The 121,714-nt window shown below is 43.1% G+C and overlaps 1 protein-coding gene across 4 annotated transcripts; it reads right to left on the bottom strand.

The window, feature by feature from the left end:
- Positions 1–7,941: 7,941 nt before the first annotated feature.
- Positions 7,942–107,857, bottom strand: LOC121868044 (rhotekin-like). 4 transcript variants are annotated; one of them, XM_042368301.1, is made up of 11 exons: positions 78,259–78,304; positions 19,603–19,992; positions 16,832–17,040; positions 15,093–15,191; positions 13,509–13,619; positions 12,542–12,721; positions 11,912–12,006; positions 10,948–11,054; positions 10,073–10,189; positions 8,508–8,775; positions 7,942–8,288 (listed from the first exon to the last, which is right to left on the bottom strand). In XM_042368301.1, the coding sequence occupies exons 2-11, from the start codon at positions 19,720–19,722 to the stop codon at positions 8,101–8,103; spliced, it is 1,494 nt and encodes a 497-aa protein (XP_042224235.1). In that variant the 5' UTR covers positions 19,723–19,992; positions 78,259–78,304; the 3' UTR covers positions 7,942–8,100. The 4 variants fall into 4 exon arrangements, with proteins under 4 accessions (XP_042224235.1, XP_042224236.1, XP_042224239.1 ...); XM_042368302.1 differs by lacking the exon at positions 78,259–78,304 and adding an exon at positions 27,945–27,965; XM_042368305.1 differs by lacking the exon at positions 78,259–78,304 and adding an exon at positions 27,600–27,900.
- Between the last annotated feature and the right edge of the window lie 13,857 nt (positions 107,858–121,714).

Genomic DNA, 121,714 nt, shown 5'->3' with positions numbered 1-121,714 from the left:
TGTTAGGTTAGATTAGATATATTGTGGGGGGGGGGGCAAAAATGAAGGTCAGATTCGTTTAAAACACACCAAAATACATTGGAAAAACATATTGGTTAACCCCTAGGGACTCGTATTCTAAAGTAAAAATTTACCCAAACGAATTTAAAAATGCCGCAATTTGACTGTTATATAGTAGATACTGTCGTAGTTACGGCAAATGTGTTAAAAAGTGTAACCTTAACCTAACCTAACCTAGCAGAACAGCCATAGGCGAGCTTACTGTTAGTGAGCGAGGGGAAATGGCTGTGAAGTTGTGGGGTACGGGTTAGGATGGAGAAAGGAAACTCACAATGTGCTCTCTGTATACATGTTGTATTGGATGTACAATGCAGCTTGGTGCTGGGAAGGCAGCATGGTTACAAGCGTTGAGTAGAGAGAGCTGGTTGGTGAGGGTGCTCAGTGGAGGACAAACTTGTGGGTCGCCATGGTCGCCGGCGGGAACGAGGGCCGCCAGGCAGGAGGAGGAGGAGGAGGTAGGTCACCACGAGGTCAGGTCTTATATAGCGGAGGTAGGCGTGGCTTAATAGTTGACCTCCGTCATGTAAGGCGGCGCTGGTTGACCTAGACCACGAGGCATACACTGGAGAATTCGCGGGGTCGGCTACTCAGCGACAAAAGCGTTTGTAGGGCAGGAATCCACTACAAAGTCCTCCATATTTAGGGTTGCCATATCTGAACATTAAAAAAAGAGGACGTTCCCGAAGACATATATGAAGCAGCCGTGACAATTAATTATATATATATATATATATATATATATATATATATATATATATATATATATATATATATATATATATATATATATATATCGGTGTACTGTATTGCATTTTGTTTTTAATGTAGGCTAATATACAACATACATGGTATAGAAATCTTAAAAAAAAATACCTTTGCTTAAGGCTGAATATCTTCTTTAGCTGCAGTCTTCTTCCCCCACTGTGTGTGTGACTTTATGTGCCCATGCATACTTTTCTGTAGATTGGATCTTTTTCAGTATTGGCTGATTGCTCTTTAGAAAGGTACAGAAGTCACTGCAAGATGTTTCTCAGAATGCCTTTCATTGTTTCAACACTCAATTTGTTCCTTTCCTTTGTCCATTGACTTTGTATCAGTGAAAAAACTCTTTCTACATTTGCATTGTGAGATGATATAGCAAAGAAGAATTGTGCAATTCTTAGCAATTCTGAGTGGCATTCAAAGTTCTTTGATTTTTCAAAGTATCTGGTCCACTTTTTGTGTTGGCAGATTACTAAATTCTTCATCACTTGTAATTTTCCAGAAACTGCTTCAGGTTACTAACTTGGTCAAAACACTTCACATCATCAACTTCTAGCCCCGTATCAATCAAATATTTGACAGCTAAGTTGACAACACCGTATAGGCTGTAGTGGATTTCTCCCCTACAAACGCTGTTTGTCGCTGAGTAGCCGACCCCACCAATTCCCCAGTGTATGCCTCGTGGTCTAGGTCAACCAGCGCCGCCATACATCACGGAGCGGGGGTCAACTACTAAGCCACGCCTACCCCCCGCTATTTAAGACCTGACCTCGTGGTGACCTGCCTCTTTCTACCTACACCAACCAGCCAGCGACACTTCCTCCTCCGCCGCTGCCTGGCGGTCCTCTCTCCCGCCGGCGAGCATGGCGACCCACAAGCTGTCCTTCTCTGAGCGTCCTCACCAACCAGCTCTCTCTACATCACGCTTGTAACCATGCTGCCTTCCCAGCACCAAGCTGCATTGTACATCCAATACAACATGTATATAGAGAGCACATTGTGAGTTTCCTTTCTCCATTCCATCCTGAGTGTGAACCAAACATCTTGAACCCCACAAGGCGTACAAGTGACTTATCAGCTGACTCAAACTGAACAAGATCTCTACGGATTCCACCTCCCCTCTCTCTCGTCATTACAGTTTTATGTTTTTTTTCCGTGGAGAAAGTGATGGAAGCTGAAATTCCGGACTTTTGAAGAATTTTAAAAATTACTTCCGGATGAAGATTTCGAGACCTAAATGGAGGACATGTCTGAGAAAATATGGATGTATGGCAACCCTATGACCATATTAGTCTAATTATGTTGTGAGACCACAGTGCCACGATGAACAAGCATTATTGCAGAGGATAAAAGTAAAAGTACAACTATTTTTTATTATTTATTTAAATTTTTACAGTTTATATATATATATATATATATATATACAGTATATATATATATATATTTATATATATATATATATATATATATATATATATATATATATATATATATATATATATATATATATAGAGAGAGAGAGAGAGAGAGAGAGATGTTATATGTTAATATATTTGTATATTTGTCTGTGAAATGTGTAATTTTTCTTTTAAAATACATTTGGTCATGCATTTATTATAACATATCCTATGTACAGTTGGCTCCACTCCTGCATTTACCACCAAGCGTTGACTCTTCTCTCTCTCCCTAAGGTTCACGTGAACCCCGAACTCTAAAGTATGAACTCGAAGCAGTAACTAGTGAATGGGAGGGAGAGCGGATGGGTCTGTCAAGGTTGTTGTCTTTCTGTGGGGGGGGAGACAGGTAACTGGGAGTGAGGAGAGAAAGTGTAATCAGTTGGGAGAGATTACAATGCAGGAAAATGCTTTAACAAGAGTGATGGGGTTTCCACAGCCGAGTGTAATCGTGCGCATGTCCTGTTCACAGCTGAAACAGGGGCTCGTGACTGACTCCTGGGTCAGAACTTAGTCATTTATATGAAGATGCCAGTGGTCCTGAGGGTCATGTCAGGTCATAAGCTGAGCCTATGACCTGACATAACCCAAAATTCCACACACAATTGTCTTATAATCAAGCCACTTGCATTTGACCGTATTAAGATTAAATATGACGGGTAAGGGAAGGAGATGACGGTAGATCAAAGACACTTCAGACGAGCACCGTGGGCTTCGAGGGGGGTTTCCGGGTTATTCTATACCTTCCTTTAGTCAGTCATATTGGCCTCTATATAGGGAAGCTGTAATCATAAAACCGTATTTGGCAAAAATGTGCTGGTGTGTGTACCCTATCTCTTGCAGTGACCACCAAATATTTGTAAGTGTGGTTAGAACAAGCTGTAAGTATAGTTATATACTATTACTAGTATCAGCTCATCAGAGTTATCAATCACAATTTGTCTTCTCACTGGGGATTTGGACATGGGACAAAGGGGTGCCAGTCTAGTATGATAATTAGTACTTCATCATACTCGTTTTTATGTAAAAATATTTTTTTTTAGTAATTCTGATTCTTATACTGAAATTCACACAAAACTCAGGATAGAAAAAAATAAGTTACAATATAAATTTTATTACAAACTTTGAAAATTCCCAAAAAGAAGCAAAATTACAAACCCAAGGCAAGAACCAACCTATAATAACTCATGGCAGGCTACATCAACACTACATTCCCAGTGTTGTAAACTTTCACATATTTACATTTATTCAATTATTATCTTTCATGATACATTGTAACAACTTACACAGGAGACAAAATATAAAGTATTATGGAAGAAGAGTTTAATCAATAATTAATTTATACATAAGTCTTCTATGTTAATGAATACGTACAGTACCTTTTATGAACTTAGCAATTTGGAAAAAAGTTCACGTTTCATAATACATATATATATATATATATATATATATATATATATATATATATATATATATATATATATATATATATATATATATATATATATATATATATATATATATATATATATAATGACACTTTGAGGCACCCTACAATTTTTTTTTTCCAATTTATATGGTTAACTGAGGACAAATATATGAAAATACTGTGCCTTATTAGGAAGGAGTATGGAGTAAATGGAATATAATCTTTTCTGCTTTGGAAGTATAAATCTTACTGCTATTAATATGTGGAAAGAAAAAAAAAGTGGCCAGGCCTTAAATAACTTTGTTACTTAAATAGAAAAAAAATTATTTGGCTTTGAACACAGATGTTGCTATTATGAAGGTGAAAGAATAGGAAGAATGAAACAAAAATTTTACAATTCTCAGTCTAGCTTCTTGGAACTGGTGAATGTAGCAGTATTACCCGACATGTTTCTTTCCTGAAGTTCATCAAAACCAAATCCTCTTAATACCCAGTACATCAAAACTGCTGGTGTCACTTGCCATCCCATCAACTGAAAATTACCATCTAATAACAACGCTTGAGCTTCATAAATGAATACTATGAGTACTAATGTGTATTGAAAAGAAGAAAGAAGCTGCCACTTTATAGATACCATATTTATGAAGTATTGTATATATCAAACTATACTCTCTTTAATGGACACGTATGATTATCCACCAATTCTCACACTTAAAATCCACATCACTCTTCAGACTGCACGGTGAAGTATACTATCTTGTATATAGTACATTAAACAGGCTTAAGTGAACAACACCTGGGGTACACAGAATCCAACATTTTGCTATGTCTGTTATTGGCAATCAAGTACAATCACAAAATTGAGTTTCTGTACAGTAAGGTGCTTAATGCCTTATGGAAGATGGAAAATGAAGTCTAATTAGGTTTCTTCCAGAAACCCTAAAAAGTAGTGAAGTCAAGAGAAAATGAGCTGCACCAATTATAAACTACAAACATCGCTAAGATAAATGGCAACATAAGCATCACAGTATATATAAATCATAAAAAGAAATGTAGTGAATGCTGTCATATACAAACTGATATCCAGCAATTCCTTGATTATTAAGAACCCTTGGTTCACACCCCATACACTGTACACTAAAGATTCAGATATTGATATATTTTTCTTTTCCAAGTTCTTTCCTGCTTCAGGTGAATGGTGATCAGAAATAATTGTAACAGTCTCTTCTATCATTGACTAACATTCAGTATTTCTAACATCTGTAACAATGTTAACTATGTGTTCACAATGGTTCTGTAATAGTCTATATAAAAATATTATATAACCTATCATGAGAAAACCCAGTGTTTCGTGAGTGAAAGCATTTATGGTCGAAAGTATTCTTATGAAGACTTTTGAAGAAATTTTCATAACCCAAGTTTTGTATAACAGGATCTAGGATATCAAATCCATTTAAATAATAAAAAAAGTTTACGCTAAATAGTAATTAGCCGGTCAATATGGTAAAAATTGAGCCAAAATAATAATAATACTGTTACTATAATAAAAATGTGACTTAACATTCTAGTTATCATCACTCTTATATACCCAAGACTGAGACTGGTATTTGTTTTATTGAGTTATTATTATTATTTTTCTTAATAAAGTGGGTTCTGGAAAACTTCAAGTTATACTGCATACCATGTAAAAATTTAAATAACATTGGATTACAGACATTAGTCAAAAGACAACTGGGACTAGTACACTATTTCACACAAACACAGGAAAGCTCTAAAACAAGCTTAAATGGGGTCTAGATCATCCGCATTAATTAAAATCAAAATGAGAGTAACCAACTTGAGTACACAACAGCTAACAACACCCTATTAAATATACCTGCCATATGATCTCTTGGGATCTAAACAAAAGTCATGATTACCAAGCAAATAATTCTGCTGTATTATACTGTACTAATTAAATCAATGCAAGGTTTTATATGTAGTTCTACAAATATACACTATATTTATGTTTAACTGTATTGTATGAAGATTACTAATAAATATTTTTACTATATAAATGTGAAGTTCACATCTGCAGGGCTTCACTTGACACAGTAAATTCTTATAAATCAATTTATAAAACTGCATCTTAAATAATTTATAAAGAACCTTTATCTTGATAGGCCAAGCATCCTCATTAAACATAAAAGAGCATATCTACTGTAATCAGACATATAAATTAGAAACAACTAAGGCATACTTTGAGACACTTCCCACATATAATTTTCAACAAAAACATTCTCAGGAAATGCTCTTCCTCAACACAATCCTGCAAATCATCTTATATTTTTTAGTGTAGACACACTTAGCCATTACAGAGAGACACAGTGGTGCCAAAACAAAGTACTGTAATAGCAAATTGCCATTGACATCAAATATTGTACTGTATATTGAAATACCTCAGGAATATGACCTAAGATCAAGGCTTGGAATTCCCTACATTTGTTCCTCAAGTATTCCTGATCAAAAGTACTTCACAGCAGTTGGTCCCTTCATAACCACAGCACTTGACACAAACCACTTTCAATCTTGTAAGGAATAGTATGAAAATATCAGTATAAACTTCTGCACATCAGAATAGGCACAATAAAAATCTTGTCCCCCTATGTTTTACATGGACATATTTATGATCATGTGTAGTTATCAATGGTATTTTTGCAAATCAACATACCAGTATACAACATATTGCAAGATATGGTGTACACAGAAAGTTCTTTTTTCACTTGTTGAAAACCTCTCCAACTACAGCTCCTCCCCGACTTACGACCACCCACACTTATGACCTGCCTCAGTCTTACCCATATTTTGTCAAATTACGTATTTTCGAGTCCCAACGTCAGTGATTGCGCTGTGTACTGACAAAATTTTCGTTTGTAATTTACTTTAAAATGGCTGGCAAACTTAAAAACAGAGTTTTGTGGTGCTGAGAAGAAAAAGAGACACCCATTTTAGATTTTCTATGTATTATTTAAGCAATTTCGATTTACGACCTGGATTTGGGTCCCTAACCCCGTCGTAAGTCGGGGAGGAGCTGTATACCTGTACATTATGTAGAATAAAGTATAGTATTAAAAAAAATTATAATAATCAATTAAGGTGGAACTTTATAATAATTTCATGAAGAAATATCCATGAAATACTCAAAACCAAAGAGGAAAAACTTATGGACTTGTCATTAAGATAAACAATACTGTACACTAATAAATATATGAATGGCATGAGTAACTAATCATAATACTCTGGGTATGAAATACAATTTTCATTCTGTACATTAAAATAAAAATAAGGAAAATTAATTACTGTAATCCAAAGTGAAGCCTGGTTACATATTTTTACATCAATGACAATTACAGATGGACACAGCAAGTAAATCATAATTCACATATAAAAAGGATTTCTTAATTTCCTCACAAGTTTGAACATGTCAGTTTATTCCTAATCCCTGCATCTTTATGGAATATTACTTAACATCCTAAAACTATCAGTATTAGTCAATGAAAAAGCAAATAATTAATTATTCTGTTCTTTGACAACATTTGCTTCAAATACAAAAAATAAAATAAATAAATAAATATCAAATAAGAAAATAATTCTCTGGCTTGTCTTTATTGCTTTTTAAACATTGACTTTTACATGATATGCCCTGTTCTTGGAAATATGTGAGTTTGCATCACTTGAGCTGATGTTCTACTATGATATATTAAAAAAAAAAAAAAAAAAAAAAAAATGCTTGAGATTACAGTACAGTACTAAATATTTATCACCACCCATCATTTTTTCAGCACAATGAACAGTACTGTACAGTAATTTCTCTAACAATGGGAACGGTTAAATAAATTTGGCTTAAATTTTAATACTGTATTGAGAAAATGCTTAAAATATTATAGAGAGCTTCAAGATATTTATTGCTTATAAAATCAGTATTACATTACAAGATTCTTAAAGGATTAGAATATATAGGGAACACTGTTATATGTAACACAGAACTAAGATACACGCTATGCTGGGTGACTGGTTTCAAGCATAAAAACCATGGTGACGTGCAGAATATCTTACTGATACTTTGACCACTGTACAATACCCTGTAGTTTCAATAAAGAGAACCCTTGAAGTATGTGCTGGAGATTTCTGTTGGTCAGTGTATCAATCAAATATTGGTGAAGAACAGAAAGAGGGTTCCTTAAAAAAACAAAAAAACAAAAACAAAATTTTAATGAAGACTTTCTGAGACACAATAATGAATAACTTTAAACAAATTCCTTCCTATGCAAATAGTAAATATAGAATATGTACATGAAAGAAAGTCTGCCAAGATATTGTTGCACTTAAGGTCACGAGACATCAAGACACAATGCCCTAACTCTTGCTCTTAAAGAAAGGCATATTACACTTGACTGAACCCCATCTTCTGAATGATGAGCGTGAGGAGAGAGTTAGTGCTCTTGGTCTTGGGGGAATCTGGGCAGGAGTGCAATAGTTGTTGACAAAGGCAGAAGATCCATATAGATCATCAAAAGAAGACTTCTCTGATCCAGGGGAACCATCTGTTGGAGAGAAAAAAAAAATGGTCAGCAAAGCCATGAATTCAAACTAAGTTCCTCCCAGCCTACTTAATAAGAATTCAAATTAAAGTTCATTACAGCATACTAAATGAATTCATGTAACATATTACCACAGCATATTGAAAGTGGGTTCCATAGTCCTGGCGACCTGTTAGGAGCCTGCCAATTCTATCCCACCCCCCCCCCTAAAAAAAAACATACCTCTTAGAGGAGTTTCTTCATAAAGTGAAGCAAAACGCCCTCTTCTTGGGACGATGAAGTTGTGTCGTGTTGGCTGTGGTGTTAGTATTTCCATTTCTTCCTCTGCAGCAGGACCCCAGTGGCGGTGATCAGCTACATGTTGTTGTAGACATCTGTGCCAGTTAGCAGCTTCATTTGGAGTCTCCAAGGTGAGCGTTAGGTGTCCTCGGTCAAATCCAGATGTATTGGCAACAGTCACAGTCTTTCCACTCTGAGTTATCTCTGTGGTCTGTTGAGTCATTATAAAATTATTAATATTTAATGACCATTTTTATATTTTATTATTTTTAATTATTTTTGTAATACCTGTACATTGCCTTTTCTGCCATGATACAGCTAGTGAGTTACTCCACCCCTTTGACAGGCTGCTTATTCACTGAAGGGTTGTTCCACTATTAATAAGTGCAACAAAAAGTACATTAATTTCAATGCTGTGTGTACAAGGGATAGTGTATAAGGAAGAACTCAGTTTTCTACTCTAGGAACTAAACCCAGGGTCATTTGCTTGCAAGGTGAAAGCTGTACCACTGGGCTATATAGTCACTTCAAGGACTGATATTATTATACAGTATTCTATAAGTACAACTTCATACTTGATTCATCATTTATAAGGCACACAAAATGTAACTATTACATTTGTACAATAGTTCCAGATCATGAGATAAGGCACAGTGAATGAAGGTTTAGAGTAAGTTGTAAATCCCATAACTAAATTGGACATTTCTTTTTAAGTTATTTCTATGAACACTTTTTCATTGCCAGTCAACAAATACTTTAAACACTATTTCACTATTCTAAAACCTTTTTTTCTACTTCTAAACATTATCTCCTGAACTCTCAACTTTACTCCTCTACCTCATGATCCATATCTTGACAAGTGGTACTTGAAATTATAATATAAAGGTAATGAGTAATTATAAATTTAAGTAAGTACAGTTGCCCCTAGGTATAATGTTTCACCCCTCGGTGGCCTTTCTGAACATGTGGTATTCACTTTATGACTGAATCGGTAACATGAGGAGATCTCTTCACATGTTACTGAATCCTTCATAAAGTAATTCCGATGTTGCCACATGTTCGGAAAGGCCATTGGGGGGTGAAACACAATACAGTACCTGTAGGCAACTGTACATAAATACAGTATATCTCAACTAAAACTCAAGTGGAAAATACATAAATATTATATACCTGGCACCTTTGCTGAAAACTCTAGATAGATAATATTGTTTCACTTACAGTATTTACACCTATTTGCCTAGGTAAAAATCTCCCAGCCACTACTCACTCTCTCCCATTAAAATTGCTCAGGATAATTAATCATTACAGTATTTAAATAACAACTGGATAATGAGTGATAAAACATAATAACACAAGGGTGTTTAACATTACAATTGGATAATAAGTGGGTAATTATCATTATGATTGGATAAGAGGATAATTAACATAATGATGGATAAAGTACGTAATTACACAAAATGACTGGATAACAAGAGTAATAATAAACACATGGGGGAAGGTGAGCCTACCCTGTCAATGGAGAGTGAGAGGGGATGGTGAGGGGAGAGGTGTGCATCTTCCTTGCTGCCCCACACTTCCAGCTGCCACCCAGATACCCGACACCACGACTGCTGGTGCTCACTTTCCTGTTGACACAAAAGTTCATCCAGTTGCAGCTTTAATAGAAATATAAAATACTTTTTTCAGAGGCAGTTTCCAATCTAACAGGGACCTAAAAAAGAATTGAGTATCAGCTGGACATATTAAATCATAATAAAAAATAAAAAGATGCTTCAATGGAGGATACAATGTCTCACCTTGTTGCCAAATTTAAATAAAACCATCTATGCATCCCTAAATTAATACATAACTGTATAGGGGCTTTATGAAGAAATGAATATCAGTTGGCCTTTATCAAAACAGATCTCGCAATAAATTGATTTGCAAATGGATTACAAAAGGCCTCACTTATTTTCTAAATTTGAAATAAATATAGCGTATAGCTATCTGAGATATGGCCACTGATGAATGAACAATGAACAGCAAGTCAATAAAAAGTTGGAAGGACAGGTGAATCCCCAAAATACTCAACCATATTCCAGACTATTATCTAGTTAGGTTCTCCAATCTTCATAGAAAAAATTCAGTTTTCTATATGAGGATCTCATGAACATGATTACAAATTATATGTAAGAATTTTTTTACAATATGTAACACAAGGGATTCAGTCTTAGTCTACTGCTGTAGCTTGTTCTATTATAACAAAACACATCAGTCTTGGCTCTCTTCTCAATCTAATAAAAATTTTCCAGGTTTGGTGTCAAGAATACTAAAGAACATTTGAAACTTGAAATTTTTAAAGCATTTCATTAATGCTGATTTACCAAAAAAATTTGACACTTACTTGAACATGAGCATAACCAGCAATTCTCTCCTGTGTAGAACAATCAGGCTGGGCTGCCAGACGACAACAGAAGTGACCAAACAGTGGTAACTGACTAACTTGATTCTCTGCAATAAAAAAAGCTTTTGATTAGTATTCCTGAAAGTTCCGTCACACTCAGCACCATGTTCTCCTACCATTCATGTGCTCTGTAATTTCCTTAAATTTCTATCCGCTTATTTCTAGTACGTATACAGAACTTCCGATACTCCATTCATCCATGTAGGTGATTCTCCCTTCTCTTTTCTAGAAACTATCCGTGAATATTAAATTTTTTTTTTTTTCACAAGCCCTCTCCTGCTGATCCCAGATGATAAGCATTCAGCAACTAGTTGATTATCCCAGCCCCTTATCAAGATATTAGCTCACTGAAGGGTTGTTATCACACCATCAGCAAGCCCATCCAATAGTGTACTGTACAGTACTCATTTTATTGTTGAGTATGCAGGGGCTAGTGTACAAGAACAGAGCCCAGTCTTCCTTCTGCTAAGAAATTTATCCCTACCACTAAGTTAAGGAGTCATTAAGAATGGGAAAGCATAAGACACTTCCACCTAATTTTCGATATATATATATATATATATATATATATATAAACACAGTATATTGTCTACAGTACATCTTTTGAACAAGAAAAGGTTAGAGTAAAAAATCCTATAAAACAGGAACTTATACATAAGATAATTAGTAAAGGCTTTATATCTCAGACATTTACAGAGAACTTATATATTATATAAATTATATATTTACAATGGACTGTACATATTAGAAATTTACTGAAAGCTTTATAATGTATAAAGTATACAAATTTTTTAGAGGGCTTTCTATACTGTATTTTAAATTTTACTGAGGGCTTAAAACTAATCCTGTTAAAATTTGTTTAATGTAAAAACACCAAGAAAACAATCACTATGTTATTTCTTACCAATATTCTCCATGGCAAGATCAAATGTTGCTGTGTTGTTGGATACATTATCTAGACTAAGCTTGGCTGTAGCTACCAACTCAAATTTTGGACCCCTGTAAGAAAATATGTGAAAGATTAAACTATGAAATTAATAATAATAATAATAATAATAATAATATGAAAAACTGTAACAAATTCTCCTTTTAGCAAATCATAATTTAAAAGAAAATAGCATAAAATCTTTGCAGACTGAATTTTGTACTGCAAACTAGCATGCACAACAAAATATTTTCCATGAGCTGAATTTCTTCATTTTCCTATGATTTAGTTTAATTTTTTAAGGTTACATAAACAAAATAAAGAAATATGTACTGCATACTGTACAGTACAAGTAACCTGAAAATATCTGGTTTAGTGAGAATCATGTCTGGTTAAGGGTACTTTAATGACTAACTGGAATTCTATATTAACCAAACTGGTTACACACCAAGTAATCCACATAAGGAAAAATTCAATATGCAGTACTGTACATGCCTATTAAAATCTATTTACAGAATGAGAAAAAAATTATGGAATTATATCCACTTTAAAACTAGTTACTACAGGAAAAACAAATAAATAATAAATAAACTAAGCCCAAATACTTACATCTCTCCGTTGGACAACTCGTCCCTCAGTGAAGCCGCCAGTTTGCGCCCCACTGTGCGTGATATGGAGGAATGTAAGGTTCTCTTGAGCTTGCGAGGAGTGCTGGCCATGGTCAGGTCATTCTGTAGTACATGGCTGTATACCTCAAGATTGCAATCAAAATTGGACTGAATGTTGTTGCTGGAAAAAATTAAAAATATAATAATAAAATAAAAGGTTTACATTTGAGATAAAAACTAAATTAACTGAAAGACTGAAATTAAATGTTTGTATTAAAGTACTGTACAAGAATGAAAATATTCTGAAAAAAAAATGGACAAATTTATTAGCATCATTTTAATGTCCAGTAAAAATTGATGATGAATATGGCAGAAAAGCAATGTGAGAAGTACTGAAAGTAAATGGGATAATATTCTAAAAATATTGTTGAATACAGGTACTGTTCTGAGTTTTTAGAGGGAGAGTGAAGTACAGTGAGTTTTGAGTTTTTTATTTTATTTTATTTTTAAAGAAAACTAGATATGCAGTAATGTTGCCATGGTCTCTAATATCTGAAAAGCTGAAGAAAGTGAAGGAGAGGAATATAAGTCTGGCAAATAATGATACAGGATGCAAATGAGAGGTGAGCCAGCTATTTTTTTACAGGTGAAACTGCTTTAATGGATAAATCAGAAGAAGTCACAAATGCTAGTAACCGTGAGCAATTAAAAAGGTAAAGTGATGAAAATTAAGTAAAAAAGGGAGACAGAAAATATATATTAATTTGCATATGGAACAATAAGTGATAATCTGAACCATAAGAGTAATGGGGGAAAATAAAGATACAAATACACTGAGAGAGAACCATACTAATTGAAGCAGCAAAAATGAGATATTTTTATATGGGTGTGAAGAAAAGATTCTGGATACAAGAGGAAGGTATAAATTGGTGCAAATAATTAACAAGAAAAATTAAGATATGACTTACAAAACAATAATATCATCAAAGCAGATGTCAGTCATGGAGCGGTCGACGGGGTTGACCATGACTGTGTCGTAGATCTCCGTGCCAATCTTCAGAAGCACAAACACGGCAAACCTAAAAAAAAAAAATGAGATATAGGTACAGGCACTCCTCGACTTACGACCTACTCGACATATGACCACCCGGACATACAACCGCCTCAGTCATACCAGAATTTTTAAAAATTAGGTACGTATTTTCAAGTGCCGAAACTTTTCCGTCCTGTACGAGAGCATGGCGTGGGCAGGGCCGCCTCGTGGTGTACAGCGTCCACGCCATAGCGCGCTCAGTTGGTGTTTGGCCGTCGTTGTTGTCGGTAGTGATCGTGCTGTGTACTGACAATATTTTCGGTTCTAATTCCCTTTAAGATGACTGGCAAGCGTAAAAGTAAGAGTTCTGGTGGTGCTCAGAAGAAACAAATGGCAGAGGCATTTGCTACTCTTAATAAAGGGATGCAAATGTTTGACGAAATGGATCAAAATGTTGAGCGTTTTGCAAAAGTTGACAGAATGATCCAAGATGCACTTGCTTGCTACAGGGATATTTACAATGAAAAGAAAAGGCAAACTGTGCAGTCTAAATTGGACATATGTTTTAAAGAGTCCCCCACTGCTGTCTACTCATGCCCCACCACTGCTGCCTCTTCACTCCCAAAACATGATCCAATACCTTCAACAAGCAAGTATGTTAGCCTGTCTGAAGAAAGTGCCATTGATGACCCACCCAGCCGTCTCCTCTGCTTCATCCAATTAATGTAGTCTCCATGTTTAACTAAAAAATTATTGGTAAGTGCACAGTAACACATTATTCATTTTTCATTATTGATTACTTTTACTGTACAGTATTTCATTTTAGATTTTCCATGTATTATTTTTTGCATTTCCGACTTACGACCAATTCGACATGCGACCTGGATTTGGGTCCCTAACCCAGTCGTAAGTCGGGGACTGCCTGTATACCTGTATCTGTAATAAGTATTCTATTCATAAACTTTCAGAAAATTATGAAAAATACTGATCTAAGTATCCAATAAGGTACAGCACTACAGGTTAAAGTTGGTGCTTTCGCCCAGATGAAAGAATCTTTACATCTAAAAACAACTTAACCTAGTCATTTACAACCTCAATCATTAAAACATGAGGTATAATTTTAAAATAACAATTTGGTCTTGTATCAATAACAACTTCTGCTTAATGATGCCACATACAGGGTAATGTGTTTTGGTTCTCAAGGGTTCAAACAATCAATATTCCTCATCCATGAGCATTTAAAAATATATCTACCTGGTTGATTTAAGGTAAAGCACAAAAAGTAAAAACAGCATCAAAATTTCACCGATATTTTGCACAATAATTTATGTAATATTTAGGACATTTTTTATACCATTTTTGTGATTAACTTAAAACACATTCTTACATGTTCACTTTTAAGGAACATTATTGGTAAAAATCTTTGAGAAGCAGGACCAAATTACTGGAGTACAGTACCGGTAGTTAACACAATATCTAAAAAAAAATAAAAATTTAATAAAAAACAACAGTTCCTTACCTACGGTAGTCGCCCTTATTCTTGAAGTGATCACTGTCCTTCCAGATGAGTGGCATGCGGAGGTCTGACAGACACACTCGAGCAAGAGATGGTTGTGATCTGTTAACAAAAGGAGATAGATTACTGTATAGATCATTTGGTGTCAAAATGAGCATCTGTGATACATTCTGGGTCATTATGAGCTACCTCATGTCACTAAGCTTCATTATGAACACCTAGAGTTGTTTGGCATCCTTATGAGCACCTATTAATCAATATCTAGTCATAATTTTTTATTTGATTTTGCCACTTACAGCAGCTAGTTTATTGTGCACCCCATACGCATCTTGTGAGCGGTAGCTCAAAAGGATTAGAGTAGGGTTTACAAAGGGTCAGAATAACTAAAACCCATGTTCAGGATTTTATGTCATTGAATGTTACACAGTATTTCAAATAAATTCTTTGTTTAGTTCTATACATAAAGGGTAACTTATTCGCAACTGCGTGAGTACAGGAGTGTGAGGCAATATGTCTGGCCGCACACTTTGTTATTCACATCTGCGTGAGAGGTATTCAAGCACAATGTGTGTTTGGTTCTATACATGGGAGCTGATATAGCTACTAAGTGCAAAAAAGTGAATACAATCTTAATAATTATGTCGGCTATCTTGCCATTAGAGATGAAGTGTTGTGCCATTTCACACACAGTGTGCTTGGACCCGTCCCTAAAAGGTTCTATCTTCACACAGTCGAGGACGTCGTGTTCAAGTGTGTGGCCATATGTCTGGCCACACACTTTACATTTAGTCTTGCTCACATCTGCTTAAGGAACATACTGCCAGAGGTACTTATGTCCTAACCTTAGTCTAGCGATTACAACATCTTGCAATCTAGTGAGTTGGCGGGGGGATATATTCGGTGAATACTGTAGTTGATATTAATGGTTAATTAACGAGAAAAACAATTCTACTGACATACTATTTTCGCTTTGTAACAGCCATACCGGGCTGTTCTCCAGTGACGAATTTGACATGCTAACCTAGATCACCGGCTCAAGGCAGCTCCATACCGTATATACTTTGTACCGTGTCTCAAATAATCCAGTTAATGAAAAAAAAATTAAAGACTCCACATAACGTCCTGTTTATCCGTTACCAATAGTTAAAGATTGCATCATTTTCCAAGTCTATAATGTTGAATTTGTTTACGGTGTAGAAGCTGAAGCCAACAAAACAACCACACCCTAAATTACCGAGTTGCATGACCCAGTGTCAAGGAATAATCCGAGAAGACCGGACAACTCGTCACCTGCACTGGTTAACCATTACCCTGGAATATGATCCGCAAATCTATTAACAACGTTGGGTCCGGTTAGTAGAACAGTACTTGAATGGTGACCACCTGGCCCTAAGAACACCAAATGAGGCTGGCATGATTCTACTGGAAATAAACCTCCCATGGCTCTGTCGCTGTCCTTGGTCAAATTGAATGAAAATCAATTATTAATTACAGGATTACTTACTGTACGCAGTTTCTTAAACCACACGGGAAAATATTCACGAAAAACAAGAGGAACGAAACCGTAATTTATAGTACGGTACTCAACCTGTCACGACTGTCAACATATTACTATATGCAATGTTTCATTAAATTATTTGTTTACATGAAATTCCATAACACAAACAATTCACGATAGCTAACTTAACAAAACTTTATATCTACAATATACTGTAGAGCCTTATTTTGACAGGGCTACTCACCCGTCGTGTGGGATGGAGGAGTTCCTCCTCCTCTGCAGCTCGGCCATGTAAGCAGTCATACGCTCGTTGGAGGTGAGGAGGTTCTTGGCGGCCTCTAGGGTATGGGGAAGGTTGGCGCGGGGACCCTGGGCTCCACATGCTGCTAGGAGCTTGGTGGTCCCCTCACGCATCTTGATCTCCAACGCGATCCTCTGCTCCAGGTCATACTCCTAAAACAACAACAATAATGTTACTAACTCACTACATACTCTACTAGTTTTAACATGATAAATATTTGAAAATATATTATGTTTGTAAACACAAAGACACACGTTATTCCACTATACAAATAATTATGAAGATACGACACCCAATACAACACAAATATACCGTACAGTACAGGTACACTCTACATAACACACCAACTACACACCTCGTAACACGTCACACGGTCTAAAAAGGTCACACCAAGGCCTAGATCACTCGATCAAGTCACACCTTGACATAGAGAACTATATTATTAGTATTATTACTGCCCTGCCATTCTATGTGGTGTGGATAAACGTATACAAACCTTTATGAAGGGGAAGGATGACTGAATTAGTGTTGCTTGACATGTATAAATGAAACACAAGGTAGAAACATCAGAGTGAATCTTAGTATCAAAGTGGAGTTAAAAAAATCATACTAAGCTGAGCCATCAACTTACCATGGTAAAATGAAAGTGGCAACTCCAACTGTGAAGTCAAATACACCAGCGGGGCACGCCCCGTGTGGCCCGAACGATCAAGGAAATCATGCAATATCACAGTAAGTACCGCACCAGGAGATACACACACACACCAGCTGTCCTGTCCTGACAAACACCAACGTCACCACCACCCTAACTGTCGATCGTACACCAGTCAACCGTTACACTATCGCCGCGCACTAGTCAGCACTTTCCTGTCACCATTCAAATTATCACACTTATTCACCGTCGAAAGCGTATCAGAGCAGAGCGACGCACAATGATCCATCCCACCAAACGTTTAAGTGCCACCGCTGAAATACTTGTACTACAAACGTTCTGTACACACACATTTACACTATCACAGCTCATTACCATACATTCACATTATACAGTATATACTCAGAACGAGTCACGTCTAAAACACACCTGAATTTCAATATTTTTTTTGTCAGAAAGTAACAATAGTCTTAAATGTAAATAAAAATAACAAACAGAAAAATTAGGTTACAATTATCACTCTAGCCAGCCAGGATAACACGTGACGGTAGGGCTCTTGAACGTAGCAGCATGTTGACGGAGTAGCGAGAAGTATTACACCATCACTGGGCAACTGGTAGATTCCCCTCAGTAACTAAACGAATGATTCTTACTACACCCATATTAAGTTATTGTTACACACACAGCTGATGAATGTGTAAACACTCACGCACACCCCCCTCCCACACCTAACACTCCTTCCTCAACACACACCACGTCATGAAACACTCTCCTTTAGTCCCTCAACCACACCAATTTCAAGTATAAGCGTGCTCACATGGAAGAGTTAAGTGTTCAATATGAAGTGAAGGAGGAGTCATCCGGAGTGGTGTGTAGAAGGAACACCAAGAGGAATGTGAGGGAAGGATTGAGAGAGTTGGAGAGGGGCGTGAAGGATATGGGAAGAAGTGGGGGAGGAGGGAAGGATGTAAAGGAACAGAGATGCCAAAGTGGACATGAGGGAACGTTGTGAAGGAGTGATAGTGGCTGAACTTATACAGTGAGAGTAGCTGCTTCACTCTCACATTTAACTATCTCTTATACAGGTAATTAAGGGCTGAAACACTAGTCTATCCAGGTTTATCTCATAACTTAATCTAAATAATAAATATACCCATAAAACACTTAATATTACGTAATCAAATATTTATAACAATAAAATGTTACATAAGTTTCATTTAAAGAGAATTACAGTAACAAGAAGCTTTACATGGAAGTCCTCGATAACAGCCAAAGTTTTACAGTTAAGCTCTGGTATATAACATCATAAAACCCCTTTCGAATCACCGGGAAAGAAATCAGTCACAACAAACTGATGTTCGCCTGTATTACGTTAACTGATATAAACCAAAAGAAAATCTATCATGTCCCAACTAACACACACATATTTATATGGTAAATACGAAGATCAACTCATCTCTTCTGACAGACAACTCACCTTGGTGGCGCCACCTTACACGCGCTCACACAGAAGACGACTGCCCACACACCTTCACTTACCTCTCCCACTTCACTCAGTGTTCGGCGGTAACAACCTTATCAACAACACGAACGGGAGACAAAACACACCTGGGCTGTGGGAGTCGAGCACCAAAGTATCTTTTTTTACTTCTCTGTTAATGAGAGAGAGTAAAACAACACAACATTCCACAAAATCCTGCCAGCTGCCGTTCAAGATCAAAATAGCTGGAGACTTCCTTCCTGGATCTGTGTAGACGATATACTGTACTGTAGGTGTGGTCAGTGGGTGGTTACAGGGAGGGTGGAGGTCAGGTGGAGTCCAACCCAGGACCGGGGACCAATCCTCAATGATTAGGTTGGGACGCAACAAGGCTGGTGTTCTATTATGACTGGATCATCAGATCAATCACCAAAACAGGGCTGGACTTCGCCTCTAGTTCACAGAGGCTGGGAGGACTCACCTGGAGATGACCAGAGAACTTACCTGGAGATGGTCAAGGGAGGACTCACCTGTAGATGGTCAAGGGAGGACTCACCTGTAAATGGTAAGGGAAGGACTCACCTTAAAGTTATGTGCCAGCTGCTTGATGTAGTAGAGGTCAAGGTCCTGCAAGATCTCTATCTTACCCGGGGGAGGCTCCCTCAGTGAGAGGCCGGCCAGGTTGGTGAGCACGCTGGTCATGATGGTGATGGTTGTGATGATAGTAATAATATAAGTAGTAGTAGTAGTAGTGGTGGTGGTGGTGGTAGGTACCGTCAAGAAGCACACGGCTCACCCATACACCATCATATTCACATGGTACTCCTCAACCACAAGTATTTGCTTTTCACAATAAGTCTTCACTGTTCGTATACTAATACTTTTCTCATACACCGGTGGTCCAACTTGGATCGTGCCCAAACGTTCCTTAAGTTTATGACGAAATCTTGCCCTTCTCTCTTTCTTTCTCTCCTGGAAGCCACAAAACTTTTGAATGAATGCTTTTAAGTTTCACATCACCTCATTGTAAGTGTACTATAAGTGACACTTCCACGTCACACTTCACTTTTAGTCGTGTTCCAATATACTGTTGCTCGTTTAGATGCAAGTCATGATATATTAAACCCACAGTCATAACACTCGCTCAAAAGCACACTCACTACAGCTCAAATAGACAGACTCAAGGTTTCCCTTCCCCCCTTGCTACACCATATTATTACCATAATACAGAAGCACAAGCACAACACTGACCGATTCACAGTTTACAAAGATGGGTTTGCCAGCTTTACATTAATATGTGGATGAAACAAGTCACTTCAAAATAGACCTGTGTCGCTCTAGCTAGACCGAATGTTTGGCCCAAAGCTGCAGAAGGTGGTGTTATTAATACTGTACTACAGTTACGTAGCTACATAAACAGGACCAAGAGTTAGTAGTGAACCTTAAAAACTCCAAGCATTCCTGTCCCAGGATTCGATTCTCACGATTAAAAAGCTACCTTACACCGAATAATGTTATTCCTACACCGGGAATAAGGTGCATTTAATTATTGTAGTTTCCGTATAATTTTAATGCCATTTTGACTGTCATCGATTAAGTTAGTCAACTATTGTGTCTTTACTTCTCCATTTAAGGGGAGAATATGACTAAGGAGCTTCTGAGGGTATCTCCCCCACGCGCGACACCCGAGTTATCTCCTGTTTCCGCTCCTCCATCATACTCTCCCACTCACTGTACGTTTGTTGAGCGGCCTTTTACCTTCACTGTGACGCACCCCCCCCCCCCACCCCCCCACACACACACACACATTTCCAATGTTACATCACCTTCACTTACAGCATCACAGTGACGAATCAAAGCTGAACTAGAACAGTTAATACTCACCATACCTCCCACAGGACCCCCAGTAACTGGCCCTCTCTTGTCACTACACCAAACTTATTCCTCGGACGCATAAACTTCATCGCTAACCTCCACAGGTTGATGTAGTGTATATCACCTTTGACTACCTGGTGTCAGCTAGTCTCAAGCTCAAACCCCATGGTCGACGAGTATTCAGCTACAATGATGTACCGTATACGCTTACATATTATAGATAGAAATACTTACAAAGTTATGAATTGTGTGGTTGGGGTGGGTGGGGGTACGACGTAAACAAATACTCCTTGAAAATGATAACATTATCCTGGGCAGTGTAGTTACACAGGCTACTAGTGAAAATAATAAAGTACAGAAAAAAATCTACACGCCCACAAGCACGCATTACGTACACAGCAAGAACACGAGTATTCTAACGTACATGTATCAGACAAAGCGTGTTAACAAGCAAGGGTAGAGCATAACGGAGCGTGTGGTAGTAGCGAGACTGTGGCAGTGTAAATCCCAGGGCCTACCCACCCCTCCCTCACCATGTAAGGCTATAATGACCGCTGGTTGTGTGGTCCTCCACACCATGTTTAGGATGCTACCATTCATCCACCATCCTCACCGTTCACCCACCGTCCCTCACCGCTCACCCATCATCCTCACCGCTCACCCACCATCCTCACCACTCACCCACCGTCCTCACCATGCACTTACCGCCCTCATCAAACACCTACCGTCCTCACCACACACACTTAATGACACCCTTGCTTGTCCGGCCAATAACAACCGCGGCATACACTACCCACCCTGCGATACACCAACCTACTTGCCCTTTAAGGAATTTCCTTCCTTCGTTTAACGTCGAAAATTATATCCCGACTGTCCCTCCGTAAAACCCCGAATAAAGTGGTAAAGGGATATTGTGCTAAGTATGCAGTAATAGTGGTTGTGTTCTGAGCCACAAAAATTAATGGTCTTGATGGTACAAAAGATGAATTTGCTGTTGGTCCCAGAATACATAAATGCAGGGACTTTGGAGGATTATTAGTAGCTGCATTTAGGAATACAGTACTCAAAAGCTAGACCATCACGCCTCCATTTTAATTAAGAACATTTGCCTTCACAATTCACATCAGGATGGCGATGACGGCAGTGGCCCCTTACACCATGATATACTGTATACCCATGAAGATGGCTCACACAAAACGAGGCATCGCCGTCCCGTAGACTGTGACCCTGGGGGAGAAGAGCGAGAAGCTTCCCAACAAACTGAGGAGACATTCACAAGGCTGTAGAAGAGGTCGTGGTTGTTCGCACAAGTGTAAATACAACATGGTGGATGAGTACAGGTGTTGTGTAAATACATTTACTCCATGGAGTTTTTTTAACCCAAATTTACGGTAACACGTAACCTTTGTCTCCAATAATATATGAAAAAATTTCCGGGTGCATTTAAATACAGAAAACACAAAAAGCATGTTTGGCCGAGTACAAGTTGAACACCATCACTTTCTCCTCCACAAACATCGTGTTCATAGTGTGTGTGTGTGTGTGTGTGTGAAAGTAACACGCCCCACGAGTGTGGAACAATTCATGTTAAAAAAGCTAGGGAGGCTGTAGTGTAGAGTGTGTACACACGGAGAGAGCATGTGTGACCACACTGCTAGAGGTAGCAGTGGGAGGAAGGGGGGTGACTACCACTAGGCACTCCACACATACACACTACCCAGTCTCCACACGTACCACTGGCGCCAAGGTCTCGTCCCACACTACTCCATGTTGCCAGCCAGGGAAGAACTTCAAGGTGTTGATACAAACCCTGGGTCTGGATCCATAAACATTCATTTATTTTGTTCCTAAAATCTTGTTATTAGAATGAAGTCTCCGTGCAATTCCGATGCTATTTTTCATGCTATATTTGGGCTAGCCTACGCCTAACGTCCACCACCTAGATGGGTTCTTACGTCTGCAGTTAGGAGAAAATTTTTAAATAAGAACCATTGAGCAGCCGAGCACTAATGTAAGCTTTGGTCAAATCATGCACGTGCGGGAGTGTGTCGTCCCAACACGCGATGACTACACTCATGAGGGCGCTGGGACAGACTACCCCCATCTCCCGCAGATTATGTCAATAACGCAGTAGGCCTAGCCCGCAGGGAGGGAAGATATGAGAGAAGGGAATGAGGGGAATGGGCGTCGCTAAGCCGCAGGGAGTGAGGGGACCAGGGTAGGTGGTAATGGCAGTAAGAGGAAGAAAGGCCTGGCCAGGACAGAGGGAGTCGGGGAGGCGGCAGAACCATGATAACATTACCGAGGGAGACCTGGAGGGCATGGTGGTGGGGCGGGCGGTCAACGCAAGAGCAACTGCCTACCAGTTTTTGTGATGCACCAAGGTACCAATACTTCCCTCATCCACGCAATCAAGTTATACCCCACCCCCCTACCGTGCCTAACTCCGTATAGTATACCACCCTCACATACATAATAAGATTGACATTATAACTGGGTACAAGAGAACACATTTCGTTACGTCAGTCTTACATTATATACAATCCCCAGGATATCTCCTGCTACCACTGTCGTTAGCTTAAGGGTTATATCTGGGGCCAAAGTTGGCACGATAATATTTTGGAAGCCGCGCGCGCAATTCAAAGATACACGAAAACCCAAGACACTGATCTCTTATTTAGGACAAGTCACGGTATTATTGCGTTTAAACATTCCCACTTCCTACCACTAATCTTTTATCGTATTCTAATAAGACGTCTGATCATAAGATCATTTTCATTTATTACATTACCGCCGGAAATGTATATTAACGGATAGCAAATCCAAAAATTTCTTTATTTTCTTCCATTAATCTTCCTCCATTATCGCCTGTCCCTCCTCCAACACTGTGTCTCTCCTGCGTGTCTCCTTCATAAATCATCATGCGCATGCGTTCCTGTACACGTCACACGACCAATCAAAAGCGTTTTTTTTTGCAACCAATTAAAATGATTTTGGGTTTAATTCGCGGTATTTTTGGACCATCAAAATTGATTTTTATTTTGGGTCTCATAATTCGAAATTCAAGTTCAGTTCCGACCATGGAAGTCTGCGATGGGTGTCACTTAAATTATATGGAGCTGATTGCGAGTTTTTTGGAAAAAAAAAAAAAAAAACCGAAGAAACTATAGCATTTTTCGATCACATGGTGTTCTTCCAACCTCAGTAAAGTGTACTAAGAGCAAGACTGAATGTAAATATTGCAAAGACCAACATATGTGGCGTTGTGTAAGAATCTCAGAATCCAACGACGAACAAGAACCAGGTCTCCAGGCCAACTAAGGTAAGAAATAGGTGATTCCATAATATGGTGAGAGTCAGTTAGGTCAGGTTAGGTTTTTCTAGTGTGTTTTGGTGTATTTTTTATTCGCTTGGCGATTAATTATTTTTTTCGAAAAACGTCTCTCGAAAAAAAAAATCGATAAAAAAAACGGCCAATTTCCGACGGAAAAGGACATATTCGGTCGAAAAGCACACAAATACACTAGAAATATATATATTTAACTTTCTAACAGATGGGAAGGTGGAAGTGCAAATTTAACCAAGTCACATTTCAAAACAATGATCTTCCTGATACATATATTAGTCGCAACTATTATTAGCGAGATATACAGTGATGTATGGATAAAGTCATAAAAACATCAAACTATTAGAAGAATAAAGTTCATTATTTTTCTAAAATATTACTCTCATTATTTCCTGCGAAAGAGGGACTCAAGTGTCAATATTGAGCGTCTGCCAATACCTGTCTATGTGGGTTAATAAACGCTTGTGTATATAGGCAGGGGGGGGGGGGGATCACCTCACTGCTAACAAGCCGAAAGGGCCCCAACCTAACTTCACCCGTCACCTGTTCATTATGATTATGGCGCGGTACAAAGAAGCTCCAATCTTAATATTTGGACCAAGGGTTAATTTACTAATAACAAATAAGTGTGATTATAATCACACTTGCATACACTAACCTTCCAGAACTATTTATTCTGACAATTTAAAAACAATATCAAGTGTTAAATGGAAGGAAAATAATTTCAGAGTGAATGCCGGGATTAGAAACTGACCAACATCACACAGGATATCTCGCACTTCCAGTCAAACGTCATAACAAAGTCTATGACTTTGCGTCATAAGTGGACCTCGTCCAAGCCTAATTTAACCTAACGTAACTTGTAATAACTTACCTAACCTGTCCTAAGGGGATTATAATTTCCAGTCAAAAATTTTTTGTCCCATGGCCCAAATGTCCGAATACCTGGTGCCAGCTTAATGTATCAAGCGCCAACCAGCACATCTGTGACACATAAGATACAAATACACAACCCAGTTAAAAATCATGGACTTTAAAGACACATTTCAGTGTTTTCAAAGATTACCATTATACGATAGCCGCTACAGGGAGAAGCTGAAAAAACTAGGGATTAAAAAACCCAACAAACACAAAAAAGACCTACTGCATTATCTCTTGTTGCCTGATAACGTTAATTGGGAGTGACGACCATCACGCCGACATGTAAAGTATGTATAGGTATGGTGAAACAGAGAACGCTGGTTTCAATTTCTATAGTCTATTCCATATTGTAGGAAACAAGGTTCTAGTGCGGTATAATGTTGGAACACTAGTTTTGGTATTTCCTATCCCTGAGGTGCACCACTATCACCACCTACCTTACCACACTGCAGCACCAAACTCCTAATGCTGTACTTAAAACCAAACTACAACATCTAATAATGAAACGCATTACTAGAATATCCACAATGAAAATTCTAATAAATTAACATTCAGTAAGAACCATTAGTAAAATAAGAAGTGAAGAACCACTAACAAATCTGAATGCGAGAGATTTATCAAGCAACACATGAAACTACAATAAATCATCACGTTAGCTAACCAATAACCCTGTCTCAAGAACCACACAGGCACAACCTACACACACATGGACTCTAAAAACATTATATATATCGCACCAACTTAACCCCTGAAATAACTAATGATATCGAACGTTAATTAGAATTGTATCGAGTCAGCTGTGGTACAAATGGACTATCGAAGGCTTGCATTACGACACACAAACACACCATACATGGGAGGGTCAACATATGTGATTGAATAACGCAGACAACAGGTATAAGAACCTTTTGTTGTTAAGGTGAAGTACCACACACACACTGCCATAACACACAACATGACTACAGTTTCATATCTCCACACAAAGCGCGGTTGGGGGTTTTCAAAGGAATTGACAATATGATAAATCTAAAGAATTACAATCTATAACAATATACCCAATCTAATTTACACCCCCCCCCCGAAAAAAATCCTGTCCCGAAAATGAGACACGCTCATCGGTCTCTTTTTACCACTAATAACTGATTAACAAATTTGTAAAGGGGGAGCATTGAAAACGGACTTCTTTACTATACAGTATAACATAACGTAGCTACTGGTTTATCAAGCTATATACCGGTATTAACCGAAAATAATGAGTTGGCGGGCCAAAAATAAGGTTGCTCGGGAAACAGGAAACATGTTTTTTCCATGTTGTAATAAATGGTACAATATACTGCCGACCCATTACCTTACTTTTAACGTTACACAACACTAAAACAACCGAATAAGACAAAATGATTACATAAGGGTCTGTAAGTATGGGTTCCATGACTGACTCCTAGTTAGTGTCATATTTTATTACATACAATTTTAATAAAACTATCCATATATTGCCCATGAAATGAATTACAACCAAGTCGACGATCACAATTATTACGACAAAACCAGTGTTGGTATGCTCACTGCAGCAAATCATCTAAACCAAACCAAACTTATGGTCTACTCACCCACAAAAAATAATATTAATCCCAGAATAAGCTCTAACCATCCACAAACTAACTTCACCATCAGCAAAACTTACACCAAAATTCAAAATACAAACAAGCTGAAACAATCTACATGTATCTTCACTACTCTCAGTAAGTTTACAAAAAACGAATTTTTCTTTCTACCAATGTAGGTTTTTGTTAACGTGAAGACGAAGTTGTAAGCCAAGAACAGTTCTAAAACCAAGACAATATGCGCTAATATGAAACAGCATTAAGGTACTAACACAGACACTTGGGCACCACTCAACACAGGTCGCCACAGCTGTGTAGACAACGTAAACATGGCGACGTGTAAGGTGGAATATAATCACCTTCAACTGAAAATGTCAACATCATTAAATTCTCAAAGTAGGTCACTGAAGTGGCTTCAATAGAATATAAAACAATTTTGTAATGTTACGTTTGTGTACACATGAACATAGGTCAGGTCTACACTAATGTACACAACCAACGGAAAGATCTTTATGAAGTACACACAACCACTGCTAAGGTCTACACTGGTGTACTGTACACAGTCATGAGCAATGGCCAGGTCTCCACTGATGCACACACTAACACTGCATATTTTCTCGCTGCCGTAAACATAGTACAGTACAGGTACTGTACTTAGTTGTTTCTTTCAGGCACTTGCTGGTAAGTTCTGAGCGCACTGTTAGTTTCACACATGCACATCACTTTGAGGACACACTTTTGACCAAACGGGTACATCACAACAGTGTGTTTCTCGCAACAGTAATCACTTCCATTCAATAACGCACTAATTTCCATTTTCAAATACCAAAACTTACAGTAATTAATAGTCATCAAACCCAGTAGCGAAGTTGATTATACAGGCGAGGTTTCGACGCATTAATATTTCTATGTTTATTTTCTTAGAGTACAGTACCTAAGATTAACTTGTTCTCACATGTTGGTGTCCAGCTCACACCACCATTAACCCAATAACGGAAGTTACTGGCCAGCTAAAATTCAAACCAAAATTTATGTTTTCGTTTAATTATACTTCAATTTATCGTTTTTCTCGACGGATTTGTCTAATTTACTCTTTTATTTCAAGTATATTTATTTTCAACAAACACTTAACACCTCACACCACATTTAAATCACAGGTGACAAGACGTAGCGTTACACACCTCACGAATAGACAGTCAGTCAGCTACTGAATGAACACATGTGCCAGTTTTACCCTGGACCTCCCCGGCCGCGCGCACACACACGCTCAAAAGGGATGCCAGTTAATCTATTATTTGTATATTTATATCCACTACTTTTATAGAGAAATACAAAAATACAAAACATATATTAGGTAAACACGATAAAGTGATCATAATATAGCCCATATTAGTGTAATGCAGAGAATTGATAAAAAAAAATATATATTATTACTCCGGGGACACCACGATACCACGTTGACTGTGGGGCGCGCGGTGGAGGGCTGGGGGAAGGATCTGAGGGAAGAGGGGGACTGAGGGGTCATCGGCGTGATTAGCAGTTTTAATGTTTGAGAGAAACAAACTGAGCAATCCCCCCCCCCCCTCCCATTGATTGATCTAGTGATGGTACCTCCCGTGTTATCAGTGTGGAGGAGACTCGTTTATTTCAATGGGTGTGTCGGCGTGAAGGGACAGGGAGGATGAGGAGACCCCCAACAGATATAACCACAAAGAATTATGAGTCGGTGCCTCTAGAGCTGTAGTAGCCGCCATAATAACGATACATAGTAAAAATGAAAGGTACAATAAAAAAAACCCTCTTAATTATACCACTTGTGTACTGCAGGTACCAATGACCTTCATCCCTGAAAATATCAAGAATACCCACCAATAATTCTTTATTTTGACCTTCATTGCTATTCTTACCACCACCATCACCAACAATTTTACTACTACTACTACTACTACTACTACTACTACTACTACTACTACTACCACCACCACCACCAAACCTCAAGTACTGTGAGAAGTAAAATCCTGACACACAAGGAAGCTTCTTATCTCAACATGTTCAGTGAATGATTATCCACCTGGAATCTTCAGTGTTTGGGAAGAGCGTATAGAAGGAGAATGTTGTGTAATGCGCAGAGACAGTGGTGGTAGAGGTGATAGTAGGGTGGCACTGGTGGTGACTGAGATGACAGTATGCTGTGTAGTGATGGGTTGCTATAGCTGGTAAGGATGATAATGTGGTGCTGGTGATGATAGTGAGGTTCTGCTGATGGTGGTAGTATGCTGGTAGTGATGCTAGTGTGGTGCTGGTGGTAATAAGTGAATATAGTGACAGTGGTAATGGTGTCAGTGTGAAGTTGACGGCGAGTGTGGTGTCATCCCTGGGAACAGCCGTCTCGTGTCTCCTCCAGCCCGGGTGAGTGAGTGCTGGGGGCCACACGCTCCATATTTACTCTCCCTGGCGCCAACTCACTACCATCAACACCTTCATTTTCAGTACCCAGGTTGTGGTACGAAATTCAACCTAACCTAACTTTCTTCCCTAACTTTACCTTAACCTAACCTAACCTTACCTAACTTAAATCTGACATTTTCTTTACATAACTTTACCCTAACCTGACTTAATCTTACCTTCCCTTTACCTAACCTAACCAGGAGAGGGTAATGGTGCGATTTTGTCTAAGTGATTATCTTGAGAACGAGATTCTGGCCAGTGGGAAATTGTCCGGCGGTATTCTGACCAGTGGGAAATTGCCCGGCGGTATTCTGACCAGTGGGAAATTGTCCGGTGGTATTCTGACCAGTGAGAAAGTGCCCAATGGTATTCTGACCGATAAAAGCTCTGTATGGTGATATGCTCTCTGACACAAACACAATACCCAACCCACACACACACGTTCTGTATATAGTATAGCCCTTTAAAGGAGACGACACGGTAGGCTGTACGTGACTAAGGTCTACACATGTTTGACTTTAATTAATCTTAACAGGAAACAACTTCCGGTATGCGTAAGTGTCAGCTGTGATTTTATAAGATTTGTCACGTGTTTTCTTCCCATGGCTCACTCAATGTGGTGTTCATCCACAGTACGACGCCTGCAGGAAACAAAGAGTGCAAATTGGTGGTGGCGGTAATTGTGGAGGTAATAGCGTGGCAATAGTAGTGTGGTATGGTAGTGGCGGTAATGTGGTAATTGTGGAAGTAATAATGGGGTAGTAGCAGTGTGGTGGTAGTGTGGTATGGTGATGGTGTGGTAATTGTGGTGGTAGAGGAAGCAATGAACTAGTGGTAGAAGCAACATTAACACTTATGTATATTCAAGTGACATGTTTCTTTAATTAATTAACATTTACATAATATGAGACTCCAAGACTCTACCAGGACTCACGGAGCTCTCAGTATCACGTCCAGTACTTGGGAAAACCTGCATTATCACGCCCACAAAAGCCACTTAATAATTTCCTTACTGCAAAAAATCCCGTGGGTTTAGGCTCAGGTACAGTGTATGTGTGTGCGGAGGGGATCAATAAATAATTAACACGATGGTCACATAGGGTGTTCTAATTAACATGATATATTGCTAGCGCGTGATGGCTGTTCCCCCACATTCCCACTGTCTCTCTTTCCTGCCCCCTCCCCTTACATACGACCCTCCCCCTTACCGCCAGGCAGCTGGGAGAGACGTTGAATTCAACCTCGTGAGCGTAACAACTTACCTACACCGATCACCACAGCACCCAGAACAGTAAATAATTATAGTAACCGGAATACCTCAAACAAACACATAACAACCAGGAGAGAATGTGAGTTGACAAGCAAAGGTCATATCATTCCAGGGGTCACAGAACAAACTACATGCCATTTAGTGTAATAAGTGGTCACTCATTACATTTTATACAGTAGCATCATCGTAGTGTAACAGGTATTAGGAACCAGAGTAACACCAGTTTTCACAAGCTCTCCCAGACAGGTGTGGTTCCGGGTTAATGTCAACAATAACCAAGAGACGAGTGGTCAGGTGGAAGAGACCCCCGCACAATACCTGCCCAGATGAGTCACTTTCACTGTGTTACCCCACCAGCTGATGGTTCCTCGCTGCCTACCTCATTGTTGACACTCGACTGGTCCAGCTCTTGACTGCTCTAATAACGAAGGAAGTGATCTGTTTCACGTGGTGTTTACAAGTTTGTACATGAGACTCCCCCTCCTCAGACACCACCACTCCCCCAACTCCAGTCATCCTCTTACATCACAATTCTCATTAATACGTCTAGTGAACCTTCACCTCTCACCACTCTCCTTCCTCACAGGTCGTCATCTTACCTCACCATTCATTCACTCGCCCAGCTGGCCTTTAAACCCTACTACACCCAACAACCACTCCGTCCACTTCACGTTTGTTCGTCGTCTGGTTAATGTCAAGTTTTCCAGGCAGTAGTATAACACGTTGGGGGTTTCCTTGACTCGAAAAGTTTTCTACACTACATGCACACTCACACCACCTTCAATCAGCTGTTACACCTCACGTCTTGACCCACATCATCTACTTATAAAAAATATAGCTTAAATTGTTTTAGAGAACATCTAACTCCTGACATTTGTGTTTAGCTCATTTCGCTTTTAAGCAGAATCGACTTTTACCTCTAAATCTCTACCGTAGTCAAGCACAATCCCTAAAGCAACACTGACGACTTCCAGCTATCACTGTCTGAACTCCATCCACAGTTGAATCCCAAGTCGTATACAGTATTACTGTAACTCCTTCCCACCTCCACCTTCCATACCCCGCTCTGCTGACCACCAATGAACACAGTTTTCTTGTGTTTACTCGGGGAGTTCATTGTATTAAGCACAGACCATCCACACGTGTCCAGCTGAGAGTGAACACCATTCTCTCTCTCCCCCTAACTGTGTGTGTGTGTCGCTGTTACTCCGGACACCCACACACAACATTCTGCTGATTATAGTTACTATCCACTCTCTCTAAGTTTACGCCCATTTTTCTAATGCTATTTCCTTTTATCTTTGTTTTCTATCTATCTCTACATTCTTTCCATGCCTTTGTTTCTTATATCGTTCCATCTACTTCTCCATTCGATTCTCCTCTTTCAGTTACCACATCCTTCTATATCTACACGCTTTGTCTCTTCTTACCTCCCCGCCCCCCTGTCACCTCTGTAACTTTCGTCATCGCCACACCTGTAACAACTAGGTAATGTACAAGAGGGAGTGTTCATTCAGAGGAAGGCGGTGAGTAAGCGAGTAGCCGTCCCCAGAGCCAAAGCCAGTCTTCTCTAGTCTAAGCCAACATCATCCCAAAATCTGCCATTCTCAGAACCTCTGCTCTTCTCAACCTCAGCTATTCTCAGAACCTGTTGTGTGTGTGTTGACTTGCACGTGAACTGTGTACATGTTTTACCTCCGTCTCGTTTTCACAGAAGTTTATCAGCTTTTGCCTTCACTGTCTTCAGCGCCACCACCACCACCACCAAAAACACTTCTGTTGCCACTTGCCACCATTGTCAATCACCACTACCACTCTCCACCTCCTGCCCTCTACTCCTACTATCTCCACCTGCTACCACCATTTCCTCTACTCTCCACTGTCACCACCACTCTCATTATCACCACCAGCGGGCCATAAACCTCTTCTCCTTCCCCTCCCCTCCCCTACACTCTCCTCCCTGCTCTTGCTCACGTCTTACAAACACCCTCTTCGCCCTTCCTTCCTCCACCCTCATACCCATTAAGCCATTCTTTACATTTCCCTTGACGTAGACCTTCTGAGAATTCGTCCCAGGCTTCCTACACCACTCTTCCTAAATCATAATAATAATAAATAACAGTAACAACATATATTTTCCCTAAAGTGTGAACATCAACAGATAAAGTCTCCACAACCTGTGAAATAACTTGTTTATCCCTGAACAAAGAGGCGGCACCTTAACCTAGATGCGAGTAAACAGTTAATGTAGTTAAAAGTCAACAAACCCAATCACTTGTACCTCGACATGTACCCAGGCTGCTTCACACTAATCTACACTGAGACAACCCTTTCCTTCTCCTCATTATTATTAATATTAGTAGTAGTGATGGTGGTAGTAGTAAGTAGTATTGTATGACAACTATATATTTTTTCTTTACGGAAAATGTACCGCATACACTGCAACTCCACCACAAGACACAGGAAACATACACGAATTGAGAGAGAGAGAGAGAGAGAGAGAGAGAGAGAGAGAGAGAGAGAGAGAGAGAGTATATGGTAGGGTACACTGAGGTTGGGGACAAGGAAAACGTGTAAGCGAGGAGGGAGGAAGAGAGGGAGGGTTAGACCATGTGGATGATGCGGGAGGAGGGAAGGAAGGGGGACAGTAAATGGATCGTGAGGAGGAGGCCGGAAGGGCAAATTGAAAAGAGGGGAGAGGGGCGAAGATGGTACGAAAGGAAAGCTATGGAGAAAAGTGAAAGAAGCAAGAGGGGGGATGCTGGGAGGAAGAGGAAGAATGAAGGAACTGGGAAGAAATGACTGATGATTTTGGTACGCCGGAAGAAAGGTGAAGGGGAAGACTGACATGACAAAGGAGGGAAGGGGGGTGGGGGAAGAGAAGGAAACAGGAAGTAACGTGGATGAAGAAAGAGAAGAAGAAAGTCAGGAGATTATGAAAAAGGGAGAAGGAAGAGAAAAGAAGAAAGAGATGTCCAGAGACACATGGAAGAGAGAGACAGACTATAAGAAAGTGAAGCAAAAAACTAAATCACACGAATGAGAGAGAGAGTGTGTGTCATGTGGTTAAGTACAGTGGTGCCAATAATCAATATTGATCAGCTGGGGTGTACTGAGGGGAAGTGTAACGGGGGGTATATATAAGACTAGAGGGCAAAGAGTGTTAGGGAGATGTGAGGGGGAAGAGGAAGGGGAGGGAGAGGCGGGGAGGGTGATGGAAGGTAGAAGGAGAAGCGTCATGGGTGTGGGATGAAGGAGAGAAACGAAAGAAATCCAGACGAGAGATGGATTTGTGAGAGAGAGGCGGTGAAAGGAGAGGGAGATGTATGGAAATCGAAGAGTGTATGTGAAGTGAGGGAGGGAGGGAAGACGACTGTCAACTTACAGTACACCAACACTACAACATTCCCCAGACCGCCACCCACGGAGGGGAGGGAGGGAGGGAGGGAGGGAGGGAGGGAGGGAGGGAGGGAAGGCATATATCCAGAAAAGGACAGTAATGGCTGCCAGGGGACGGAAGAGGGTGCGGGGCGGTGGCAAGCGGAGGGAGCAGGGAAGATGAGGAAGGAGGGGAGCAGGAAGGAAGGGAGAGAGAGGGAAGAAAGAGGGGGAAGAGGAGGGAGGAGGAGGAGGATAAACCAGTTTGGTGAGGGGACAGACTAAGGAGCAGCCAAGGGTAACTAGGCCGCCCCTGCCACCACACACACACACACACACATTCTCAAGCAAACCTCATGATTCTGAAACCCGTCTAAAATTTAACTCTGCAGCCAATTTCAGTTCACTAAATTAAAATAAACATAAGAATGCATTGAACCCCCTGTACCTCGGTAATACAGTCCTCAAACGCGAACAAAATACCAAATTCCTCGGAGTTATTGTTGATGAGAAACTTAACTGGAGAAACCACATACAAGCCATTCACAGTAAAGTCAATAAACAGTGCGGTATCATGTATCACACTCGACAGTCACTCACTCTCACAGCAATGAAAGAAATATATCATGATCTTGTTTACCAACACCTGATACACTGTCACACACTATGGGGGAGCCTCTGGCTCTTCAAAAACACAATCTTTGGTTACTGCACAAAAGAGAGTTGTACGGACAATGACCTACTTGAAAAAAAAACATCACAAAAAAAAATTGCTATATTGAAAATGTTAAAATTCGAAGATATTAACACCTACTGCTGTGCCCTCTTTGTTTACAAATCTATCAATCACATGCTTGACAATAATGATTTCCAGTTCCGGAATAATCAGAGATACAACTTAAGGCACCCAGAGCTACTAAGACCACCCCCCATGCGCTCTTCTCAGTCCCAGACCTCCATAAAATATCACGTGTGAAGGTGTGGAACAACTTACCCCCACATCCGAGCAAAGACTATGCTCCCTTCCTTTAAATCATCTCTTAAAAAATATCTGTTGTTTAAGTATTAATATTTCTTGTAATACCTACTATATTTACAGTACCTACTTTTAATGTACCATCAAAACCGTTTTATCGGAAATTATCACGTAAATAGATAAGTAATTACCATTGCAATAAACATATTTGCCAACTAGACATAATCCTGACAGCTCTGTCCTCTTGTTCAACCTTATTTCTGTACAATCCATGTTGTACTGTTCCCACATTATACTTATTTTGTTTTCAATTCCACCGTAATTTATGTATATATAAATAAAAAATAAATAAACTAAAAAATAATAATAAATAAATAAAATTAATAAATGTTGAAGTGATAACCGTGGTAACATGATGAGATGTTCTTATTACCACCATGCTATTGTACTATTCCAGATGATACTAAATGTTACATAATACTTCCTTGAGATAAATGTATAGTATATATCAGGTGCCTAAAGGAGAGCTCAGGTTCTCAACTGGCTCAGCCATGTTAACATTGTCATTATTATCCACTCTGTACCTGTGTTTTTCTGGCTAAATAAACTGTTTCAATTCAATTCAATTCAATTCCCGGACCCAGAACCAAACCCCTTTACAACCTAACAAACTCCAAATGTAACCAAAGTCACCTTTGTCATAACTTATCCAAAACCAGCGAATTATAATGAAGAGTCGTGTCTGGCTTCGGGTCCCAAATTTCGCCTAATTCTAAATACCATTACACAACTAATGCATTAAGAAACACTGAAACATAATTTTCCCGTGTGTGTGTGTGTGTGTGTGTGTGTGTGTGAGGGGGGGGTTCAGGTTTTCCCGGTGTGCTTTTCCACGTGGTTACCATGTGTTATGGAATGCCTTAATGGTGAAGGTTGCTACAGTAAATATTTCCTCAGACTGATGATGTAAGAACCTTCCTTACACTCACTAAAGCCACGATAAAAATAGACTATGTAAATAACACTTCTGAGTAGTTTACTAATGAGCTTCGACGTGATGGCGAATTCTCAAGAGATTTCAGGGTTAAATTTTCCTTCTATCTAGTTCACTCACAAAGACGAAAATGGATTAAAAATGACCCACAATTGTACCGAGACTGTAGCCACAACCCTCAACCACAAGGAAGAAGAAAAGAGGCCTCAATCAACCTCCATTTTGGTGTTGTGGCTGAAGTCAACCGGTTGGATGTGTTTCCACGTCATCAGTTAGGAGAGGAACTTAATGTACGAACTTCTGAGAATCCTGGACCGAGAAGGATGGTGGCGTGTGGTGGTAGTTGTCACTCATGAGGGATGGTAGTGGTCACACATGAGGGGTGGTAGTGGTCACTCACGAGGGAGGGTAGTGGTGATTGTGGTCACTTACGAAGGAGGGTAGTAGTGGTCACTTACGAGGGGTGGTAGTGGTCACTCACGAGGGTGGTAGTCGCCCAGGAGGGTGGTACAGTGGTGATAGTGAGAGCGAGGTGGCACATGCAGTGAATGAGGAAGGTTGCTGGCCTCCCTCTCTCTACTCTCTCTCTTCCGCCTTCCCTCCCTCCCGTACTTCTTCACCTCACTAACTGTATCTTTACACACACACTCCAGGTTGTAGATTCCACTAAGCTCCTCGGCGTCACCATAGACAACAAACTAAATTCGAAATCACACGTCAGTGTAGTTGTCAAATCCTCCAGTTTCCGTCTCCACCTCCTCCGCCGACTCAAGTCCCATGGAGTTCCTGCACCCGAGCTCCTCAGTGTTTACTCAACATTTATACTTCCCAAGCTCACCTATGCCTACCCTACCTGGTCTTCCTCGCTAAATGCCACACAACGTAAACGCCTAGAAAAAGTGCAAAAGAGGGCATGCAAGATTATTCTCTCCCCTTCCTACTCCACATATCAAGAAGCGCTCAACAGTGACCCTCTCGGCTCTCATTGACCATCACCACGACCTCATCTGCAAATTTGGTGAGAAGCTTCTGCACCATCCTCGACACCGGCTCCCTCGCCCGAGAATTGCTGTTCGACACCACAACCACATACAGCTCAAACGAGCACGAACTGATCGCTATAAGAACAGCCCAGTCCCAACCATTGTAAAAGTTATCAATAACGTGTAATCAACCAGTGTATTCACTCCCAGTCAATCTTACTTTTTGCATTGTCACTATGTTGAAATGCCCTGTAGTTTGAGCTTCTCCCCACCTAGTTATTATATATCATATTTGTATCACTTGTGTTACTTGTATATTATTTGTAAATCAAGAGACCCATTCTCCAATTATGTAACTGTATATTTTCAGCCTTCCGGCTGCCATGCTCTTTCAATAAACCGTTAATTATTATTATTTGCACACCACCCGGTGTCCTCATGACTACGTGAGATCCTTCATATCAACACCCGAGGACGAGTTACTGCACCACGTGAACACCACACCACCCGGTGTCCCCATGACCACGTGAGGTCCTTCATATCAACACCCGAGGACGAGTTACTGCACCACGTGAACACCACACCACACCACCCGGTGTCCCCATGACCACGTGTGGTCCTTCATGTCAACACCCGAGGACGAGTTACTACACCACGTAAACACCACACCACCTGGTGTCTCCATGACCACGTGTGGTCCTTCATGTCAACACCCGAGGACGAGTTACTACACCACGTAAACACCACACCACCTGGTGTCTCCATGACCAGTCCAGGCCCAGGCCATCAACTGCAAACTATAATAATTTCTATGTTCAATTCATGTTCCTTCTTCTTTCAGTAATGAAAGCTTTTGTTAAACGACCCACCCACCCCATGTCTTTGTTTGTAATAAGTAATTTTTTCCAATGTATATTTTCAGCCATCGGGCTGCCGACTTTTTCAATAAACCGTTAATTATTATTATTATTATTGCACACACACACACACACACACACACACACACACACACACACACACACACACACACACACACCATCCTTTGTGGCCTCCCATAGCAATTAGGGGATGGAAGACGGAGGGAGAGAAGGGGCAAAGGGAGGGTCTGAGAGGGGAAGGATGGAGGAGGGTGAGACACACACACACAAATGAACGGTAGAATTTCAGCTGGAGTGGTGACGGACAGACAGACAATCAGTAAAACGAACGTATGGACAGACAGATGGTTAGGGTGAGAGAAAAAGGTGGGAGGGGCAGGTGGGGAGGTACTGAGAGAGGCCAAACACAAGGGTTGAGGAGTGTGTGTGCCTCACTTTCTACCTGGAGGGGTGGTTAGTGCTGCGTGTTGGCAGGGGACTATGTTGATGTTCCAGAGATAGCGAGATTATGACCACCCAGCCCTAACACGATAACTGGTTATAAGGGCCCCAATCCTGTCAGACCCCAACCTAACCTAACCAATCTTGATAGTCCCTAACCTAACCTAACCAATCTTAACAGGTCCTAACCTAACATCATATAACATGTTGTAATTTAAACGACAGGAAATGTTACACAATAATTTCCACGAGAAAAATATACAGTATTTATCAGGTGCCACCAAGTGTGCTCCGGCGCTCACGAGGCTAAACCATGTCACTGATGCTGTTGTCGTCCTGCCTATATCTATATTTTCTGGCTAAATAACTTTCAATTTCAGAAGCAGTTTATTAAGGGTTTAGACTCGGCCCTTAAAGCTAATGGTCGGATTAGGTTAGATTAAGCCTTAATGGGGCGAAAAGGACTTAGAGACGCCCAACACAACCATTACTAACAGTGAGAAAGCCAGAGGTTTCACTGTTGCACCATTATCCCCGGAGAAGGACCTCCTAGGGTGTAGTTCCTAAGCTTTCTACCTGAAGGCGTCGTGTAGTGAGGGTGGTGGTGCTGACTAAGGTGTTGGGGAGTGAAAGTGGGAATGCAGCCGCCCTTACCTCACACCACACGCACACACACACTACCACCATCAGCTCAGGAAGTAGTCTAACCTTAACACAATAGCTGCTCGTCGTGACAAAACTGTACCTTGATTATACTCTACCACGAAGACACACAGCATGTTAATACCTCCATGTTATCATTATGTCATTGAAGAACCTTCTTTCTCTCCATCATCATATCTTCCTCTTCATTGTCATGTTTCCTCCTGCTGATCCGCCTCCTTTTCAGCATCTTTTTCTTCCTCCTCCCAACACACGTTATCTTGACAACACTGTATCTTGCCTCCTCTGCTACTGAACAAGTCACAGGAAGTACCAACATTATCCCCGGAAGCAAATCTCTCATAGCCTTAATTACGCGCGCACACACACCTAAGCCAAGTAAAAGTTGCGACACTCCACAACCTTCTACGAGGCTGGAGAAACTCTCGTCGATAGAAACAATTATGAATTAACAGTTTCTAGCCAACCCAGGCTTCAATTCAGCCACACGTTACACCCCAGCATCCATTATTAAAAAACATGTACAGTAACAAGGAGGAACGTATTTTTCGTCAGGAACAAGGTTGGCAGGAAAGGTGGGGAGGACACCCCGCCGCGGCAGGCCTAGGTCCAGGGGCAGTAACACTGGGTAAGATTGACGCAAAACACAAAATATTGAACTCGTCCCAGGTCTTGCGGTACATCCACCAAATAAAATTAATTAAAATTCACTATAATTTGTTAAAGTTAGTGTATTTCCAACTCACGGACAGGAGGAGAGATGGATGGAGAGAAAGCAGACATTCCTACACCCCGGCAGTAAGGAACAATGTAACAAAGCATCTAAGATTAATATAATAAGAAGCACATAAGTAACTTTGACGGAGCATTGTTAACTGTCGCTTTCATTTTCCAGGAAAGAGGAGTTCACAGGAGTGTGTGAGACACTCCCTACTGGCAGCTGACTTTGTCTGTCCTGTCGCTACAAGCGGACTGGACACATCTATAGGTTTAGGGGTGACTATATCAGCGTGTACAGATGCCAAGGTTCAGAGCGGTGTTGACGCCAGTATTCCCTGAACTACAGGCACGTTCCGAAGGCTCGTGCTGCTGATTGCTATTTTAGACAATGATAATTCTTATTAAAGGTGACGAAAAAATACAACTTTTGTCGTATTTTGAAGACATAATTTTCCCAGAAATAAAATATGGCAGTCGACCTGTGTGTAAGAAAGCTGCCAAGAAGAGTATAGAGTACATGAACAAGTGTTAAACATTAATTTATTTACGAACGTCTTGGCGATAAACCTAAGGACACGAATAAACTTGTTATATATTGTTAATGAATGTCTCGGCGACAAGCTCAAGACATCCCGCGTGAGTCTTCAATAACAAGTGTAGCATTCCGAGAATGTTGTGATGATCAGCATATGACCTTAAGAGCCTATACTGGTGGGTGACACACACACACACACACACAATACTACTTTTTGCACTGTCACTATGTTGAAATGCACTGTAGTTTGAGCTTTTCCCCATCTAGTTATTATATATCTTATTTGTATCACTTATGTTACTTGTATATTATTTGTAATTCGAAACCCATTCCCCAAATATGTAACTATATTTTCAGCCTTCTGGCTGCCAAGCTCTCAAGAAACCGTTAATTATTATTATTTATTTATTATTATTACACACACACACACACACACACACACACACACACACACACACACACACACACACACACACACACACACACACACACACACACACACACACACACACACACACACACACACACACACACACACACACACACACACACACACACACACACACACACACACACACACACACACACACACACACACACACACACACACACACACACACACACACACACACACACACACACACACACACACACACACACACACACACACACACACACACACACACACACACACACACACACACACACACACACACACACACACACACACACACACACACACACACACACACACGGGGTGATTGACAAAACCATGAACAAATGCAACAACTAACAACATATTTATATATGTATAATTAAGACAGTAAATAACAACGTAGGAAAAGGAACAATGCATTGTTATTTACTGTAGATGGCCAGTACTTACACTCACTGTCAAGATGCTATTAAATTCAAGTTACAATTGGTCTTAAGAGTAATGTTACAGACGCCGTGCCACTACAGTTGTCTGAGGTCCATTAAAACATAAAGCGTATACACTCTTATCTGCACACGTTACTTATATCACTTTAGTAGCAAGCGGTCAGCAGTGCATGGAGGTCACAGCTGAATCTTAAAAAGGTCAAACCAGTTAATAAAAGGAGATCTCTAAGACGAATTTAATTTTTTAGTCAAGTGTACTGGCCGCCGAGTAACACCATTGACCGCCGAGTAACACCACTGACCGCCGAGTAACAACATTGACCGCCGAGTAACACCACTGACCGCCGAGTAACAACATTGACAGCCGAGTAACACCACTGACCGCCGAGTAACGCTATTAGCAGCCGAGTAACACCATTGGCCGCCGAGTAACACCACTGACCCCTTCGAGTACAACAACGTAAACCCTATAACAACGATGACGTAACGTACACAACATGAGAATAATTGAATGTAAAATATGCGTTAAATTCCTCCTCCCTGCGTCACTACCACACTATGACCGTCACCGTGTATAAAGCCAAAAAGAAGACACCAAGGAGAAAAAGTGCGTCACGTGCTCCCAGTGGCGATATATAAGTTGGACTGGACGCCACGCTGAAGACGAGACGAGACAGAGGAAGAGGAGACGATGATGATGGAAGAGGAGGTGGAGGAGGAGACGATGATGATGACGGAGGGGGTGGTGGAGGAGGAGATGATGATGATGATGATGATGAAGGAGGAGGTGGTGGTGGAGAAGACGATGATGATGAAGGAGGAGGTGGAGGAAACGATGATAATGAAGGATGAGGTGGAGAAGACGATGATGGTGAAGGAGGAGAAGGGACTAAAAGGGACAGAGGGAGGGGAGAAGGGGTTAAAAGGGAGGGAGGAAAAGGAGGGACTATGAGGGATTATGGGGGAGAAAAAAGAGGGGACTAGGAGAGAGGAAAAAAAAAGGGACTAGGAGGGAGGAAAAAGAAGGGACTAAGAGGGAGGAAAATGAGTAACTGGGAGAGAGACAAAAGAGAAGGAGGTACAGTACTGGGTTAACACATAATAGACTGGCTGGGGACAAGAACTAACAGGAACCTTAAACCAATCCATTAACTCATATTTGAACGAGATAAAAATATAGTGTCCAGCGGTTGGCGTGTACTAGACTGTGTTCTGAAGGCGCCAGTTAAGCAGGATTTCAATGTTGACACGATGTTGTTTATGGCGTGTGTGTGTGTGTGTGTGTTTGTGACTTCACATGTTGACCTTAACACTCGATTTTTTTTGAGTCATCGACTTTAGCAACGTCTCCTGTACACACACACACACACACACACACACACACACACATTTAATCTTCTCATTAACCGGCTGGAAATTAGAGAAAATATCCCACTGGTTCAAGCCAAAGCACAAAAAAAAAAATTAACATCATAAATGACAACACAAACACAGAGACTCTATACTACTGTACGTTTACCCCTCCTTAGAAGTCAACCTAATGCTCTGACAACACTTACGAAGCCAAGAGTTATGCCCCAGTAACGAAGAGGTAATGGTGGTAGATAGAAAGAAGGGAAAGGAGGGAAAAGGGGAGGGAAAAAGATGAGATGGGAAGAGAAAGGAAGATAAGGGAAGAAAGAAAGAGAAGAGGAAGGGAAGGGAAGGGAAGAGAAGGGGAGGGAAAAAGATGAGATGGGAAGAGAAAGGAAGATAAGGGAAGAAAGAAAGAGAAGAGGAAGGGAAGGGAAGGGAAGAAAAATGAATAGAAGAGAAGGGAAAAGGAAAATGGAAGAGGATGGATGAGAACAGAATTAAAGGAAGGGAGGGGAAGAAAACAAAGAGGAGAGAAAGAGAAGATAAGGGAAGAAAGAAAGAGAAAAGGAATAAAGAAAAAGGAAGGTGAGGGATGAATTTAAGGGAAAGAATGGAGGAAGGTGAAGAGGAAAGAAAAGAATGAGAAAGGAAGAAAATATGAGGGAGTAAAATGAAAAGAAGACAAAGGAATGAAGGAAAAGAAAGAAAAGAAGGCAAAGAATATCCAGAAGTAGAATAAACAGGAAACACCTTGAAACACGTAGCTTTGAAAATCCTGTGACACCCAAGATGACACGGCCGGGGTAACACTTCCTCCTCCTCATCCCCCCTCCTTCTCCTCATTTGCCCTCCTTCTCCTCATTATCACCCCTGCTCCTTCCCATTCTTCCTCCTCCTCCTCACCACCCCCTCCTCTTCCTCATCCTCTTCCTCATGACTAGATCAACCCTACCCAGATAATCAGCCACGACTCCTCAAGTGCTCTAACAAAACCGTCCAAATTAACATAACACCGGGGCCCTCAAGCGCTACCTGGGGAATCTTCCACGAATGGTAAAAATAAACAAATAAATAAAAGGTGGAGTAGATGAGGATAAAACTGGATATGGCGTGAGAAAGAGTGAACACACACACACACACACACACACATACACACACACACACACACACACTACAAGACACAGACACACAAATAAACACACACACACACAGGGGTAGAAAAACAGACAGACAGACAGACAGACAAACACAAGGGATAACCAGACGCAGAGTCACATTACTGGCCCAACACAGTCAGTCCCCCACCAGTAAAGGGAGGGGGTGGGGTGGGTGAGGGGGGGAGGTCAGGACAGGAAGTGAGGATAGCATGAGGTGGGGGGAACAGGAAGTGAGGATAGCATGAGGTGGCAGGTGGGAAGTGAAGGTGAAAGAAAAATATGAATAAAAAGGAAAATAAATGAGGAGGTATATGATGGAAGGAGGGTGAAGTAGGAGGGACAAGAAGGAGAAGGATGGAAGGAGGAGAAAGAAGAAGAATGAAAAAGATACATTAAAGAATAAGTGAAGAAAGAAGGGAAAGTAAAATGTGAGATAAGAAGCAGGAAGGACAATGATGGAAAAGAGGGAGAAGATGAAGGAAGGAGGAGAGATACAGTTGATGAAGGGAGGAAGAAATAGCAAGAGGATGAAGGAAGGAAGAGGAAGAAGGAGATGATGGAAAATAGATAGTTAATGAGGCAAGTGGAAGAAGAAAAAGAATCGACAAGAGCAAGGAAGACGAAGACTAAGGGGAGAGATTGACAGAAGAGGAGGAGGAGAGCGCAAGGACAGGAAGGGATGAAATTCACATTAGTGACACGTGAACCTTAAGGTTAGTGTGTTGTGACAGGAGGAGGAGGAGAAGGGGAAAAGGAGGAGGAGAAGGAGAAGGGGAAGAAGAAGGGGGAAGAGGACGAGGAAGGGCAGAGCAGATAAGGAGGAAGAAGTGAAAAGCAGGGGTAAGAGAAGAAGAAAGGAAGTGGGGAAAGGGAGGAGAATAAAGAGTGAAGGTGTGAGGAAGGAGGAGTAGAAGGAACTAAAGGTCATACACACACACTGATCAAAACACATCAAGGACGATACACAATAACAAAGAGGCTTACCCCAAAACAATACTCATGACGTCACCGCCACACACACACACACACACACACACACGAGACCTAATGACATATACATACATGCATACGGCACACACACACACACACACACACACACACACACACACACACACACATACACACTAGCAAAAGCAAACACTGCCGACATAAATAACAAGAGCAGTTACCCATGACAACAACAAACAAACACACAGTGCAAACACAAGCCTACAGATACAAGACCGCTACACAAACTCACAACACAAACACACATAAAACTACAACACCATAAACAATCATGAACACACACACACACACACCAGGACGAGAACATTATAAAAACATAAATAATTTTAATACAAGTGGCAATAAAATCTCCCGGACGCAACACTACAGTCATGACTCAGCCGTAAAACGTACAATGCAGCCGTGTTTTATTGTGGCTTAATGCAGGCAACGACGTGAGTGTGTGTGTGTGTGTATGTGTACATGATCCTAAACCGTTGAGGGGGGGATAAAGTCTGGAATACCACACCTGGACATTACCTGGTGAGGGGAGGAGGGGGGAAGAACCGGTTGTGAGGTCTCAGGTGATCAGGGTGTTGGTGGTAATACTTCACGACAATACTTTGTAAACCCAGTCACCGCAGCTGCCACCTGACCCCTCCCTCTTGTGCCGCCGTTCTGACCACCACCACGCCCACAAGCACACGCCATCTAACCATCAACGTGGTTTTATTATCTGTTAACTTAGAGCAAAGCTGCTACATCATCGTTGCCAACACTACTTTAAAACACATGATATACTGTTTAGGCGTATAATATTAATGCGCACGCGCGATCACACACCCATACTCACAAGCATACACACACATTCACACCTCAGCATGTAAACACATCCCCGTACGCTACGCTGTATCTCAAGCCCACAACCGTGCGTGCACACAGACCAACCCAGATGTTTCCTGTCGGCGTGTGTGTGAGGTAGTCCCAGCAATACCAGCCCGACTACTAAAAGCAGGGGCGTCAGAGGGCACGTGAGCAGGGAGGTGTGTACTAATAAGACGAACACACAGGTAGAAGACAGCCAAGGACGCCGGAGAAAAACCTGACGACGGCGACGAGTCTACGCCGGGGGGCAGCAACCACCTCGTCCCCTACCTGCGTGAGGTGCCTACCCGCCTTCCCCTATCCCGTATTATATCCTGTCTTGCCCTTCCTTACCCTGTCCTACTGTTACTGCCCTGCCATATCTTATAATTGCCCTACCATGCCCTGCCTCGTCCAATCCTCTCTTGCCCTGCCGCCGGCACCGTGGCTGTACTCACCCCCATCCTTCATCAACACCATAACAGGAACTAACACCCTCCCTTATACACTACGGCTGTGCAACATCTTAAGCCGAGGACTGCACCATCAACACACTACACCCTTAGACTCGTGCGCTGACCGTGGGCGTGTTAACCTGCAACTACTCAGGCCACTAGCATTACCAGGATAGTTGTATGGTACAGTACATGGTATACATACTGTAGAACTCCCGCCCGGTAACACATCATGGTAGTGAGGGAGAAAAAAGTATTACCACCACTAGGATGGTTGTATGGTAGATGGTACACAGTGAGAGGGGCACATGGCAGCAACAGCAGCAGGTGGTGGGGTACACAAGGTCATGCATCCCTCAATGAACACCAAACTGCAGCGGACAGAGATAAAGCAGCCCCATATAGCGTCTAACATGACAGTAACCTTCACTTGTCCTCCATCACTGTCCCAAAGTTTAAGCCAGCCACAACTCGTCTCGCTTCACCATCTATCACTACCCCGTCACAGGATCCCCACAACACCTGCAGTAACACACTAAATAAGACACAGATAATGATGATGGCTGACAGATGAAGTAATAATATGTCAAACTAAACTCCAACATCAAGCTCGAATATTCACATTGACACCACAAGTCCAGTTACATGTGAATAATAATCCTTAGGTTTCGGGATTTAGTGAGTATGAGTGAAAGAAATAATCCTTATTTATATAACCAGCCACAACACCACAGGTTAAGACACAGATATATCCTCATCCTCAACAATGAACACAAACTCATCCATTAACCATCCTCCTCCAAGAGTGTTGATCTCTGTGACGAGAATGATTAATCACAAGAGATGTTAACTTTGTCATTATATAAGTGATAATCAGCTCACGCCACACCTGGTACCCCTCCATACCCTCTCCCCACCTCAACCACAACACTGCTGCTGACAGGAAGTGATGCCCGGGGATAAGCTTATCGCGTCAGTTCTATTATGCCTCATACGTAATCTGTGAACGCATACAATTGGTTTAAGTCTTGCAAAAACAAAATGTGTTTGTATGCGTATGTGTGTGGGGAGGGAGGGTGTCATTAACGCAGCAGTGACTTCCTAGACTTTCCACAGCTCCAAGACTAATTCACCCATTCGTAACCGAGGGATAATTACCGTTCTCATCTCCGAGAAACCGACTTGAGATGTAGTATCATTTTGCAGCCGTGCCTCCAGGGAACATCTGCTGAGCCTTACATACCTGTCATAGTTAAAACATCCGCCAAGGTCACCTTCTACCTTGCTGTCCCCAACTTAAGAAAAATTGTTGCCAAGGTCATCCTGTACCCTGGTCATACTCGCCGCCACCTCCCTCCCTCCCTCCTACCTTATTTGACTCGTCCTTCCGCTCTGTACAATCATATATTTTTTTCCGCTGATTTTATCTACGTGCCTGAAGTTCCCCTCCCCCCTAACCAAAACCCCTCCTTCTATCTACCCCGACCTAAAATATCCCCTCTATCTATCTATTTCTAGCCCCCCCCCGCCCCTCCTCCCCCCTCCGTTATCTTGGTCACAGTTTATCAAGGAATCACCTGAATTTACTCCCCTAACTTAATTCACCTTTTTAAAGATCAGCCAACCCCAACCTAACACCCCCAAAGGAAGCGTCAAGGTGTTTAATCAGGTGAAATAAGCTGACGGGGAGGGGGAGTTAAACTTCAGGTGATCCGTTACAAGAGCCAAAGAAAGATTATATTAGGTTGATGAAAGGAAGATTAAGTCAATTACATTAGGTTAGGTTCCGGGAATGAGTGAGTGAGTGAATCTGAGTCCCTAGTGTTATCAGCTTATATAGACTGTTGTAAGAGGTGACCAGGATGCCAGACTACCGTGGAAGGTGTACTGTAGGGCGTGGTGGTAGTGGTGGTGGTGGTGGTGGTGGTAGTAGTGGTGGTGGTAGTGGTGGTGGTGGTAGTCAACATATACAGGGGTAGTATTATGGTCCTTCACCTGAGGTCAGACATACATGGCGACGCTGAAGGTGGTGACGGTTGTGGCGGTGATGGTGATAATATTAGAGGCGGTGATGGTGATAATAGTGGCGGTGATGGAGATACCAATGGTGATAAAGGTGATGAGTTTACTGGTGATGGTGACAATTGTGGTGCATTAAAGGAGACCATAGCTGTGGTGGTAGTGGTGTTGATGATGGTAATGGCGTTGATGTTAGTGGGGATAATGAGGGTAGCGTCTGTGAGAGGTGATAGATGAGGGGTGGCGATGAGTGAGGGGGTGTGTCAATAAGGTAGGAGTGAAGGAAGGAAGGAAGGATTAGGGAGGGAGAAGGGAGGGGAAGGAAGGAAGGAAGGAATGATTAGGGAGGGAGAAAGGGAAGGAAGGAAGAAGAGAGGGGGAGAAGGAAGGAAGGAAGGAAGGAAGGAAGGGTGGATAGAGACCTTGGGGTGAGTCACAGAAGGTAGTGAATGGTCCTCTGAACTAACACCGGATGACAACCAACCACACACACACACACACACTACACGACACTATATCTCTGTCCTCCATGTTCCGCCCCCTTCTGACATCACCATACCAACCATGCTCCAACAACACCATACCTCCCATCATCATACGGTATCAACCATGCTCCACCAACACTATACTCCTATCACCATACTGTATCAACCATGCTCCAACAACATCATACCTCTCCTCACAATACTGTATCGACCATTCAACTCTAACAATACCACCATCACCATATCTTCCCTCCCCCCACCATACTTCAGCCTACAGTAAGCCACACCATGTTGTGAATAAGTCGGCAATCACCAGACTGTAAAGAAACTCTCTCTCTCTCTCTCATCAAAACCCCTCTCATTACGTCTCACAACCGCAGCCACTGTCAGGGCGCGCGTGTGTCTTATCTGTGTGTCCGCCTTAGAAGTGCCCCACCCACTTCACCGCTCTTTAATGTAGTCCGTTACACCCACTTTCCGCCGCCCGCCCAAGACCACCCCCCAAGGTCACGTCATGTGCGCACAAAACTAGGAGCAATTTAAGAGATTATAAATAGATAAAGAGGAGCGGAGGGTGAGAGTTGCTGGACCTCAGACACCCTCCTTCACCACCATCGCTTAACATCACGTACTGTAGACACCCCATGTTTACTGTGTGTCTGTGTCTGTGTGCTAAATCAAGTCACCACACGCACTCATATACACGATCCACTACATTGATACACACACACACACACACACGTTCGACACCACAACCGCATCCAGCCCATACGTGCACGAACTGATCGCTATAAGAACAGCCCAGTCCCAACCATTGTAAAAATTATCAATAACTTGTAATAAACCAGTGTATTCACTCCCAGTAAATACTACTTCTTGCACTGTCACTATGTTGAAATGCACTGTAGTTTGAGCTTATCCCCATCTAGTTATTATATATCTTATTTGTATCACTTATGTTACTTGTATATTATTTGTAATTCGTAACCCATTCCCCAAATATGTAACTGTATATTTTCAGCCTTCTGGCTGCCAAGCTCTTTCAATAACCCGTTAATTATTATTATTATTATTATTATTATTATTATTATTATGCACAACGCACACACACACACACACACACATGCACAACGCACACAAACCCACACACACACACACACACAGATGCACCACATTAACACACAATGGTCACCAACAGCATCTTCTACACGACCCTGCATCATCATCACCACCACCATCTGGGAACAACACTACCACCTGTCTATCGTATATCACCTGTCCGTACCAGCTGTCATTACCACACTCACCTCTAGTCACCCAATTAGCCTCCTCGACCCCCCACACACACATCTCTAACCTCATAATTAATCATCCAAATAGGGTCACAAAAGGAAGGAAGGAAGGAAGGAAGGAAGGAAGGAAGGAAGGAAGGAAGGAAGGAAGGAAGGAAGGGAAGGACGAGGTGTGTAGTGTTGTGTGGTAGAGGTGACTTTCACGTCAATCAACTTGGGCCAGGTAGAAAGCCACTCTGGGCTACACGGGCACACACACACACATGAAGGTGGCAGTAGGAGTGGTAGTGGTAATGGTAGTAGATGTAGCAATGGTGGTGGTAATGGTAGTAGATGTAGCAATGGTGGTGGTAATGGTAGTAGATGTAGCAATGGTGGTGGTAATGGTAGTAGATGTAGCAATGGTGGTGGTAATGGTAGTAGATGTAGTAATGGTGGTGGTAATGGTAGTAGATGTAGTAATGGTGGTGGTAATGGTAGTAGATGTAGTAATGGTGGTGGTAATGGTAGTAGATGTAGTAATGGTGGTGGTAATGGTAGTAGAGGTAGCAATGGTGGTGGTAATGGTAGTAGAGGTAGCAATGGTGGTGATATTAGTGGCAGCGTTAATAGTCTTAGAAATGGTGGTAAGGGGTCCAGCTAATAGTGGCAGTTGGCCCAGCTGGTAGGCCTACAGTAGGTGCTGGTGATGCGTCAACAACACCAGATAAAAAAGAAAACTAGGTTGTGGTGCCTTACCTGTCATCACTCAAGTAAACACTAATATTTGTAGGAAGTCTGAAGCCCCCTCCCACTACACACAAAGCTACATACATACACACACGAGTAAAAACACAAAACATATACCTCCAAACCTACAACACACTGGTAATCAAGCGTGAGAACACATACACAAAAGGAGCATTTCCGTAACGGTAAAACAAGTAAAATGGTCGGCAGTGGTAAACTTCCTTCCGTCTTGACTGACGCTCCCCTGACCCAGTTACAAGGGGGGTGGGGGCACCTGGCCTCACCCACACACCATACCTGGCTATCACACCTGGGTCACTTTACCTGGCTATCACACCTGGGTCACTATACCTGGCTATCACACCTGGGTCACTATACCTGGCTATCACACCTGGGTCACTATACCTAACCCACACACCACACCAAGGTCATTATATTTAAAAAACAAAAACAAAAAAACCACCACTTGTCCCCCGCCCTACAAACAGTCCCAGGTACTGTAAGTAATTATTTCCTTAAACCATACACGGGGAGAAGGTCTTCACCACTACAACAGGTAAGATACACCTAATACAACAGGTAAGATACACCTAATACAACGGGTAAGATACATCTAATACAACAGATAAAGTTGAATTTGATTAGTGCGGTTAATCTTCATGTGTAATTAGCTGAGGTGTCTAATTTTCAGGTGATCCCATCCAATTAAAACATGGATAGCTAGTTAGATAGATAGATAAAATTATATTAACCTCCAGTCTAACATCAATAGTAGGCAAATTACTGGAAGCAATCATTTCAAACTCTATTCGAAATCACCTGGAGAAGCACCGATTGATCAATGATTCCCAGCATGGCTTCACAAGCGGACGTTCTTGTTTAACTAATCTATTAACATTCTTTTCATCAGTTTTCGAATGGGTGGACGAGAGGCACAATTATGATGTGGTATATCTCGACTTTAGCAAAGCCTTCGACAGAGTCCCCCACGAAAGACTAATTAGAAAGGTAGAAGCACATGGCATCAAAGGTAACATCCTTAAATGGATTAGGGCAAGGTTACAGGACAGGAAACAGCGAGTGAGCATTAACGGCACTAAGTCCCATTGGAGCAACGTCACAGGTGGAGTTCCCCAAGGCTCAGTACTTGGACCATTATTATTTATTATATACATAAACGACATAGATATCGGTATAGACAGCAACATAAGTAAATTTGCTGATGACACTAAAATAGGACGTGTTATTAAATCTGACGAGGACTCCGCAAAACTACAGGAAGATTTAAAAAAAAATTTCGAATGGTCTGAAAAATGGCAGATGAAATTCAACGTGGACAAATGTAAAGTACTCAGTATAGGAGATGTAAACAGGGAAACCAGATACCAGATGAACAACGATGCCATAGAGAAATCCGACTGCGAGAGAGATTTAGGAGTAATGATAAGCAGGAACCTTAAGCCAAGTAAACAATGTGTTTTTGCTCGCAACAAGGCTAATAAAGTACTTGGGTTCATACAAAGGAGAGTTAGTTACAAGACTAGCGAGGTCATCCTAAAACTGTATCTTGCTCTTGTGAGACCACACCTGGATTACGCAGTTCAGTTCTGGTCACCGTATTACAGAATGGATATAGAATCCTTGGAAAGAATTCAGGGGAGAATGACAAGATTAATCCCGGGCATTAGGAACCTTGAGTATAGAGACAGGTTAAAGCATCTTAATTTGCACTCCCTCGAGAGACGTAGAGTGAGGGGCGACCTGATAGAGTGTATAAGTGGAAGTCAGGGCTAAACAAAGGGGACATTACAAAGGTACTCAAACTATCCAACCAGGAGCGAACTCGTAACAATGGTTTTAAATTAGACAAATTTAGATTTAGGCGTGAAATAGGTAAACACTGGTTTGGAAACAGAGTAGTGGATGAATGGAACAAGTTACCAAATATCATCATTAACTCGAATACGCTGAATAGCTTCAAACATAGGTTGGATGCTTATATGAGCAATAGGGGTTGGGTGTAAACGGGACTGCCCAGTATGGGCCAATAGGCCCGCTGCAGTTTCCTCCATTCTTATGTTCTTAACACCAATCGGGGAGGCATTTGCATATTCTCTGGCAGCTCACAACAACACGGCGATGCCTCTAATGTTTTTAATATAACTGTACAGCAGAGTTCTGATATTAGAATAACACAAGTTCCTCCTTATCACAATACGTCCGGAATAGTTATCTGTCCTTACTATAACCAAAGGAGATATATTTTTTTTTAGGTTTTACTAATTAAGGACTTAGTATTGTACTCCTAACACAATGTGTACAAAACACTTACAGTAAATTCAACTTTCCAGGTTCAACCAATAGAAAACACGAAACCATTCCCACAGTGTGAGAGACAGTGAAGGTGGTGATGGTGTGTAAGACGCTGATTACACCTGACGAGGAGTTCACACCATCACTCCTGTATTACGCTCCTTTAAGAGGCAGTTCCTTCATTGAAACATACAAGACTCAAGACAATAGCAGTGATGATAGTTATGTCAGCTATTTCAGTACAAGAATATTTTTTTTTCCAAAGCCTTTACTGTCTTGAGGAGTGGGATAAGTTAGTGATAGATCAGGGGGTTAAGTTCTAGGTGCAGGTAACACGTAAGAGCTACCGACATACACCCCAGGAAAGCTAAGTACTGCCAACTCAGGTAAGGTCTACGTGGGTGAAGAATACTAGTGAAATAAGATCCAGCATCCATCCGTGCAGTGCAACAAGTGGTCATTACTTTCCCCAAATGAGAATAAAAATTACACCTTACTGAATTCTCCCAGGAGGCCCACAAGTCGTATGTTCCAGTCGTATGTTAAAATTACGAACAAAATTCACGAAACATACAGTACAAGTTTTGTGTCTTCATCAGCAAGTCGGGGGGAGGGGAGAGAAGGGGAGGGGAGGGGAGGGGAGGGGAGCGGGGAGGGAAGGAAAGGAGGAGAGTGGAGGGGGAGGGGACGGGGTTTGGGTGGTAAACAATGATGTGTGTTAATTATGGGTGAGATAACACGTACTTTATGTTAAGAACCCAAACACACACTCACAGACGTACACACACACTCGGACGTCTACATTACGGAGTGTGGAGAGGACCACCAGGTTGAGTGGGAAGGTGTCGGGGTGTAGGTGATAGTTACACCAGTGAATGGAGCTGGGCGCCGCACCCCGCCTCACCCAGAGTCAACACCACCTCACACACGGCACGCCCACCACCACATACCAGCCACAGGCTACACACCACGCCCTCCCATCACTACACACGCGGGACTCCCATGTCCCAATAAGCACACGGCATCATCATAGCCTTAGAGAACGGAGCATTAATTAAATAATAGTATTAATAATAATTATAATAATAAACATCAATACCTTAGAAAAAATCAAGGATGTACTGTACGTGAATCAACTAAATTCCATTGCTGGTCACCCAATACTTATTGCGTCTTACTCGCTCTGGAGGAATAATAAACACAAAGGTAACGACACAAGACATTAATATCTTCATCTCTAGAGTTTATCCAGAGACGGTAACACTATCATGCATGTACAATGAGTATAGTCTGCCTCCCTCCTCTAGTACAGGGGACGCAGCGAGGGTGAACGGGAAGGCGGTATGGGAGGGGAGATGGAATGAAGGCGAGAGGACTCAGGGTGTGGATAAGGAGGGAGGGGCCGATGGAATCAGGGAGTGGGCAAAAAGGGAGGAAGGAAATGAGTCAGGGTAAGGGCTGGAGGGAGGGGCAGGGCGTGTGTGGGAGTATGGAGGAGGAGCAGCAGCTGAAGGGATCACCAGGGTGTGGACAGGAGGGGTCACCACCAGGGCTGTAAGTTCTGTAACACAGTATGGGGCCCCAGCATGTGACACCTGGACCAATAGGGGGCCAGAATTTCGACGTGGTTGCTTATCTTTCACAGATGAGTCAACACAAACACAAGAATAATTTACTAACATTGTGGTCTCGCATCCTTTAGAATTACACAACGCCGCCACACATGTACTACAGACGGTGTCAAGTGTGGACCACAGGACCAAGTAAACACTACACTATAAAGACACGGTTTGATGCGAGAAAAATGCCCCTCATATATCAATTATTACACAGAATAAAAATACTGTTACTGATTACTAATAAAACACATGATGCAACACGTGTACACAATAAGCCAGTATTGTGGTCCGTATAAGGTATAACTTGTACACACACGGCCCACGGGTGTACACGGTAAGTTCCAACACAAGATCCCGTTTAAGGTATGTACTGTACACAGCCGACCCGTGGATGTACACACACACACACACGACTAATGTATGTATACTGTACTACGGTGCATACAACAGCAAACGATACAGGAGCACCAGTACAAGCAGTCAGCAGTACTGTCAGCTGGAGCGTGAATTAGGGGGGGGGGGCGGCAGGAGTACACAAGCGTCGTCGCACTACCACAACAAACACAACATTAGCACAGGCGTCAGCTGGGGCCCTGCCTGAGAGCCTTGACCTACACGGGGACTGCTGTGGTGTGTCGCTCACCACTGTCCTGCACCGCTACCACTATTACTACTCTTAAAGCCGCATGTCCTGTACAGTTACCACCATCACCACTACTACCACCAACTCTCTCACCACAACTACCCCCCCCCCTCATGAGTGTATATTTTCCCTGTTTATGGTCACCATCTGCAGTGTCACTCTCCCACCCTCATCATGTTGAGTACTCCCACTCTGCCCTAACTCTTCCTCCTCTTCTTTATCCTCGTACAAATTCTTCATCATTATCAAATTTCCGTTCTCATAATCTTCCCTGGGTCACGCTCCTCCTCCTCCTCCTCCTTTCTCGAAAAATCTATCTCGCTCTCCTCTTTTCCCCTCCACTTCAACATCATCATCTTCCTTTAGAAACATTTTTCCTCCTCCTCCTCTTCTCTCGCCCTTAGTATCTTCGTCTTCTTTCCCTGCCTTCTCTCTATCTTCTAATTCTTGCTGCAGCATTCCTACCTCTGATACTGGTAGTTATGATGGTGGTGACAGTGGTAATAGTGAATCAGCAGGTAGTGGGGAACCACCACCACAAAAGACATCCACCACGCGACATTTACCACGACGGAAACGTGGACACACCCACCTTGACACTGACCAGGAGTAAGGAGGGGGACTCTCTCCCCTGAGATCGTTGTGCGTGCGTGTGTAAAGTCTTCCTCCTCTCCCCGGTCGCTCTTACACAAGCAGTTAGTGATCTTCACTCAACTCTCTTTACTTGAGCGACGGATGTTAAGTGTCTCGACAAGCCTGTGTCAGCAGTGTTGAGTCTCTCTCTCACACACACACACACACACACACGAGTCCTATTACCAACAATTAACTCGTCTCGGCAGTCAGACAACCCCGTCGCAAATTACCCCCCTCCACCCCTTCCCTCCTTTTAAGACTTAAGTGATCGTGCACCACATATACTCCTGAAGAGAAGGAGGATAAGGTTAAAAGTAGGAGGATGAGGGGTAAGGAGGAAGAGGAATGGGGAGGAGGAAGAAACCTGAGTGGCAACAAGTGATCGGTGCACCATCTGTTGACCTCTGGGGGTACCAGGCCGTTCTTCTGGAGGTCACACACTACCTGCCCACACCCAGCTAACTTCCACAACCCCTACCTACCCATATCCACCTGACTCACACACGCCCTCATCTGCCCACACCGAGCTGACTCACACACCCTCACCTAGCTGACTCACACACCCTCATCTGCCCACACCTAGCTGACTCACACACCCTCATCTGCCCACAAGTAGCTGACTCCCACAACCCCCACCGACCCACCCCCACACCTAACTGACTCTCACATCCCTTCACCTACCCACACCTGCTGAGACGCAAACCCCCACCTACCCACACCCAGCTGATTCACACACCCTCACCGAGATGAGACCCACACTTATACCTCCCCACACCCCCCACCTGTCTGCTCCTTCAACATGTCTCCACCTGCGCCTCTCACTGAATCCGCGTCCCGGTACAACTGCGGCGGCTGTTTTGGTTGCGGGTGTGATGACTGCGGCTGCGGTAGGCGGCGTGACAGAAGTGGTATAGTAGACTCAAGGTGACCCACTAGGTCATATATGGTACATTCCCCCAGAAGCATTATCGGTGTGTGAACCTGGCCACAACACGAGGGCCACACACCTGAGGATCACAACACGAGGGCCACACACCTGAGGATCACAACACGAGGGCCACAACACGAGTGCCACACACCTGAGGATCACAACACGAGGGCCACACACCTGAGGATCACAACACGAGGGCCACACACCTTAGGGTCACAACGCGAGGGTCACACACCTGAGGGTCACAACACGAGGGCCACACACCTGAAGGTCACAACACCTGGCCACAACATTAGGAATACCTAGAATCAACAATACCTAAAGTGAGGGATGTTCACCAGCAGACGAGACCACAAGACACTGACGGAGGAGGGGAGTTCGCCTGTAGATGCTGAGGGAAGAGATGACAGCCGAGGGAGTCACCACCACTACACCTCAACCATCCATCAACACCGCGCTTAAAGACTTTAGTTGTTGAAGCGCAGTAATAACATTATAACATCAACAACCTGGGCGGGGCCGGTGAGAGTAATCTGGGAGGGGAGTGAATGTTTGTCTGGCATAGCTTCCGTAAGCTACGCCAGGTGAACGGGAAATGCCAGACGAAGATGACTATTCGTTTTTTAGTATTACTTACTTCAAATTAATGGTGGTCAGGTGACAGGGCAGGTAAGAGGGTACACAACAGGTGGTGTGTTAGTACAGGTGTGGCATATTAATTATCCTAGTGGAAGTAGGGGCCAGGGGTCACCACCGCCGCCGCCTCACCTTGCTCCACTTGCCTCCTCAACCCCCACCACCGCCGCCCCCTGCCACCCATCACGCCAACAACTCCAATACGGCCTTCCCGACCACCACCACATGGGGAGGGGGGGGGGGGGCGCCATGTCCTTCCTCACCACATCATCACCACCCTCCACTACGCCTCTGCTGCTCATTCAAAATCTAATACTAAAGAGTCAACTACATCCCAGGCATGTTTTACCTAACGCCAGTCAATGTTTTAAACTGATGTAAAGTCAATTAACACCTAACACTAGCTATACATGTTAAAATTTGACTGTACAAAAACTAAGTAAATATTCACAAAACCCCAAGAACATTTGAAGCTTTGGTTCCGTAGCTGAAGTTATACAGTAACGGGTATGTGATTCACTCAGTAACTACTAACATCATTAATCAATATCCTAATGTCATAACTAAATCCACCTCATCAGATCTAGTTTACTCCCCAAAATAAAAAAAATACTTAACTGTGCAGTGTGCCAATCAATATTGACTTAATTTGAATAAACCATCTTTTATGTTTGAGTTCACCACCTTCAATAGTTTGTATATAAACTTTGAGTTGAACATTTATTTGTCAGTAATCGATATAGTGACCAAAGCACATCAAATACCACGCCACTAAGTTAGGTAAAGATCAAGTTACTTCAGTACCAGTCATCGCCGGCCACACCCACACCCGAGGACGTCCAACTCCCTGGGGATGGCCCGCCACACTTGACTCCCTGCACCTACACCGCCTCTTATATTAACCTTCACTTAAGTCACCAGTAAATTCCGGGTTTCATTTTCACACACCAAGATCTATAGACCCACTGGAAATATCTTCGGGGTCACCTTGGCGTTTGTGACAGCCACCAGTCACACATGTTCATCTATTACTCTCCTTGGTGACACATAAATACACCCAACTCGGTCACACCTGCGGCCTGGTGGTCATGGCACAACAGGTGTACAGTACTTGTATGCCATCCATCAATTATCCAGAATCAATTTCCTAAACCTTGCAGCTCTTTATTTCTAGTTCGGTATATGAGTGATGTGCAATAAAAACAACTAAAGCCGTTATCATGTTAAATTTCAACATAAACCCTCAAATACTTATGACAGCTTTACACACACAGTCTAAGACAAAGGAGTGTGTTGCGGGCTGATTACAAATGAATGTACTAAGTAGATCCTATTCGCCGAAAGAATCAATTCTATAGCATTGGAGCTTTGTATGGGATGTGCCAAGAGAATCGAGAAGAGGAGGAGGAGGAGGCAGAAGAGGAGGAGACATAAGAGGAGAAGGCGGTAGAAGAGGAGGGGAGGTACAGGAAGCGGCCTCTGAGTCCCCTTGAGTGAGTCACCTGAGTGTCAATGGTGAAGGGCGCCCGGGGGTAACCAGATTAGGGGCGGGGCCTCTTACCTGCCTCCTACCTCAACCGGAAGCTGGGAGGAAAAGAGGGATGAGAGGAAATATGACACAGGAACGAAGAGAAGATAAAGAAAAAATAAAAGAGAGTTACCACAGAGGACACACCCAAGATCCAAGATTCAACAATAAACACGTTTCAAGACGGTCCGTGAAACGTTTGCTGGAGGCTGATAAATAGACTCTCCTCACCAAGAGTCAGGTTGGGTCAGCACGATTATTCTGATGGTGTAACTTTGTGATCTTTAATCTCCAATTACAGGGAAAGTTAAGCATATTAATCCTTTGGAATATCCAGGTCATGGTGTTATCGCGTCCTGTAATACGTGAGAGGGTTGCAGGCAGGAGACGGACGGTTCACTCTAGTCTGGGAAGGTCATGACGAAAATAAACACTTCACCTACAGAAGCCTCAACAACCCAAGCAAGCCAGGAAAACAACGGGTACCTACTGTACCTATATCCTGACACTGCAACCATAAACCTATGTACCTCACCCGCTGTTACCACCACCTGTAACACCGTACTCTAGTACTGCTATGTACTGTATTTCAGGAAGACTTGTTCTTGTTAAAAGTGTCAACTGGGCTTTATAATTTTGACAGACAGACTATCAAGGTAAGGTAAGTTTTAACAAAAGCTGTTCCCTAATCCAACATTCTCCCTGCCCATCAGTCAACTAAGGCTGCGTTAATAGGTGTCCTGAATCCTGACGTTGCAAAATACTAAAGTAACATCTGTTCCACTTAAGCAACGACATTAGCCACTAAAATGAATAATAACGCTGCGTTAACATGGACCCTAACACAGGCAGGCAAATACCTTAGCTATGAAAAACAAGAAACATGTAAGTGTCACTGTGTCGCAACGCTGACGGGTGTATAATATTCATATTTGTTGGCTGGACTTCCAACTAGGTAAAACAGGAAAGGTATGCGGATGACATACATAACTCAAGTCAAAAGTGAGGCTGTACTGCTAAGGTCAACACGCCGGACCAAGGAGTTAGGCCGCGCCACACAACTATTGTACCTCAACCACCTGCACTATCTAGTGAGCAGACGACATATGTAGGTGGAGGAGGATGAACAGAGCAGCGACAGGAACAGCAGTAACAGACACATATACAGAAACAGGAGAAGAGCTTCAGCTACATTCAGAAAGCAGTAGGAGCAGCGGGAGGTTAAGTGCAGCAGTAACTGAAGAACAGGGAAAAGGTAATTAAGGCAGCAGACAGAACAGGAGCAGGGTATGTACAGTAGCAGGGGCGTAAGAACAGAAAAGCCAATGCAGCAGTAGCAGAAATAGTACCAGAAGGAAGCAGAAGAGGCGACGGAGTGGTGTGGCGGGGTCAAGGCAAGGCTCAGGCAAGAGAAGGGGGCCACTCGTGACTCCACCTGCCGCTGTAACTCCGTCAGCGTCAAGGTTGTCATAGCACGGGCAGAAGGTGATGCTGAGGCTGCTGGGTCACACTCAACACTTCACACCGACAAACACAATTTACTGCTGCTTAGATCAACACCACGGCAATATTACCTACACCCTCCCTCTATACTTTGTTCCATCACAACCTACACCCAACACTGGCAGGTATGCAGCAATTCGGATCACCTGAAGATTAGCCCCTACCTTACTTCACCCGATGACTACACATCCTAACGCTACCTGGGGTTAGGTTAAGTTCAATTAAGTTAAAGTATGTTAAGTTAATTGTTTTAATATAGTTAGGGTGTTTAATCACCAGGTGAAATAAGCTGGGGAGCCTAGTCTTCAAGTGACCCAACAAGTCCACAGCTGACTGGGTATTAACATGTGGGGGACGTGTGGGGAGGAATGTCGCCCCACCCACCACTGTGTTTGTCATGGTCAGGTAAACTTATTATCATATCTGCTCACCTGAAGCTCACCTTGCCCCCCCCCCCCTTCACTACCTCTCCTAACGTCTTATTATACAAACTAATGATTCTTTAATACTTATGATTAATTCAACCAATCCGGATCACCAGAAGAGTATCTAGTAGGCACCCCGACTTATTCTGTACGATGATTACACACCCGAACGCTACCTGGAAGAGGGTGGGGGAAGGTTAATGTTGCCTTACACTGTTAAATCATAAAAAAAATAAGCTGGGGTGCCTAATCGTCTGGTGATTTTCTTATTCTTACATAAATAACTACCAATCCAATTCTTTATGTCATTTTAACCTATGTTTATATAAATTACAAACACCCGAGGTCTTACATCACTCTAACCAGCCTTTCTTTATAAATTAAGTTTTCAATGTTGTGTATCAGTTTAACACTAAACACATTCAAGATAAAAAATTAGTAACTTTTTGCAATATACTCCATTAGCTTATTGAGTTCTTATATCACGAAGGTTAACCACCTAATTCTGAGCTCAACTTATAGGTTAACCAAACAACTTAAACGAGATCGAAAGGTGTGTGTGTGTGTGTGTGAGTGAGCCTGCACGGATGGAGGGACAGACAGACAAGGTTAACAATACACGCCGCCTTCTAGACTCGTGACGGGGAATGAAGAGCAGAGAGAACCGCTGGGAGTAAAAGTTCAAGACAACGAGAGACAGTGAAATAAGAGTGAGGAAATGAGCACGTGAGAGAAGGTGAGGGAAGGGGTGAGGGCAGGATGTTGTGGAAGTGAGGGCATGGAGGTGAGGGGAGAGCAGGGAGGTGAGGGGAGGGCAGGGAGGTGAGGGGAGGGCAGGGAGGTGAGGGGAGGGCAGGGAGGAGGGAGGGGAGGAAGGCAAGGAGGAAGGGCAAGGGGGAGGGCAAGGGGAGGGCAAGGAGGGAAGGGAAGGACAAGGGGGAGGGCAAGGAGGGAAGGCAGGAGGTACAGACAGGGGATCATATTCACCAGGGCAAGGAGGGAAGCGAAGGGCAAGGGGGGAAGGGGAGGGCAGGAGGTACAGGCCGGGGATCATATTCACCAGGTGTTGCGCCACACGTCACCAACAGCTGACTGTGTGCACCAAGTGGCTGACACAACTAAGCATCATTTACATATTGATAGCTGCTGACTGCCATTACTACCCTTACCAAACTTAACCAACATAAATAAACCTTACCTAACCCACCTGAAGTAACCTAATCTAACTTACGAAAAATAATCTAATTTACCTAAATATATTTCAAATTCACTAAATCAACCTAATCCAAAGTAATCAATAATAATCTAACCAATCGGATGACTGTTTCGCATTATTCTGCCGTATAACACAGAACTTGGTCTATCTGCCACCAGGGGGACCTCCTCTATATTGAACTGTGATCTAAATCTAACGAAGAGAAAAATGAAATCGAAAGAGAATGAAAATGAACTTGACGTTGTATAAGTGCACAGACAGTCAAAGATAACAATATATGCCTCTTCTACAATGGCGGCGGTACATAAAAAGTAAATAAAGGTATAGCTCTTATATTTACGAAATTTTACAACACACGTGTATGAGAGAAGTGGGGCAAACTGTCACATCATTTCAGAATATATCCGGAGAGAGAGAGAGAGAGAGAGAGAGAGAGAGACACGTGACGTATACCGAATATATGATGGGGGGAAATATAGGCTGTCATAACTCGTCCCTCGCACCTCTCACTGCCACAATGTTATCAATTAACAGCTGCCGCCTCCCCCACACCCGCACCAATTTCAGATAATTTCCCGGGAGCGCCGAGCAGTTTAGTCCTCCATACTGTATATTCTCTCTCGCGCGAAATTACAAGAAATTCATTACTGCTCACCCAAGTTTTACGCAGTTTCTACCTTACCGTTTATGAGTTTCTTTATTATTATTATTATTATTATTATTATTATTATTATTATTATTATTAGTAGTAGTAGTAGTAGTAGTAGTAAACGGACTGCGGCATAGATCTGTGTCTTAACTAACCCAGCTAAGGTAGATAATTTTGCATTAGGATAGTAAAGGAATAAAATGGTGGAAAACGTATGGCAATAAGAGAAGTTTAGAGACCACGAAAAAAGGAATAGTCGTAGTAGTCGTAGTCGTAGTAACAGTAGTAGTAGTCGAAATAGCCATATTACAACTAATCTCACTAAACAAATTTCACTATTTTGTCGGACACGGCCGGAGTCTTGTGTCAACACTGGTCACCCCTTAACTGTACACGAGTCCTACTTCTGTTCATTGTTCCCTCATATAAGGAGGGGGAGACACTAACCAGGCACAGAGGTGAGGCAGGTGAGGAGAGGTAGGACAGGGTGACAGGTGAGTCAATGGGGCAGGTAGGTGGGTGAGTCAGTGGGGCAGGTGACCAAGTGAAGCAGATGGGTGGACGGGTGAGTCAGTGGGATAGGTGGGAGGGTGAGCCAGTGGGGCAGGTGGATGGATGAGTCAGTGGGGCAGGTGGGTGGATGAGTCAGTGGGGCAGGTGGGTGATGAGGGGCAAGTGGGTGGATGAGTCAGTGGGGCTGGTGACCAAGTGAGGCAGATGAGTGGGTAAGTCAGTGGGGCAGGTGGGTGGGTGAGTCAGTGGGGCAGGTGGGTGGGTGAGTCATTGGGGCAGGTATACTGCATGGAGGAGGATAATGTGTGGGGGCAGGTAGACTATGTGGTGGAGGTGATGTACCGGTCCGTAACCCACCTGTGAAGACTGGTTCGGGGTGGTTGGGGGAGAGGGTGACGCTCGGACCAACATCCCCCTCCTCCCTCTACGCTTATAATGTGTCGAGTATTACTTAGCAACAGCCACCACTTACCTGAACCTGCTGATTATAACACCTGACACTCATCACCACACTCTCCAAGTATACGCCAATACCCAACCCAACACCGCTTGACACCTGACCGTATGATAATAATACACTCGTCTCTACACCTTAACTGACTACACTAACATCTTACACAATACCTAACATCTACACGACACAGGTGAAGGTGGTACAGGAAGGTAGTGACGCACGAGGTGGGGGTTGGGTTGAGGAAGCGTCAATTTAAATGGTTGCCAGCTCTTTTTTCGTAACCACTCACTACACCTTAGTCAAGTGACAAGGACAAGTGTTACTCACCGCCAGTTCTTTTTCACTCTCCACCCACACCCTACGCCCACCTAAGACCCACACAACACCCTTTGCCCACAATAGCTGACCTCTTCACCCAGACGCGGTAGTATGAGTGTTGACAATAGGTCAACAGTTTATCGTCTTTTGGCGCCACACCTTGCTGAGTAAATGTTTTTGACGTGTGTGTGTGTGTGTGTGTGAAGGAGAGCAAGAAGGGGGAAGGACCGCCCACAGAATAGTCACAGTACACCACAGTGCTGCTTCATCTTCTCAATACTCACATGCGCGGGTCAGTGGCAAGGAACACACACACACACACACACACACACGACCCCCCTGGGCGGGCAGACAGCAGGTGGAGGAAACAGGACCTTGAAGTTGTTGGGTCAGCGGAAGCCGGAAGGTGAGGACACACCGTCACGGCCCTTACCTGCATGGCTACTACACCTGCAGCTACCACAACACCTGCAGTCACCACTACACCTGCAGCTACCACTACACTTGCTATTAGCACGACAACTAACACGACTACTACTTTCTCAATATCTTTCACACACACAAACACACACGTACGTTCACACACACACACAGCTGACACACCCCCGGCAAGGAAAGTCCCTCTTGTCCAATACCACCTGGGTTATGGCGTCTATCCAGCCCACTATGTCGACCACCTCACCTGTTTCCTGACTCTCGTTGCCAGCACTCACCACCACTAACACAAGTACCAATCTTCACCACCATAGCACACCCAACCACCACCACAAGTCGTCAACCACCACCATAGCCCACATGACCACCACCATCTCAGTTTACTAACAACTAAACCACCACTATAACTCCTACCCGCAATACAACTACTACTACTATCACCATCATTAGCTACCATCACCACCAACAACACAATGTCACTACTCTTGTCACAATCACCACTACTACCACCGCCACCACCACGATTTCCATAGCCAGGTGCCTCTGCCTCAGTCACACAACCGGGAAAATTGTAACAAAGCTCGGTCACTACCTTTCCCTTCCGTCCCTTAATCTCCCCCCTCCCATCCCCCCCGTCTAGAACACCTGGTTCACCTGGGGGTTGATATGCACTTGAACACATGACAGGTACACTATATCAGGATCCAAACGGTGTGCTACCATTGGACAGTTGGTACAATAGTAGGGTACATGTGAGAGAGAAACAGGCTACCATTCTGGGACTAGGGCTACCTAAAGCCTGAGGACTAGCTAGGGCTGCCTGGTGCTTGAGGGCTAGGGCTAAAGACCATGCCTAGACCTCAGTTTCATACCCACAGTTCTCACATCACTCGTCCTCTCGCCTATCTACCCTACATAAGTCAATACACACATCTTCACAAGACAGAAACAAAATAGTCGCCAGCGTACGGAACAAAATACGCCCGCAGTGGCTCTTCATTACTGACCCCAACGCAAAAACTTGACCAAGGGTTAGCATTCAGACAGACTGGCGACTTACTCTCACGACCTCTGCTATGATGACTCACTATGGTGATTACTATGATGACTTATAATGATTGCTACTAATATGATGACTTACCACAATACACCATCAAAACACTCATCTATAGTCTGGTGAAGCATAACAGCCATGTACTATTGCAGTCAAGTTAATTATAAATGACTATCATGTATGTTGACAGTGACGAGTGTGTCAGTCTGTATGATGACTGGCATGTGTCAAGTGATTGATGGGCGTGTGAGAGGAGGGGGAGGGGGGGGGAGCCAGGCCACAGTTAACCTGAAGGCCTTCGGGGTTAACATTCTGGGGAAGAAAGTTATTTTGTAGGAACCACGGTAGGTCATGTTGTTAACTGTGCTACCACCTGCGGCTCTCTCTCTCTCTCTCTGAACCTACCGCCCTCACACACACACCTACCTATCCACCCACTCATCCACCTTCCAACACAAGTCACCTACCCTCACAGTCACCCACACCCACCCACCCACATAGTCACGACTCACATTAAAGTCTGGCGCTGAAGAAGACATTTTCGACGCTGCAGCAGAAGTAATTAGTTTCAATGAAAAAATGAACAGAAAAACATTGTGAGCAAAACAGTGTAATGTTGATGCGTTTCACAGGATCCGTAGCACCAAGTTCCCACACCACGCCCGCCACACTACGCGGTGTTTACAAAGACTTGTTGTTTGTGTTTACAGAGTCCCTTGAGGAGTTCACACATCTAAAACATCTGTATCCGCCATTCTCTGTATCTTTATCGTGTTCACAGTGACTTGAGACTTGTAGACGGAACTGGTAAGAATGTATCAAGGATGTTCGTGACGACTTCTTTACAGACAAGAGGTCACAGCGAACATGGCGAAGAAAACAGTGGTGTGTTAAGAGATATTTAGTACACACACACACCCATGTTTTGCATGTGTACTTCATCAAGGGACTGCCAACACGAAGATCAAGGGACTTTATAAATATTATACCGGATAACTGGCTACATGATGGTGTTGTATTCAGGTGTAGGTAATATATACGTTGCTGAGACCACATGGTTCAAGAGATACAAGTCGAGGCAATGAACGAACACAAAGCTACTGGACACTCACGGAAGGATACAAAAAATGTGCCCACGTCAAAAATCGCCCCCCCCCCCTCTCTCTCTCTCACATACGCAGTGGGAGATCCCTGATGGTCTTGGTACATGTCAAACGAGTTAGTACCAGTGTCCCGGGATGATGGCGCCTGTACTAGAGATCCGTGACCCACTCTCCATCTCTCGCAGTGTAGTATTATCCCTAAAGTTTATAATTAACTGTTACCATCATCCCCGTACACGTACTCTCAGGTTCTCACCACCACTTCTGTATTTAGACAAACACGATGTCACTATCCCCCCCGTTATCCATGACGTCACCATCACCCTTGTATTTCAATCTATGATGTCACCAACTTCAGACCCACTTGTAAGGTGATGACATCAGGTGGTGCCACAGGCCTGGATTAACCGAAACTCCTTCCTGCCCGCCTTGACAACCAATGGACTACCAAGAATATGTTGAGCCAGCGTCCTCACCCGCGTGGGAACCTGCCTCACCACAGCCACACTTTACCACCACAACCACACACCAAACTCACGCACATCACCATCCAGTACACCTTACTCGAATACATCCTCACCACACATCCTACCAACACTGTACACCACACACACTACACCAATCACAATACTCTGAATATCCTGGGCACCAAACTCACAGAATACACCCAAGACTCAAGACCAACACGTCACCTACTCCAGACCAACACGTCACCTACTCCAGACCTTCACTACAGCGACCCAGCGAGGAGAGACATTATGAGGTTGAACACTTAATATAACTCAGGCCAATTACTGAGGTGTTGGCGGAAGTCTGTAACATCGAACTCACTCGGGAGGTGTGGATGGACTAAGCTGGGTAACTCTGCTAGTTTATAGATAATATTTGCCGTATTATGTAAGGGAGCACGGAAAGATTAGCCCCTCAAGTTTATTTCATTTTAAGATTATTTAAAGATTATCCATCATAACGCTAAAGTAACATAACATAACATTGTCTAACCTAACGTAACATAACCTAACACCCCCCCCCCCCACCCCCAAAGTAACGCCAGTTTGCTGTATCATCAGATTTCCACCACGAGGGGGCTAGTTTATTGGGCACCCCCTTACATCCTGTGATCCCCCGTAAGCTCTTTTGGTCTACGCTGCAGGATGATCGGGATCCGGTAAAATAAAAACAGCCTCTACTGTCCCCCGTCTTCATTCACTATCAGGACTCACATAAACCTTTACTCGGTGTTAGGTTTTCCTGTTCACGTCCTCCGCTGTGTCTGGGGTATCTCCAGTCTCCCCGTTTCTAGTAAATTCACCCCCCCCCCTATCCTTTCCTCGGTCTCCTCCTCTCCTTCTTACCATCAACCTCTCTCATACATTTTATAAATTTCTTCTTTTATATTATTTATTTTATTTCCACATTTCCATACATCTCTAACTCTCATTCTTAGATAAAAGTCTGAAGGAGAAGTCGACGAGGTTAACTCTTATACGCTAACACCTGCAGGATGCTGGAGTATAGCGTAGGAGGTGGATACTGTGTTAAGTCTAGGAAAGAGGGGGAGTGTGGCTCGTCCGGTCCTTATCACGGTCACGTCTGCCCCTGATGCTCTGACCAATGACATCACCCACAACGTCATCATTTCTCTGGACCCCTAGTTGAGTATAACGTCATCAACACCGTCATCATTTCTCAGGAGCCTACCTAATTATACCGTCACCCACAACGTCATCATTTCTCATGACTGCCAGCACACGCATGACGTCATCTAAGTATTCAGATAAGACACCCAACGCTCACTGAAGATACTCAGTAGTCAAGTAATGTATTTAAAACTAAAGTAGCATACCTGATACTTAAGGTAAAACACGCCTTGTATATTGTCGTGGTCGGACTGAAGAATATGTTTTGAGAGAATTGCCATCTAGTAAAACAAGCATAAACATCAAACGTTTTGTGTGTGCGAGTGCGCGCGTGGAGGAGTGAGAGAGAGGGGGCAGGAGGATGGGGGGGGAGAGCAGGCATCCTTGTATCGTGCTCACAGTGTGTATAGAAGGGGTGACGATGACATTATCCTGGCGTGGACTGCCCGAGCACGCCCACCACACACGCCCGCAGCCTCCTCACACGTGCTCTCACCCTCCTCCACACACGCCCTCAATCTCCCTCCCCACGCATAACCCCTCCCTCCACCACAACGCCCTCACCCTCCTCCCTCCCACACACTCCCCACACCCTCCCTCCCCCACACGCCCACCCTCACCCTCTCCCTCCCACACGCCCTCACCCTCCCTCCCCTACACGCCTCACCCTCCCTCCCCACACGCCTCTCCACACCCCTCATCCTCCCTCCGCCCCCCCCCTCCCTCCCCCACGCCCTCACTCCACACACACACGCCCTCACCCCTCCCCACACGCCTCCTCACCCTCCCTCCCACCTGCCTTCACCCTCCTTCCCCACACGCCTCACCCTCCTCCTCCCCCCTGCCTTCACCCTCCTTCCCCACACGCCCTCACCCTCCCTCCACAGACCTACACCAACAATATCATTCCTTCTCCCACCCAACATATACCACCCACTGCCCACACACCCATCACCCTCCTCATAACCCCCCCCCCGCTACAGTCCACCCCTCATACATCCACACTCACTAACCAACATAAGTTCACAGGTTGGCCTCTTAGGAAAAAAGAGAACCTGGGGGACACTTGACTATCACTTGACCTCATCCTCCAACTGCCCCTTCTTCTCCTCCTCTTCCAGCTACTGTCCCTCTCCTCCTCCTCTTCCAGCTACTATCCCTCTTCATCCTCCTCTCCCAGCTAGTCCCTCTCCTCCTCTCCCAGCTTCTGTCCCTTCTCCCCCTCTTCCAGCTACTGTCCTCCTCCTCCTCTTCTAGCTACTGTCCCTCCACCTCCTCTCCCAGCTTCTGTCCCTTCTCATCCTATCCCAGCTACTGTCCTCCTCCACCTCCTCTCCCAGCTACTGTCCCTCCTACTCCTCTCCCAGCAAATGTCCCTTCTCCTCCTCTCCCAGCTTCTGTCCCTTCTCATCCTATCCCAGCTACTGTCCCTCCTCCTTCTCTTCTAGCTACTGTCCCTCCACCTCCTCTCCCAGCTTCTGTCCCGTCTCATCCTATCCCAGCTACTGTCCCTCCTCCACCTCCTCTCCCAGCTACTGTCCCTCCTACTCCTCTCCCAGCAAATGTCCCTTCTCCTCTCCCAGCTACTATCCTTCCTCCTCCTCTCCCAGCTACTATCCTTCCTCCTCCTCTCCCAACTACTGTCCCTCCTGGGGTGCCCAATCTTTACGTGATTCAAACTGTCTTAGAGTTTTTCATTTCTACGAGCTAATGTCAACTGAGTCTCCCTCGTTCTTTTCTTCAACCGTGTAATGAGATAATTCTGACGTTGAGTAGCTTACCAGATGTATGTGGTCGTTGTGTTGGTGGAGAAATACTCAAAATTCTTTGCCTCGCCTCTTCGCATTGAGACTAAAAAGCCGCCTCGCTGTGTTTGTGATGGTTGTACTGGTGACCCCCAAGAGGTTGTTGATCCTCGGTGCCCCTGGTGACTCCAAGACAACCAACGTGGTGTCTGGTGGTCCAGTGTGTGTGTGTGTGTTCAAGAAGATTGCAAGGGTTAATAGTCTCTTTAACTGGTGCCGAGGGAACACATCTATTAAATTACGAGATTCAGTGCTAGTCTAACGCTATTTTTGGTGTTTTAGCTCAAGGTATCCAGAACCAGTTAGGAGCGTTCTTACGGTCTTCAGATACAACTTACGAAACTTTGTGAATCCTAACCAAACAACACAGTGACCTGATAAGTTCTCTCAACTCCAAATATTAGAGGTTCTGGTGATGTCAGGTGTGCCACTAACCTTGTCACCTTGGAGGTATACTGATCCCCTTCAAAATTTTGGTGACCATTGGGGTGCCCTTGTGACCTTCGAGGTACATGTGGACCTGATGACCCTGTACACGGTGGTGACTCTGGTGTTCTATATTAGTGACTGATTTAGTGACCTCGGGCGTAGCTGTGTCAGTAGTGACCCTGCAGGTTGTGGTGACCTTGGAGGCACCAGTGACATCGTGCCCTCACAACAGCCGGCTCTTGTTACCAGTGACCTTAATGGTGACTAAAGGTTAAAGTTCAAGATCGTGTTCACTCTCTCCTTTTAAGACATTACTCACAAACCTGACATACTGGACTGTAAAAAAAAAAAATCACAAAATCACAACAAACACGTCTTTCTGAGCCTGACACAAGTATTATTAGTTTAACAGCAGTCATTAACAGGTAAAGGTAGAGGGGCCCAAAATACGTGTACCAGAAGTGACAACAAAACTGTAGCTACAGACCACAGGATATGACGCCTACCACCTCAGGGCGGTTGTCAGGCCGGGTGGTGTGGGGACCTCTGGATGAGTGGGCGTAGACGGGGGGAGCGAGGGTGCGCTTTGGCATAGTAACACACAGGCATATATGAGTAGAATGTACACGTAGGATGTGTGCTATAGACATTTAGTGTGGGTGGTAATTGTGGGCGTGTGTGTGTGGTGACAGCCACCTGCTGGTGAAGGACGACTCCTTCACAGTCCCCACACAACTCTTCCAGGTAAGAGTCACTTAACAGTCATCAACAACTCATCAGCGCCACATGCCAATATTTGACAGTGCCGACCTTCGCCACCCGGACATGGGAGCGCTTTAAGGAAGACCTGCGACTTCACTACACACACAACACAAGGCAATTCATCTTCAAGTCCCGTATCATAAAAGCAGCGCCAGGTATTCCCCGCACTAAGCAATGAGACCCTTGTAGAGCCTACAGTATGTCAGACATTCGTTCAGTGATAAGTGTGTTTTTACATTACCAGCACACAAGTCATCTACCGGCAGGAGGCTACACTAGTTTCCCCCTTGAACCATCCACGCCTCAGGGGGTGACCACAGCACAACAACCAGAACATCGCACAATTTGACCCACTTTTGACGAAAATTAACCCAGACTATCCCTGACAATACCAAAATTGGTTCATTTCCATGTTAAATATTATCCCACGCACGCACGTGCACACAAACACAAATTGTAACTCTACCTTCTTTTAGCAAGGGATTAATATATTATTATGACTAATAGATGGTCGCCATAGAGACTGTCAACCATCACCACACCCAGCAACCCATCAACTTACCTCCCCAATGCACCAGAGGTAGCAGCAACAGTCATCACCCACACAAAGGCACCCATCTCCCACACTCATAAACATTCATAAGTCCAATTATGTCTGCTTGTTTACACGACGACGGCTGACAACTACCTGACTGTGGTGAGTTTTAACTCTCTTGTTCTCCTCTCTGACTTGTCTTCCTCCCTTCCTCCCTCCCTCTCTCTTTTTCACACACACACACACACACACACACACACACGTGCAATTCAGACTCTATACCACCTGCACCACTTGGTAACACCCACAATCCCACACAGAACACCTGTAAGCCAGCACACCTGTTTACCTGACTGCGTGTTAGGGAGAGACGGGCGCCCACACATGTGTCAGGGGTAAGTCGTGGTAGTGGAAGTGGTACTGGTGTTAGTGCTCAATGTGGCACTACTAATGACGATGGTGGGTGCTTGAGGCAGTGGTGGCAGGTGTTTGAGGCACTGGTGGCAGGTGTTTGAGGCACTGGTGGCAGATATTGTGGTAGGAGTGACCATCAATGAGGTATAGTGATCTAGGAGGGAGGTGAGGGAGGGGTAGAAGGAATGAGAGAATGGGAGAGAAGGGGGGAGGGGAAAAGGTTAAGAGACCCACTGGCCTCTCAAGTATTCATAGTATTCATGAGTGCCTGGTACCTAACCCCATGAATGAGAGAAACTAGTATACCCCTCCCCACCCCATCCCCAGGGACCTATCACGATAATCACCAGGTCACGGTAACCACACACACCCATAAACTTCTACCTTGTTAAGCCTGGTACTACAACACACGACTGCTCCTATACTCCAGTGTGTACAAGTGCCCCCACCCCCCCCGACTCGTTCTCTTCACATCAAACACTAGTATATTTATTTTGTATCCGGATGTCAATAATATGATGGAATGATTTATATTATCATTTTGACAGCCATTTTCCCCTGTGGCTTTTATGATTCACGCCCCCCTAACACACGCCCACCCTCTAACACACGCCCACCCTCTAACACATCCACATAATACAGTATAGCTGACAACAAACCCATACATACCGTAATAATGTAATCAACGTGATGCCTTAATGGCGACTCTTAATCAAGGTCGCATTGAAAAGGCGCCGACAGCCAGGACAACTTTAACGAGCCATTATAAGAGCCAACAGTAATGATCACGTCGTTCTCTGCTTATTAGGTAATTTACGAGACGTGGCAACTTGATGAAGACGTCGGTCAGGGTGCCACATTTCTCTACGTCGCTGCCAACACGCTCACCCTCGCTACCTATTTTACCCACGTCCCCCACAATCTATCTTTACCCACGTCCCCACAACCTATATCTTACCCACGCCCCCACAACCTATCGTTTACCCACGTCCCCACAACCTATATCTTACCCACGCCCCCACAACCTATATCTTATCCACGCCCCCACAACCTAGTATATCTTACCCATGCCCCCAAAGCATATATCTTACCTACGTCACCACAACGTACTTTACCCACGCCCCACAACCTAACCTAACTCAAAGAGAAACGCCCCATCAATAACACTACAAAGCACTGCCATTCCCGTGAACACCAATCAAAACCCGTTAACAAGAAAATCACACGACTACTGGTACAAACAAGCTCTCTAACTCTTGGGAACATCTCTCTTACTATCTGTTAGCTTCCCCCCTCACTCCCAAAGCAGAGCAAAGAAAAAAATCACGAGAATGTACTCTGTAAACAGAAAAAGTACTATGATGCAGAAAATCTCTCTCTCTCTCTCTCTCTCTCTCTCTCTCTCTCTCTCTCTCTCTCTCTCTCTCTCTCTCTCTCTCTCTCTCTCTCTCTCTCTCTCTCTCTCTCTCTCTCTCTCTCTCTCTCTCTCTCTCTCTCTCTCTCTCTCTCTCTCTCTCTCTCTCTCTCTCTCTCTCTCTCTCTCTCTCTCTCTCTCTCTCTCTCTCTCTCTCTCTCTCTCTCTCTCTCTCTCTCTCTCTCTCTCTCTCTCTCTCTCTCTCTCTCTCTCTCTCTCTCTCTCTCTCTCTCTCTCTCTCTCTCTCTCTCTCTCTCTCTCTCTCTCTCTCTCTCTCTCTCTCTCTCTCTCTCTCTCTCTCTCTCTCTCTCTCTCTCTCTCTCTCTCTCTCTCTCTCTCTCTCTCTCTCTCTCTCTCTCTCTCTCTCTCTCTCTCTCTCTCTCTCTCTCTCTCTCTCTCTCTCTCTCTCTCTCTCTCTCTCTCTCTCTCTCTCTCTCACGGATTGAACCCGCCTCATCTCAACGCAACTCACCTTACACATTGCGGTCTACACGGTGTTAGAAGCGGCCACAATTTGGTTATTCCCGCACACAAACACACGTCATATTCGGGGGAAAACACAAAACACCCTAATTTCAGGAGGTAATTGTTTTCCTTCCGAGTGTATACTGTAGGTGTAGGAGCGTTGTGTCACAGCGGAAACAACTTATAACACATTAATTAAGTATGTTCAAGATACCGGTGAGACCCACGTCACGCGCTCAACATAAACAACCCGACGCAGGATGTCCTGTTGTCTGGTCACGTCGTCTGCCTCCTCTTGTTTCTCTTATCTCGTGCGTGTGCGTGCGTGCGTGAGTGTGTGTGTGTGTGTTCTCTACATATTTACAAGGCAGTAGTCCCGTCTTGGCGTCGCAAAAAACTACTCAGTATAAATACAACATATAAATATTGGCATAACAACAAGAGAATAAACACGAGTACTGTAAAACACGCTGACGCTAAACACAAGACTACTTCACGAGCGACTGGATGAAACACCGGGCTTAGTCATCACCACAACCTTGTTTCTAATTTTACTTATCCTGTCCTTCACTACCAGCTTACTGGCGGGGTTAGCAACTCATCGTTTTCACGTTGTTTTCAGCTGTGGGTGTGCACAGACTCCTGAATGTACAACATAAAGTATCTCAACGTTAGTCTTGCCTCACCCAAACGATCATAATTCAGAATGCTGCCATGTGACAGGACGACCAGTCAGACATATTCATACCCATTATGACACCTCCTTTTTTCCGCGTTCCAATGACCTATATCACACCACCACCACCACAGACCGGACCTAGTTCCAATAAGGCAGCCGGTGGTCTTGGTAGCCGGAACTCCTGGCCGGAACTGTGTGTGTGGGTTCCTTCTTGACTCCACGCCACCATAACTCACACTAATTATCCCTCTTCTTAATGACCTAACCACCACCACCACCACAGAGACCAGCAATAAGGCAGCCGGTTCTTGTGTGATTCATCAAGCCCATAGTAGACCTCAATGTGATCTTGAACTAGTAGTAACCAGCAGTGTAACCGTGATAATAACCCCTAGTGTGACCTCTTAACTACCCCGTGACCTCTACCAGATTAGATGAGTTTGTTTGATTAAATTAGGTTAGGTTAAGAGAGATTAGGATAGGTTAGGTTAGGTTAAATTAGACTAGGTTAGAATACAATACGTTAGATAAGATTAACATAGAATAGGTCAAATCAGGCTAGGTTGGTTTAACTTAAGGGCAATTAACCTCAAACTGACACAAGCTGGAGACTTAATCTTCAGGTGATCCATCAACCCACGTTTAAAGTTTCCGTTCACCCTCCTCGTCAGCGCCTTCTGCAAATATACCGAGTACTTGTCTCTAGCACCTGGCGCGTGTGTGATGATTTCCTAAGTAACTTACAGGTAGACAGAATGACAAAACACCAAGTCTTCCCTTTAGCGACGACGACTAAGAAAGTTGTATTATCTTCTGCAGGAGAAACTCTCATGTGAACTGCATATATAGTAGGAGGAAAATGAAGAGAAGGAAAATGAGGAGGGGAAGGAGGAGGAGAAAGAGAAACAAAAGAAAAAGGAAGGATAAACGAAGGAACAAAGTGGGGAAAAGGAAGGGAAGGAAAAATAAGAAAGAAAAAGAGAACAAATGAAAGAATAAAGGGATACACACACAAAAACCTAACCAATCCTAACGCTAACCAAACCTAACCAATCCTAACGCTAACCAAACCTAACCAATCCTAACGCTAACCAAACCTAACCAATCCTAACGCCAACCAAACCTAACCAATCCTAACGCTAACCAAACCTAACCAATCCTAACGCTAACCAAACCTAACCAATCCTAACGCTAACCAAACCTAAATCCTAATCCCTAACCAATCCTAACGCCAACCTAACCAATCCTAACGCTAACCTAACCAATCCTAACGCTAACCAAACCTAACCAATCCTAACGCTAACCAAACCTAACCAATCTAACGCTAACCAAACCTAACCAATCCGCTAACCAATCCTAACGCTAACCAATCCTAACGCTAACCAATAACCTCCTAACGCCAACCAAACCTAACCAATCCTAACGCTAACCAAACCTAACCAATCCTAACGCCAACCTAACCAATCCTAACGCTAACCTAACCAATCCTAACGCTAACCAAACTTAACCAGTCCTGACGCCAACCAAACCTAACCAATCCTAACGCCAACCAAACCTAACGCCAACCTAACCAATCCAAACGCTAACCAAACCTAACCAATCCTAACACTAACCTAACCAAACCCAACCAGTCCTGACGCCAACCTAACCTAACTCCCCAGGAAGGATTAGGATGTTTAAACCACCAGGTAAACTAAGTTGGGGTTCGTGGCCTTTAATCTTCAACCACCAGGTAAACTAAGCTGGGGTTCGTGGCCTTTAATCTTCAACCACCACTAAGCTGGGGTTGTGTAAATAAACTAAGTTGGGGTTCGTGGCCTTTAATCTTCAACCACCAGGTAAACTAAGCTGGGGTTCGTGGCCTTTAGCTTCAACCGCCAGGTAAACTAAGCTGGGGTTCGTGGCCTTCTTCAACCACCAGGTAAACTAAGTTGGGTTCGTGGCCTTTAATCTTCAACCACCAGGTAAATCTAACCACCAGGTAAACTGCTGGGTTCGTGGCCTTTAATCTTCAACCACCAGGTAAACTAAGCTGGGGTTCGTGGCCTTTAATCTTCAACCACCAGGTAAACTAAGCTGGGGTTCGTGGCCTTTAATCTTCAACCACCAGGTAAACTAAGCTGGGGTTCGTGGCCTTTAAGCTTCAACCACCAGGTAAACTAAGCTGGGGTTCGTGGCCTTTAAGCTTCAACCACCAGGTAAACTAAGCTGGGGTTCGTGGCTTTAAGCTTCAAGTGATCTCTCCACCATCACCAAAGTAAGTGAGAGCGAGGGAATATTATTACAGTGAGTGGCAACCTGTCTACCACATGATGTTTGTCATGACCACACGAGCGACGGCAATGATGCACACAACACTGACTCGCACAACACTGACTCGCACAACACTGACTCGCACAACACTGACTCGCACAATACTGACTTGCACAACACTGACTCGCACACAACACTCTTCATTTTTCTTAATAGTTCAACGATTCTGGGAAAATGATGATGAAAATGACTACGAGTGATTCAGGAAGTACTTCACAACACTGACTCATTTTCGTTAACTGAACGACACGAAGAAAATGAACATGAAAATGATTTTATGTGATTCTGATGGTGATTTGAGAAGTGTTTGTCATTCTCCTTAATAGCGAAAACCCTCTCTCATAAATTTACCTTCGCAATCAATTAATCAACTCGAATACATTCCTGTTACCTGTTCGCCAAGCCCAACTATTACCATGTCCCTTCCACTTAACACTACATCATCCTGGCTGGAGTTCCTCACTACTAGGCGAGACTCGTGACTAAACCCCTGAGCACAGGTATCAAATATTAGACGAGTACCGTGAAGCTGTGGGAAGATATCACTCGTCATCAACAATGGTGATTTAGTACAATGACAGAGGCCGATACAGACGTGATGTGTATATAATGAATATCCAATAAGAATGCCTGTATAAACATCTATCTATCATGAAAGTCAATGAGCGGTAAGCCTACTGATGATGGTTCACCTCCGTTCTTCCACCAACTTTCTGAGTACAGGAAGGAACTGTTAGTACTGTACAGAGACTTACATTATACCCCGCGTGCTGCTGCTAAGGTGATCATCAAAGATAAATAGATTCAAATATCAATCTTCCGTGATGGTTGGTTAGCGGTAAGCCAAGTACTGGTCTACTCAGAACTCCACCACTTATTGTGTATAACAGCTGACCCACACCCACACACCCTTCTACTAAGCGCTGGTTAATATGATTATCAGAGAGATAGGAGGAGCGACTATTAACCTCCCATGACTGTGACTTACAGGTAGGCCTAGTTCAAGTCCAGCTCCGTTCATTCATCAGACTACGAGTCTGGGAGCAGACATACGCCTGACCCGAGTTTATAATGATTATTAAAGACATACAGAAAGGAATATTAATAATCCATAAAGGTGGGTGAGGGGTAGGCCTACTACCGGCCCAGATCCTCCCCCCCATCACCTTATGTGTGGTACAGTACTCACAGTGCGGGCTGGTGGTGGTTGAGCAAGCAACCTCACTACCACGTACATGACCAAACACTAAACACACCACCACCACCACTTCTGATGGGCACTTAGGGCCGGTACAAGTGATTATGTTGTTCGTAATCTAAATGGTAAGAGCTGTGTATGGCGGCTCGCACTAAACACTCTCAGCTGCTATAACAGTTCCGCTCAACTTCCCGCTATATCAAGCCGCTCACGGGCCGCTCGCGGGTATTATTCAACACCTAGATAGTGATCTGTTAAGTATAATTCCAAGTGTTATGTGATACAAGACACGAGGTGAGGCCCGGGGAGGAGTCGCGCGGGGCCACTAAGGTGTGCATGTCGTCTACCACTACCTTGAGGAAGCTGACGAGCTCCCTCCAGCACGACACATGAACCAAGACTAAGACGCCCGTCCCACTCCGTCGTGTAGGGCTCCCACCACCCACCCTGACTCCTGCCTGCCCACCCACACCAGTTACCAACGAGCATTTTTATCTCCTTGTTATTGTCCGGGTGGTGGCGTACAGGCCAGAGCAAGTGTGCAGGCTGCCTGCACCACACCCGGGCAGGCATGCAGGCAGGCAGGTTGTAATAAGCCACAAGGATAATGAACACTAAAGCACCACCTCTCACCACTACCACCAGCCTACACCCTCGCTCTCCATTGTTGTCACTTATCTGGCTGGACGGTCACGCCACCTGTGTGAGAGTGAGAGGTAGGAAGGGAGGTCGCCTTACTGAGGGGGAATAACCTGTCGGTGTTCAGAGGTGCTCACGACTTTGCTCCTCGGACAGGTAACTCAATAACCATGACACCTGGACATCACCACCCAGGAGGGCAGCGGGCAGGGTTGTCCAGGTGTGTGGCAGGTGTTCTAGTGGTCCGGCCTGACCTCATCACTCCAGCGATTCTACACGTGCCACACGGGCAACACCAGGGAATACAAAAACACCATCTATTAATACAGGTCGACCACTCATGAATACAAAAACATTATTCATGTATACAAAAACGATATTCCTGAATACAAAAGTCATTAAGGGATACAAAAATATTATTCATTTATACAAAAGCGTTATCAATTAAAACAATCATTATTCCTGAATACAAGTTATCCATGGGTACAAAAACGTTATTCATGAATACAAAAGTCCTTCACAGGTACAAAAACGTTACAATGATAATCAAGTATTATGTTGTAGTCAGTAAGAGACGCGTCATGTCCTTGGAGAGGGTGAGTTAGCGCCTCACCTGGCGTTAACTAGGTCTAGTGACTCCCCATTACCTCCCCCTCCACATCTACTGTATACACCCTTGTCAACATCCTTCACAACTGTGTACACATCTGCCACACCTTTTAACTCTCAAGTATCCTCCACGCACCTGTACACAATCTCCAAATATGTACACATCTTCCACATCCTCACATAACTGTAAAAACGGACAAAGGAAGAACAAAAAAGGACGAAATGGCACGAATAACCCAGGTAGTCGAAGCATTCAAAACACACACAAAAAAAAACCTCCTGACAAACACTTCACTTTGGCTCAACAATAACCAATTCATTCTCAAAGGAGAAAGGCCAAGTGACGACGAGGTGGATGGCGTCCCTGAGTGGTCTTGTTATCCTTGGATTTCACGGTCGCAGTACCGAGCCACAGGCCTGGGAAATTTCTCACCGGACAAGGCACTTTACCACCCACCCACTCAATCACACCCATTCCCCACCAATACCTACATCCTTCACACACACACACACCCCTTAATTCAACTCAGGGCACCAGCTGACCTGAGGCGTCACCACGGCCTGCTTACCTAGGAGGGTCCACCGCAAGAATGGTGTCTTCCAGGTAAATTTAGACGCACGTAACCCACTTCACACAGACACACACACACATACATAACAAGAAACATTAACATCCACAAGGACACATCAAACATGCATGAAGGCTTCAAGGGCCCACTCGGGAAAAAAACCCTACCCCTTCCCTCCAAGGCCCCACACTTCACCCCCTGGTAATTAACTGTACTATAGGGGGGAGAACGACACACCCGGGCAGGTTTTTCTTACGCACCTGTTTCCGCTGTCCTAGACTCTGTTCCGCACGGCCACCTTGAGGCATAATAGTGCTCTACAACTCACACATCCACACCTGAACCCACACCCACCCACGATTTTAAATGACGATGATGATGACTCGACCTGGTATTAAAACTTCATAAAAATCATAACTTTTATATAGAAACTTTTTGTTCATTAAAATCTCGTAGTTACGCAATTATGAGTAACATTAGACGGGTTAACAATCCAGGGGTATCGACCACCCTTGAGAGCCCTGGCACAACAACATATTGAAGCTTACCTGACCATATGGCAGACCTTTACCTGTCCACCAGTGGCTGCTTCTCTCTCGTTATCACCAGTACGAGGTTAGAGAGACTCACCTTTGTCGTGTAGTAAGTGACGCCCGGGACTACTGATCTACTACCAGGTGTTGACGTCACCACTGTTTATGACGTCACCACTGTATATGACATCACCACACGTATACAAAGCAGCAGTAGGTAGTGTGGCCTCGGGTCTTACCTGTGGGAGGGGGAATTAAAGTAAAAACATTAATAAAGCAAATAAAAAAAATAAATAAAATTCACATACTGTATAATACAAAATACAATGAATAAATACATCAAGTAATAACATAGCTAAAAAAAACGAAATGAAGAAAATAACACAAAGACAAGTAAATAGAACCAAATAAATAAGTAAAATCCGTAAAAAAAAAAAAAAACCCGAATAATAAGCGAGAAATAAAACTCCCATATGTTGAGACAAACGAGGGTGTTGTGTCGCTTACTCATCCCATTAACCCGTGTGTGTTATACGTGACTGCGGGCGTATAGTGACTGACGCTCTAGAGTCAATGTTTCAGGTGGAGTGTTGGCAGGGGCAGGTGGCTGGGGCTTTAACTCGTGTTACTTCACATAAAACCGAGGCGGCGTTGTCTGACCTACCATGAAACCTGCCACGAGAGTCTGGTTACGATGCGAAAGTCGAATAATCAATGACACTAACGGGAAACAAACACCAGGGTCCCAATTCACCATAAATTTCGTCTCTTAACTTTAACTAAATGAACAAAACAATGTAATTTTGCTTCCTTTTTTTAAATGTTACTTGGACGCGTTTAAGACAGCCAGTTAGATGCATTCTCCCATCTTCAGTAATGAGGGAGAAATTCATCCTGAGAAGCTTCGAGTACTGTACACCCAGGAGCAGAGGTGTTCAGATACCCGAGGCGTGGGTGTTGGTGCTGCTGGTGTGAGTTTAAAATATTCATCAGCGACGACCTCTTGACATTCACCTGGCCTGGCTGTATTTGTTATCCAGTGTACAATAACAACAATACCCGAGCTGTCAATTTCGCGCATGCACACACACACACACACACACACACACACACACACACACACACGGAATTATATGACTTATTGAGTATGATTTGGAGCTGGCCTTGAGGGAAGCAGTCAAGTCTGATATTAACTTTAAAAATTAAGTCAATATTCAGGGGGAAGAAAAAAAAGAGGAGGAAGGGAAGAAGAGGAGGAGCAGGAAGAGAGAAGATGATGAAGGGAAGAGGAAGAAGAGTAGGAAGAGAGAAGAGGATGAAGGAAGGAGGAGTAGGAAGAGGGAAGAGGAAGAAGGATAGGGAGGAGGAAGGATGGGGAGGAGGGAAGAGGAAGAGGAGGAAGGATGGGGAGGAGGGAAGAGGAGGAGGAGGAAGAAGAGGGAAGAGCGGGAGGAGGGAAGAGGAGGAAGGAAGAGAAGGAGGGATGGTGGCGGATGACTCACACTACCATCATGGTCCCACATGTTAGAAGGGAAAGTGAAGCATCACTAGCCACGTGCTATACCAGCCTCACCCCGCTATCTGACACACACTACAGCAACTTATCAGGAAATATTGTCACTTTTCCAACCTGCTCTCTCTCTCTCAGCTCAGTCCTTTTTAGATGCTGTCACCTGTTAAGCATATTTAGAGTATAATTTTGCCCATAGTAAAACATGACTCATAAGTATATAAAAACTGTGGACATTTGTTTTGTCAGTTCAGATGTGCTTTGACCTTCAAATTTTAATTGTGATGTGTACACTTGATTCAGCCGCACACTAACAGTTAATCACCAACTGTACCCGACGCACACAGCTGAAGGCTGATGTTGATGTTATAATAATAATAATAATAATAATAATAATAATAATAATAATAATAATAATAATAATAAACACCCTGAAATGACCGATTGGGTTTTCCAGCAGTCAGGTTGATTTTTGCACTACTGGGGTCATGTGCAGACAAGTGTTTTGGTGAAAGGAGCGTGGTGTTAGTGACAGTAGGGTGCGTGTAGACAGCATCACAGGGAGGGCAGCTACAGGAAACAGGATGTGCCTTTTTAATGGTCTTGGTATTGACGCATATCTCGGTGACGTCATTCATATCCCTCACGACCTTTCATGCAAAAAAAATGTGAATCTGAATTTAAAAAATCTGTTTTAACAATTTAATTCCGGCGTGTGCGCGCGCGCGCGTGTGTGTGTGTGTGTTTTGCGTGTGAGTATATATGGTGCGTATGGGATAGCACAATATGTACTATTCTTGCAGGTATATCCTTGTCTTACTCACACGGTATTACTTTAAGCAGTGTCCCACAGCGGCAATGGTACATACACCACTTGACACAGAGTCACAAGTATAACCACATCAACAGAGGATCCCGTCAATACCCAGCACATGCCGAATACGTAAAATAGAAAATTCGCCGATCATACAACTGGTAAATAAGATGAAAAGTAGCGAAATAGTTCGGCATAAACACCAAGTAGTGTTTCAAAATGATGCAGTTCCTCCTAGCCATTCTCTCTTAATAACTCTATGCTCGTTTTCTGTGGTATAAAAACTTGCTCATTTAGGGAACACTCAAATAGTCCAAAGTTTAAACATTACGAAAAGTTATAATGATCGACTCTGAAATTTATTAATAATATTTCAGTGGAGACAGTCGGCACTCACTTCATAAAATACATACATTCAGGTGTTGGTGGTACAGCGATAACATAAGATATCTCACCACTATGTTCTGAGGTGAAGAGCCGCCCAGAACAGATTAAAGGTGTTGTCCCATGTGACCACCGAGTATATGAGAAGGGATGACTCCGCAACAGAGGTCCAACCATCCAGGTCAGCCAGCTACTTTGTTTTTTTTCCCGGCTGGGTTGGGGGGAGGTGGGGGGAGGGCTCTTTTAAAGACAAATCAGTTATCCCTCAAAATCTCAAATTTCCACCGCGACCTAGACTCCTTTTCTTTTGCAATTTCATGGGGAACTGACGTGTTGATCTTCATGCGGCTGTTGTTGCATATCCCCATTTCCCCCCATGTTAGTTACCTATCACGAAACACAAAAATGTATCAAATCTCTAATCGATTACCATTATCATGAAGACCGTAAGACAGTAACAAAGAACTGACCGACCGCCCAAACGGCCAATAAGGTCTTAGCGATGGAAATGATAAATTTTAAATATATCAAAGTTAACATTTTGTGGTAAACCATAACTCTTATAAACAGGACCTGGCACGCACGGCTATCAACACACACACACACGCTATTACTTCATGAAGTGAGTTTTAAAAACAAACTAAACTTCTAGACCAAACCTAATCTACCTAAATTAAGTTACTAAAATATATAGTAAGATCGCTGCTGGGCTAAGTTAGTTTTGTTTTGTTTTGTTTTTTTATAAAAACGTGAAACATCATCTGCCAACTCTGCCTGCACCAGTCCATCAGACTTCTCGTAAACTAAAAAAAAATACCTTCCGAAATATTAATTCTTATAGACCACGAAAACAGTAATAACAATAATGCCTAGGAAACAAAGTCATTGAATAAGTAATTTAATTTCATTGTGTGTGTGTGTCTGTGTGTGTGTGTGTGTGTGTGTGATTTGTATATGTGATAAAGCTTGCTCAAGAAGCAACCCCTGATCACCACCTCCACCCCACTACTGCCTTCCTCACAACCCACCTTCTTGAATTTTCCAAACTCCGGCAGGGACACGGAGCGGACGTAAACATGCTTCTTGGTGCCGCTGCTGGGGACGTGTGACCCCGTTGTGGACGATGTTGTGCTGGGCGTGCTGACACAGGGGCTGGTGGTGGTAGTAGTGGTGGTGGTGGCAGTGGTTTTAGTAGTGCTAGCGGTTGTAGTGCAAACGGAAAGGGTTGTGGTGGTCCTGGACCCGGTGGAGGTACTACCGGAAGGGGTGGTAGTTGAGGCAGTGGTGGTGGAGGCCGAAGCCATGGAAGTGGAGGGAGAAGTTTTGGTGGTGTTGGTGTTCGACGAAGTGTTGAAGGGAGTATAGGTGGGTGTAGAGGTGTTGGTAATCTTGGGTGAGCTAAATTCTACATGTGACCACCGTCGAAACCTGAAGTAATCCAGCATCTTGGTGGTGACACTGTCGGGTGACTAACACACTCCTTAACACTTGTAATTCACTCTCTAGTCTTTTACAGATAGCGCTCTTCTGCACTTCAATGAAATATACAAGTATTTTCACCCGTTTAGTATCAATTGTGAACCGTCAAGGGGTGATAACTCAAATGGCGGGGACAATTCCTAGAAATGACGCAATTATAAAACAACAACGGGCAACATCTCTAGACGGTGGCCTGACTGAGGTGGACGCCAAGTTAATTCCTTATCACGGAATGTGTCTTGAAGGAGGTTCACATTGTTATAGGGAGCGTGGACAGGCGACAGAGGCCGGCGTGTTACTAGAACATCTTCTCTGGAGCACACAAACAAGTCAACATGTGAGAACATTTCGTAAACACCGATGTAAGAGACTGGTCAGTCCAATTTTCTTTCCGCCACAGAAAAATACATCATGCGTACTAACTACTCTAGGTGTTGGCGAGACTGAGTAGTGTGTGTTGGACGCACCGTAACACACGCCACCAGCATTTCACCACAGGATCAGGTGTCCGGGTACAGTTTTTTTTTTTTTTTTTTTTTTTAGAATCTGGGAAAATTATCACTAGCGAAATTTTCCCCGGATGACTTTAAAAATAAGTGTTTTCTTTCACCACCAGTAGAACACATTGCTGTTGTTCGCATGACTCGACGAGGTAGATATACATGTTGCAATATCAACACTTACACTCGACACTTATAAGTTTTCAATAGGGTGGAATGTGAAGCACGAGCAGAGGTGCTTCAGTGATCACATGGACAGAGGAGCCAGGTGTAACGCAAGTATCCCTCGAGAACAAGAAGAAGAGGTCTCGTTCAAACCTCCTGCTTGAGGGCAAAAGAGATATTAAGGTGTAGTAAAAGAGTGGGCAGGTGAGGTAATTTGTGTGGGCGACGGTGTAAGGCACGGGTGCCGAGTGTTGACTGACACTGTCACTCATGAATGACGACCACCATGGCCCACCTCCACCACGCCATGTAAACGAGTCAGACCGGAAGGTTTGGCCATGTTACATGATCACTCCAGCTACCACCATCGCTCCTCCTCCTCCTGCTGGTTCTATATTTCTTGTCTTCCAGTTGACAAGTCCTGAACACTCACATAAACACACACAAACTGTGCCCCCAAAATTCAGTAAATAACGCCTTTTAATCTGAATGTTTACAGGGTACTGGACTCCCCCCCCCCCCTCTCCCCGGCGCAAGTGTGGCCACTTAGCACACATCCTCTAGGCTCTCGGTGTTACCTCGGCCGCGGTCATAGCCTCTCCGTTATTATGCAAGTCGCCTGCAATTGCGTCCTTGTATGAAAGAATGACAACTGTTTCACGTTAACAAAACAAAGGATAACTAAATACTCATCAGTGTGACCATCTTCATCCCCACCCCCGGGCGACCAACACTAGTGGTCCCCCACATAGAGGACTTGTTAAAGAAAAATAAACAACGTGAACAGTCAACCTTCAGAGCACCTCAACTAAAATCCAGATAATAATGGGTATGTACTGATCCTGCCCTATCCTATCTGGATACTATCCATCCTGTCCCACCTTGTCAGGATACATACCCATGTTGCCTCACCCTATCAGGATATATACCTAGCTATTATATATCACGACATATGTGGAGAGGGAGGGTGGTATGGAAACAACAGGTTAGACCTGAAGTCGAAACGTCAAGCATAAACCTCAGCTCTTACCTGTTGTTTCCACACCCTCCCTCTCCATATAACGTATACCTACCCTGTCCCACCCTGTTAGTGAATGTGTCATCAAGCTCACGTGACCGCCGCCGTGAACAGACGGGTAAATGCCCCAGGAACCTTTGGGGTGAAAATTGAGGGAATGGAAAGACGTCACGTGTATAGTGGGTTAAGACCCTCGAAAACCTTGGCCTACACCGGCACCCACGAAATTCATTCAAGTGTAAGAGAAACAGTGATAACAACAGTAAATTAGCAAAAAAATAAAAATAATAATATTGATAATAATACTATAGTAATAATAATAATAATAACAACAATAGGGGGGGGGGAGACCCTCCTCGATCCAATCCAGTTCGACACACAGGTGATCCAAGGTAACAAGTTTATTGCTTAACACACACCAGCCCGACCACCACCACCACAGGTAGCTGGCACACGTCTCTAACTACTGCAACCACCCTATCAATACATATAACACCTACCCACACACATACATATTAACGAGATGATGATGCCCCGACACCACAACAAACCTAACCTTTATGACAATTGACTTAATGATCATCCCGTCGAGTTAATGATTGATTGTGTGTGTGTGTGTGTGTGTGTGTGTGTGTATTAAGAGGATGGTGGTGACAGACAAGCGCAGAAGATTGTGGTGGTGATGATGGTGGTAGTAGCGGCGGTGGTGATGATAATGATGGTGGTAGAAAGGCATCGTGATAGTGGTTAGTGATGATGCCAGAGATATGTAGAGGTGATGTTAGGGGAATCAGTGTTGCTGGTAATGATGGTGTGCTAGGTGTGGTGATAATATGGTGTTGGTGATGATGCTAGAGATAAGGAAGTGGTGGTGGTGACGGAGGTGGTGTCGGCGGTGGTGAGTGGTGATGGAGGTACACCAACTTATTGGGTATCTGGTGTCAGGCGGGTCCTTCTCCCTGTGGTGCCCAGACTGTCACACCCCACTCCCTGTGTTCCTATACAACACTAACCTGATGTACCACCATAACACCTCCCCCAACCTACCCCCTGTGCCGACACACACATTATTTCATTATATATAGATTTACTTATCTGCAAACTCTTTTCTTCTGTGGCATTATTACAGCTATGAAATCACCTGAAGATAAGCCACCCCAGCTCATTTCACCAAAAGATTAAACACCCAAACGCTAAATGAACCCAATCTTAACCTAACCCAAACGCAAGAACTATCCTGGCCTAACCTAACCTAACTTCAGCCTGACCTAACGCTAACCTAACTTAACCCACCAGGTATCGTTTGGGTGGTTAATATACAGGTGAAGTAAACTGGGGTGACTAACTTTTTGATGCTGAGTAACTTCACTTTATCTGTATAATTATGTGATACTGTTGGTAAGTTCCTATGTTGGTATGTATACATGTCTACCATCATTACTATTATTGTTACAAGCATTTTCATCACGTCATTTATTATCATCATCAAATTTAGTCATTATATCATTATATTTATCATATTTAGTCATTTTATTATTATCTTCATATTCAGTATTTATATCATTACTAGTATAAATATCATTATTAGTGTCATTATTATTATTATTATCATCATCAGTATCAGTCACCGTTCGTCACTACTGTACACCCGACGGCAGGTCAAGCGTATGGCTAACGCAACACAGTTTTATGGCTCCACTAGCCTGGGAATGTCTTTTCCCGGCCTCATATTTGGTTAACCGCACTTCCTGTAATCCGCACGTTACTTCCATCGTTATTAATTCCATCTACTGTAGGTTGAGAGCGGTTAAGTGTAGCTATTATAGCGTAAAAATCTCTCAATGGTTACTACACCGAAGGAAAAATATAATGAAAATAAGAATGAAAACAAATTTTGTATATTTACGTTAAATAAGAATGAAAACGGTAGCTTATCTACGCAAAATAAGAATGAAAATGGTGTGTGTTTTACGACGCTACGTAAATAAGAATGAAAACAGTGTCTCCCCATCCATGTTCATATGAAAGAAAACGGAAGGCAGTGTGTCGTGTAACGTTGGCTATAGAAAATGGGAATCGGAGGGTCGACTACAGTGTTTAAATCCCTCTTTGTTTTAAGCAGTCACAAATGATTACGGTTTTATTTTACAATTTGTTATCGCTATTTATTTATCTCACTGCCGCTATTTTATTTTATTGTCATTATTTCTTTCTTATCTTATCGCTATTTGTATTTTATTATCGTTATTTCCCATTTTATCATCGCTATTTTAATTTTAGTGTGTGTGTGTGTGTGTGTGTTGGTAGCGATGGTGGTGATAGTCGTTGTAGGGTTGATAGTGGTGGTGGTCACAATGTTAGTTGTTGTACTGATAGTGGTGGTAATACCGATAATGACTGGTGGTGGTAGTGATGTAGCAATACTAATGGAGGTCGTGGTAATGATAGTAGTAGTAGTAGCTTTAAAGGCAGCAGCGACCACTTCATTACCACGACCACAACCAGTAGCCACCAGCACACAGCCCGTTATCATTGGCGACACACTCAGCCAATCACCTCACTCATTTACCACTACCGTAATGACCATCACCGCCCACGCTACTAACTAACCAACCATCTGAACAACACCCAAGTCCCACGTCACAAGGAGGTAGTACGGTCGAGAGGTGCAAGTCATGAAGGTGTACGTACAACACAGGTCATGCAGGAGAGATGGTGATACAACACTGGATCTGTACATTCATAGCACCAGGTAACGCCAGCTCACATGATACACCAAGTAACACGTAACAGCAGGTAACACGAAACACCAGGTAACACGCGCACCAGATAATGCGTAACAGCAGGTAACACGAAACACCAGGTAACACGCGCACCAGATAATACGTAACAGCAGGTAACACAACACATGAGAACAATAATCAACAAATTTGGGTTTCCGGTTCCCACGACGTTTCAACAGAGTAACGCTGCGTCTCCATGTCGGTCTGTTTCAAGAAATTCCTTCCTTATATTGAGAATGTCAATGAATTGTCGTCTGTGATAAAAAAAAGAAATCTTCAACATTAAGGATGCTACGGAATTCTCATCTTATTTCCAGAACACTACAAGATCGTCGTCTCTGCCTGAAGAAATGATCGTTTCATTTCAGATTTACTGCGCTAACCTCGTTGATGGTATTGTGTGTTAGTGTAGTGTACAGGGAGACTAGGTACAAAATGTGTTCAGGTACAAGAGGAGAGTGAGAGAGGTAAGGTTGGGGTCGTCCCGTTACTGCTGGTGACCACCCCAGACCTTCCTCACTCACCCCCATCATCATCATCTACACTAATTACCCGCACGCACCTCAACCTTCACCTGCTCTGGCTCCCGTCTGTCAGTATATGCCTGTCTGTCTGCATACATTACCTAAATGGATCTTGCCCTGGCTGTCTAACTGTCTGTCTGCCCCCTATCTAAATAATACAATAATTACACTAGATTATGATGTGAACACTGCAGAGTGATTACAGTGAATAATTATCTAAACACAGCATGAAGACTACACCGTATGATTACCTAAAACTATACAATGATTACAGCGCATGATTACCTAATATACAGTATATAACGTAATTGTGGGGGTGCCAGCCAGGGTGTACGGTGGCTTGGTGCCCATGATGATTAGGGACAAACTATAACTATTCTCCAAAATAGTGGGAACGAGTTTTACTGCCCTGGGAGAAACTGGTGCTTACTCTTCCTTGCCTGGGTAATTATTGACAGTATCAGAGCAGCAACTTCAACCTACCTACCTTCCTTCCTTACCGTCTCTCTCTCCTTTTTTTCTTCTCTATCTTACATATACAAACACATACGCACATTTATAAACTTAAGGTGCATCCACACTTGCGTACACTTTGTCGATCTAATCCGCATCCTATCAGAGTCGGAATCTTGTGCCTCATTTCGTCGTCTATCACATGTTGGCGACAAAATGTACGCAGATGTGGATGCACTTTACACACACACACACACACACACACACACACACACACACACACACACACACCATTGTCATCAACTACGCTACATAATAGTGGTATGCACAATTAAGAGTCCAGCCTGCAAGTAGCCCTCCCCCTTACTACCACTGTTATTACTGGCCACACTACCACAAGACACAACCACCACCACAACCACTGTTAACATGCCAGCATCACTACCACCATACTAATAACACCACTGCTACAATCACCACCAGCCCGAAGTGAGGAAATGACACACTCTACAATGATCCATCAATAAGTATGGTATTCTAAGACTTAAATACACAAGGAAATGGCAGATGATACAGACACACACACACAGACGATGACAAGGTTCTCTCAGACGTGATGTAATTAACAGAGTCGACCACATCACCACCGTTATCATTATTCACCACGTGGCCCCCACCCCCCCTCAAACACACACACGGAGCAACGCGACGGACAAAGTGGAAAAGACAAACTAACCCAGCGTTAAGTGCGAAACAGACTCCACCACCGTTATCATTATTCACGTGAGCACCCCACCACACACACACACACACACACACACGTAGTAACATGGTAAGCTCCTATGGCGACATCAACAAACCTTTTACACAACCCATCTTTGGCACTAATAACTTCTGTAACAACATTTAACAGTACTACTATACGTACTACAGCATTAGTAAATGGTGAAAAGTGAAAGTGGGGTCTCGTGGGCCTGACGGACTGTTACGGGCAGGACGAATACATCACAATGAATACTAAGCGTTCGGTACACAAGGAAGCAGTGTGGCCGACACTGCACTCGACCACCTTCACTTCCCAAAATCTAAAAGTAGGTATCATTTACAGTTACGTGGACAGGGGGAGCCCCAGTGACCCTTAGGACAAGAAGCGAGTGCTTTAGCCATTCGGTAAGTGACTCAATTACGTAACCCACAATTAAAAGAGTTACTTGCAATATAGATTATTAATACAACGATTCTCCTTATGAATATTACCATCTACCACGAAATAATAATAAAAATAATAATAATACAATTGGTAAGTGCATATCACAGTACCTAGTACATGGCCCACCGTGGAAATTTTACTTACAATTCATATCAAGACATAGTAAGTGAAAAAAAACGTTTATTTACATCATTTTCCCCCCAGCTATTCCTATATCCTCAGAGATAACAAGGAGGTATGTACAGGACACACACACCTGTAGTCAAGCTTCTGTGGCCTACATCCAAGGTTGGCTCTCCTTGTACCTCGAAGAAGAAAAGCAAACCAATTTGTAGATGTCAGAGTGTATGTGTATGGTGTGTGCTTTTACAACTGAAGTCTGAAGGCTACCCGTGGGAGGAGAGACACGTGCGGGGGGAGGAGGGGGGTGATAGAGAGAGCCACACAATCTTAATTAACAATCGCCACAGTAGTTAACAGGGCACGTGGGATTAAAAGAGGCGCAGATAGACGATGGTTAGTCAGCGGGCCATGCAATCACTAACCATACACAGTGTCAGTAGAATAACAAGACGAAAAGCTACAGAGTGACAGACACAATCTAATATATATACAGGTAACCCCAAGTGTGTTGTGTTAGGATTTTAAAAGGGAACTTCAGGTGGTGTAATTTTGTGCCTCTTATCATATTGGTGGTGAGATCTGTCCTCTGGGATGTTGCCTGGTTACTGGAGTGTGTTGTTGGTACAGCCAGTGAGGGTCGCGGTGGGCTGGCCGGGGAGGGACGAGTGTTGTATTTGCTTCCGCGAGATTTCCAAACACTAAGTGCTGTACAGTGAATCAAAGCGTGCTGGTATGTGAGATGTTTCCAAACACTGGTTGTTGGCTAGTAAGACCTGGCGTGTGTGGTAGTGTGGTGGCTGAGGAATTTCCAAATAGGTGTTGGGTAGTGTTACAAACGCCACTAGAGCAGCACTCCTCAACATGCACCCTCGACGCCTCGCATCACCGCCTCTCCTCTACAAGCCTGACTCCCAGATGTAAAGTTAAGTACCCCTTCCCAGCTAGGTGAACTGAGAGGCGCCACGACAAGTATAATATCATAATGAATGCGTCACCTGAAGATCAGACACCCCAACTTATTTCACCTGATGATTAAAACATCCTAACACTACCTAGAGGGTTAGATTAGCAATAGCGTGTTTAATCATCAGGTAATATAAACTGGGGAGTGTCTAAATTTCAGGTGACCACAATGAATAATAAATAATAAAAGTCCCGTCAAAAACTAAACAAAATATTCAAGGTACGACATTTCCTTCCGGCATGAACACCTTTCTATGTTTTCACTACCTGGTCACCACTCCTACTATATTATAAAGTAAGTACATCAGCGTCCTTGACTACCTCGTTGATGATAAATAATATGTATCATTATGTATCATTACCACCACCACACCAGGTCACTTTTTCTCACCACCTGCCAGCCAACTTCAATCATCTCCGGATATACATGTATATAACAACTACAGCAACCGCAATCTTCTTTAAACAACAATAAACATTAGTCACCACAATTCTTTCCATTCACTGAATAGAGTCGGCAACCATGCACAACCCTCTTCACTCAACCATAAAAATAGTAACTACAATCTTCTTGACTGGGCCATAAAAATTAGCAACCACAATCCTCTTGACTCGGCCATAAAAATTAGCAACCACAATCACCTTTACTAAACGACAGGGCTTCAACCACCTGTCACGCTATTATTATTATTAGTAGTAGTAGTATTGTCGTTCTTATCATTGTTATTATCACCATCATTATTACTCCATACTAAACAGTGATCAAGACCCGGGTAAAGTTCCATGTTGATCATGATAAAAAAAACCTGACCTTCGCGGCTTCCCTTGTGATGAACTTCCCACTACTGTTTCTTCCGCTGGTCTTCACGAAACATGTATAGTACTTCCTGTTCCTGGGACAGCTGCAAGGTCGTATTATGAGTGAGTGGCTTGGTCAGGTGATATAAGAGTCCCCAACACACCACGGACGCTTCCATCATTCACACTAACTATGCACGGACCGGGAAGCACTCAACATGTATCAAGGAACCTGGTGGGCAGTAGGGTCACCCCCCCCCCCCCATAAACATAACTGGCCTCGGACAACACGCAAAACATTTTCTCTTGCTTGTAAAACATCGCAAAATACGTGTGAAAGTAGACAAAAAGCACTGTATACACACGCATATGACAAGAACTCGAAATTACACAAATCGTTGGAAACTCGCCAGACTTAGAGGGACTCTCCACGAGCCGTGATACATCTACATACACATTACTACAGAAATCCCTACAAGGCTGCCTACTTTAATTTCCAACCAAAATGGGAGATGTTGGAAGCCTTCTAATTGATTCATGTGAACTACTACAAATTCGTGGACTTTCAAAAATGGCGTCGAAATTACACTGAGATTTTACCGGATCTAAAATCGTTCTCGTTCCACATTTCAAGTAAAAATTATATGAAGGTTTATTTAATTAGTAAATCTGGCAGCTGCAACAACTAAATACAAATACGAGCTGTCACAGCGACCAACTTTGGTGGTTCATATACAGTACTGTATAGACAAAGTCATGCAGAACTCGCTTAAAGGACCCCCCCCCCCTACACCAGTACTGAGCATGCAACAACATGAAGACACCTCAAAATATATACCAGACTGGCAAAGGAACAGACATGTGACCACTGGTTAAAGATATGATGCTCGAAAGCACTTGTGGAGGCCGACAGACGGACAGAGACACAAGCAGTCAGATGGATAAGGTAATTACATGAGACCAGACACACCTGTGGTTTGGTGACGTATACCATTTTAACACTAGGACACAGTGACTTACAGCAGGTAGAATAAGATCACAGCTAACGAGGAAAGAGAGAAAGTCTTGAAGTTTTATCAGCCATTATGTAGTGGACATAATTGAAGGAGAACTCTTAAAGAGGTGTGTGTGTGAGTGAGGGAAGAACGACCTAGTTTTCTCATCGTAACAACGCAAAAAAAAAAAAAATACTTGGCAATATAACTTTAGACACGCCACAATAGCTAAAAGGAATACTGGATCGCCTAAAGTGATCCAGTAGGTAATCTAACCTAACCTATGCTAGAATCTAACATAATCTAAACTATCCCAGTCTAACCTAACCAAACTTAATCTTATCTTATCAGGGAGGTTGACAGCCAGCAAAGTCAAAGCAAGCAAACAAGCAAGCAGTCTATCGTAACCTAACCTAACCCCACCAAGTAACGTTAGTCTTTAATCACGTGAAAAAAAGCCCAGGTACCTAATATTCAGTTAATTCAGAATACTCTTACCTTTGGACTTGATGTTTACAAGAACAAGTGAAAAAAATAAGACAGAAACGACAGAAGAAAATGAGAAGAATCTTTGTCGACAACACAAGACACACACGAGGAAACGTGATTCAATTACACAGCCAGACACAACACTCCCGTTACACGCCTGACACTTCAGACTGTTGGGACGATACTCTGAACTATTGGCACCTGTCTGCCCTTTGATTGCAAGCTGTAATTCCTGCTTAAGGCTTGGTACAGCTTCCAACAGGCAGGAACCAGAACTTTCTTTCCGGAGCAGAAGAAAACTTGCCATTTACCCAAGCACAAATGAGGAAACTTAACTCTACAAGCACTACATGAAAGACCTTTGTTTAGACAAGAAGCAGTTCACAAACACAGGCGGAGACATCTACGATACAAGGAGAGTGAAGTCAGTGTGTCAGTTGCCGTGGATGGTGGGTCGTGACTGTGACGTGACACCCACGTGACACTCCTCCTTACGGACACACCACCTGCCACGCACATCGAAGCACTACGTTACGCAACGCACCACTGAACCACTGTCAGGATTGTAACGTATGTGTGTGAGTGTGTGTGCAAAATTGTTACACACTAACACACATGCACTTCCGTCACAAATCAGTGCATGGTGGCAACCCCCGTGACACTATGCCGTGAGTCCTCGCCTCAACACACGGTGATGCACCAGAGATGACCAGTACCGCTAACAAACAATTACAGGCCAAACTAATTCTCGGAGCGGGACTAATTAGTCGGACCCAACTTCCATACTAAAAACCCTGTGGATTTGTTTAAGTTACTTAGATTGGGTTAAGTCAGATTACGTTAGGTTAGGTTAAACCAAGATGTGTTCGGTTAGATTAGATTAAATTAGGAAGGTAAGACTTGGTTGGGGTAAAGTAAGACAGACAGCCGTTGGAAATTTTGCTCTTGACACGTGGTTCGACTCTAGTCTTCCTGCTTTTGTTCGATTTACTACCATACTCCCATCTGTCCAAATATTCAGGTTAGGTTACGTTAGGTTGTTAAGTCAGGTCAATGCCTCAGTATAATTGATATTACACACATTTACAGTAAGTCTGGGTTTACATCTTTGTAATACCGTCACCATCTGACATTACAGCACCGAGAGTTACATCAGCCACCAACGCCTCCCGTTAAAATTACCAGTTTTGTAGACATTCGATATCTTGATGTTGAAGATTACACCATACACCGTCGCCTTCAGCCGGAGTTTGTGGTCGCATCGTTGAGCTGACTTGAGAATTACATCTTTGAAAAAATGAACATATGCACGCACACATATAAATCATATCACTCACTCTCACACACACACACACGCGCGCGCGCCAGAACGCAAGGAATGTGTTCGAAGTTTGTAACCTGTAGCTGTAAAGCTATGCTTCCTTGGTATGTAACATATAATCAACACTTATATTTTTCATACCGAACACACGTTTCTGACAGCCTGGCACTACCCAGCATAAATACGCGTTGAAAATATCACCACGCTAGTATCACTCAGCTAACATAATCGAGCTGGCCGGGGATTTTAACGCTGGCAGGTCAAGTGGTCCACAGTCCTACCTGGCATCATGTATCCTCACCATGAGACGCTACGAGGTACAAAATTCTTATCAGTTTTCCTATTTAATGCAATACAGTACCAGTGCTTGCCTGTTGTATTGTTTCAAAGGTAATCGAAATATTGCACAATAAGAATAACGCAACCGAGCCTGACCTGGCTAAATAATATATTAGTAATAGTGATTATAGTGATACGCAATAAAATATTTTAATTGCAATCTTGTGTACGAACCGACTGTGATTCCTGTGTAAAGGAAGAACCACAAACCTAATTCCTGTACCATCACCAACACCTCATAGCACGACATACATCATAATCTTAGCATCACCGTAACCACTGACCTGCAGCTGTAAGTGAAAATGATGCCCCAGTTGTCACTATAACACTCACTTAACTCTAGTGTTACGATAATTACTGCCAATGGCCGAGTTATCAGTGTACGCGACTTATAACATGAGAGTACCCGAGTATCATGTAACTGAGGAACACTTCAGACTCCCCTGCCTGCAACTTCCTCCAACGCCAGCCACTGCCGGAGGCTCCCTCAGTGAAAGCAAAACCACGTTTGTTGGAGCCTTTGACCCTCAGGGCCGGGTGAGATACTGGGGTGACCCGCGGGGCAAGTGGGGGCTCAAGTGGTTTGGAGATGGAGGGGCACGGAGGTCAAGGTCGTCAACAAAAGAAACCTTCTCACAACTAGCTCCCTCCGGGGCAATCTAAAAAAAAAAAAAAAAACTCACAACGCTGCTACTGACATAACAGCTGGAGGGGGAACAGGGAGGTAAACAATAGCTCACGCTCTAAACATCGTCCTCACACCGTACTTAATGTTTGTTGAAAAAAAAATATAAATTTAGCAAACTTTACTTCCATTTTATTACTCACAAAAATGACAATACAGTAAATCATGTACAACTTCGCTTCCACTTTATATTAAAATTGTATATAAAACAATGCCGCATCGTTACTGCACAACCAACGCAAAATACATGTACTGTATTAAAAAACAGATCATCACCATTAAAAACGAACATGAAAGAACTCACGCACGCATACGTATTATATAAAAGCTAATGTATTCCTGCGCCAAACTAAACTATTCCTCGACAGGTCCAGGAGCAGTATCCAAATGATCACGTTAAAACCAGTGATTTCCAACCTGCAGTACAGACACGAGGGTTTGGGCCACACTATAGGATAATGTTGATTGTAGGTACATACAGGTAGGTGGTAGATCTCAGTGTGTTATATTGAACTGGGGAGAAAAACATGAAAATACGTTCGATAACTTGGCGGTATTATTTCTAAGATTCTCGTTCTTCATATCGTAAAAACCCATTACTTTTCTCTTATTGTAAGATATATAAATACCATCCACATTCTCTCTTACATTACCGAAGAAACACAATGACCTATAAGACTCTGCTCCCTATTGTAATCAGAGTCCAATACTTATAAATTCTCTTTAAGCTATCGGGGAAACATGCACTGGTTGACATGACACCTCTACTGTGATCTCCTTGCGTTTCCTGCATTAAATCACCGGGAAAGATTAAAATAACGCAAATCAGGACATTACGGAGTTAAAACTGACATTTCCGACACGCGTGCTGGAAGGGGTGTGAGGAAGGGGTGTGAGGGAGGGGTGAGAGGCAGGTCGAGAGAGAGTGAAAGGTCTGAGCGGCGGTGCTTCTGTTCTTGCCTTACGTAACATCTCCCACCCGTTCCTCGTATAACGTAAACAAACGACCACATGGATATACTTAGGGTTGAAGTAAAGACTGTGGGAGGAGGAGGAGATTGGATGACAATAGTAGGGTGGAGGTATAGGCTAGGAAGGTGGTGGTGATAGTGGTTATGAGGGGAGAGTGTTGTGGTAGTGTGAGGGGAAGATAGTGGTAGTGTGAGGGGAAGATAGTGGTAGTGAGAGGGGAATGTAGTGGTAGCGAGAGGGGAATGTAGTGGTAGTGAGGGGAAGATAATGGTAGTGAGAGGGGAAGATAGTGGTAGTAAGGGGGGAATGTAGTGGTAGTGAGAGGGGAATGTAGTGGTAGTGAGAGGGGAAGATAGTGGTAGTGAGAGGGGAATATAGTGGTAGTGAGGGGGGGTGATAGTGGTAGTGAGAAGGAAGGTGGAGGTAGTGAGGGAGATGAGGTTATGGGTGGTGGTGTCAGGAGAGATGAGGGGAAGTAGTGATGGTGAGAGGGTTGTTGTTGTTGTGGATGGTGATGGTAGTAAGGGAGGGAAGTGAAACAATGGTAGGCCGGTGGTGATAAGGGGGAACAGTAATGAGGACAGGGAGAAGACATCAGACAATGGCAGGGGTCGTGATCCTGAGGTATAACCCCCCCCCCCTCTCCCTAACATAACCCCACTTCCTCACTTGATGATGCAACACACACTACTATTATTATACCCACCACAACACACACACACACACACACACACACACACACACACACACACACACACACACACACACACACACACACACACACACCAGCAGTTTTCAGACGCATTTGTCATTATCCAAGTTTAAGGCATCGTCGTTCTCTCAATCACTTACATCAATATGATACTGACTTAACAAAGAAAAACACCACATTCTAACACATACTGACTGAACCTGTAGTGATGAATACGAATTAATTTTATACCCAGCGAATGGAATCGAATCCTACATGCCACCTCAGATCATAATTCACTATCATGATACAATCCATACCCACACCGCCCTGTTACCTCGACTCAGTTACGGGTGTGTACTGACTCCGGCCTGACAGTGTTCCCCCAAATTATAGTCAAGAAACTTTTAGCCAGGACCTTCACGGCATCTGCTCGTGTTGTGAGAGATTCTGTAAGATGTTACATAAGAACATAGAACATAAGAAAATAAGGAGTCTGCAATAGGCCGGTTGGCCTGTGCATGGCAGCTCCTGTCGAGAGTTACTACCACTCTCTATCATCCATGAATCTATCTAGCCTCCTTTTGAAACTTTCCAGAGTTCCCGCACTTACTACAAAGTTGCTAAGCTTGTTCTACTCGTCCACCACCCTATTTGTGAACCAGTTTCTTCCTATCTCCCTCCTAAACTCATCCAACTTGAATCCGTTGCTCCGAGTCCTATCCTGCTCGGATATTATAAGAACTTTATCTATATCCCCTTTATTGATTCCTTTCACCCACTTAAATACTTCTATCATATCTCCCCGCACTCTTCGTCTTTCTAGGGAATGCAAGTTAAGTTTCTTTAGCCTATCCTGATATGGAAGGTTTCTAAGTCCCGGAATCATTTTTGTCATTCTTCGCTGCACCGACTCTAGTGAATTTATATCCATTCTATAATAGGGGCACCAGAACTGAACCGCATAATCGAGGTGTGGCCTGACTAGCGCAAGATATAGTTGCAATAAGACCTCTGCACTCTTGTTACTTACACTTCTAGATATAAAACCCAATACTCTGTTTGCCTTATTTCGAACATTAACGCACTGTTTTCTAGGCCGTAGGTCCGGGCTTACAAGTACCCCTAGGTCTCTTTCACAAGTCGACTTCTCTAGGTTGATGTTGTTAAGGCTGTATACATTATAAGTATTTGTTCTTCCAATATTAAGTACGCTGCACTTGCTGGTGTTGAATTTCATTTGCCATTTTTCAGACCACCCCTGCAGTTTATTTAGATCCTCCTGTAATGCATTTGCATCCTGCCCTGAATTAATTTGCCGCCCTATTTTGGTGTCATCCGCAAACTTGCTTATGTCACTGCTGATCCCAGTATCTAAATCGTTTATGTAGATTATGAACAAGAGTGGGCCTAGTACTGACCCCTGGGGAACCCCACTGGTTACACGGCCCCACTCAGATTTAACACCATCTACGCTGACCCTCTGCGTTCTATCGGTGAGCCATGATTTTATCCAATTTAAAACTTTCCCCTCGATACCATGAGCCTCTTTTACCACTTAAATACTTCTGTTGCTCAATCATGTACACTTGTATACATTGTACACTTAGATCCAATGGCATGTTTACCTAATTCTCAACAATAACTTTTGCTTGAAATTATTACTATTATTATCATATTATTGTCATTACTATCGTCGTCATCATTACCATAATATTACCTTTGGGCCTTATCTGCATCCCCCTCCTCACTAGTGCCTTACCTCCCCATGTTCCACAACCCCCACATGGTAATTACCTCACCCCCTAAAAATACTTACCTCACGTAAAAATGAACACACAAACACTTTAAATGTCAGCTGTCAACACTTCGTCCACAGAGACGCCACAGATTAAGCGACGTTACGTTACTTTACGTTAGTGTTACTGTGGTCTGTTACACCATACGTCACAAATTACCACCATTATTACAACTACCACCACCGTTTAACCATTATAATGACTACTACCACCATCATCATCTTTACCGTCGTCCTCAATTTCGCCACTACAACCATTACTACTACCACACCCAACACCCTAAGTACCACCATCCTCATCACTAACTAATTCTGCCACCATCACAACCATTAATACCGCTACCATTAAGACTTATCACCCCATCACTACTACTACTACTACCACCATCACAACTCTTCCACTACACTATTCCTAAACTACTGTTACTACTACTACTACTACCAACCACCAGGGAAGCATGACAGTGACCCCCAACTTGCGGCGTCCTGTGGCTGTCAGTGGGGAATGTTAACTACACTACACCAGCGGCTTATACCACACCCTCTGTTACTACACCTTTAATACACCACACCCCGGGCCTACCTCCCCTTACCCTAAGCATTACCTTACGATACAGAATTCTGATCCAAGACAAAATTCCTTAACCACGACGACAAACAACTTGACTTTCGACATTATTTCGACTTGAGGGGGATAAACACATTCATTTACGACAAATATCTGGCAGCCTTGTGACATACTATAAATGGTGATGCCTTCCCCAGCCTGTCGACACACACACACACACACCAAACGCGTCATACCTACAATACTGTATTTACCTTCACCACAAGCACATTTTTTTCTCTTTCATAATGACAGAAAACCTCCCACCCAAACGCTTGAACCCGATACTACAGACGAGTACAGAATTCACACAGCTCTTCAGTGTCACGTAAAATAAACATAAACTTACCTTCTACAGCACCGAACTATAATTATCAGTGTGGTTGATTATGTGGGCTTATAAATCATTTAGGAATGAGGTCCAATCCAAACGGAGGAGGGGAGAGAACCCATTCTGAAAGGGTCTAGTCCAAATGGGCCTCCGATCCTAATGGTTAGGTTGGGACAAGTACACCTTTTCACATATCCGTTGAGACATTGTTACATTACTATTTGACAAATTTCATTACCGAATGACAGAACACATATCGAATGACAATCTAAAATAACTGTTGGTGGTATGTCATTCTCCAATTGTTACATTCTCAAACTATATGTAGACTGTCGGTTTATTGTTCACGTCTGTCAACTTCATAACTTATGTCAATCACTTCCTTTAGCATGAACGAACAGTTATTTTAGATTGTCATTCGATATGTGTTCTGTCATTCGGTTATGAAATTTGTCAAATAGTTATGTAACAATGTCTCAACGGATATGTGAAAAGGTGTACTTGTGGAGGCCCATCTGACCAACAGCCTCAGGGAAGCAGCAGCCAGCGGGAAGGTCCTTCTCCCTGGCCGGTCGTGGTAAAACTACTCTATTATCTGTCTACTCTTTCTCCTGCTCTTACGCAACCTATCATACCCTAACATAACCAAACCTAAATCTAACCTTACTTAATCTAATCAAACCTTACTTAACCTAACCGATCCTTACTTAACTTAATACCTTACTTAACCTAACCTTCCATAAACCTAATCAAAACTAATCAAACCCAACCCAACTTAACCTAACCTGATGGCCAAAGGAATGCACTGTAAGAGAGAGAAAGGAGTGGAAGGGAAGAGGAAAGATGGAGGGGGGAATATGAGGAAGATGGTAAAATTGAGAGGGTAGAGGGAGTAAGGAGTGGGGGGTGAGGACTGTTGAGATAATAAGTAGGACAAGTATGGAGAAAATGGGAGAAGGAAGGTAAGAACAATCAGCGCCTTGGTGCACCACCACCAGCACAACTACTTACCCTCACCCAGGACTCCGCCTCCGTGAAGCAGTTACCACATCCTTACCTGAAACAAAACCAAGGTTTAATTAATTTTATTTTTTCATTTGCTACAACCATTACTACAACCACTACTAAATTAAAACTTTTCTAAATCCCGGCACCAATACAGAAGGAGCATTACCCTGGTCTGTATTTTGGGTATTTTTTTATGTAAATGAGAGCTGACTATTTTAAAAACTATTGATCATAGCATAACACATCCGAGCCCGTCTACGTCATCACCGGGTAGTGACATCAGTGCCCAGGCCAACAGTAACAAGAAGAGAAGTCACTGTCCCGCGGGAACCACACACAGGAGTCTTCACTTACACTTTCCTCACAGTGAGCCGGGCTGGAGGCGGGTAAGGCGGCGAGGCGACCATGACCATGTGTATAATCTGACATACACGTGTGAGGTCATGACACTTAAGAGGGTCTGGACTCGGGACTAAGCCGAATTAAAGACATGTGTGCCCGTGACCACACTTACGACGGAGTTAATGTGACGGTGGTGAGGGAGGAGGACCCTTCCACCACAGAACATGGCGTCAACAATAGAATGCAGTTTCCAAAAGCTATATAAACGACAAAACTCAAATGTTAATATTCAACGTATTGTTTTATATCCCTACGTTATACCCTGAATAATTTCTGACGATCCTTCTCAAATATCTTCAATCATTAGTAAATAGTTATGACAAGAAACGTGTCTGATCTCTCCCTGAGCTATTTATTTATTACGAAAACTAAAATAAAACGCAACTTAAAAATTGACTCAGACCGAGCGGCGACACACAACTTCATCCCGCCCTGGTGGGTCATGTCACGTTCCACTTATGACACCTGCCAGTCATGTCACATACTGGGTCATGACAGGTGCCGTATCAGCCACACCTTCAGTCAACACACACCATGACACACAAGAGTAAACAATAATAGGTGTCTTGTGGGTCAACGCCGCCTTAACCTGTGACTACCAGCGTTTATTCCCAGTTGTTTGTTGTTGTTACGAATACTATTGTAGTACTGCAACAACAACCACAACAACAACAGCAACAATAACAACAACAACTACTACTACTGATATTATTATTATTACTACTACTATTAAAATACTATTGATACACCTACTTCCACTACTACTATTGCCGATATTCCAACTACAAATACTACGACAACTGTTACGTCACCCACAGTAATCCCCTTCGACCATACAGTTACAACAATGGCTACCAAACTGCCATAACTACCACCATCACCAGCATGTGTGTGTGTGTGTCCATAATAGCACCAGTAATATCACCATCTCTGTAACTATCACCACTCTCACTCCTCCTTCGCTTCGTACTATTACAACAATAAATAATACTTTTACAACTATTACCACTATCACTATTAATTCCAAGCAATATTTTTACTATCTCTTAACTAACGTGACTATTTTGTTATCATTCACTTCAATATTATTAACCACACCACAGTTACTACTTCTACTATAACTACTGTTACTGCTACTTCTACTATAACTACTGTTACTGCTACTTCTACTATTAATACGAATGTAGGAAAAAATGGCACAGAAAAAATGGCAATAGGAAAATATGGCACGAAAAAAAACGGCATAATCATCAGACTAGAAAAAATGGCACATTAAATTTTATTGACATGTTTTCGCTAAAATTTTATAACGTTTGTTACTGAAACTTACTTAGAGTTATATCAACGCCATAACATAAAACATTCATTACCTTGAACTAAAACATTCTACCGTATGTTAGTGAAAACCAGCCCATAAATAAATTACAAAATTAAAAATGTCACATTGCATATTATTGTTTAAAATTTCCAACGAATGTTACAGCCAGCGCCTTGCAAAAACTCTTTGGACTGACTTCAGACCAGCTTGGCGGTCCTGGCAGAGAGTCTTCAGCCTTGTCTGGAGGTTCTTGTAAGCAAGTTTTTGGCGCTTCCCGGGTGGCTCACCACGAGATTCTTTGATAATGTGAGATGATACAACAGCATGGTCAGCTTGTATCCACTAGATGGAACGCCAGATAGTTGGGTGGCTGTGCCCAACCAACCTGGTAGTAGAGGAAGTAAAGTGAGACCTCACTTGGATTACGCAGTTCAGTTCTGGTCACCGTACTAGAGAATGAATATAGAATCCCTTGAAAGAATTCAGAGGAGGATGGCAAGACTATTCCCGGGCATTAGGAACCTTGAGTACAGAGACATGTTAAAACATCTTAATTTGCACTCCCTCGAGAGACGTAGAGTGAGAGGCGACATGATCGAGGTGTATAAATGGAAGTCGGCTAAACAAAGGTGATATAACAAATTACCAAATATCATCATTAACTCTAATACGCTGGATAGCTTCAAACAGGCTCGTTAGCTCTTTTGTGATTTGTGAGCTCGAAGTGAAATTTGTTGTGCCATTTTTTCCTCGTGTGAAAATTGTGCCATTTTTTCCGAGTACCATTAATACCACTGAAACTACAAGGGTGAAGGGGTGAGGAAGTTAAACTGACGTATGTTACTAAAAGAATTTAAGTCTAAAATAAGTGATCCGACTAAATTGTTGAGGAAATCATGTGTGCCTTAGCGTACGTCCAGCAACACTGTATACGTGACTGTGTGTGTGTGTGTGTGTGTGTGTGTGTGTTCAACATCATTAAAAAGTATTCTATTTACTATATGTGTAAATGTAATTGCCATAATCATTTATTCTATTTTCATTATTACTAACACTCACATTGCTATTATAATTATCATCATTGTTAATACTCACAACCCACACGACCACAGAAAGTGTTCCTACATTAAACTTATCGGAAAAAGAAAGATAAATGTTATTGTACCCCGCTAGGGCTCAAGTCCACCACACTTTCACAGCTATGACACAATATGAACAGCACGACTCGACGCCTAATAACTGGTCCATAGTAGTCGTACTCTGCTAGTACTACACCTCAACCAGTCCTTCCTGCAGGGAAACAAATACAAGTGTGGCCACGGATAGGTCTCGCTCGTTGGTTTCTTAAGAACCTGACATAATCACGGAAACTTAATGTTGGCGCCGTCCTCGCTGTCGTCGGCAAAGTGATACGTTTGTGTTGCCTCCCGCAACATTCCTGGCAGGTGAGACAACCAGGTATATACTGTACTTGTGAGCACACCTGGTGGTCTTCACTAGTACTGGTGAGACACTTACCCGTTAGTTATGCCCCTCTCTCTCTCTCTCTCTCTCTCTTACACAACGCTAGCCTCTGAGTCATTTTTTGCAGCTTCCTCTCTCCACCAACACCTTATTAGTGTTCATTTACATTAACCATCTTATACGAAACAGACGGGGGAGAGAGGGGGTGTAGAAGGTTCTAGAGACTAAAACGGCCACATTAACAAACCTGAGTACAGGCCTTCCCTAACGCGTGTCCACCTCATTCCCCCACCAGCTTATTAACCTTCATATCACACTTTCTACACGTGGTGTCTTGCTGGTACGTGTGACAGGTGCAGAGGGTGAAGAGTAGACGTAGAGCGTTCCTGGCCGATGAATGATACACGCCTGGCCGACACCTAAGTCTATACAGCCTATCACTTAACACGCAGTACTGGACTTGTACCCTCTTTTCTGAGCCAGTACACATACTTGTCACATCACATGGCACTTTATACATACATACATACACACACACACACACACACACACACACACACACACTACTATGGATGAAAGGTGTATGGGGGTTGACAAGTCCTCGAGGGATGATAAAACACGACACTTGGGAGACCTAATAACACGTCATTAACACCGCCTATACAAGAGGTGTACTTTATTCCCCACGCCTCAGTTCACATACACTTTCTCTCTCCACTCTGCGTTGTAATCTCTGAATGATCTCAAAAGTTCACGTCATGGTGTGGGTTGGCCCTTACCTGCTCTTGGAAGATGTAATGGTGTTAGTTGTTTGTGATGAGATTATGTACAACTGTTAGCATAAAATGAGTGGGAGAGAGAGTGTGGATGACTTGTATTGTGGTTTTCAGAATAATAGAAAACCACAAACAGCTCATTTGTGTCCCCATGATCTGTCATCAGCGTGACCCGCCACCAGATAGAGTGCAGGTAAACTCTAAGATAACTTACCTTTATGGGCGCTCGTCTCCTCCAGGCGTGTGGGCGGCGGACACCCAGGCCCAGACGTTGCTCCTGTACCCGTAGTCTGGCCATGGCCGCCCTTAACGTGGCCTGCACGTCCTCATCGTCACTATCCTCTTCACTGTCTCTCTCCTTCTCCTCCTCCTCCTCTTCCTCGCAGGATGACCCGAAGTAGTCAGAGTCTTGGGTGTGGTCTTGGTGATGATGGGCGGGTGTGGGCGTGGGGGAGGTGGAGGTGACAGAGGAGTCAGAGCGGGAGCTGAGGCTGTAGTCGCTGGTGTGGCTCACCTTCCTCAGCAGCATCAGTTCCAGATCACAAGTCTCCTCCTCCAGGCGTGGTGGTGGGTCATCCAGGGCTTGTGTGGGGTCGTCAAGGGCGCGAGTGGTACAGAGTGCGCGTCCACACGTCCCCAGACTGACCACGGTGCTGTAGCGTCGCCCGGACGTGGTGTCCCCAGATGCGAGGGCGGCACCATCCTGTTGAGCTGTCTTGTCTCTGTCTCTTCCCGTCACCGTGATTACTGTCCGATGTAATGCCTCTGTCGTCCCCACGTAGACGCCTTCACCGCTACTCTTCTCACCAGAGTCCTTTCTTGGTGGGCCACAACAGCGCCCATGGTCACCCACACTAGTATTTACCTCACACTTGTTCCCACACTCACACTTGTGATGCTTGGCGGCTGTGGGCTGCGTCATGACGGGCGTGGGCTGGGTGGGTAGGGGTGTAGTGGAAGGGGCATGGGAGGGACTAGACTCCCTAGTGGTTGTGGTAGTGGGCGTGGCGGCGGGCGGGTGCTCGTGGATGATAGGGCCAGACATCTGCCTCAGGGATATACACACGTTGTAGAACACTGGCTGCCCACACGCCCACGCCTCAGACCCTATACCAGGCATGTTGGTTTATACTCAGCGTCCTGCCACCCCCTTGGTCACACACACGTCCCTGCTGACTGTGTGTATCACTTTCACTGAGTTTTCTATGTATCGAGGGGTTCGTTCACCTTGTCTTCTATGAATCAAGGGGTTCGTTCAGACAGGTTTTATACATCAAAGGTTTCTTTCACTGATTTCGATGCATCACTCGGTCAGATTACAAAACACCAAGGCACACACACGTTCATGATCAACCAGAGCGGTCCATCAACGCATGACCAGCATCACCACGCTCCGAATAATCTTGAGAGATGTTCACACAATCTTCAATAACTTAAATTGACATAAATATTGAGTCGCTGATGTAAACACTTAAAGTCCAATACCGAGAGAACTTTCAGAGTAACAGTCATCAATTCAGTAGGAAAATACCGCCATTAACTCTCATGATTCACGTAACGTATCAGAGAATATAAAATAGTTTCAATAACTTATAACTTTCAATAATAACTTAACGAACACAACAGTAAAGTCCTTTTAAATAATTGTCTCTTGGACTTCAATAAGTTAATACAATAACAAACATTTAACCTGTAAAGTCACAACGAAATTGCATTAGAATGTAAAAAAAAAAAAAATTCAGGTGTAGTTCATAATACGACACACAAAATACAACAACAGTAACAAGGATGACCAAACACTGACCCTCGGCTGCATACCACAGAATGCAGAGTTCGGCTGATTAAAAGCTACTTAATATACCAGTATACCTCTGCTGCAAATGGTAATTACACGGTGTACGGTGCGTAATATTCACATGAAGAGCAGCGTAAATAATTCTGTACATACGTAATAAGAATATTTCACAAACATCTACATTTTTTTGCAATAAATACATAAAAAGTTGATGTGAGCATGACACAACACAGATCTTAAAGCGGAATGTCCGTTCAATAAACCAGAATATTTAATTTAATTTAATTCTCCATAACCCTGACCTTGACTCTTAATGACGCCGCCCTAAAACAATAGGTTTCCACCACTTTCTGATCCAGACAAGGCCCCAGTGACCACCACGCATGAGACACTACTGGTAACATTATCCACACAATAACACCCACACTTCTTTAAGGAATTCGCCAACTACGCCGATAACAAGCGCTAAAAAATAACATACACTATATAACAATAATAATAATAATAGTAGTGGTAACAATAATAATAATAATAATATAATAATAAATACGCTAAAGAATTATTAAATCGACATAAACAACACTACAGGCAACACAAACACAGTATATGAATATGGTCGACAGTAAACGGTATTACAAACTGTTGTCACTAACCAGACGAGGCCACTGATTGACTCACCTGCCTCATGTCTACCTGCCACGCCCATACTACGCCCATTTATGCCTCACTAGGCCCACATAACGTCCTACCAAGTCTATTTCATACCTAACCACGCCCATATATGTATCATCAAGTCTACTTCACGAATCACCACGCCCACATCATCCCATACCCGCGCTCTTTGACTTGTATTAGCGTGGGTGCCAGGGCGTGGTAACCATCACGCATCAATCCTGTGCTGATGACTCAACTATCATCCTTACAGTCTGTCAACAGTTACACCTAGAGTCACCTCAACTACACCCATAATCACCTAAATAACTATACCTAGAATCACATCAAGGAATACCCAGAATCACATCATGTTACACTTAAATCACATCCAGTTACACCTAGACTCACACCAACAGCTAAACCCACAATTACCTCCCCTACAATACTCGCCTTAGCCACCCACCTCAACAACAGGTAGCCAATCATTAGAGCCTGTAACAATTAATCAAAGGCTCTGTATATGTTCAATTACATTTACTACACAGCGAGGGACGGGTGGACAGAAATGCAGAGAGGAACTACAAAATCGTACTTACACACCCACACACACACACACACGCGCGCGCACGAACAAATGAACGCATACACTCGCCTATCATTATCACCACGTCACGCCCAACACGGATCAGGTAAAACACACTATCTCTTGTTTTGAACATTGAAACACCGGTACCTACAATACTGTAATCTGGTCATGGTTGTTATCACTAATTAAAGGTTGCCAATCAGATATATATATATATATATATATATATATATATATATATATATATATATATATATATATATATATATATATATATATATATATATATATATATATATCCCAACAAGCTCCAACCTAACCTACCCAGTAGAACAACCCCATTGGTATTGGAGCACATTAAATTAGGTATAAATTGTGATGATTTAGGTTCGGTTCGGTTCGGTTCGGTTAGGTAAGGTAAGGTAGGGTGCAGTGTGGAACTATTGGGGTTGGTGTTTTTATTTGTCTTGTACTTGAACTACTAAGGGGTGTTTTAATGATAATGATCCATTGGCATTAGATAATGATGTTACTCCTATACGGTTGATGGTGATTACTATAACCAATATCACCACCGTCAACATCTACGGTCACTAGGTCCAGGCACCCAGAGAGAGAGTCACCATCAGCATCTACCTCAGTGGTCACTAGACACTGGCACCAGGGAGTCACGTACTCTCCTTCACGGTTGACGTCGCATTATACGGACAGTGACACTCCTGTGGTGAGATTTGCCACACTAACTTCCCTTTGGAATGTACTCTCCCTTTCTATTTCTCATAATTAAACTAATTACCTTCACACACTTATAAAATATGTGAAAAAAATCTACTTGGTGTTCACTGTCTTATATAAAAGCGGTAAATGATCACCCTCACACTGCCTGGCCAGGTATGAAACTTAAGTACAAGTGAATTTTGTTGGATAAAACACAAACATCAAGGCGCCTTTTTTACACATTATAAATAACACAACACTTCGTACACTTAGTTATGTGCTTTTAATAATATTTCTAAAAAAGAAGTGTCAGGTGTGTGGCCGCCGCTGGTGAGATCAAATGAATACATCGTCATGTTCGCGGTCATTTTATGTAGAAAACGTCAAACCCGTGGACAATTAAGTTAGTGTGTACGTGTGACAGTGTGTGCGTGTGACAGTGTGTGCGTGACGGTGGGTGAACTTTGCGTGACGACAGACTCATCACCTTTAACTTGACAATGAGACGCTGATTACATTACCCGAATAAATAGCTTAACTCCAAACTTACCCATAACCTACTTAATCCCAACTTTACCTAACCTGACCTAACTTACCCTACCCCTAACTTAATATACCCTCATCCGCAATCTAACCCAAGGTCTTTATCCTACACCCCCCCCAAAAAAAAGTCCGCCTGTGTTTTTCATATGAAGATTCAGGTCAAACTCCATAAGTTGGCTTTGCCACAAAAGAGTTTAATTAAGAACAGCAGTGTGAGATGAAGATGTAGGTCATAGCGGCAGACGAGGCACAAAACAAGCAGCAGCATCAGTCACAGGAGATGAAGGTCCATTGTCGACGAGGTGTGAGGCGGTGAAATTGAATGGTGAGGCGTGTGGTTCGCATTAAGACTGGCTGGGGGTCACCGTGCACCAACACTGTCTTCCCAACCCTATACACGCTGCCGTGGCGACCTGTGGTGTAATGGTTAGTATGCTCGCCTTGCAAACGAGAGGACCCTGGTTCGATCCCCGGGCAGGGTGAAACTATGGGCAAATTTCGTTACGCCATTTGCCTCTTGTCTACCCAGCAGTAATTTGGGGAACTGGATGTTAATCGATTTGCGGATTGTATTCCGGGGTAATGGTTAGCCAGTGCAGTTGGCGAGTTGTCCGGTCTTCTCGGACTATTTCTTGACACCGGGTCATGCAACTCGTTAACTTAGGGTGTTGTGGTTGTGTTGGCTACAGCTTCTACACCTTGAGCAAATTCAGGCCTAGGTGGCCCTTGGGCCGGCTATCCTCGTTACACGAAGGGCAACCATGATACACGCTGCCAAGTGCTAAGTCACACCATGCCTCGACCCCACACAATATACTTGACTCACTTAACGTACCGCCACGAGTCACATACCCACAGCCTGATTCACCCTACATAACCAACACTTACTAACAGCCACACTCACCAACACTAACCCCCACAATCACCAACATTAGCACCCACGCTATACTAACACCATGCTCACCAACACTAACACCCATTATCATTCATCATCACCAACACCCACACTCAACATCACCAACACACAATTATGAAAAGTAATACAATCTAGAACTTAAAAATTAAACCTATTAAACTATCACATAAACCGGTCGACTGGCGCAAGATAACACAAAACACCGTAAAAAAAATTAGAGTTCCCTAACATTAAAATTTGGTGTTTGGTTCAGAATCTCAGTAATGTTAGTCTTGATACTCACACACCACCAGTCTGCCTGTCTATTTATCAGTCAAATTACCCACCTATTTACTATATCTATTCATCTTTATTCTTTACCTTTCTCTAATTTCTAATTTATGAATGTTACCTTTCAGTCGCACACCAATCCGATAAACCAATTGTAAACCCGTCATTTGAAAACCATTTACCAAGAGTATATTTCCCACATGTCTAAATACAATATATCTCTCTCTCCAGTCTCACATAAATTGATCCAACAGCTGCAAAACTTCCAATCATACACAAGACAACAGCGGCACGTTCACTTACACACACAACTTCGTGATACTTCTAAATTGTTCAAAAATCTTTAAGACTCGATCAGTTAGTTTTAGTCACACGTAACCCCCAGCATCACCAAGTCCTTAAGTAACAATAAGTAACACGTCACACGCTGCGTCCTCCAGTCACACCTAACTCGGTCAATTAAGATGAAGTGACCGCCAGTAGCTACGCCTTAAAACCAACAGTATCTGGAGTATGACAGGTACACTCCCTGACCGCTCAAGATACACACACTGACCGCTGAAACTACACACCCTGACCGCTAACACTACACTCCCTGACTGGTGAAGATGCACCCCCTGACCGCTGAAGATGGCTAACCGTAAAGCTACTCGAGCTACTCACACGACCAACAACCACAAAATACCAACCCGTCATTTTACAACCCCCACGGCCCAAAAATAAAATTCGAGTAACTGAATCAACGGCAATGTATGGCGGACGACCGGATAGATAGACAGACAAACACACTATCCCCACTACATCCTATCCATCTGAAATTTCGATCAAGGAATAAAAAAAAAACAAGTATTACTGAATGTTTCCTTGTACAGAATATCATATATTTTTGTTAGAACTGCAGATGGGATCAAAGTCACTTGGCGAAACGAACCAATAACTTTAACCCGATTCTTAACCGTTTCGTGTTCTTATGAGAGTCGTCCATAATCTTTACCTTAATTAACAATCAGAAAGCGCGTCTATATCAGGTCGAGTCTTGGTGAAATTAAGATGCCATTTACGCAGACATATGCTTGCTAGGGGGATACGGTCTCACGTTTATATTTACCATAGGAATACCATAAAACTCAATTATGTGTCGTATCTTAAGAGAACCAGTTATATGCGTTTTCACATCACTAGTTGCGGGAAAATTTAACAGAACACCCTTTCAATATCTTTGTTGGGAACCAGTTAAATACAATCATGCATTCCTAGCTGTGGGGAAATTTAACTTAAGAACCTTTGAAAATCAATCTTTGTGGTCAAGTTTAAGTGAGGCAGTTATATGAAGTCTCTCACACACACACACACCTTCAGTTAGGGGTTAAAAAATCGCAGTACGAATTCTTTTGGCTGGTGATCGAGGCGGTGGTAATGGTGGGAATGTGTGGGGGGGTTTATCGTCCAGAGGCGGAGGGGCGTCACTCCCTGCTTAACATACCTACCGTGTTATGTCTGACCTCATCACTGTCATTATCGTCACTACTTCATGTCATTATTACCGTGATTAATGGGTGTTGCCTCATAGTCTCCTTCCTCTGTATATTATCGTAATGATTCTTGTTACGGTCCCCATTTGTGTACTACTACTACTACTACTACCTCTACTACTACTACTACTAATAATAATAATAATGAACCACAATGAATATAGCAAAAGTAGCGATTAATCTGAAATTCTCAACGGGCATACTTTATGTACTTAAAAATCTACATACGAATTATCATCATCATCATCTTTATCAATATTTCACTTAACATCAACAAAATGTATACGAGGCATCACGGTGATATGACATGGCACTGAACACTGCCTTCAAGCTCACAATAAGTAATACATATTATAATAACCATCACCACATGAGCATTACTGTATCTGTACTGCATGTATACCTGTAACAATCACACTACAATTATTACTCCTCTTACTACTACTACTCCTAGCACTAGCTTCCCACACATAGTTCAGACCTACATTGCCCTCCACCAAACACACCACTTAATATCTTACATGGTCACGTAAATCACATTCGAAAAACATATCTACTTTCTCTACACCCAATAACCACACGTCCAACACAACAACACAAGTACAGCGTTACCTCTCTCTCTCTCTGAACATAATGGTGTGTGCCACGGGCCATATATGAAAAACAAATGGATTTGTTTTTAGTTCACTCCTTCAAGACTATTCGCCAGTTATCATACAAGGGTGGCTGGGATCATGGACAACTGCACCACACTCTCTCCCTTCATTCTCTTGGCATTCGTTCGTCATTCTCTAAAATTCGTTCATTCTTACTGCACTGTGTTCTTCTGTAGTTGTCCCCGTCCATGAATTTAACATCTATTTTCTTTAAAGATATGTATACAACCTGCTTCAAAATCACCACGTTAAATTTAAACCCTCGAGTTAAATTAATATCCTCAGAAGTTAATTTGCTTCTGTAGCGGAAATCATCTTCGTGACAGGAATTCCATGATGTGTAGAGGCAACTCACCACGTACCTAACAACAGTCACGTACAGCATTCACGAGTCAAAACTACTACTAACACTTTCCTCACAACGCACACCCACACCCACTCTTCCACACACGAGTTACTGCACCACGTGAACACCACACCACCCGATGTCTCCATGACCACGTGAGGTCCTTCATATCAACACCTACGGGCGAGTTACTGAACCACGTGTCCTACTTGACCTCACACAGCACGGTAAGAGACAAGCCCAGGCCATCAACTGCAAACTATAATAGTTTGTATGTTCAATTCATGTTCCTTCCCCTTTTAGTAATGAAAGCTTTTGTTAAACGACCAACCTACCCTATGTCTTTGTATGTAATAAGTCCTCTTTGTCTATGTATATTTTCAGCCTTCGGGCTACATAAATTTTTCAATAAACCGTTAATTATTATTAAAAAAAAAAAAACACACACACACACACACACCATCTGAGGCGACACTGATACCCAAGACAATCACGTACCGTATAGGTCACACAGGAGCAACATGGTAAACACTACATGATAACTATACTACTGATTCATCCCTTATAACTCATGAACACACACACACGACAACAGAACACTACTACTACTACAATTCTGTCTATATAACACAACCACATGTCTATCACCACGAGAGAGAGAGAGAAATACGGTCAATTAAATCTTCCACGGGAAATATGAGAGCAGTAAACAAGTGTGGGAAAGATGAGTTCCCTTCAAGACTGACCACCACCACCATCTCCCACCCCGGGAAAGCTGACCACCCTATAGAGAAACACCTTCGCCCTCGTCACCATCAGGATATTCTGTCACTTTTTTTCACCTGCACGAGACACCAGGACAGACACACACTTTCCAGCAGCGATATATAAAACATCCCTAACTCACCCCTGTGTCAGCCTAGTGTGTTGCTCATACTTGAAGAAAAACAAATCTCACTAATAATCACCTTCACTAATTAAAACCAAGAAATGATAACATCACATATAAATAAACGTACAGACATTCAGATCCGATATCTATGTCTCTTAGTGTTTTCGTCGAGGTTTGAAAGACGATAACAAAACACCAGAGCAGAAAATAACAGTTTCAATAAATGTCATTAAGATAAAAATTGCTTTCCATTTCTCTTCAAGGAACGACGACACTACACAAAGCTTTAACACTTTCATAACGTAAAATAACTTTCCCGTGATAAAGCAAGACATAAATACTCTTATAGACGATGAAGATAGAGCATTATGCTTCCCCCCACACAAGAAGAATGTCACACAATGGGTCCAAACACTGTAGTAAGTAAGAGTTCAATCAGTGGCAACAGTATGGCTGAAACACTGAGTGATCAGAAAGAGTGTCGTCAGGAGACCACAGGGGACGCAGGCCTGGGGTCACAACTGGTAACATCTCATATCACACAGATTCTCGACACGATAGTAGTGAGCAGCGTCGAGAAAGCAGTTTATAAAGATCTCGGCAATATACCAGCACCGTGGGGAGCTACACACACAGCCGGACACTGTTGGGGGCCGCGCGAAGTGTACTGCAGCAGCACACGTTCACCAGCAGAGCTCGACCCCTCCTCCCTGGCCACGCGTGCCACGGAAATAACCTTGTAGGGCTGAGTTCCTCACACGACACTCCCCTACCCGACACTAGCAGTTTCTCCCAACGCCAACCTTACCTCTCCCTCCTCCTCAGAATTAGACTAGGATACAGGCGCACCAGGCAAGTAAGTGAGGCTACACCCATACTGCAACACTCGACATGTAAACTTTGTGACTGACCTTTAAAGCACATTCTCGAACAATATATTATGGAATGACACTTCAGACCACCTGACATATTGTATCATGAACTATGTAACTGAATCTGGAGCCCTTTAACATATCCTGACAGTTTATCCAAAATATGCTAGTCCACATTGATTTGTTTTTAATATGAAGTATGTCATTTTGTTATCACCTCTTGTGTGGCAGTGATAAATAACAACAGCCTCAGAGTCAACACCTGACTGGACTACTCAGATTAGGCAAAAGTGTACCTCAATCTTGCCAATAAAGATTTTAAACTTAGCTAAAAACTCCTCATCTTCCTCGACTTCTACACTTACATCATCTCCTCACTACTTCTTACTTTTTATCTCCCTCCTCCACCCCCTATCCTCCTCCTCCCCCTCTTTCTCGGTAACCAAAGTGTAGTGATCCTCTTCTACCACCATCACCTCCAACGCCACTATCACCTCCTCTTTCTCCCACTTCGCCTCCTCCTCCCTGCTCCTGCCGTTCTCTTCCCCCGCCACCCCCCCCCCGCCCCTCCTGCCGTCCTCCACCTTCGCCCGTGGTGCCCAGTTCCCCGGAAGGTGATGCTACCTCCAGGCTGACTCACCACTCTTGTCCTTACTCAACGCTGTCTTCCCTCTCCATTTTCCTTCTTCCTATCTCTTCCTCTTCCTCTCGTGTGTGTGTGTGTGTGTGTGTGTGTGTGTGTGTGTGTGTGTGTGTGAGCAAAATTTAATAAATAATGATAAGACAAAATCACTGACAAGCAAACCACCGCATCGAATACCTAATAACACACTTCACTGATCTGAGACCACCGCCACCATCACTATTACTGCCACCACTATCACTATCACCACACACAACACCTACATCCCGGAGGCAGCAACACATCATCATATAATAAACCTAACACCACCAGACGAATGTAAACAAACCATCAATATACAACACGGAGTTAGTCAGATGTAATATAGTAAACCGGATCTTTTTTTTTCCCTTCGACGATTATGTAACAGTAAAATATTTAGTCAGTACATGTTTGGTTATTTTCCTGTGGTAATGTAAAATAAATAAATAGATAAATAAATAAGTACAAGGACACGCATTGTACATGTATGGAGTTCAGGTTAGTAGTTAAAGGAATCTCTCTCTCTCTCTCTCTCTCTCTATTTGGCTTTAACACACTCTTCTCTCTCTCTCTCCAACTCTCTCTCTCTCTCTCTCTTATTTGGCTTTAACACACTCTTCCTCTCCCACCAACACCCAAATAACGTGCTGATAAAATGATACATCAGATAAAATACAAATCACGAGATGCTAATGGCGAGGTCATTTTTTATCGTCTTGCTTTGAGAAGTCACCAAACCGGTTTCTCAAGCAAGTGGTGGTCCCGGATGCTTACAGTTCCTACGTTAAATATTCACGGCGTTTGGAGATGTAAGAATGCATCCAACACATCGACCTGAACTGGAAAACTAAAGAACCGTTCAAAAAATAATATCAAAACTGAACTAAGACTCTAACCTTGATTAAAATACATTCTCTGAATACTAGTTAGGGGACATAAATTAACCTAAAGATTATTTTTTTTGTAAACAACCACCGTTATAATCTCTACAACAACTACTACCACTACTACAACTACTACCACTACTACAACTACTACTACTACAACTACCTCCACCACTACCCCTGCCTTAAAAGTTCACACCCGCAACACATCACACACACCATTAATCGACTTGTTGAACGCCACAAAGAGTTAAACCCATCACATCTCATCGCCATTATCCACAATCAGGTTCTCGACGACTGTGAAGAATGTGTAACAAAGATGCGCAGAGTTAATTAAAGAGAGCGAGAAGAAGCACTGCCGATAATTAATGTCATTGAGTGCCAGCTTATTGGGTGTCAGTTGAGTGGGTGTCAGTTGATTGAGTATCAGTTGATTTCGGTGTCAGTTGATTTCGGTGTCAGCTTATTGGGCGTCAGCTTAAAAGATTACTATACACTGCACGCAACACTTCAGTAACCGAACTAAGTATGGAAAATTAGGCCAATCTGATCACCTAAACCGGGTCTGAATTTTCTCACTGTGAATCCAGACGAAGGAACCTGTAGTACTGTACCCCCTTTATTTAAACTAAACTGGCCCTTGTTGTAGACCCAATAAAGCCTACGATCAACTCTGCAGGGTAGCCAAGTGTGTGTGTGTGTGTGTGTGTGTGTGTGTGTGTGTGTGTGTGTGTGTGATCAAGTTAAATCAGACCTTGTACTGCACTCCAGCATAAAACCAGTGATCAACATTGCAAGATCACATCCTCCCCAGTAAGTGGAGGATCCAGTTATAACAAGAACCAGACCGGAAGAGATCGCCAGCAGCACCAACACCAAACCCCTGACATTCAGTGCTTCAGTGTTGAGCAACGTCACGTTTCCCTGTTCTCTCAGACAACTCCCTACCACTACCTGAAGGTCCGCCATCACTCAATCAAGGAAGCTACCCTCCACACACACAGACAGACAGACAGACAGACACACGTTCAATACCTTCCCGGAGAAGAGTCTGTACTGACTAGTAGATCCGGGCGTAGCGTATAACAACTTCAATGTTATTTTCAGTGAATCTTTCGTAAAAAAAAAATCCCCCCCCCTAACTGTGAATAAGAGCGAGTCTCGTTGTGATAGTGTTTTTGTATCGTTGCCTCAGCAGGTGATTCTCGCATTCTTACACACAAATTTTTTCCGAAACTTTGAGATTCCATTTCTGTCTCACACCTTTCATGAGCCAATAAGATGCGTAATTCACAATTTTATTAGCTCCTTCACTGCAGGGCGCCACTTTTGATACTTTATTTGACTAACGCCAGGCGATTTTATTCAGCAGAGAGAGACGCCCGTAGACATTATTGTCCTTCTAACTCTTGCCAATCCATTTTTAGGTCGTAGCTTAAGGGAGGGACCCACAATGACGTGTTCTTGTGTATCAAGTTAAGGTGAAAATACAACGTAGATGACTCTGGGAATGCGGGACCAGATCTAGAGTTGCAGGAGCGTGTTTATCTGGATGGTTACGACATGGGAGGAAAACGAGTGGGCGGGGACCTGGGTGTGTGAAACAGTGTGCGTGTTAACTGTTTTATGGGGAGAAGTAAGTACATAAGTAAGCAAGTGTGTGTGTGTGTGTGTGTGTGTGTGTGTGTGTGTGTGTGTGTGTGTGTGTGTGTGTGTGTGTGTGTGTGTGTAAGTAAGTAAGTAAGTAAGTGTGAGTGTGTGTGACCTCCAGACAGAGCCAGCAGTACCTCCCCTACATAATCCTTCGCTCACCATCATTATTACTAGTGTTCAAAACTACAATCGGACGCCGCTAACTCTCGCACCAAAGCCACAGATCTGGTTAGGTTAAGGCAAGTTTTGTTCGGCAGTAGATTAGGTTAGAATTATAAGGGGTAGGTTTGGTTTGGTTAAATTAGGTGAAGTTAGGTTATGTTATGGAAGGGGCAGAATAGGCCAGGTTAGGTTAAATTTGGGGTTGATTAGATTGGGTTTGGAGTATAGGTGGGATTAAATTAGTCAGAACTAGATTAGAGGTATATTTGGAAAGGTTGAGTTAAATTGCTAAGTTAAGTTAAACTAGGTTAGGTTAAGGGTAATTCAGTTAAGTTAAAGCTAAGTTAATTTAATCTAAGTTCGGTTTGGTTTCGAGTCCAAGTACGGGAATGTTAGAGTCCCCACAATCACTCCTTCACCAAACCAATTATATATCACACCAAGAAAAAAATGAAGGAAACAATGGAATGACCTTTAGTTATCAAACGGTGAGGCAGACAGACAGATGGCCACAACACGGGAGGTATGAAGCCATAGTGAGTCACATCAACACTCTTACCTCCCTGTACTACTGGAAATTTTCAATGTAATGACCCCCAGCTGTAGTGGCAGGGATGGCCATTAAAAAGGGAAAGTCTAAAGAGAAGAGATGACGTAGGCGCCATATTATTATGACTGCGCTTCAATAACTAAGGTCGTTAAGCGCGTAACAAGGTTAGTTTAGTAATTACACTAGACCATCAACAATAAAAAGATATGTGAGAGAGAGAGAGAGAGAGAGATATCAACTATAGTCTTGACATCCTTCCACAGTGGGAAAAAAATGTCCTCCAGCCTTTGCTAATAGAGACCCCCAACAACACATCATTAACACCATAGATGGATATTTCAGTCCACGTGTATATGCGCGGCTCTCCTTCATCTCTCACTACAAAACCCGACGTTGATCACTATCCTCCTCCTGATGAGGAAGTTGACACACCCGAGAACTCCTTCGTCGATTCTTAACACAAAAATAAGCTGACAAATTAAATTGCTGTCTTTATGAGGACATAATAATAACACACCAGGTATCATAAACCCATCCAACACGTGGCCTCGTCTGGACAACAGATAAGTGTGACCTTCCTCCAGACTGCCTCGCCTCCTGCTGTCCTCCTCCCTGGCCAGATACTGTCATCTCGGGCACCTTAGGTAAAACAAGGTTACTGTGACCTCCCTAACTGACCATCAGGGGCATCGAGATTTGTGAAGATTGACAGCATAGGTCACCTGCCCACCCACCTCCTGGTGTCCCTCCTCCAGGCCAACCACCATCACCACATTCCTCTATGGTCAAACAAGGCTACCGTGACCTCTCTTCCTAAGTTCCTACCCTATCCAGGTGTGGTCTATTGTTAGTAGTGAACTGGGTCATCCCCCTTACCATCACTTATATCCGGGTAATAAGCGACACCACAACTACCATAGGGTCACGCAAACTTATTTAAGGGTGGCGAGGGGGGTCGTATACGAAGACACTGGAGAGAAGACATCATATTGTTTAAGATACCAGACACGATGGGCTCGCTCTGCCATCAGTATGTGTGTATACTCCCGCCAAAGTACATCATCACCATCATTAGTATCATCAACACCACCAGCTCTACCATCATCAACACCACCTCCACTACCACGACCATCATCATCACCTGGTTATTTACTTTTTGTTTTTAAAATTTTGAATATTTCAACAAAAAAGGTACAATCGCCCCCACCAACCAACTTAAAATTAGGTATATCATCCCTTAAGTGTGTGTGTGTAAGTTAGTTTTTTTTTTAATTTTCACACTGGGATTATGAAGTCGATAATTTCCAGCCACCACAACAGTTTCCAATGGCCACAATAAGGTCCAGGTGTACGAGGAGCTTGTGGAGTTAGCTGGCTAGAGGTGCGGGAGAAAATTTATCTGAGCAATTCATCTCTCAGTGAGGTAGGGCGTCCATAGAGCTTTTTATACAGCTAAAAACGTGCGAGGGAACTGGGGTGTGGGAGGATGAGTGTGTTGACGTCAGGTTCTTGCTGATTCAGGTACATGTAATAACGGCCCAATTTTCGGATCATATGAAGAATAGGCATCTCAGCATATCTCAACTAGAGATGAACCACCCTAACGCTAACCTAACTTAACCCCCTCCCCCAAGTAGCAATCTTCACGTGACCCAAAATTTTTTTGTAAGTTTTTCTCTTAACATATAAGGATACATATACCTAAGATATGTTAGTGCATGTAAATATATACATCAATACCCCCCTCCAGGAACCAGGAGATACCTGGCAGATATATACACCTGTCAAGGAAATAATTAAACACCTGCCTAAAAACGATCAACGAAACCGGGAACCTTTTTCAC

Source organism: Homarus americanus, unplaced genomic scaffold (assembly GCF_018991925.1).
Source record: "Homarus americanus isolate GMGI-L3 unplaced genomic scaffold, GMGI_Hamer_2.0 scaffold37032, whole genome shotgun sequence".
Classification (NCBI taxonomy): Eukaryota; Metazoa; Arthropoda; class Malacostraca; order Decapoda; family Nephropidae; genus Homarus; species Homarus americanus.
This window is presented reverse-complemented; position numbering and strand designations above follow the sequence as displayed.

Excerpts from the sequence above, each read along its gene's own strand:
- LOC121868044 (XM_042368300.1), bottom strand. The coding sequence starts at position 107,295 with ATGCCTGGTATAGGGTCTGAGGCGTGGGCGTGTGGGCAGCCAGTGTTC. Across the intron at positions 11,055-11,911 it reads TCTTGCCATGGAGAATATTG|AGAATCAAGTTAGTCAGTTA; the intron begins GTAAGAAATAAC and ends TTTTTATTGCAG. Across the intron at positions 10,190-10,947 it reads CTGGTTATGCTCATGTTCAA|GAAAGTGAGCACCAGCAGTC; the intron begins GTAAGTGTCAAA and ends TTGTGTCAACAG.